Here is a 104,733-nt window from a genome sequence, read left to right as displayed (position 1 = left end):
TCTCTGGCAAGACTGTCCTATGTTGGTAATAATGTAATAAGCTTGCAGAAAACCTGGTGCCAATCCCTGGACAGATCTCTGGTGCACCTCAGGACCAACACAGAGACAGGCATCCGTTCACACTCTTACAAAGTGATGGTTGGGACTTCCAGACAATCAATCAATCAATCAATCAATCAATCAATCAATCAATCAATCAATCAATCAAAACAGATTATTATGAATTTTAAAATCTTATTTAGTTTTCATATCTTCCTGTTTTCAGTGATATCAATTTTAATACCAGGGAATTAACTAAGCATATAATTGTTTTCTTTCACTCTTTTTTGTAACCTGTGTGTGACAAGAACACAATAAAACTGGAAGTTCAGTTGTTGTTGTGCCACCGCAATATTTTTAGTGGGTGCCATATGGCCACCACTGTGAAAAAATTCTGGAGGCACCCCTGCTCACAGCAAATCTTAAGTCAAATTAGTAAATCCATTTCTGGCAGGCTGCAGAGTGTTCTGGACTTTTACATTAGAAATTTGCTTCTTCTGGAAAATGTAATTTATTTCTGCGTATGCATGCTTTTGTTCAGGTAGTAGCTGTCGATTCTATGTTGCTGCTGCTGATGTATAGGTAATACTCCAGGATAAATCAAGTCTGGCTGTTTGCGTGGTCTAAAGCAGGCTAGGTGCACAGAATATGTCTCCATGGTAATTTATGTGCCTCTGCTCTCATGAAACCGAGTCACGACTAAATTCAGCCAGGATACCTGGAAAATCCCACTTTAATCTACTATCTGTGTTTTGTGAAAAAGCCTCCAGGTCTTTACTCTCTTTCAGCTGTGATTGTTTTGCGAAAGGAAAAGGAGGCCCCCGCTCAGTAATTTTACTCCATCATCCACTTCCACCAATAATATTAGCTCTGGGCCGCCAACTGAAGTGATGAGAGCCAGAACAATGCTTTGCTTCTGAATCATCTCATCTGTTCTGCTCTGTCAAGGTCTGTACTCAGTGACACTGTGGGCTATTCATCAGAGCAGACACACTCACACTTTCACACATTGTCACACACACAGTGAAAGACAAAAATATCCACCGTATGATTGCAGTGCTTCTATTGACTGATCAGATTATGCACATTAAGATTCTAACAATTCTCTTTGTGTTAATAGGCGTTTGTCGTTAGTAATGTATGCAGCAAAGTGTCAAAAATCAAAGGAGAAACCAACATGAAGAGAGTAAGGTTTTGGGCCTCTTCACTTCAAAACGCCTTACCACTGATTCTGCAAGCCTGGATCTCTAATGAAAGGACTGTCATCAAAACAATTCTGTTTTGATGACAGTGGTAAAAAGCGCTGTCTGATGTTGTGAAAATGTTCTACAATACAGTAATCACAAAGAGCTGTTTTTTCTGGGATTCATTGTCACACTTGCCAACAGGCCTGTTTCCAGCCAAAAGAGTGCTTTCTGATCCTAAAAGAAGCAATCCAACTACTCCAAGCATCAATTTTGTACATGTGTTTCAATAAAGAGAGATCCTTAGAAGGAACTGAATGCGATTTATTGATGTACAGAATTCAATTTAAGGTATTTGGCAGTTAGACTCCGATGGCCCAGCACAGCAGAAAGGAATCCCAGCGGTGATAGGGATTAGGGCAGGACCCCCCGGAGTTAAGACGCTGGTGGTGGAGATGGAGCCTTGAATGGAGCCTGAGTGATGAGGGAGAGGCGGTGGTGAGGAAGAGGTGGGTTGGACAAAGGTGTCTGCAAGGAAAAATGATAGCTGTGCAGTGAGATTTAAAGTATATGGAGTAGAAGTTGGTTGGCCTGAAGAAGGCTGGCGGAAATATGATTGGACTAGACCAGTGATGTCACAAGCAGCTTGACAGCGTGGGAAAGTGGAAGTGATAAAAAGCTTAGATTAGCTGCCAATACCTGGGAAGCAGACAGATGTGTGACTACAGATCTTCCTTATAACTTACGCATAAGCTTCTTTTTTTTCTGCAAATGCATCCAAATATCAGTGACAGATTTTTTACATAGGCGTTCCACTGTTGAACTGGTGACTATGAAGTCCATAGCACATGATTCACACATCTTCATACTCATTGGGTGACCCCCAGGCCCTTTGAATGGAAGCATTGCTGTGTTGGAAGAGAGCACTCCCACTGGGACAGAAATGTTTTGTCATAAGACAAAGGTGATCACTCAGAATTGCTCTGTATTGACTCGCAGTGACCTTTCCCTCTAGATGGGAACACACCAGCAACGTGACCCCCACAGCATAACAGAACACACTCATTGTAGGGGTCAGAGTTCACATTTTGCTGCTGATGTTGTATGTGTTGTACGGCTTTTTTGCTGTTTTGTTTGCTTTAGATATAAAAAGAGACAGAGGAAAGAGACAGAGTCAAATGACTACGTTTATCTTTAATACTATACTATATGTGTTCCCTTAGAAATAAAATATCTTATGTATACAAATAATATGTCTCCCTCAACTATAATAAACAAGTTCTCAGATCTTGATGCAGCTTTTTCTAGGAAATACAATGCAAAAAATTACTTTACTGAGCGAAATACAATTCTAAAACAGCGTGTGTTAAAAGCAGTCAATTCAGATGCTGGGGGTGACTGGAGGCCAAGAAACAGTGACAGATAAACTGAGAAAACTATGAACACAATAAACTATTTGTCACTGTGACCCTTTAACAGAGCTATTTAATTCTGTCTGTGTAGGCCTTTCTGTTGTTGTTGAGCATTAGCTCAGGGGCCAGTCTGTTCTGCTCTGTCACTGCGTTTGGCTATGTGACCATAATCACTAATGAACTGTTGTGGGGTCTTGCCCTTTCTAGTGGAATCTGGCATTCTGTGCAGTAACATAATCTCTAGTTGTGATTTTTAAGTGGCCTTAGCAAAGACTGATCACTGTGTGCCGCAGAGTCTCAAGCACGCAACTGTTTCTGTGAAAGGGAGGGTGAAAGGGAGAACAACAATGATGCTCTAATTGTCATGAGGCTATAGAAACCCTAAGGCATCCATCACCTTCACACAGCACACCCCTGGGTCCCTCGTTTCTCCCTCTCACCTGGGAACAAATCGACTTTTAGTGACTCAAACTAATGCAATATAAATGTATTCAGGGATCTGTGTTCAGGATAGTTTCTCATGAGCCAAAGGTTGTTTGGTTTTCTTAAGATTTCAAGAAGCTTTGCTATTTGCTATTCAGATACTCTGTTTCCTGTTGATGGAAGGAAACAATGCTTTTTATGTCATTTAATCCTTTCTGCTCACATTATATTCTGATTCATGAGAGTAGTTGGCCAGTAGTGAGTGAGTGTATGGATCACTGTCCTCTCTGTTCTTTGACGTAGCTGCAGCTGCAGAGTTCGGTTTGTTCCCCATCTCAAAGGCTCTTCTGGGACAATCAGCACGCAAAAGGGTAGCGGTTTGATTGCCCAAGCAGAATTACAGAATTACTCAGCAAAGTGACATCAGCAAAACTAAAATTTAAGCATAAATGCAGGGTTTCTAACAGCAGGAATGTAGGCTGGATGCAGTCATGCAAGTGCAGCTATTGATCTTTTTCTACGTTGTATTTTTCACAGCAGGACACATGCTGGAGCACACCCAAGCTGCACATTACTCCAGCAGTAAAAAGTTCACTCTTTTGACTGTCTTTAGAAAGTAGTTAAACTTCTGTAAAAACACAACAAATATTGGCTAAAAGTCCCCCCCCCCTCCCTCCCTTTTTTTCTGAAGTATATAATATACTTTAGTATACTATTAGAGTTACTGATAAGCATTTTTCAAATGTTTCCCATAAAGAGGCAAGCCTCAGTGTTTTGTAAGCGTTTCTTTCTGCAAAGAAAACTCTTTCATCAACAGAGCCCAGGATGAAGTTGGCAATGCTAATGCCAACAGACGATGCTGTTCCATCTATAAAGGCCATTGTTGAGAAATCAAAGCTGCAGGCTGTAAGTAACATGATATAACTGAAATGCTTTTTGTTGTACTGACAACTGAGCTGAATGGATTGTGACTACAGCCTCAGTGAAGACGATGGGGATGTTCAAAGTGTAGCAAAGCTACACTTTAAGCTACTCTTTATTATTCTTGTGAGACTTTACAAGTCTTGTGATCTGTTCTTAGTGTGTATAAAGTGATGTTAGGCAGTCACTTTGCACCGCAGTATAACATTTTACTCGCTACATTAGCTTCAGTATTTCTTGATAGCTTTCCACTTCATTTGGTATTTTATAGCATTTCCCTCATTTAGGCTACATCATTTAGCTGGAACATATATAGACACTGTTTCATACAGCTACATACTGAAAGACTAAATCTACTGTTAGTTTCTACAATGAACAGGTAATGAGCACTCCAAAGAGACAACCTGGCACCCTTTAATCTTTATTGCTGAGGTGGATTTTCTTATCACCAGTTATATCTTTCAGTGCTAAAAACTTTAATCTATGATGGTGTTTAAATTTAAAATCTGTATAATTTTGCAAATACACATTAGTTTGTATTAGTTTGCATATGTTAGTTTTCAGAGTTTGGCTAGTCTTAGCAATGCTAACAGCAGTAGCCATTTCTTCAATGTACCATCTGCATCCCTGTGCAGTGGCTACACCTTTATTCCGACAAAGCTGACACACAACTATTTTTTCTTGTTTTTGTTTTTTTAACGTCAGCACCATGGCTGTCATCTGTTTACTTTCCCCTGCATTTATTAACATGTTCCCTTCAGACAGGGGAGGGGGCGTGGGAGTGGGTGCAGCCATCTGACAGGACTGCAGCCAGTGTGAGTGACTGGCAGCACCAGAATAGTATGTTGATCTGACCAGTATTTCTGGAGCAGACAAGCAAGGGCAGCTGTGTTTAAATGTGTAGTTGACTGGACACTCGCACTTTGAGAGCTCTGGATCTACAGCATCAGGTAAATCTGGAAGCATATGGAAGTGGGAACAGAGAGAGGTCAAAAAGACAGAAATGTGGTCATCTGTTTCACCCCAGTGATCAGGAAAAAATGTGTTTGACTAAAGAAAGTATGAAAATGCGCATTATGAAACAGATTACAGGGGCTGTGAAACATTTGAGGATATTTGGGGGGCGTTTTAGTCTTTGTTATGAGAGGACAGTTTGAGAGTGGACAGGAAAGGTGGGAGAAAGAGAGCAAACACACAACAAATGGCCTGGGCTTTTACAGTAGCCTTCCGGCACAAGAGTCACCTGTTCAACCCAGGCAGCTATACCAGGACTTGCAAACACAAAATATGGTGCAATAGCTAGGTAGAAAGAAACAAAACATTATTGTGCTCAGGAGGAATCACAGTTTAGATTGTTTTTTCCATATCGGCAAGCATTATGAACTGGAGATAGAGCTGTGAAAACCATAAATGACTTTGCTTAAATTACTGTTATTACTATTTTCGGAATCTCATATCATGTACGCACACTCAGTGTTGTTGTTTTTTGGATTGTATCTGCATCATATCTGACCTTCATTGCAAGATAAACCAGAAAAATAAGATGTGAGTAATGGGAATGAGTGGGAGCGAGCTCTGGGCACAGTCAGCTTAGAGAGGAAAAGTCAAAGTAGCAATGACAAACCTTTGTTCAGTGTGATGTGTCTGATGCAGGGCTCCCACTGACTTTGAACTGCAATGTCCGGAGATGTAATTTTTAAAACTGAGGATGCTAAGTGGGTGTGATCAGCTTACTGGTGTTGTCATCACAGGTCACAGCTGAGGTAACAAAGAGTTCCTGCAGCCCCTTAACCTAGTTCCCACAGAGTTACGAAGGTTAGCCTTTTTTTCCTCCTGCTATTTAAAGGCGTCTGATTCTGGGTGATTCTGGACTCGGTTGGTCCATTCGTTAAAAAGAAACACTGCCTAAGATACAAAAAGAATATTTCTTCTAGCAGTGACCAGAAGAAAACCGTTGTGCGTACACTGAGTACACAACAATTTATTTTGTTCAAAGCAAAGTTGTGGGCTGGAAATATGATTCTGGCTTACAGCCCAGTGCCGTCAGGTTACAGTCAGGTTATTGTTCTGGTTATAGACAGGAAAAAGCGGTTTACTTAAAGGAATAGGCAACAGAATTTCTGCCCAAGATCTGGATAGGTCTTGCATGAGGGAGTGAATTTCCACTAGTGGGGCGTGAATTTTCTCATAGTGCAATTCTCAGTCTCCAAGTCCTAGTTGCTAACATCAGGGTGGCCACCTCTTAATTAAAGATATAACTTTTCTTTCTTTAGACTACGGGCTCCTAAAAGGCGGTAAAAACAACACATGAACTCTAGGTGAAAACTGATCCTCTGTCCGATAAGGAAAACTATATTGTTTTAGAAAAACAGGACAAGTCAGTTAAATTGTTAAAACTATTTTTCCTTAAAGGTGGATCTTGCTCCATACAAGTGAGGTTTCCAATTCAAAGCAACATATTGCTGTCTCAGTTTGAATGGAAGCAACAAACTTGTCTGCAAACACTGTCCCGCTACTTTCCGAGCTGTGAAACTGTGAAATGTGCAACACGACCTGGAAACGTAGATTGTTTGGCCCTTTGAAAGATGTTGGTTGCAGTGCTGAGAACAACTTAAGTTTTGAAGGTGAACATTCTCCATTTCTGGAGAATTTGTACTACCGCTTGGCTAGTAGTTAGCAAGTATTTGCAGACAAACATGAAAAACTACAGGCAAATGAGGCAGTCTGCTAGCAACCAATAGTTTATTGGTGCAGACATTCTTTGCAACCTATTTAACTCAGAGAGAGTCAGCAACCTCCAGGAACCACTACCAACCAGTTAGTGAATCCATGTTTCCCTGGAAGCAGCTGGTTGTGTCACGTCCAACTTGTTGGGCAACTCTCAAGCAAACTTATATTAAATATGCCTAATACTGGCCACCATAGCTCTCTGTCTTTTACTGATCGGTGCTTGGAAACATGTTTCCTTTCTGGATAGACTCCTAATGGGTCAGAAAATTTGTTTAAAACCTGGATCATTGCTGTTATGCAACCCTATGTTGGAAGACACCAACATCGTGTTGCACCAAACAGTCCTGAACAGCTCACCTCAGCTGCTAGAAAAGACAACAATGTCATCAATGTCTGTAATTTCCATGTTGGATTAATCACTGGTAGTTAAGGATTATGTTTGTGTTTTCATCAGGAAAAAACTCCTGTAGGGACTGATAAAGCCTAAAGAGGCAGCAATCAGGGGTTTTTGCAAGATTGTATTCAAAAGTCTCAGATTCCAAAAGAACGAACTAAAACATAATCTTGGAATTGATATTATGTCTGCAGAGTTAAGGCTCCTTAAACAGAGGGAAAAGGGGTTAGGGTTATGGGTTTAATATGATGCCAGCCCAACCTTTGCAGCTATAACAGCTTCAACTGTTCTGTGAAGGTTTTTCATAAGGTTAAGAAGTGTTTATGGGAATTTTTGATGATCTTGGGTGAGGAGGCCTGGCTTGCTCATCCATGTCTTTAAGGACCTTGCTTTGTGCACTCTTGCGCAGCCATGTTGGAACAGGAAGGAGCCATCCCCAAACTTTTCCCACAAAGTTGGGAGTGTGAAATTGTCCAAAATGTTTTGGATATTTAGAGTTCCTTTCACTGGGACTAAGGGGCCAAGCACAACTTCTGAAAAACAACCATAATCCCCTCTCCTCCAAACTTTACACTTGGCACAATGTAGTCAGACAACCTGACAACCACCAAACCCAAATTTGTGATTCCTGCTAGATTTTATATTTTACTCGATTAACATAAAAAAATTATATTTTAATTTCTCCATTAACATCTGATCCATCTTCAATTTATGACCAACATATGCGTTGGTCATTCATTGAAGGTCAAGTGTGCAAATACTTCAGTCACAGTATTCACAAGCAGAAATCAGCCAAACTGAACATGATATCGGGCAAAATAATCCAGTAAAGTAAAATCGCAGTATAAGCTGAGGTCAATCGTTAAAAACAGTATGTGTTTGTAATTGATACATCTCAGGAAAATGAACACTGCTGGCTTCACATTTTACGCCCCCTGACACGTGCTCTCGCGTTACAAATGTCCTCCTGCATCCCCATGGTCCTTGTAGACTGTCTTCCTAAACTAATAAGGTTAACATGGAAGCTCATTTCCTTTCTCCTTCCTCTGCTGTCTATCAGACCACTGATGCTGCTGCTGGTGTTGTGACCACCCCATGGCTTAGAAACACACACACACAAGTTCAAAGCATGACCCGCTACACGCTCATGCTCTCCATTGTCTCTGCTGGCGTTAATTCTCCACCCCACCAGGCTCAAGAGTCGGTGTTATCTAGGATGGCAGAATACCCAGGGCCTCTCCCTTCTCCTCCACTCCTCAGATATCCCAGTATGGTCTATTTCTGTCCCTGCATCTCTCTGCTTTCAGCAAAGTGCCTCTGACGTCTCCCTCTGCAACAAACAGATGAGGGCTGTCAGTGATGGGTAGCTGAAGATCGCACTGCAAACCAAAACAATTTAAGTAATGCCTTAAAAAATATTTTACATTTTACTGAATCATGTAGAACAAGAGCCTCACTTTTCTAGTAGAGGAGCAATAATAGAGCAACGGATGTGTGGTGATGATGACTTTTCAAATCTCCTCTCCCTTTTTTCCCTAATTGAGAGTCATTATAACAATGAGATGTTATTTTTATGTACAAAAGCAATTAAGTAATGAGACATAAATGATTATTGGAAGCGAGGAGGCAAGAGGAGGTGATGGAGTGTGAAAAGGGCAGAGGGGATAAGGGGTGAAGAATCATAAATGGGATGAGGGGATTATTTACAAAAAAAAAGGGAAAAAAATTGTCTCTGAAAGTGCTGAGTCACTGGAAGGGTAAAGCTGCAGACCAGCTCTCTTTCTCCTTCTGTCTCTTCCTCACCCACAAGCTCCACACCAAGACACACAGCATGTCCCCACCCTGCTGCAAAACAGTCACACACACACGCACAAAACCCAAGAGGAAGGAGGATGAGGCATATTGTTACTGCACAGCTAGCCCCCCGGTATCAACTGTGCTGTCGTCATCCGGATTTGTTACAACAAACCAGATCACAGTACACGTGAAAAAAAAGCAAAAAAACAAAACATCCATTGATTAAAAACTATAGCAACAGATTGGGGGCCTGGTGGCTAGATGACGTGTGTTTGATGTGACGTCGAAAACGGGCTCTGCATTGTTGCAAGTTCCAGTATTCACTCATAAAAATGCATGCTGAAGATTAAATGCCATTTTAAACAGCCACAGCCTCTGGTCATAGATGGCATTTTGTTGAGTTTACCACATTTCCATTGCATGCATTTTCATTTTGTTTCTGCATTGTGAGCAGGATGCTATGACATTTGCCCTGACTGACATGTCTTGCCATATGTTGTGCTGAGAGGCATAAAACCTCTGACTTTGCATAAATTCAGTCATATGCTCCACTTACTGGAAAGGCTCAGAGCTCCGGAGCAGAAGTGAGCGTGTGAAAATCTGTGATTGGCAAAGCTTGATAATCCTATCTATTACACTGTTCAGTGGGCAGAATGCATTTATTTGATTGGTCAGGATGGATTATATTTATAGTAGTACTTCTTGCCAAGTGACAATATAACGACGGCAGTAAATTCAAATCTTGGAAAAGCTACAAGAAGGAATATATATATATGTGTGTGTGTGTGTGTGTGTGTGTGTGTGTGTGTGCGTGTGTGTGTGTGTGTCCCAGCTTGGTGTTTGTGTATGATCATGATCTTTTTAATCTGGGGCCATAGCCATCGAGTCACATATCAGTCATTCTTCTTCCAAATAAGATGCTGCATTAAACCAATGCTCTCAAAATCTGATCTGGAAGCTTTTTTTAAAAAAAATTCTTGCCTTGATTGCAACAAATTTCTTCTTTCTGGTATAAATGAAAAATTACTGTCTTGTTTTCTCCTTGTTCAAAATGCCCCTGAAAGCAGCTTCTTACTTATATTAGCAGACTTCATCACATCAGCCACATCCTGGCTTCTCTGCATAGGCTCCCCACACTTTTAAGAATAGGGACTTTTAAAACATGCTGCAGACTAGCTTCAAGCTACATGGCAGAACTGTTGACCCCAGATGAGCCAGTTTGTCAGCTCAGATCCTCAGCTGGGGCCCTCCTGTCTGCTCTAAAGCCAAGGCTTAAATCCCACGATTTTTGCCATCAGGGCCCTTCAGCTCTTGAATGACCTGCCTGAGGAGATGCCAGGCAAAATCTAAAAACACATTTTTTAAAAACTTAAAAACAATTTTTTTTTTTTTGCTGCTGTGACTCTTTTTTTCTTTATGGTAATCAGTGAGAAATGCAGAACACATAAAGCTAAATGAGCCATTTATTAGCTGATGAAAATTCAATAATAAACAAAAAGTCCATAAAACGGAAAGAGAGAAAGTAAAAACAGCTGGGGGGAAATGAGGCACAGGTGAACAGAATCCACACAATCACAAGGGAGGAAATTAAGCTAAATACCAGACAAGGGAAACAACCAGTAAAAAGATTATAAAATATAACAAAATTAATAAATAAAAATCAAATCTTCAATAAAAATCAGAATATAAAAGGAAAGAAAAAATAAAACCTCAAAACCATGGGTCTAAAATTCAGGACCATGATATAGAGAACATCAGCAATAGAACAGAAAGTATTAACAAATGATGTTACAAGGACAAAGTGGGGGACTAGACATTTTATCCACACTAGGCTGATTGCTAAATGACCAACAGGAAGGTAACAAGGTACAAGTGAACCCCATTAACAAGTGAAAGCAAGACAGGAAGCAGAATTGAAACAAGACACAAAAGGAAATTAACCTTGAAAATAAAACAGGAAATAATCCTGTGAGACGTGATTACTAAGTCTGAACAAGATGTATGAGACGAGGATACAAAATGTCCAAGACAGAAATACCGTTTGAGACTGGAAAGATGCCAGTCTTACTAGGATGAACATAGTGTATAATCATTATAGTACTCTCCTCCTTAATGGGTGACCAATTGGAACGAAACTTTGTACAAACATTAAAAGAACTGGGATTTATGATAAAATGTTTCAAAAACATAAAGGCTACTAATCACAGTATGTGTGATATACAGTGATTAAATATACAGCTATTAGCAAGGTTTATGTTTTTGAAAAATTTTACTATAAATCTCAATTCTTTTGATTTTCCTGTATATTATGTCCATGTCGATGTGTTTTCCGAGGGAAATGTCATCTCTACAATATCGGTTCTAGTGCAAAATAACATCCTGACAAATAACATACCCATTGTCTTTTCATGTTGTGGCAGAAGAGAAGTAGTACATTTGGCATAGAGTCAGTATCAGCAGCTGGTGAAAACATTCATAGTTCCACATTATAGGCATAGTTAATGAGTGAAATATGTTTCTAGTTTCCACTCCTTAGACAGTACAGATTTTTACAGCAAATGTGCCCACCCATGGCTGTCAAGCAACAGCTTCTGCTGGGGTACAGCAACACTCCTCGTACAAACCACCTGTTACAGTGACTATAACTTAGGAAGGAAAGTGTCATCTTCTAATTGGAAGGTTGGTGGTTCGATCACCAGCTTCTCTGGCCATAGTGTCCTGAGGCAAGATGCTGAACTCCAAATTGTTCCCAGTGCATCCAGTGTACATGACGGCTAGAAAGGGCTTAAAGGTGTAGAATAAAGAGCCGTGTGACTGGATGAACGAGGCTCATAGTAAAAAATAAAATTAAACAAAAATGCTGTTTTAATTAATTAATGCTTTATAAAAACACTTCATCTACTTTGAATTACATAAGAAGTGATCAGCTGATTATATGAATGCAGCTCATGTGTAAGTGCAACAAGGAAGATCTGTAATCGCTCATCGGTCTATTCTTTACATCACTTTCTGTTTCCCACGCTGTCACACTCAGTGCCAACATCATTACTCCGACCCAATCATTTTCTTGCATACCTTCTTCGAGCCAATCAGCCCCCACTCTGCTCCTCTTTTGTTCTTCCTTTCAGAGTCAGACATTCGTGCAACCTCCCTATCTCCGCCTCACCTTGATCTCTCAGAGCCCCATGCGAGCCTCCATCTTCATCTTCACCAGCGCTTAGACTCCAGGATGGGTGGGAGGGAGTAGGTGGCCCTGTCCTAATTCCTACCATTGCTGGGACTCTTTTCTGCTGTAATGGTTCATCATAGCAGTCTAATCACCAAATAGCTTATTAATCGAATTCTGCAGCAATTAATCATGTTCAATTCTTCCAAATGATCTCTTCTTATTGAAATAAATGCTCCAGCTAATTGAAATCTTGGAAAAACATTTTTTCCTTTGTTGTTTGCCTGAGTGTTTTCTGGTGTCATTATTGTCTATGCATTACCTCATCAATGGGAAAAAAATACATTTGTACACACACACACACAACCCTAAGTACACAGACAAGAGATAGGCTATCATTTAAGCTTATATGGCATCGGTAAGCAACATCAGGAGTCGATCGACAGAGCAGCACCCCCTGTTGTTTGTGTCACAGTGACAGGAGGAGAGGAGAGCGGAAGAGAGGAGAGGAGAGGAGACAGATGTGATACAGTATGACTCAGGGCTATGAAGTCAGAGTGGGTTTATGCAGAGATTAAAGGATTGAAGAACAAGGGAGAGAAAGTGTAGGCAGGCAGACAGAGAGTCCATAAGAGTCCAAAAGCCTCCTGGAGAGACTGCAGAGAGTAACACAGAACAGTTACTCATCAAAATAAACTGCAGATGCAATAGTACCTCTGTGAAGTGGTCTGATCAATACATTCAGCGCTGTTTATTTTCTCTGTGAGGGGATATAAAGTGCAGATCAGATCATTCGTGTGAGGTGGTTGCCACATGTCAAACTGTCCTGTAAGCAGACAGTGTCAGGTGGCATCTCCACCAAAGCTACTGACCACCACTAACACAGAGTTTTTGTCAAAGTGTCCTTGAGCAAGACACTGGAACCTTCCCATTCATAGAAAGTGAACAGCCATTGAAATGATATAAAATAGCAAAATTTGTTCCTAAAAATGTATTTTTAGAAAAACACAAATGCTGTGTCATCTGAACTAAAGAGTAGATGGAAAACCCAGCATGATGGAGCAAAAATCAAAAGAAACAACAAAGAAGACCCAGCACTGTTAAGCAGCTTGAATCCTATATTAGACAAGAATAGGACAAAAGTCCAGCAGCTGGTCTGCTCAGCTGCCAGATGTTTATGGACACAGTGGTAAACATTGCTCTGTCCTAACTTTCTTGAGAAGTATTGCTTCCATCAAATTCAAAATTACCTTGTTTTGTCTTAAAATTGTACATTTTGTCACTTTTAACATTTGATATGTTTACTGTGTTCTGTTGTGATTAAAATATGGATTTATTAGATTTGCAAATTGTTGCATTCTTTTTAATTTATATTTTAAACAGCTTGCATAAATACTTACTCATAGTGTTGAATGCACTGAAAATTTTCACTCTGTCAAAAGTCCTTTTATGTCATTACTTCGGTTTAATGACCTTAAACATATATTATACATTTTTGGTTCTCTCACAGTGCTCTTATAGTTTTGTTGTTGTTGTTGTTGTTTTTTTGTGTGACAGGAAGTTGTTTTCAGTAAAAACAAATAAGCCCCACACCTGACTACCTGACTCACAAGAAACAGACAAATAAGCAGGTTTCTGGTGTGTAGAGAGGTACGCTACTTTGATAAAAGTATTCGCTCGTCTGCCTTCACATATGAACTTGAGTGACATCCTACTCTTAATTCACTGGGTTTAATACTGTATGATGTCAGTCCACCCATTGCAGCTATAACAACTTTAACTGTTCTGAGAAGGATTTCCAAGAAGGTTTAGGAGTGTTTATGGGAATTTCTGATCATTCTTCCGGAAGTGCATTTGTGATGTTAGACAGTGATGTTAGCACAGAAAGTCTGACTTGCAGTCTCTGCTCCATTTCATCCCCAAATTATTCTGTCTGGTTGAGGTCAGGACTCTGTGCAGGCCACTCAGGTTTTTCCACACCAAACTAATCCATGTCTTTATGAACCGTGCTTTGTGCACTGGTACACTGTCATGTTGGAACAGGAAGGGGCCATCCCCAAACAGTTTGCACAAAGTTGGGAGCATGAAATTGTCCAAAATGTCTTGATATGCTAAAGTGATAAGAGTTTCTTTCACTGGGACTAAGGGGCCGAGCTCAAACAATCCCACACCATAATCGCCCCTCCACCAATCTTTACACTTGGCACAATGCAGTCACACAAGCACTGTTGTCCTGGCAACTGCCAAACCCAGACTTGACCATCAGATTGTCTGACGAGAAGTGTGATTTGTCACTCAAGAGAGCAAGTCTCCACTGCTCTGCAGTCCATTTGTGTTGTGCTTTACACCACTGTGCCAAACGCTTTGCATTGCACTTGGTGATGCAGCTACTTGACCATAGAAACCCATTCATTGAAGCTCTCTATGCACTGTTCTTCAGATAATCTGAAGGTCACATTAAGTTTGGAGGTCTGACACGATTGACTGCAGAAAGGAGGCAACCTTTGTGCACTATGCCCCTCAGATTTTAAGTTGCCTACCACTTCGTGGCTGAGTTGCTGTCGTTCCCACTTATAATACCGCTAATAGTTGACAGTGAAATATTTAGTAATGAGGAAATATCATGACTGGACTTGTTGCACAGGTTGCATCCTAACATGGTACCACTGTGGAATTTACTGAGCTCCTGAGAGAGACCTGTTCTTTTACAAATGCTTGTAGAAGCAGTCTATGCAGGCCACATGGCTGCACATGACAGGCCTCAGTTTTCCCCCCGACCTGAATCAGCTGTGACACTTTCATAGCAGATGATGAAACTGAGAGTGCTTGAAAAATAATTAGCAAGTGAGCAGAAAAGCTTAAACATACATCCTGTTTCCTCAGATATTAATAGGACAAAAGGCACCTAATATCAATAATCACTGTGACTTGTACAGGGATACAGTCTGTGTTCATGTGCAGTATTTTTAAACTGAACATGAATGCTTTGTTTCATAATATGATCTGGCTGGCTTGATTGGGGTCATGAGATCTCATGTCTCGCTCTTTGTCTCTCTCTCTCACACACACATGCTCACACACGCAGATGTACAGTATAGACACACTCATGCATTCCTTTCTGGTTCTGGTGGTCGTGTTAATTAGAGCTGTGGATAAAATAAGGCAGATGTGCTCCACCTCATTCTTGGGGTCAATTAGCTGTGACAGCAGAAGGCTGCAAAGTCCTAAGACCCAATTAATGAGAGGATTTACTTTCTATCACACAGGCTGGATATAATTACACTGAAACATTTAGTGTTATGGGTGAGTTTTGGTTGGCAGATGCTATGACTACCTCTTAGTAGTGACCGCTGTTAATTATGTGATTATTTCTGTGGAACTTTTTTCACTATTTATGACATCAAATATTACTTAAAGTAGCTTAGATATTTTTGTTTGTTTGTTTGCTTCCAAAATACTCAACAAATATTTAAGAGCGTAGTCTCAGTAAGGTTTGGACGCTGTAAGTTTTCAGTGAAAACAAAATGAAGTTCTTCTGGAGTTTTAAGGAGAAATGTGTTCTCATTTCTGCTTGACATATGAACACAGCTGCTCAGATGCTTCTCATCCTTGTTCCACAACGAAGCCAATATTTTCAGTTAGCAGCAAATCTGGACTGCACGAGCTCCAGTTTAGCACCTCTTTTGATGCTGCTGTTATATGTGCAGAATATAATGTAATATGTTTAAAATAAACAAGTCCTTCCCTGAGAATGACATCTTCTTGAAGGCATCATGTGTGTCTTCAAAGCTTTGTATAGTACCGAGAAAAAGTATTTCCCATTTGCTTAGTATCACAAACTGGGCTGCCAATTAAAAATAAGTGGTTTTTTTTAATGAAAGATGCTAGGTGTTGCCAGTGTCACTGATTGAAAGCACACCACACCAGCCTTCCAGTGACCTGACACACAAACAGGCAAAAAGAAAGACAAGGTGGAGTGGGCCGCCACACTTAGTTTTTTGTATATTTGTCAAACTTGAATGTTTCAGATCAACAAATTTTAATATTAGACAGAACTAACCTGAGCAAATCTAAATGGAAAGAAATGAAAAGCAGTTTTCAAATGATGATTTTGTTTATTAATGGACAAAAGTTATCCAAACCTTCCTCGGTCTATGAGGAAAAGTATTTGCCCCTAAAAATAATATCTTGTTGTGCCACCTTTAACTCCAAAAACTGAAATTGTCATCACATCACTGCGGAGGAATTTTGGCCAGCTCTTCTTTGCAGAATTGTTTTGATTCAGCCACACTGGAGGGTTTTCAAGCATGAACAGCCTGTTTAAGGTCATGCCAAAGGATCTCAGTCTGATTTCAGGCAAGACTTTTAGTAGGCCACTCCAAACCCTTCATTTGGGTTTTTTTGTTTGTTTGTTTGTATGTTGTTTTAGGCATTCAGAGATAGACTTGTTTGTGTGTTTCAGATCATTGTTCTGCTGTATAACCTGAGTGTGCTTGAACTTTGGAACACAAACTGAATGCTTTGCTTTCTCCTCTGGGTTCTTTTGTGACCTCCTGTATGTGTCGTCAACGCGCTGTTGGAGTAATTTTGGTAGGCCGGACACTGTTGGGGAGGTTCATCACTGTTCCAAGTTTTCTTCATTTGTGGATGATAGCTCTGACTGTGGTTCACTGAAATCCTGACGACTTAGAAATGGCTTTGTAATGCTTTCCAGACTGACGACTTTGTTTCTCAACAGTTTCTTTAGACTGTGGGATGATGTGTTGTTTTTTTATCTTTTAGCCTGCTTCAGTTTGTCAGACAGGTACTATTTAAGTGATTTCTTGATTCATCAAGTCTGGCTGGGGGCAATTACTTTTTCACACAGGGTTAGGCAGGTTTGGACAGCTTTTTTCCCTCAATAAATAAAATAATTATTTTGTATTTATTTTGGTAATCATTGACTAATATTAAAATTTGTTTGGTGGTCTGTTTATATCATCAGACCACAGGAAAGTTTTCTATTTTGACTCAGCACATTCTTTTTTTGTTGTGTTTTAAAAAGCTTGGCCAGTTTGTTTGTGGATCCACCACATACAAAAAGGGTCAATACAGCCATAACAATTTATACAAACACACTTAACAGATGTTTAATTTATCCCAGTTCCAATACGTATAACCACACATGAAGAACACATTTATGAATAAATTTGTACAATTTGTTTTTGTTTGTTTATGGGCTAAAAACATCATTATTGATGCTTATTTTTTTGTTATGATCTTTTACTTAATTGGAAATTGAGCAGATTAATGACTGCCTAAACATCAAAAGCCTAACAGCTACAGTAACCTGTACGACACATCACGCCCCACTGAACTAAAAGTCTGTTCACCAGGAACATTTCCTGATCCGGATCATTTTCTGGATAGGGATAAGAAGTTCTTCACAGGAGTAACCACCATTTGTGTTGGCCATGGTTACAACACAACGATCATTCTTTGGCAACAGGATCATTCGGTCTGATCATTTTTGAGAGCCATATTTCTCTGCAATTTGCAGCTGCGACAGAGTGTGAGAAAATATAGAATTGTTTCTGTGAGACAGAAGCTGAAATATGTGGGAGTGTGGGAAAAGACAGGCAAAGTTAGCCAAGGCCAATAAAAATAATTAATTGCACAATTTTATTGAAAATGGGTCCCACAGACCTGAACAACAGTTAAATAAGTTTGTAGGAGAAAAAGCAGATGTGTGCTCCTTTCTTTTATATTGGAGTTTGGATGTATTTATGAATCATGATACCGCGATAAAAGTCAGAGAATACTTTCTTTTAAAAATCTATAATTTTCATCAGTTTCAGCATTCAATGGTTTTATCTTTGTAAAAATGGGAAATAAATACAGGGTTCGAATGACCGGGGGAAAGATTTTTCATATTTCTGTCTGGATTACAGGAAATGCAGTAAAGAAAAAGTTTCAGTGTCAAACCAGAAAAATCAGCAGGTTGTGTAAAAATGGAAAGACAAATCTTTAGTATGTACAGCACTCACTAAATCCTTTCAGGCTTGCAGAGATACATGAGATTCTAACTGCCAACTTGATGACGCAGCTCTTGATCATCTCCTATATCAACAGATTAAATTATACCCATGGATTTAAAAGGAGAATTATTCTCTCACTAGAAAAGGGTGAACTTTGATTTTTGGGATTTGAATTTACTAAACTATTTGTTTAAAAGTGAGCCACTCAAAGCTAAAGACAGGTGTGGCCTGCGTGAACCTGCTGGAAAAAAAAATCTTTCTACACTTCTATATGAATGAAATTTCTCCTTAGATAAATGTGACCAAAGACGCTGTTTGAAAACTCTATCAGACCTGTGAAACTGTCTCTCTGAAGGGGAATTAGCTTTCATCTTAACATGAAAGAAAGCACAGGAACAGTCAGCAGCCTGCTGTATAAACACACCCATGTGTAGTTTTGTATCTTGTGACCTTACAGTCTCTCAAAACCCTTTGAAATCCAGTTCATAATACTCGAGACACTGTATCATCATGTTTGGTCTTGATATGTCTCACGGGGTTGCACCAAGCATATTTGCAATTTTATCCTCAGAGAGAAAAGCGAACCGTGATCCAGATAGGAAGAGAGCCCATCTAATTAAAGCTGCTGATCACTGCAGCACGTCTCTTTAAGCCCAATACTCTGCTCTCTCTCTCTCTCACACACACACACACACACACACACACACACACACACACACACACACACACACAGGTTTAATTTCAGACATGCATGACACAGCCATGATATACCTTTAGCTCTGCCTTAGCTCGGGTTGCATAGAGATGGTGCTAATAATAGTGATATCTAATCAATGCACACACACACTAACCTTGAGTTGACTTTATAACTACACTATGCAATCTCCCTGCAAGACTTGACAAAAACCATCCGAAGTATTTCTCAGCAGGATGCAGATAATTTCTGCGCAGGAGAGCGTGCTTGATCTGTGAGTGTGTCCTCAGTCCGATAAAGGAGCACACTGAAGAGCTGAAAAGTTGGAAGGAGAGGAGGATACCTCTATTTTTGGAGTCTGTATTCTCATGGTGTCCCAGGGGAGAGAGCCGCTGTGGGCTCCCCTCCTTTGACGGCAGCGCTGGTGAAACCTCCAAGGAGCAGAACATGTCAGTCAGTCAGACAAGTAAACATGAGGATTGGTATTTTGGAGCTTTGTAATTGCACAACTTTCAGCAGAAATCAACAAAATCACGTGGAAGAGATACTGAAACTGGTTTTGGAAATAATTTACACTCACTCCAAACTTAATTTGCCCAGAAAACTGTGTGCACTCCACTGATGAACTGAAGGCCTTGTTGAGCTGCTTTGGGTGAAAAAGAAGCCGGACCACTTCTCCAACATGCGGGCATTTTCTGTTGCTGTGACAACAGCAAGGACCAGAGGAGGCATCCTTGGATGCTGGACAGCTTTTGTGTCTATACAACACTGGCTTTCTCACAAATGCTGTCAGCTTTATGGTTCACCGTCTCTGACTCAGACTGCACAGTGTTCTCGTCTGCGGTGAACTGATCTGGAATATATGTGGTCAGAGTGTTTTAATCTAGAACAGGAATTTCATAATTAGATTAAGGAGCTCAATCAGATCACCACAATAGCTGCTAATGGAGGATAGATAATGACTTCCATCAAATCAGCAAATCCAGTTGAGAGCTTATGGTTTTTAAAACACCACCGTGGAGTTTGCATCCCAGTGGGTGACTGAATAGACAAAAGTACTGGACCACACCTCATAATCTTTAAATTCAGATGCTTCCAGTCCCACAGATTTATAAAATGAAGCACCTAGCCATGTGGTCTGCCTTTGCAAACATTTGTGAAAGAAGAGGTCATTCTCACTGAATTTGTGCATGCTGCTCTAATAAGATGCAGGATGTTGGAACAATTTAGTTAGCAAAATTTCTCCCCTCCTAGTTACTCCATGATCAGCTGTAAATGGCATTATCAAGTGTTTAGGAGCTACAACAACTCAGCCACGCAGTAGCAGAGCATGTATTTAGAGAGTGCTGAGAAGCAGGGTGCGGAGAAGTCTCCAATGCTCTGCTGATTCAGTTACTGCAGAGTTACAAACCTCCTCTGGGATTAACATCAGCACAAAAAGTGTGCACCAAGAGCTTCATGACATGGGTTTCCACAGCTGAGCGGGCCTGTAGGGGTAATGTGGAGGTGGGCTGGTGCTTTGTCCATATAGTGCAAGTCCAAGGAGTGCTGATGAAGTTAGACAGATGTGTATCCATTTCTTTAAGAAGCAGAAGCAGTGATCAGTGATTTCATTTAACCACTCAGGTTACCCTGTCAATATTAGGATCATTAATGCTGGTAATGCTGTAAAGCTTTGACAGTGCCAGTAACAGGTGAGCATTACAAATCCTCTTTTTTTTGTTAACATTCCCAGTTGGTTGGTTACTTCTGTGTCCTGTTGGGGGGGAAACCTCACTCTAAGTAAAATTCAGTTCAATTCAGATTAAATTTGGTTTTATTTGTCATGCATGAAAAATAAAGAAATGTTGCTAGTGCTGTTAATTATATTGTTGATGTGTGCATTTTAATTTCTTTCTGTTTGAGATTAAAGGTCTAGAACAGGTATATAACCACAAAAACACTTTGAAAGCAGTCAACTGAAAGCAATGTCACTCACATTTGAAGCAAAGCATCAGGTAGCCTGCGTGAGAAATTTGATCAAACTAAAGAATAAAACTAAGTTCAGTTTTCTTTACAAAGATCCAAATCACAAAGGCAGTCACCCCAAGGTGCTTTATTTCTGTGGCTGATTGTGGGTGATGAGGTGGAGGACATTTACACCCCCCAACCCCCCCTCCCTTTTTTTAATGTAATTGCTTTTGTAAGTTTACAAAAAACTTTTTTTTTTAAAGTTTGAGTAAAAGGATGCAGAGGCTTCAATTACGATGCCAAAACAGTTCATATTTGGTTGGGTGCCACATCTGGCTAATTATTAAGAATTTTAATGAAATTATATAAGAACGAAGAAGGATAAGAAGAAAGTCATACATCAGCTGCTGGGAGCCAGCCAACCACCAATAGACATACACTAAATATACATACAAGCAAATTTTACCGCAAACGGCGAGTGAACTCCCAGCATACTGACCGGAGACAGCCATTCACAGGAACTGTAGAAAGAGGAAAGAACAACCGTGTGAAATACTATTAAATAGATAGAGACAAACAATACTTTAAAAGAAAACTAAAATAATCGCAGAATAAGCAGTGGTGAGCACTCCGCCTACACACAAACAGAACAATGTTACACATATGTATTCATTTTCTGTCCACAATAACAGTTATGGCTGTTTAATCCTTTCTATCTGCCGTGTGATTGGCTGTTCCCCTGCTATGTTTGTTTTTCTGTAATTTAATATAAGTACCACAACCTTAGCGTATATTACATCTTGTGAATAATACATGATCATTAGTTTGTGCACTGTTTTTATTCACCTTCTGATCACAGATGAGTCATGCGCATACAGGTGGTTTGGCACAAGATAAAACCAAGAGCTTTCACCCTGAAAATGTACGCACACACACACACACACACACACACACACACACACACACACACACACAGCGAGCAAGAGAGAGAGAGAGGTACTCTATCGTTCACTCTGCAGAGCAACGAGTCCATCGCTGAAGTCTGTTAAAAGCCCAGACACAGTGGCAGAGAGTTTATGTTTAGTCTGACATCTTGTGGTGGAATTAAACACTTCAGCTACAAAAACGATCAATCATGCCTTTCGTGTAGCACTTACTACATTCAAAAATAAAAACTGCAGCTCTTTTGGTTAAAATGTTAACGTAATTTTTGATTGTGTCAAATTCTTGGACATGGCTTGAAATGTTACAAATATCTTTTGATCAATTACCAAACCATTACTTGCAACAGTTGAATTATTAAAGCAATAAATATTAAATAAATACTGTTATGGTAAAAGATAAACTAAAAATGAAAAAATTACATCTACTATACATAATAATTTTATTTATTTTATCCACTAAAATACCCGACATACACAGATGTGTGTCTCAAAACAGGAATGTAAAACTATGCCTTTGTGCCATCAGAAACTGAATTTGAATAAGTTAAATTCAAATCTGAATTGCTCAACTTAAATAAAAGCTTCTAAAACTGAATTTGAATTAGCCTAATTTGAAATCCAATGAATTGGTTTGAAAATGATCGTCATTAAATTGAAACTGAATTTTATATTTTGAAAATGAATTAATTGAATTTGAAATTGTATTCCATCCTTCTTTAAATTTAGCTCTTGAATGCTTTCAGTTTCACTTTGCACCATTCAATTTCAGTTCTTAAATTCAGTTTTTTGGGTCATACATCCTACATTATGGAAGCTGCAGAGTACCAGATTCAGTAAAAATATATATATATATCCATAACTCGATATTTCGACTTATTTTCTCGATATTTCGACCTATTAAACCGAAAAGTAACTCAAAATTTCGAGTTAGGTCTGTCAATCAGTGAATGACGTCATTTTCTTGTTACCCGGAAGGATATGTCTCAGAGGAACGCGCACTCAAAACCGGATGGTGAGCTACCAATGTATAGTAACAAATTGGCGCTTTCGAGAGTCCCTTTGCTGATGGTAATGCCACGTGATTCAGCTAATAACACAAGGATTTCATCATTTGTGAAGCCACGCTGAAAATACAATTTGTGCATTCATGACTGGCTGTAATACTGGTAGCTTAGCATTTGTAGCTGAGGACTTCAGCTTCCGGGTAACAAGGAAATGACGCAATTCACGTAGATTACTGCTTGGCAGCGCTAATTCGAAATTTCGAGTTTCTTTTCTCAAAATTTTGAGTTAAAAAGTCAAAACTTCGAGCTACTTTTTTTGAAATTTCGAGTTAATAAGTCGAAATTTCCAGAAAGATGACTCGAAATTTCGCGTTATTGATACTTTTTTTAAGTGGCGGAAACGGGCTCCCATAAAAATATGGAAACCTTGTATGTTTTTAAAGTTATTCGCGGTTGGACAAAATCAAAAGGAAAAAAATATAGTTTACTACGAAACCCACAGTCCTTTGCGCGCTACACGTTCCTCTTGGTAGTTGTAGTCAGCAAATCCGGCTCGTTTCCGTGTGTCTTGCTTTAGGTGGAGGAATCTGCTCTGCAAAGACAAACACGTGAAATTATTGATCAGGTAGGACAAACAGCTTATTTTGCTGGCTCCCACCTAGTGAACTAGTCGACCACAGATGTAATATAAGCTATTTTTTCATGTTCAGTCCTTATTTTTTCCGGTAATCCAGAAGCTGCAGACAGGGTGCGAAATCAGCGCTTACATGGCGATGCATTTCCTTTTGTTCAGCTAGCTTATGTGCAGAAATGCAGAAGCCAAAATCTCATAAATGTTTCTCGTTTAAAAAAATGAAAGGTGACTGAGGGGATTTCCTGGCGTTAGCCACCTACGTGGTCCAATTTTAGACACACTGTTGCTTGGCATTTCCGACGGCACTCCAAACGGCGGCGTTTATTCAGCTAGCCTCGGCGAAGTTACACATTTATTAGCCATAAAAACTTAGCTGTGTAAATATGTAACCTGTAGTCGTGTTAGCATTGTTAGCGTTAGCAGCGGGCTTGTCGCAGTAATGTTGTTTACATCCGGTAATGCTTGTTCGCATGGATGTGGTTGATTGAGGTGAGGGTGGCAAACCTGCCGGGCAACTTGAGTTTGCTGCTCTTTGCCAGAAATATTCTGATTATATGATCGCATTTCAGCAGGTCCTGTTACACTCATTAAATGACTTGTCTTGTTTCTCACAGGGTTGTGTGAATTTATGGAAACATGTCAAAGAAACGGGGCAGGTAGGCTCATTCAGCAAGTCAGATTTAACACCTTTGACCCTGCTGTTACAATGTAACACAGTACACACACACACACACACACACACACACACACACACATATTTCACTTTATACTTCCGATTTGAATGAAACTGTAGTAACATATGGTCAGATCATCAGTCAGCACTTAAATATAAGCTTAAACGTTTACTGACCTGGAAAAGATGACCAGTGGTGACCAGTTGTCTGTAACCAGTCCATCCAGATATTATGCTCTGAGTGCTTAGATGATAATTATAAATATTGTTATTTGAGCTTGTTTATCAGCACAGCAGGAGCTTTTAATTATTAACCTGGCATATTGTAATCTTGATAAGAAAGCGTATGGGCCACTTAAATTTAAAAAAAAAAAAAAGTTTTTGCTGTCTGTTTATGGTATAGATACAACAGTCAACCCTCTACATCATATTTTCACACTATCTGTGAAGTTAAAGGCTTTAAAGATTCAGTAGTGTAAAAGATGACAGCCCATGGCAGATTTTTCTTTGAAGCTCGACTTTGAAGTGATGGCTTTTGAATATTAAATTAAAAATAGTTTCACACTCATTTGTTTATGTAACATTTTGATAGTTCTCATTGTTTGGGTTGACTGAACTCTCTGTCATAAGAGGTAACGCAAACAATATACTGATGGAACAGCTTAAGTTCATCATACCCGCACTAACGTAGGAATGCTAACGTGGCGCTTGCTCCATTCTTGTTTACAGGAAGCGCAGCAGTGGAGAGCTGAGTGAGAGCTCGGCGTCAACCCTGAGTCCGGACCCTGACAACCTACTGGGCCGCAGGATTCAGCACACCTGGAGGGAGAAGGGCAACGTAACCAAATGGAAGGGCACAGTTTTGGAGCGCCTGTCTGTGAACACCTCCCTCTACATGGTCAAATATGATGGCTTCGATTGCGTCTACGGAATCGAGCTCTTCAAAGACAGCCGGGTATCCAACCTGCAGGTCCTGGCAGAGAAAGTTGGTGAGTTTCATGATGATGCTCTAATCACTGATATTTTGCTTGAATTTAAATGTTTTATACTCAATTATTGAAATTTAAATGGACTTTGTCATGTCTGCAGTGCATCACGCTGCATGTCACTTTTTTGTAGGATTCCCTGTTGAATCTCGTGTTGGTGTTTATCTCATTTGGGTCTGAGGGGATACACTGTGAAGCAAATTTGCCATAGCTGTGCATTAGCCACCTCGATTAAACCTAAAATCCCAGTCGAAGATAATGTGCGTCACGCTGGTAGACATGAACTTTGTTTGCATGCTGAGGTTTTCTGCACACTCTCACTAAGGGTGTGGATTGACGCATCATTTGACTCCACTTCTGCTTCAGTCAGAAAAATAGGTATCATCGAATGCTTAAAATTAAATAGCAGGAAAGAGTAGAGAGGAATACTGGGAGAAAATCTTTAATGGTTAAAATCCATGTATTTATTTTGCCACTCGTACACTTAGTGAGACTCTTTGTTTCTGATGTGGCTGATGCACATTTGAGCCATTAAACTTGATTAATTTAAAAACGATACATCATTCAGTGTACCTCTAACGTAACAGGTTGCTGAGAACATGTGCTGCTATGACAGGAGAAAACTACATGATCCACTCCTGCCAAGAGGATGCTTTCAACATTTTATGGTGCCACGTTTTTGTCTGTTTGCATATATTGCAGATATTTGCCTTGCTAAATGAAGGATTACCTGTGCAGGTCTGTTTGTGTAAAGCCTTCCAAAAAACCAGCAGGGCATAGCTTGACGTCTGTGAAGCTGTAGAATGCTTATTGGTTGAAAAATGATCCAGAACAGGAAATGGAATGCTGTCGGAATTCACTGTGTAGAAGGAGAAGCACGGAAAACATCAAAGGTCAAGAAACGGCATGAAGAGCACAGGCAGTGACTGGAGTGGACAGTTTTTGTTGTTTTTAAACACTCGGCTGGCTCTGTGTGTGTGTGTGTTATAATTTAGTGCTTTTCTTTGCTGCCTGAACACGAGCAAGAGTAGCCCACTCGTGGGTTTTTTTTGTGGCACTGCCCTCTGGTGACATTACATAGCCACAGCATGCAGATGACCATCTGTAAAGCTGGGCATAGGCTCTGCGTAGGAGCCATTATTTGCCCTGGTGATGTAGTCAGGTAAAAAAGGAAAGAAAAAAAAAAAAGAGCCACCTTTGTAATGTTGAAAACTTTGGCTTTAGGCTCCACATGGCTCGCTAATCTCTATTCATAGCACACCCTTAGGTGTGGTGACTAACTTTGTGTATTTAATAGCACCACCACTCCTGCTGGCTACACAAAACACACCTCTCTCTTTTTACTTGAAGGCCGTATTAAACAGCGTAATAATTTACCAGCATATAAAATGATTTAAATTTCAGTGGCTTATTGGTTTATATCAGGATACCTTATTTTACATTTATACTGCACATTTAAGCCCTGAGATATTTTAACACAAGAAAAAAAAAAAAGTAAAATTTCTGCAGTACATCTCAGTTTTTATACATGAAATAAGAAATGCTGCTGTAGCTGCTGAAAGAAGTCTGTCAGCATGACTCTGGGCTTAAATTGTAAGAAATAATTGTGTAAAAGTTCTGGTTGCTCATTACCCAGACTGTCCTATAAATATAAAACAGAAACTTTCTGTTAATTCACAAAAATCTAAATGTAAAGAAAACAGAAATTATTCTAATTGTTAGTGTGAACATTTTTTTCTGTCATTTAATTGTTTATCCATTAATAAATTACTTTGGTGTATTATGAATGCCCACCGGGGAGGTCGTTATCAGCAAGAAAACCTGTAAAATGTATAAAAATACGTCCAGTGGACCAGATTGGCATTTTTGCTGGGCCAATTCTGACCCAGGGGCCTTATTTTTGACACCCCTGCTGAACATGATGACAGTCTTTGTCGTCCTTTACTAAGAAATAGTCCAAAAAGTCTTATATTTTCTAATTTAAAATGTAAAGCTGACAGCATCAGAATAAAACATTGGGGGAATTATGTTATATAAAATAGATTTTAGTGTTTTCATTTATCCTGTCGTCTTGGGTCTGTAAATTTTTTGGATTCATGGACTCATCGAAGTGTCTTCTCATTTCCACAGTGAACAATAAGATCAAGGTGCCTCCTGGGGCGGAGGAGCTGGTGGGTCGAGCAGTGGAGCATCTGTTCGAGAAGGAGGATGGAGAGAAAAATGAGTGGCGAGGCATGGTGTTGTCCCGGGCCCCAATCATGACCCACTGGTATTACATCACCTACGAGAAGGACCCGGTGCTCTACATGTACCAGCTGTGGGACGACTTTAAGGACGGGGACCTGCGCGTCCTGCCGGAGTCAGGTATGGTAATGTGAGCTTCGCTGTCAGTGTGCATAAAACTGTCAGTGTTTTATATTTCCGATCCTCCTGGAAAAGTGGGAGGAAGAGAACAGGACAAATTTACATAGTCTGCATTGCAAAACACTCCAGCATCTCTGGCTCGTTCTTCTCCTCCTGAACATTTTGTGCAGAATTTCTGCTTAGTTAGGAGAGTATGATCTGCTGCTTTAGAGGAATTTATTCATGAATGAACTGTGGCAGGTGGTGGGTTAAAGGTCATGTTCAAACGACAGGTAACAGACTTGGAAGCCTGTTGCAAATACACGTATGTGGCTGAGTAAATGCTGTCCAGCGTGGCATCATGTGGTTTTTCTGTTTGCCATCCAGAGAACAAACACCTGCTGCCAGCGGACAGGAAGCCAGGTGAGGAGCCAGAGAGCCTCGTGGGGAAGCAGGTAGAGTACGTCACAGATAACGGTCTGAAGAGGACGGGTTTGGTCATCTACCAGGTCCCGGCGAAGCCCACCGTCTACTACATAAAGTATGACGACGATGTTCACATCCACGTCTACGACCTGGTGAAGACCACCTAGTACTGACTGTCTGGTTTCATCTTCAGCTGTTGGCTCACGTTTTACCCCAACGAGTCGTTACCTGTTAAAGTGTTAAAGGTTTCAGCTTTCCTCCAGCGGGAGGCAACATGCCGAAAAGGCCTTTTTTTTTTTTTTCTCATCATGTCCCATATGGGTCTGCGTCATTCTATGATAACAACACATCTTGGTTTTGATTCTGAATTTTAAGTTGAACTTAAAATATGGCACTTAAAGTCCTCTTCCATGTAAATAAAGCAGATCTGAGATCAGCTGTGTAGCCCAGCAGGTGAAATGGAGTAAATTGCACGCGTTGCTGTATGGTGCGACTCCCAAACTCAACTAAAGTTCATACAACACATCAAACTAATGTTTTTCTTTTCTCTTTTCTATGCTTGTGTTATTTATTTGAATCTGGAATATCTGGCTCTGCTGCTGGTAAGGAAACAAACAAAAAAACAACAAAGAAAACTGTGTCTGCTGTGCTTCATGTGTGTCACTTGGTAGACCTCAGTTTGTTGAATATAGAAAACCATGTGTGCTGATTTCCCATCGCAGTGAACTCAGATTTCTGTTGACTTGTATAAGCATTAATGAGACTGGTGTCTCGCGTGAATATAAAAACAGAATAAGTGAAAAATCCACGTATGATATTTCTGTTTTGTTTGATCATTCAAACTGTCAGTTTTTCTACATTAAAATATATCAGAAACACTGATGTTGATGTCAAGTTGTTTGAGACGGTGTTTGTGCTACACACTATTTATGTAGTTCAAATTGGCGACCAACATTGTTTAGTATTTTGAACTGAAAATCTTCATTATTTGCCAAAAAATGAAGGAAATACTGTTCATTGTGACCCCAAATATGTTTTGTTCTGTAAATAAAAAAGACATTTTTATGAACGTACAACAAAGCTGGTTGTATTTTCTTTTCCAGATGTTTCCTATTAACACGTTTATCTTGAGTGCTGTTAATATTTATGTCCAGGGAGCGCGATGCATGAGTTTATCCAAACAGAAAACACTCACTAGTCACTCATAAAACAAGTCAGACTTGAGATTTTAGAGATGAAACACACTGAAAAGACCTTTCATGTGTTGTGAAGTGTATTACCTTGCAGTCTCCAGTTATGCATGCTCACCTGTATATTAAATAGAAAGTGAGTGCTTTCAGAAATAATTTTGACTTCTTTCTACACAGTTACATGAGCTGAGAGACGTCTCTCCTTGACCTTCACTGAATGCTTCAAAACACTGAATGAACTCAGATACTCTACACATTTTTGTTCAGAAATGTTGCTTCATTTACAAGTTTTTCAAAAGCAGTCGCCCTCACTTTTCAGTGTCTCTGGTTAAATAACCCGAGACACCAGAGCTCCATATTGTTGATGGAGCGGTTGACTTTGCAGGTAGCCAGATTTTACCTTTATTTATAAGGAGAAGCCTCTCTTTAACCCACAGTTCAGTCTCATCCTGTTTATTGGAAAACCAGACTCAGTAGGTACTACACACTGGTTGATCAGCTGTACTTTATCCATTGAGTCACGTGGTTACGATGGCTAAAATAACAAAATGTAAACACTGCTGTGGATAAAGTTTAGTTCTCCTGAACCGAATTCCTAATTAGCTTCTATTTAAAGGTCAGGAAATCAGGGAACAGTTATTGACCTACACAGCTGATCATTTAGGATGAATATCATGTAAATACTCATTTATCTTACAGCTAAATGTTATCATAATCCCTAGTGTTTATCTTATAAATGTTAGTATGTTCCCCATAAATTGAACTTTTAAAGCTTCCTCTGATTTTCTGTGAATATACTGGGAATAACTATCAGCAGATATTCACATACAGTCCCCTCTGCATGTTTTAAATGCAAACACTGTTAAGACTACATGACTAGAAGATTACTTACAGCTTTTCAGTTAATCAACTTTTTGCTGCTTGTGTTTTGTTACTTAAATGTATATCATGCTTGTAAATTTTTCATCACCACCAACAACAAGAGCATTAGAGAAGACCCTGCTCAGACATTTGCAGTATTTTAATTGCCAGACACAATTGTTCTCTGTCTGCTGATCAGTCGTCAGGCCCTGGTTCCTGATCTTCTTGACCACACATGTAGCCACATGCGGACTCACTCTTCCTCCCTCGGAGTCTCTCCGAGGTGCCAGGTCTGTGGAGATGGGTGCCAGCACAGACATCGGGGAACAGTTGGCATACCATCACACCAGGCTTGGTGCCCAGATAGTAATAACAACGAGGAGGGAGTACATGCATTGCACAAGGTCTGTGCTCTTGAGAATGTGTCTGATGCAATTTGTCACCTGTTGTGCACTTCCTTTTACACATCCATCACTATTTTTGACCATTTTCTTTCCTCGTGAAACCATCTGCCTTAGTTGTTGGCAACAGTTTTTACTGTTTAGACATAATAATTACTCTCAAGTATCTTAGATCGTGACTCTGACTTTTCTCTGCTACAGTGTGCACTAAGTGCTTTCAGTCTTAACTCAGGAGAATGAGAAAACATGAAGTGTTGTGGTATCGCTGCTGTGCCAGTTTCTGTCTGTGATGTAGGTGTCAGATGTTTTTGAGGGGTTCATGGGCTCAATCAGTAAGAAAACCCCTAAATGTTGTTGTTATTTTTTAATCAGTAGGAATCAGACTTTTCTATTTCTCTGTCTTATGTAACCTACAATAGCGATCACACCAGAAATACAGCTAAAAAGCGTCTAAAATAGCCACATTTGCTGCTGAAAGCTGCCTCTTCCGTTAAATTAATAAATATTTTTCTTTTTCATCATGGGCCTAAAATTAAGAGGCTGAAATGAGCTACATGAGGTTGCATAGCACTATCCATACACTCAGTGAATTATATGAAAGGCTGTTGTGAGAGAATCCTCCGATCTATTTTTTTCTTCCTTTTATCATTATTGCAGTACCTTCCTCAAAAACCTTGAAACTTTGTCTGCATTCTTATTGGCCAATAAACAAATGCACTTGACTCTTTTGTGTTGCTTAGCAACACAAGCCAGACCCTGATTTTATATATGAAAAAGCAGGATTCAGCCAATCTGGAGACTACAGGGTGCAGAGTGATGGAGACCAGCCATGGTGCATTTTTAATTAAAACATTGCAAGCATTTATGAGTGAAAAGGGTGGAAAGCATTGTCTGTGGTCAAGATTATCAAAGCATGGTGACATGGTTACTAATTTCAGTTTCAGAGACAAAGATGAATGTAATCTGCATGACGGTTACATGTCAGCTTTGGATTTTAAGCAGTCCTTACTTTGTACTGATCTGATTCAAATAAAGTGAGTTTTAATTCATTTTAGGTGGGCTTGACCTTTCTGTCATAAGCACTTTGTTAGCAATGAATGGCAAAGATGGGGATTATTCAGGTCAACCGTGCAGGTAAAGAGAACAACAACAACAACAAAAAGATAAGTCTGTCTCTACGTTTTCATGTCTGTCTTGTCTTAATTGTTTTTACAATTTATTTAGTATAGATTTGTCTGTTCTTGCCCCTCTCTGCTTTTATTCAGCAACTGTATGCAGCTTCTCATGTTAGAATTTTACATAATGTGTGCTGGTTATTGTGATTAGTGTGACTTGATTATGTCTCTGTCTCTTATTTTCTCTCCTCTGCATTAGTTAAATTCTCCCATGTGTCTGAATATGACAAAAAGACCAAAGTGCAGTGGAGCACAGAGCAGGTCTGGTGTCTTCTGTGCTGTGTGAACACGCCTCTCAGTTTTCTTAGTGACTGTAGATATCTTACATTTGCTCAGGTCTGTTTGCTGATATTAATCCAAGCTCAGAAAAGGACCAGACCAGAGTCCACCTCATATACAGACCAAATACTGGCAGCCAAAAATAAGAAAATAAAAATAAAAATCTTATTCTATAATTATTTTGGACCTACTGGGCCCAAAGAACTGCGAGTACGTTCACAAGTCAGCCTACTGACACCTGTTATAATATTTGATGCATGATAAGTGGTAGAACTGATTTTGTGGCTCTTTTACCCTCTCGAGTGCATTGGAAAGCACACACATGGCTACACGACTGTAACGACCTCTTCTGGTGGATTCACTGTCTGGTCACTAAGTAGGAGCTCATATTTTATTCAGCGGGTCACTCACAACTTTGATACACACTAAAAAAAAACCTACAGGAATTAACAGCCTGTTCACAGAAGGATTTAGAGCCTCCTTGTTGATTGTTTGGCTTATATTCACTCCTCTGTTGCACATAATAAAAAGGTGGAACGTAAGGTTCTCTTGGCTGAAGTCTCAGCTGAAGACACTGTAGTTAATTGGACACAGTGATTCCTCAGGGATCTCCTCTGATCTTAGTGTGTGTGTGTGAGAAAGAGTGAGAGCCAACCTGTTCTGTGGTGCTGATGTGACAAAATACAGAAATACAAGGATCTTTTTAAAAAAAACAGGTTTTATTTTGCAGTGTAAATAAAAGAAGTCCCATTTATTCCCATGTCTACAGATTAATGATCAATAAACAGTTTGAACAAAGCACAATGAGAATGAGCAAGCCCGAAAATAGACGTAGAAAAATAATACTGGGCAATTTTAGTCTTTTTTTTTTGTTTCTTGTACAAAGGGCTTTATAGCATTGTTATTACAGCATTTCCCTACGTGGCTTTTATAGTGTGTGATTCACTCGCTTAAATGATGCTTTTGATTGCAATTCTGCTGGTAATTAACATTACTGTGCAGCGAAACTCCTTCACACGGAGCGTGAATCAGAACATTTTATGTGATTTTTAAAGGGCAGGCTTCATATTGTTGCCTGCTGAATAAACAGGAAATTTCATCAACAGTGCCAACAATGAAACGTGAACGGCTCCTGAGCTGAAGAGCAGGTTCACGTTGACGTGAAACTGAAGTTCACTGCTTGTGCTGAGAGGCAGACTGGGACTTGTTGTTCTTTGATCAGCGTCACAACAAAATCACTAGTCTTCCACTCAGCACCACCAGCACCTTCGACTCTTTTTTTTTGGTCACATCCAAATCCCCTGCTTCTGCCTGTAACAGAAGAAAAAGAAACAGGGGGGGGGCTTTAGATGCTTAAAAAATCTTCCCCTTCACTCTACAATTGTTGAACATGAGGTATTGATTTGGCACCATTAGTGACACGGGCTTCAGAGCTGAAGAAGGTTTCAGGACATGCATGTGTCACAGGTGTTGCAGGACACCGGCGAGTGGCGTGCTGGTAGGTTGCGAACTTTAGATGTCGGAGATGGAAACACAACATGCATTTCCCATCTCTGTGTTTCCCCCCCAACCCATTTCTCTCTGAAGCCTGTTGACATTCCATCCTTCCTTTGTTGTTGTAATGCCAACCTTTCAGCTCCTCTCAAAAGAGGGAGACAGGAGAAGGGTGGGTGGGGGGGCACAGAGAGAGAGAGAGAGAGGGAGGAGAAGAGCACAGCACTTAGAATAAACGCTGTTCAATGGAAATGTGAACGCAGGCCATCAACTCAGTGATTTGTGTGTATGTGTGCGTGTTTTTCCCCCTTTCTAATAGGTCACATTTGGGGTGGAAGAATAGGAGAGAGAGAGACATACAGATTGTCCTGCATCCCCAGTATGTTTTTGAGCTGGTAGCTATGCAACAAGACTGGGAGTCAGTGGAGGAGGGGGATGGGAAGATGGGGACAGTTAGTGAGAGGAAGGAAGCACGGGAGGAGAGAAAGGGGGCTCCTTAAGTGCAAACTAGAGAAAAGAGGAGTGCTGAGCGGAGACAGCCCTCCATTTATACCCAGAGGAGACCCTGGAAGAGATTGTCAATAATGTTCATGACACTAAATCACTTCATTTGCTGTTGCTCTTTGTTGCCCTGGCGTTCAAAGCATTAAAAAAAAAAAAAAAAAAATCATGTATTTAGTTTCTAAACAGCGAGTTAATTGAATGCACGCCGTCAGGTTGTGTTAATATTCAGCGAATGTGCCGACACGGTTTAAAATTAGCTCTAAAAGCCACAAATAAACCTGGTCTTCCTTCCAGATCGCAGCTAAATGGAAACGATTAGCCCTCGACGTGGGAGCTGTCCAGTGTCTCGGTGCTGAATGACGCCCTACTTTTTTTCTTTTCTTTTTTTTTCACGTCCATCTCTTCCTCAGCATCTCGCCTCGATTCCGGCCCGGGAAAAAACATGCCACCTGTTGCTGCACCGAAGTTTTCTCTCTGGTGGTTATAAAGCCAAAAGACCTCTGATATCTGACTCATATAATCGCCAGCGATCCCAGTTTTGAAGTGTAGTAAGGTCAATTGTCTCCCCCCCCACCTCTCAAATCACGGCAACATGACGGCATGATAAACATTTTCCCTCAGGCGAGGCAGGAAGAGGAGGAAGGGGTTGTCATTTAATTTCCCTTAAACGCAGTCGCTATTTTTTCTTTTTCTTTTTGTCTTTTGTTTGTTTCCCTTGTAAGCTATGACTTATAGGATTTCACATCATCACATTTGCTTTTCAATCCTTCCAACTGAAGGTGGAGAGAGAGAGAGAGAAAAAGACAGGCAGCTTAAATAAACGATAGCAAACAGCACATTAATTAATACCCAGCTAATAAGCATTGGTTTAAGAAATCCACTCACCGTTCATCGACGGGAACAACAGGTGATGCCGACATAACATTCGTGCAGCGTGTTCTGGATGAGTAGCCGAGGCTGCACCTCTTTCACTGTTGGCTTTTCTATTGAAATCGGCCACAATCGGAGCCTGTGCGCCCTCCCATCTGAGCGCCACGTAATGGTTATCGTGATGTTACTGGGTAAGCTCGAGGAAGATGGATCAGTGTGTTTATATACGTCTGCTGCCCGGAGAAGACAAGGAGGAGGTGGGACGATGACGAGTGACGACTGCGAGTGGAGACCAATTGACGTGATTTTTTTTTTCTTTTCTGTTTTTTCAGACCTTGTTAAGGGTGCGGCTTAAACCAGCAGCCAAATTACATTATGTGAAGGTTAGAGAACCATATGAATAAAACATATGGCGGGTGGAGATGTATGTCGGTGGAAAATAGTATTATTGCTGCTACTATTTTTATTTAAGGGAACGCTTTTGCTTGATTTGCTGTGAGTCGGTGCAATTTTGTGGCCTGATGTCAGCGCGTAATTCTAAAAACCCAAACGGTGCAATAAACTTCACCTGAGCCGCTGAGCCGGGCTTTGGTGGAGAGCACAGATGTAATGCAATTAAATCTGAACTGTGAGCTCGAGATTAACATTTACTTAATTTGGAAAGATGAGTTAGTGGTCGTGGGGAGGGCCGTGGAGATTACATGCCTCGAAGCTCAAGTGGTGTGCTCAGGGGAACAAAGCTCAATCCGGTTTTAATTTTGAGAAATTAATGTGAAAATACAGAAAACTGTGTCCAATAAAGTGGCATTTTTTATGAATATAATAAGGAAAATACTGCTTTCAATTCTAAAGTTTTACATTTTGGGGTATGATTTTTTAAAAAAATGTAGCCCTCATGAGGTTCCAACATTTTTTTAATACAGCTTCAAATGAACAGCTACATATGACATATTGGAACTTTTTTTTTTATACAATGTTGCTTCAGTTGATCAAAGTTTGTGCACATTTCAGAACATTGCAGCACCTCTATTCATTGATTTGACTCTAGAATACTTTGGTATGCGGAGGGGTTTATGGTCAGCTCAGTGACTGTAAGGTGCAGAGGTCCTGTGGCTATAAAACAAACCCAAATCATCACCAATACACCACTGTGCTTGGCACTTGGCATGGGATCTTTGTGCTGTGTTTAGTTTTCTCCAAACGTGGCAATGTCTATTATGACCACATACTTCCATTTTGGTATTATCTGTCCAATAGACTTCGTTCGGATACAACTTTGCAAACCTAAGTCTGCTGCCAGGTTCATTTTAGAGAGAAAAGGCTTTCTCCTGGCAACCCATCCAAACAAATCATACTTTTTATGTCCTTTTCTAATTATACTGTCAATTAGAAACTTAGAAACATATTAGAAACAATATGTCCTGCTAAGGACCAGATTTTTTTTTTTTAAATTTTAATAAAGAAATACAAATGCTAATGTTTTTCATTGTATAATATAGTGTTTTTCTTTCGTCGACAAGCTTAAAGACTGATGGAAATGAAAATGTTCAAATCTTAATGTGTGAGTGTTGTGATCGTTAGGCAGTTTCAACTCACTGGTGTTTCGGCTTTGATTGTTGTGTATGTGTGATGTGGTTTCCAGTGTTTGTGTGGCTGAGAACGGTGTTAAGGTTCAGCTTGCAGTGGGGCATGAGCAGCGTTCACCTTCAGGCTAGTTGTTAAAATGTTGATACTGTTCCTGTAATTATGTGCTGCGAGGAGTATGGGGAATTATAACAAAGCTGAAATCTTGTCATAGTTCAAGAAAGAAACAAAACTGGAATCAGGGTACATGTTTGTGGACATGCAGTTAGATTTTACAGTAATGAGCTGCTAGTTGTGATTTGAATAGAATAACAACTAAACATTAGCATTAAGCTACAGTCCCATGACATGTTTTACTTCTGTTGTGGTTTACAGTAGGCATACTGTAAAATAACGGTGTTGCCACAATGCACTCTGTTTTTCTGTATTGCTGAAATTCTCATACAATAGCCGGTCGGATTTTGCATATGGTATATATTTAAAAAACATGAAGTAAGCAAACCCTGTGATGTGCAACAATTTGCAAAAACAGAAATGTCCACAGAGAACAGTATGCATAAGAGTTTTAAGATTACAGAATTGGTGATGTAGATGGTAAATGAACAGGTTCTTACATAGTGCTTTTCTACTCTACCTGAACACTCAAAGCACTTCATGCAACTTGCCTCAGTCACCCATTCACACAGGCTCTTCTTACACATCTTACATTCACAAACATTCACACTCCAATCGATGCATCACAGAGCAACTTGGGGTTTGTATCTTGCCGAAGGATATTTGGCATGCAAACTAGAGAATCCAGTGATCGAACCACCAACCTTACGATCACCTGTGCTAACCTCCTGAGCTACAGTTTTAATAAAAGATGTAGTCTATGGGAAATACTCTTTTCAACCTTTGCATCCTAATAGTTTTTTAAAAGAAAAGAAGATGTCAAGGTTAGCAGGATGAAACAAAAAAAAAAGTCTTGTATCCTTCTTTGAGGACAGCCAAATCAAATACAGGTTCCCAGAAGACCTCTCATAGTCCATACTGTAAAACACACCCAAGCCACCTAAACATAACATGTTTATCATCTTAGAGACACAGTAGAATGCTGGACAGTTTTTGACCTACTTAATAGTTCAGTGTCAGTGAATTGGCTTGTAGGGGGCGAATGTGATTTCAGTTTGCAATATTTTTTTAAGTTTTGATGTAACATTGTTTGGTTTTGCCGCTGTAATGATTCCAAAATCGAGCAGCTCTCTGAGTCAGCATCAAGCAGCACTGGTCCCGTTTGGCTTCATGCCTCCTCGCGCTCCTTATCTGGACCAGAGAAAAACTGCAACGCTCCTCACTGAAGCTATTAAATAAATACATTGGAGCATCAATAATTTTGGTGTGCGTAAAAGGTTGCATTATACCCATTGTGAATTATATTTTATAATTGATAACTGTTAGTAAACCTCAGCATAGGCTATTAAGAAGCTTTGACTGTAATTAGACACTGTTACCTTTTATATGAGAAAAGGGAGAACTATTATCGTGCAACCAGAATGATTTAAAAACTGCAAAAAATCTTGAGCCCTGCTCATAATTTTGCATGTTATCAAATCACGTTGACAAGTTAAGTTTCTCGCTCTATTTTCAGATGAAATATAAAATACCAAAAATTCTCATTTCAGGTTCCCAAAGCACAGTGATGTCTGGAAATGATCTTGTCAGTGTTTTGCCAAAACCCCCGCCTAAAATGTGATATTTACAGTGACACGCAGGAAAAAGGAAGAAACTTTACTTACTGAGGAGCAGTTTATCATCAGTCCATCTTTTCTTTTACTTCCTTTATCCAAGTTAAGACCACATGAGGCGAGAGCCTATCCCAACTGTCAGCTGTCATACTCCCTCCGCTGGTCACCAGTCTGATGCAGAGCAGAAGCCTATCCCAGCTGTCATAGCATAAGGTCTATTGCAGGACTAACACATTCATGCTCACTGTCTCACCCACGGTCACTTTTGAATCACCAGTTAAGGTAACGCCATGCGTGTCTATGGAATGTGGGAGGACGGAGAGAGAACCATCACAGACACAAGGGGGGGGCATGTAAACTCCACACAGAAAGGCTCCAGGCTGGATTCAAACCCAGGACTCTCTTGCTGTTATTGTCCTAATTTAAACTGTTAAGCAATAAAGATGTTTAAAACTGGCACTCGCTTATTTTAAACGATTTCACCCATTCATTATTTGATTATTATTTTCCATTAAAGAAATCTCTAACCCCAGTCCGAGGATGTTTCCTGATTCCCCTGAACAGCATTTCATCAAAGTTGTTAGGTTGCTCGATTAAGCCCTTTTTTCCCCCAGTGAGATACTGAAATCATAGCATCTTCTCTGACGCTCACTATCTGACAGCTGGTCACACTTTACAGGCTGAAGAAAACCATCCTTACCTATCCACCGTCATTTTATGGATGCCAAAGTTCTGCTGGGGTGACTGACGAGTGTCAGTGGGACATGAGTCACGTGAGTGACTCTCTGTGCTCTTTTCCTTCTTACAAAATGACCAAAGAAGAAACCTGGGTGGCTGCAGCTATCACAAAAGCTTTGTTCCTTTGATATCCCTGTAAAGACTGCTTATCAATGAAACTCAAGAGTCAGGCTTAGGGAGGAACCTGGGGGAATATCATGTTCGCGGTCTTGTGAGGCTTTAGTTGTATAACGAACCACGCGCTCGGTGCCTCTTGATAGAAACATCAGGAGGTAGGATTATGCATATTAGCGAGCTCCCTCTGTTCTCCCCTCTGCTTTCAGGGCTTAATGTTAACATCTGCACAGTGAGCGAGAGCCACAGATGAGCTGGAAGACTGTGCCGAAAGTCTTCCATTCAGATGATTTATCTGATCACTATAATGGACTATGCATGTTATTTCGATGACATTATAATGGAGTCTGAAGGGGAGAGAAGCTCGGGCTCTTTGGTGTTGATAGAGCTGAGTCACTTAGGCCTACACTACTTGATTTTCATCACAGAAAAAAAAGCAAACACTTCATGAAAAAGACCTTTAATTTTTGAAGCCACTCAATTAGCAGTGATATTTTTCTTTCTTTTTTTCTTTTTTTTTATCTTTGTTTGTTAAGCCCTACTTATTAATAGTCAAATTCCAACAAAGCTGTGGATCATTTCAGTTTTTTCAAATTAAAATAAAACCAGAGCACCATAATTATTCAACATCAGCCATCATTATTCATGCATTTGGACCCTTCAGCTGTTGTTTACACTGATAAAATCCATTTGCTGTTTGAATGTCTAAGAGGGAGTTTGGATAAGCAACAGGGCACAAGCAGAGGTGTGGGAGCTTTGGGAGGCAGTGAACATTCATTATTTTTCATGCTCTGGGTCAAAACTATGCTTGTGTGGGCTGGGCTGGTAATATGATGAAAATCTGCACACTTCCTGGAAACCAGGTGAGGCCGCGGGATGTTTTCTGGCTGTTAAAAGCTCCCGTTTGAACAAATATCGTTTTAAACTGAGGGTAAAATGAAACCACATGCCCCGTGGGGTTTGTCTGGTCGGATTTTTACCCTTTCCAGAAGCTTGCTATAAAAACAACCAACACTGTTAATATCAAATTATTCCTCTTTTGAATGTAAGATCTGATCCTCACCTTTGAGGTAGCTTTGTTCAGGTAGATTCTGCGGTGTGGTAGCACCAGCGCATCACTGAATCACTCAATTTGGACCAGCACATAGGATGGCTCCCTCTGGTGTTCACTTTTAGTTCTGACAATACTACAAGACAAATCTGTTGGGAGGTGTTTGTGTAAGTGACAAAATAAGTGAAAACCCAAAATAAGAGAGAAAAACACAGAATCAAAACATAAAAGCCACAGACACTTTGTTAGGTACAACATTTCAGGTGATTTAATTGACTGTGAATGTGGCGTGGTTGTTGGTGCCAGACAGGTTAGTCTGAGTATTTCAGAAACTGCTAATCTGCTGGGATTTCTGGTCTACAGCAGGAGAAGACCACAGTGGTGGCACTCTTCTCATCTAAGAACAGGAAACTGAGACTATATTGTTATAGCTCTATTAAAGTTTTAACTGTCCAGAGGACCTCAACAACTACAGGCCGGTGGCTCTGACATCCCACCTGATGAAGAACCTGGAGCGGCTGGTCCTAGCTCAGCCTCGCCCCCTGATGAGCTCATCACTGGACCGAATTCAGTTTGCCTACCAGCCTGGCACTGGAGTGGATGATGCTGTCATTCACCTCCTACATCATTTAATCTCTCACCTGGAGACCACTGGAAGCACTGTGAGGATCATGTTCTTTGATTTCTCCAGTGCCTTTAAGACCATTCTTCCCTCAATTATGAAGGACAAGCTGGAGAACACAGGAGTGGACCATCAACTCACAACATGGATACTGGAATACCTCAACAATCAACCACAGTATGTGACAACTCAGAATCGGACAGGGTCGTCTGCAGTATGGGGGCCCCACAGGGAACGGTTCTGGCTCCGTTCCTCTTCACCATCTACACTGCAGACTCCTCTCACAACTCCACCCAGTGCTTCCTGCAGAAGTTCCCTGATGACTCTGCAATAGTTGGCCTCATCACTGATGGGGTCGACATGGAATAAGGAGTGCTGGCCCAAGGCTTTGTGGACTGGTGCCAGCAGAACTACCTCCAGATCAACACTAGTAAAACCAAGGAGCTGGTGGTAGACTTCCACAGGCATAAACATCCTCCACTGCAACCACTAAACATCCAAGGTATGGACATTGAGGCTGTGGCAGGTACCTTGGTGTTCATCTGAACAATAAACTGGACTGGACTCACAATTTAGATGCTTTCTACAGAAAAGGGCAAAGCAGGCTGTACCTGCTGCAGAGGTCTTTTGGAGTGAAGGGCCGACTCCTGAAGGCCTTCTATGACTCTGTGGTGGCCTCAGCCATCTTTTACGGTGTGGTCTGCTGGGGTAGCAGTGGGCCAGCTCTGTTCTAGGACGCCCTCTGGACCCAGTGGAGGTGGTCAGTAACAGGAGAATGGTGGCTAAGCTGTCATCCCTGTTGGACAACATCTCCCACCCCATGCAGGAGACTCTGATCAGTGGTAGGCTGCGGCACCCACAGTGTGGGACGGAGAGATTTCACAGGTATTTCCTTCCTGCTGCTGTCAGACTCTACAACATGGTCTTTGCAGATGACCACACACACACACACACACACATCCCATACACAATTGTAAATTTCACCCTTTCTCACCGATATGCAATAGTACCAAGTGCAATCTTCCCAATATAAGAAAGTATTTTATTCTATTTGTATAGTATGTTATTTTTTATCTTATTCTATTCTATTGGGGGGGTTTCTCAATTTTTACTGCTCTTAACTTGTACTTTCTGCCATGACCAAAAGATTTCCCGCATGTGGGACTAATAAAGGTTTATCTTATCTGTTTTAACTGTAAAACAGTTTGAAAATGTTCACATCTCAGTTTAGAAACCAGAATCAAAATATTTAAATATAACCAAACGTGTAATAACTGAGAATAACTGCAAACTAAAGACACCCTTTAGTTTAAACAGATGAATGTTTGGCTGAAGGACAAAGCAGGAACGTAAAGTATTACTAACAACTTGAGGAGTAGTTACAGCCCAATAAAACAGCACTAAGTTACAAGATATGGCAATTTAATTGTTGTTCATGTTCCAGTACAGAAATATTTCTTTTTTTTTTAAACATTCGTTCAATAACTGAAGTTGCCAGCGTTGTCTTTAAGTGACATTAAAATTTAGAGAGTTGACCATCAGCTCCCTTCAGACAACCTCGCTAAGCAAACCTCTTCACTCTGTACTCTAAACTTTCACAAGACAAATAAATAGCGCTCGTTCAAAGGTAGGTGACTGAAACATTCAAAGAAAATGCGGCAGAGGATATGAAATGTTTCTCCAGATTAAAAAACAAAGTTCAGCAGCATGACTGCCTGACAAAGAAGAAGTTTGCAGTAGCAAAAAAATGAGCGCCCCAAGCTTGAATATGTTACAGACATAGCACAAAGCAGAAGTTCTTTACACAGCAGCATTTCACCATCTGGTTTAATCACAAATGTTTTTACTTTGCGCTAGCGGTTGCTGTAAACTACAATGATAAGCCAAAGCCATTTCCTTTTAATTTTCCTTGGCTTGCTTTTCAATTAGGAAAAGATAATCTCCAAAAAACAAATTGTTTTGGGAGATAATGAAGTAATGTTTGCCATGTTTGATTATTATTTTCATTAACTAAAATAAAAATGTCAGATTTTTCTTAAAAAAAAAAAAAAAAGAGAGATCAGGCTCTTTCACTGAATCCTTGTTAACTATTAACAAAATGGCACAAGATTATGAATCTTTTATCAGTGTACACGAAACATTATTGCCCCTCAGGAAAAGGTAACGCAAACTTGGAATTTTTTTTCTGCAAACCTGAACAAAATCAAACTTGCTCCACAGATCAGACCAAAAAACTGCAGTTTTGCACATGAAATTAAGTCAACCAGCCTTTGCAGCAAATACATCGATAACATATGTTAAAAATGTAAAAAAAAAAACGGAGCAAAAAACATACAAACAACAAAAAAACTAAACAAAAACAGAAAATAAATAAACGATCACAAGGACAAACTCAATATTTGGCAGGTATGCACAACGTCTGTTTGCAGACACGGGGAGATAAAGGCCCCGAAACTGGAGGCGGCAGTGGCTCCATCATTCAGGAGGAAGTGGAATACTGTGTGCATTTCTTCTGCCCTCGATACTCAGTCTATGTGTCTCCTCTCATCTTCTGCTACAACTTAACTAAGGCCAGTTGAGGGGGACCTCTGCAGAGTACTAAGGTGAGTGTTCAAAGAGGCCCCATTTACACCACGAGACATGCAAAGACAAATTCCCTTCCTGTTTTTATTCCCCGCACAGTGCAGACTACCGGATCCTGGTGAAGAGGTTTAACACTGACACTGATTCCTGAAAGGAGGAAGGTGAACGTTAGACAGAGACCATTACAAAAATAACACACAAGTGATGAAAACTGCATTCAAGGAATCCCAACACAGAGAAAGTGAGAAATGGGAAGAAAACATGCCTTAGTGGATCTCATCTTGCTAAAGACGTTCCAGAACCTCAGAGTTTCATCTCCAGCCCCCGTCACGATGGCCTCCCCATCAGGTGACATAGCCTGCATGCAAGTTATTATTAAACACTGAATATGCACCACTGTAACAGCTACATCATTTCCTCTGGGATTAATAAAGTATCCTGATTCTGATGTAATTACAGGAATCTGAAGTGCGCACAGGAAGGATTTTATCATTTTAGTTTGCTTTAAGTGTAATTATTTATTAAAATATAATTTTTATGGTTCTTCTATCTAAAATTCACTATATTTGCTTTCAGCACATAAAATATTAATTAAAATGCTTCTGAAGTTTACATGTGCATTCCTATATATTAATTGTTGGTGTAAAGCCAAAGTGATGCACAGAAATCACTCACAACAGCACAACAAAACATCAGAAAGAGGTAGAAAATGTCAGTTTCACTCATTTTTTTTTATTTTTGAGAAGCTCTGTGTCAGTGTCACCCTTTTATTTTTGGATATCTAACAGTGACACTTCTTAAAGGGTCAGTCAGTGAGTCTAGTTTTATAGGATCATTTCCTTGCACTTTTTTTCTGTGACTATTTTTTTCTGCTTTACAGTTTTCTTTTAAGTTAAGATCATCTTTAACTTAGTTATAAAGGAAAAAAAATATACTGACCAGGTAAAGTACTCTATAGGAATGCCCCGTAAGCTTGGCCACTTGAGTTAGAGATGGATACTTCCACACGAGGATCTGATTCTGGGAATAACCGTGCGTGCTGACCTGCAGAGGAGGAACAGTTTTTTCCACTTATTTAGCTGGCATGTTTGTCTACCATCTGATAAAAATCAACAATTCCACATCACTGCTTCCATCGTATTTTCCAGCCAAAAACACACACACAAAAAAGAAAAATATATAAATAAAAACTGAGTTGAATGCTACTGAATAGCAAAAAAACCCCCTCACCAACAGCCCTAAAATTAACCTCGGTGTATGTCCGTATTTAAAAGCAGATGCATGTATTCTATTTCACAGGAGCAGAGTGCAGTCAAAGACATGGGGTGACTCACCAGTTCGTTAGTGTGCTTGGACCAGGCCAGGTTGCAGACCTGAGAGCCGGTGTCGGTGCACTGCAGAGGCTGGCCAGTCAGAGTGTTCCAGAAGCGGATGCAGCGATCGGCAGTGCCTCCTCCAGAAGCCAACAGGCCGTGCTGGTGAGGAGACCAGGCGATGGCCTTCACTGCAGCTAAGTGCTCCGTGTACTGCTGCACTGGGAGGACACTTGAGTGGTTCCACACGAGTAACTGCAGACAGCAGGTTGCAATAACAAGAGGACAGAAAATTTTTGACGTTTTTTATAAAAAAGGGACCCCGATAAAAATGTGGCACAGACAAAGGCATGGGTGAGATTCTCTGCATACCTTGTTATCATTTCCACCCGAGGCTAGAAGCTGGTGGTCTGTGCTCCACTTGAGCCCGCAGACTTCCTGTCTGTGTCCTTGGAGCCGACGTTCTGACTGGAGAGGCGGTGCTCTGATGTCCCGCTGCAGGATCACCCGATCACGACTTCCAGACGACAGCTGGTCGGCATTCCATGCTAGAGCACCTGGAAGCAGGGAATGATGACCAGGGGAGACGATTTACCGATCATGAATGAGAGATGTTGCTAAACAACTGCGTGAAAATAAATGAAGCTTGAATGACTGTCTCTGCCTTCATTTCCATAGACTTTCAACTTACCCACTCTGGCTGTGTGTCCCTCTAGCACGGAGAGCTTCTTCCCTGCTGCTGCATCCCAGATTTGTACATAGCCTTTGTGGGTGCCTACAGCTACCAGGTTACCCTAAAAATAGACAGCACACTTTGAAGATGATACTGGCAAGTAGGAGTCTAATCTTACAATGGCACAAAGACAGGAGCAAGTGCAAATACCCTCAAGCCTTTTCTTAGTTACAGCATAGGTTAAAAGCCTGAAATCATAAATCAGCTTGAATTTCTTTGAAATATCCAGAAACAGTCTTGTTTCATGGCAGACCTTCAAAGTGAATCAATTATGCTTTTCCTTACTTTCTGTCATATATTTCATATATATGACAGAATGCGATGGTGAATTCTCAAACTTGCATAAACATAACCAAAGAATCAATAATTAAAGTCATATTTTTAAAAACAATCACTATGAACCCAAAGTTCAGGCTGTAGAGTGCTCTGAACACTCAGTTTCTGACTTTTTTTCTGCTGTTAGAAACTGTAAAAAAGGCCAGCTGTGCAGGCTTTATTACAGCATTGTTTTAAGTCCTGGACGAGAGAATTCAATGAAAACAATGAAAGAAAAACACACCCTCTCTGACCAGCCCACTGACGTCACAGAGTCTCCTTCTACAGAAAGGTCACAAAGACGAGTCACCTAAAGTTTTGAAAAGTGCCAGACAAAGGAGACAGATTAATGCAGATGGATCCAGGAGGTAGTTCAGTTATGTCTTTTTCATTAAGTATGACACGCTATCACAGAGGTTTTCTCAGCTAACATGTCACACACACCTGGCTGGTACAGGCACTCCACAGGTAGACACAGGTACCCAGTCCCACACTGAGCACATTCAGAGAGGACCAGTCCACTAGGTTGAGGTAGAAATCATCTTGAAGCTCTGGAGCGTCCAGAACTTTGAAAGGAATTTTAGAAATCTTGCGTGTTGGTTTTCGTGGTGATCGAAGAAGTTTCTGACTGCAAAGCACAATAACATTTAAGCAACACAGTAAAATTTTCTCCCCATATTAAGAAATGGCCCTTTCACATTTAGCTGGAAAATTTAATTACCTGTTACTACTGACAGGTGATAGTGAATAGGGAGAGACTGTGTTTCCATCCTCTTCGGGAAGAGCTCTCTTGGTACTTACAGAATACTACAACACACAAACAGATTATTTCTAATGCAGACAAAACCCACCGTAAAACAAAAAACACTTTGCCTGTTACAAAAACATTAATCTTTTTTTACACTAAAAAGGCTCCTCTTGGCAGGCGTAGATGGCTGCAAGCGACGATCTTCTGACTGGGGGTCCTGGACTTTCTCAATGCCTGCTCCTAGTAGCTCATTTTTCAGCAGAGCTGAGTAAGCCAGACCGTCCGCTGAAGACAAAGGAACAGACAGAGGGGAAATCAAACCAGGCTGTCAAAATGATTAACTTCAAACCCTGTGCTCCCTTTGCAATTTCTCAGCTCTCGCTCACATCTCTGAAGATCAGGGAGAATTTTCCACTAAGCTTTGTTTAGCCCTTATCTGCAGTCTCCATGAGCCTGCCCAGGCTTAGTAAACAAGAGAAGGTCAAATTATCAAGTTTGACTGGAGCAGAAAGAGATACCTGTGGAAATGAACTGAAAAATGGATAAAACTCACGCCTAAAGTACATCTACAACACAGAAAAACATATTTCACTTGGGGATGGGAAAGCGAGTAACTCATAATACATGACTATCATGATAATTATTCAGTAACTAAATATCATGATAAAATATAGGCTAAAGTTTTTTCCATCATCTTTTATCCATTATGATAGCTTTGAAAAACAAAAAACAAAAAGAAAAACACACACCTAAGTGTGACATATAACCAACCTTATTTTGAGCAAATTTACAGCACCATTAAGAGCTTTCACTCTAATACTAAAGTATTAGAGTGAAAGTTCAGACTTTAATAATAAAGTCTGAATGAACAAACACAGGGGTGAAACTAAATTCCAACTACACAAACATTCAAAAGTAAAGAAAACTGAACATACACAAAAAAAGCAAAAACAGATTTTGTCTCATTCACAATTTAAATGCTTGTGACAAGAGAGGTGCAGGTGGAAACACAGTTTGTCATCATTTAAGAGAAACGCAATGGATTACCTTTGTTGCTGTCAGTGGTGCCATCTTTGGTTTTCCTATTTTGATTGTGCGACTTTTCAATTTCCTGTGTTAAAAAAAAATCATAATCAATAAATGATCACTCTCAACCAATTCTGTAAACTTAAGTGTATTAGAAAAAACAAAACAAACACTTTCATCTTGAGAGCACTGTTCTTTTGGTAGGACAGGCAGAAGAGTGCTTGGTGTATTTGCTGTTGTGGCAGACTCACATTAATGCGATGGAAGTTGACACTCCAGTTGGCTCCAGCCCGGGAGGGAATGAAGCGATCACCATGCTTGCTAGGAGAGGACAGGGGGGAGCTGGTGGGTGTCAGAGATCGCACCGCTCCTACAGCTTTCTGCACAAGGGAAAAGAGAAGACAGCATTGTGGGGTTTTTTTTTTTACTCTACGCCAAACACAAACAGGCCTCGGAGTGGATTTGAAAACTCAATAACGGAACAGGAACATAATTTAGATGGCAGATGGTGCGTTTGTTTGAGGTGATAACAACAGGAGGCAACATTCACAAAAGCCAGTCTTTTGGCCAGTTAGGTCTTGTTTTTACTCAACAGTGGTGACAGTGTCAATAGACTGCCATGTGAAACCATTTTTTTCCTTATAATACATGGAAAGCACCGCCCTCACGTCCCTCCTGGGAGGGGATATCATCATTTAAAAATCAAGACAATGACCTTATTCAAGATTACTTGCAGATTTGACTAGTCTTAATTAGACAGCAAAATTAGCTTTTGTTCAGAGGAGGAACATTACATACAAGGAGTCAGACAGAATAGACAAAAAACCCTTGTATTTACTTACAATGGGACTTGCATTCTCATTTTGGATATTGATCTGTCTGAGGAGCCTGCACTCATAGTCCTGATCCATGATCCTGAGAACAGGACAAGACCACAAAGTTCACTCACAAGATGCGTTCATTGACGATGTGTTTATCCTATATTGGATAAACGCATTTATCCTATATAGGAAATGGCACCGTGTATAGCTACCTGTCAAACATCGGCATACACGGTGTATTTGTTGTTAGATAAATAAACCCGTTATTCAACTGATTTAAAACGCTTTGAACTTACAGTTTATCAAACGACAACGCTAAGAGTCACCTACATGGAGCAGTAAACCCCAGAGAAACTGCTTTGAATTGATCAATGAGGCAATAAAGCTGCATTAAAACCCTCCGGAAGAATAACAAAGATAAACCAATCAATAGTTAAAATGTAGAGTTTTTTTGGTTTCATTCCATCTCCATCTAACTAACTAACCAACCACCGACGTGTAATTAAATGACAATGACACACCAGTACCTATGATCAGCTGCGGCTGTGGACTATGACATGCTAACAGCACTTAAATTATCTTTATAAAAACTTTAGTCTTGTAACTTTGAAACGCAACCCAACAGCAGTCACTTACTTGCATATCCCACAAAGCGAAATACTGCTATCTCTGGTGATTATCGCTGAAATACGAATAAAAAAATATAAATAAACCAACGACCCAGCACAGAAAGCTAGGCTAATGCTAACGCTAGCTCAGCTGTGTAAACCGACGTAAGATATTTCTCGTATTAGTACCTACCTTTCCCCCAGCAAACGCTTCCCCTGTATGCACTGTTAATTTGGCTCTCGTAGTGTTTTCTAACTCAGTTCAAATGTGTTGTTTTGTGCTTTTTTACCCGTAAAATCGACACACACAGAATACAAATGTTTTCTTTTGCCGAGCATTCAATTTAGGCTCGCTAAGCATCACGGGAAGTACGTGACGTCGCTGTTTTTGAATCACACATTTTCCGTTGCTAAGGAAACGTGTCCCACTCGACTGAACGCTGTCGGTAAAACCAGACCTCTGGGTTAAACCGGCAACCGAAGCTAAACAAGATTATAGTCACACCAGCTTATAGTCAAAGATTTAGCATAGGTTTTAAAATGAGTAGCAGTTCAGGTCATGCCACAGAGAACAGAATCTCAAATGCAACAAAAATGCGATTAAAAAACATAAATTTTAATATTTTACTTTCTTAAACTGTGGATTCATGTTTGAGCATCAGCGTTGATACTAAAATTTATTTTATTTCCACATTCAACGGTGATGTATTTGCATGATAGTTTAAAAAAACAATATGACAAAACATCAAACACTATTTAGTGAACAAAAAGGTTTAATTCAATACACTTAATAAATAATTATTTATATAATGTGTGTGTTTCCAGAGGCCTGTACTACAAAGCCAGTATCTTTCCATTGTCTCGTTTTTACTCACCTTAACAGCAAAAGAGATTATATATTTGTAACGTTTAGACTGGCAAAGTGAAGCTTATATAACCTTTATCTATCCAGATAAAACATCCCATTGGCATTAAAAAAATATACTTTTTTGTGAGAGAGATCTGGCCAAGAGAGCAGCAGAAATTAAAACAAATATAACACAGTTGTATAAAAATATTTTCAGTGGTCGAAAAAGGATTGCATTAATTACAATGTAGGTAGAATAATGCAGTCATAAAGATACCAGCAAAAAGCATATTTTCTTTTTTTATTCATAACTCTTCCATAAATCCTGTTGACTACTGTCTGTTTACAAATATAAACCATTACACACACACACACACACACACACACACACACACACACACGACAAAACACAGAAACATCAGAAATCACTTTCTGCTTTCTGGCAGTACCTGTCTAATAATCCTGACTCTATAAGTTGACAGACTAATCAATATCACCATTTAAGGGATGGTACAATCAGGATTATAATTATAAATGAGTATTTCAATAAATTAATGCTTGAAGGACAGTTTTAGATTTCATTCTTTCGGGTGTGGCCTCTGTGGTGTCTGTGACTAAAGAATAAATTCATGCAGACCTCCTACTGTGGAGGACAAGAACAGTCACGCACATCAAAATAAAGAATTCTGTGCCTTAATAATGAGTTGTGTGATAATTATGCATTTGTAAATTTATTTACAAATTAATTTTTAATTAACTTATTTATTTAAACATTACTAAAGTAATTTATTATTTAATTAAAAATAAAATATTTCAAATATTTCCTTATCCTGACAACTGTCAGCATGGTGGTGGGGGGCTGATGATTTAGCGTTGTTTTGTACCCACAAAGGATATTACTGGCACAACTTTTGCAGAGTCCAGTGAAAATCACATAAAAATGAAAACTTGCTTTAAGACTGGGCTAAAAAAACCCAAAATAGTCTGCTGTGCTGAAGTTGCATGCCTCTTCTCACTTCATTGACTTTTTGAAGCCTCAGCTCCCTGTTCACAACTCCTCCTTTGCTGGTGTGTGGATTCAAACATCAAAATGACAAAGGAAATTGTGTCATTTGATGACAGAAATTGGCTTATGGAAAATGGATACACAGCATTTCTTCACACCAGGGAAATACGAAAGCTCAGTCTCACCTTAGCTGAAATTATTTGCCTTCAGCATCAACTTTCCTTTTTGTTTCATTTTGTGTATTTGTAGTAGCTGTGGAGGTGTGCCTGTCTGTTTAGTTTGGTGTGTGCACAGGGGCTCCAGCTACACCCTGGCAGGCCAAAATGTATTAAGAACCCCAGCAGCCCTGTATTTCAACGTGCTATAGACTATTTACAAGAGCTGGATGTAGCCACCGACACACATTTGTGTGTGTCTGTATGTGTGTTATCAAATGCTTTCACTTTTGGTTGACAGATGACACACTGCACGAATTTAAAGTTTCTTTCAAATGGCTTTATTAGTATAAAAAGAGATGCCAGTGAAGCAGATGTTGTTAACTAAAAACAAAAGTTCTATGTGCAAAACTTTTAAAATGAAGATACATTCAATGACATGCAATTACAGAGAGACTCTTGAAAAACAAAGATTTCACTAATTTGAAAGATGCAAGAAAGTCTTACAGGAAACTTGAGTTGAGAGCAAAATGTCAGCTCTCGATTTCACAAATATCCATGTGATTTGTTTATTTTTGTTTCCTGAATCATGCCAAGAGCCTGGTTTTTAAACATATGGTTCAACAGCTTACACAAAGGGATCTGAATCAAAGTGCCACAAGAAAAGGTACAGTAGGCTGATCAAGTAAATTACGATAATTGTAATCAAAGAAACAACCCTCAACACCCAATAACATGTGCAAAAGTATTGTCTCAAACACTAAAGTAATCTAACAATGAGGCATAACAAGATAAATACACATCTGGACAGCTTTGCCTTTTTCACAGACACTGAGCAAAATATGTGGCTCAACTCAGCAGCTCAAAAGACTCAAAAACAGTTCAAATCAGGGCAGGAATACTGCCAAAGGTTTTCTAAATCAGGCACGCTATTAACTGTAAGCTTCTTTTAAAAGGCTCCATTAAAACAATGGTTTATGTGTTAATATGTCCTCAAATTAGATATTTTGAACACAGTTCTACTCACATTACTAATAGTCCTGAATGAAAGTCGCTCTTGAAATCACATTGTCTGAATGTATAGCATCTACAGTAGAAAACATAAAATGTTTATACAGGCAACTGATTAACTGGGCCAGAAGTCTGAAAATGACACAGAAAAGGCAAATGAGAATGCCCTGAAATCACAAATATGATAGTGTTGACTCAACCAAAGCATTGTGTTGCTTGTAATGACTGACAAAGATGCAGCAGGACTAAACTGAGGATGGCTTTACATTACCTAAGACACCTGCATAGGTCTGAGGCAACCCGAGATATAATAAATGGAGCGCAGTAAAGCGCTAAGGAGCAAGATTGTGGGCGATAACGCCGTGGCTTTCAAACCAGTGTGGAGTGAGTGCTGGAATGGCAGAGTGAACTAATCAAAATAAAACATATAATGTGAACACAGGACGCTACAGGGAGGAGGTATCTCTAGCCACAAGCGGCCGACCGTTGCTGACCTGGAAACGAGCCTCATCGGATATACCATACTGCTCCAAGGGGTCCTGTGGAGAAAGCAGGCAGTTAGTAAAACAGTGTACAGGGCAAATTAGCTGTTACTGAAGCAGAATCAGAGTTTATATGAAATGCTTACTTCAGCAAAATCAGACTCAAAGAACCAAACAAATAGAAAAGCACTCAAACCTAGAGGTCTGAAAGCCTGGCTTTTACTTAGAGATTTTTGAGATCTCCAGAGGTTAGTGGGATTTCAGCTGCGGCTCACACTGCAATGAATAATTATATGCACAATCAAATGTACAACACAGGGAGAAAAGCTTTTGCAGCCTGTCTCATCCCAAGTAACTAGGAAATTGTTTCTAGAGAGACACACTGCTAATTGAGCTTTCTCTGGCATGTTTCGTCGTGTGCTTTGAGAATCATCATGAAATTCCGCAGTGTTGTTTACATGAATCTTAGCAGCCGAGAGAGCTCAGCATTGCCGAGCAAAACCAAAACCATCTCCCTTCATTAATCTACCAGTCTGTCTGCTATTGATGGTGATGATAATATGAACTCCAAACCGCACTGTAACCATCCCACGGTATGAACGCTGCTGATTAGAAGCACCATCTGTGTGGCATTTAGCGCACCGGCGTGCTGCTGCGAGGGGTCTCACCTTCCCTGTGAGCCTGTGGATTTCTGTTCGATAGTATATAAGATTCTTCCTCATGAACTCGTAACTGCAAGAGATTAGACAACGAATGAACTTGACATTTAGGGGGATATAATGTTAGACAAATACAGTAAAGATCAGAGCTGCAACTCAGCTTGTAACATTAAACACAGTCACAGGAACTTCCTCTGGAGCAAGGATCGACTTAAAATGTTCCGCACAGGAACATTTTAATTGTTTGTTGCTAGTTGACAGGTAGCTGGGCCATGCTAGCTAAGTTACGCAAGCTCAGGATTTCCACCAGTGCGTTACAAACCCGGCAGTCTGCCTGGCCTCAGTTGACCTCCTGTTAGCTCTAGCACAATGAATTTTACACTCTGCTACCAAGATGGACAACTCTTTATTTTCAATACATTTGTCTGGCAGAAACACAGCTTTGCATTGCTGATTTTGTAGTATTTTTATAGCTCATCTTATTAATATAGTTACTATTATTACTACTGTTACTATAAAAAAAAAAAAAACTGCTTAAATAAAAAAAGTTAAACAAAAGTTAAAAGTGGAATAAAGAACAAATGTTTTTGTTTCATACCATTGACCTGTTCAGCTGATCTGTGTCTACTTTTTGTCCACTAATAAAATCTCTTATTGGTTTATGTAAACAAGCTAAAATATGAATGGGTGCTCTTCTGCTAGGCTTCTTACTGATTTTAGCAGACAGCATCATATGACCCCTACCCTGGCTTCTTTCTGCTTCCTTCCTCTGCGGTTTAATCTGATTTTAGGATTTCACTGATTAGCTCATCCTTGTCTGGGCTCATAGCAGAACTACTGACCCCGTATGAGCTTGCTCACAGCCTTAGATCCTGTAATGACCTTCTTGAAGAGAACAGACTTGCAGAATCACTTCCTCTTTCTTTTTATAGACTTGCTTTTAAGTCGACCCTTGCTCCAGTAGTTCATTAATTTTATTCACATTTTTATTCTTTTTTGAACATATATGTGTGTATTTATGTGACTTTAATGGCTTTTGCACTTCTGTCAATGCACTTTGTAAACTGTGTTTTATTAAAATAACAATACACTACAAAAATATAGTGTATTACTATTATTATGATGATTACTATTTGTGAGAAATGGACTTCGTGTGTCTCTCTGTCTCCCATCTTCTCTTCGCCTGTCTGCTCACATGAAGCCCAGCAGGTCTGTCTGAGCTACCACTCAATTAGCAGTTAGCAGATACATTAATCAAGCGCGACATTAAATGTGCCCGACGCCACAGCTGCCAGGTCTGACAACTTTTCCGGCAGACTCACTGAAGCCCAAAGGAGAAGCTAGAGCGCTATGATCCTCCTCAGATATCCTCTGCTGTTTGGGAGTATTATGCATTCCCAGTAAGCTTTAAAACAATATGTCAGAGCTGTTATGGATTAGACTGAAGCCGTTTAACAGTCACATTTCTAACACTGTGCCTCTGAAAACAGCAAAATCATTCATTTGTGACAGTTTCACCCATGTGAGTCTGTTACTATCTGAGGTGTCACTTGCTCTACCCACACTGTTCAAATGGCATAGATGTGTAAGCATATTCAGCTGTGCAGAACACAGCTTTTCATTATTTGGTTATTAAGTTAGAAAACACACACAAAATGCTCTTCCTTTAGACTTTATGAGCATATGTAGTCAGTACAGCTCTGTGTTTTTAAATACGTAATATAGCAAATTAAACAAATAGAAAAAACAAAACTACTCACTGTGGGGGTTAAGGGTTTTACTTTTTTTGTCTTGACCATCACTACCGGCACCATGCTTAGTTTGAACTTCAGCAGATCATCATGACTGTGTTTACTTGGCTAACTCCAATGAGTTTCTGTCACGTGGCTGGTTAAATATTTGCTTTAAAGCTCAGTTTAACAGGTGTAACTATTGGAGTACACAGTGAGTGTGTTCTGACCTTTGTGGGATATTATTTGACACCCGATCAAAAAAATACATTTGGTTTAAAAGTTAAGTTTTTCTCCATTTATTAATCACTTATTGACGGCTGTAAGTATCTGTAAGCTTCTGTGCTCCCTGGAATAAGAAAGAAGAAAAGTCAGTCCTACCTTGCTTTGATAATGGAGTCTATCCACTCGGCACACTGCTCTTCAGTATCACATTCAAACACATACTTCCTCTCTGCTTCATCCAGAAATGCTACAGCAAATACAGGGCATTAGAGATCAGAAACACATGAAGGAAACCAACAGAAACAGCAGAGCGCAGGTGAGAAAGTGAAAATAAGTCAGAGTGAAATATACAGTTAGGTCAATATGTTTTTGTAGTTTTGCTTCTATATACCACCACGGTTCATTCTACATCAAACTATTACAATATGACAGAAGTGCAGACTTTAGCTTTAACTCAATGTATTTAACAAAAGTGATGAACTGACTGTTTAGGTATTACAGCCATTTCTTACACAGTCAAACAACTGACTGCCAGTTTCATGACCAGGTGTGTCCTGTTTCCTTGTTCGATGACAAGATAAGCAGATAAAAAGTATGCAGTTGATTCCAGATGATGTTGATGAAGGCGCAGGAGGCCGAATAACCAAAATAAACCTAAATGAGAGACAACAACAACTGTAGGAACAGCCAAATGAGCAATCTGGTTCATTCTTAAAAAAAAGAAGAAATGCACTGGCCAGCTCAGCAACATCAAAAGGCCTTAAAGGCCACAGAAGACAACTAAAGTGCTTGACTGCAGAATTATTTGCATGGTTAGGAAAAACAACGCCAAAACATCCAACAACATCGAGCCAAGAACACTGTTGTGAAGGTAGCAAATCAACATAAGTCTAGAATGAAGAGACACCTTCATGAATGGAAATGCAGAGAGTTTACAACAAGGTGCAAACCACTGGTTACACTCAAGAAAAGGAAGGCCAGATTAGACTTTGTCAGAAAACATCTAAAAGAGTCTGCTCAGATCAAACCAAGATGAACTTGTACCAGGATGATGGAAGGAGAAAAGTACAGAGAAGGAAAGACACAGCTCATGATCGGAGGCATCACACATTATCTGTCATACATGGGCATTATATGGCTGCCAGTGGAACCGGATCACTAGTGTTTATTTTTCCTCCAAAGGGAGGAAGTATGTAATCGGTACCATTTGTCTGTCTGCTTGTTAGCAGTTTAGTGTCCACGGTTTTCATGATATAATTTTCACATTTGGTGTGATGGTAGATACCAATAACAGCTCGAGTTGATTTAATTTTAGTGAAAATTGTGTCAATGTTAAAGTCACACAGAATATGAAAAAAAAGCTGTAAACTTTATATCATCCACAATTTTTTTAATGGATTGTCTTTATCTTCATTACTAGCACCCAAGGTCAAAGTTGACCTTGAAAACCATTTTAAAGAAATCATATTGAGTAATATATCATATGAAAGCACATGGAGAGAGCGGTACAACACACTTTCAATTGTCTCAATACGACACCCAATGATGTCACAATGATGCCATTAACAGGTTGATGTCAGCATGTTGTAATAAAGACATCATAAAATATAACAGTTTTAGTACAGCCCTTGCTCTTCGGCGGGAGTTGCACTCTGTGTCTGCTGACAGAAATATGAGCAAAAGCAACTCAAGAGATTTTTAAGCCAAAGAAAGGAATCGTCTTCAACTGAAGTTGGTCACCTGATCTCAACCCAATAACACAAAACTAGTAACTGAAGGCGGCTGCAATAAAGACTGTTTTATAAAAATGGCTGTAACTCCTAAACAGGTAACGTGACATTGTTGTTATAGCCCCTGAATAAAAGCTGGGAGTCTGCGCTTCAAAGGCATGTTCATTGTTTGATATAAAAACCACTGGGGTTGTGTACAGAGGCAAAACTACCAAAAACAAATCGGTCACTTACAGACTTAGTCACTCCTAACTGTACCTCTAAAGGATGCTGTAGCTTACCAATAGAGAAAGTCTGGCTGTCCTCCCTTTCCACCCTACACTGCTCCAGCAGCAAAGCTCCAATTGGCTGCCAAATAAACACTCAGTTAATTTTGACCCCCCTTTTGAAACAAATGTATTCAATTTATCACAGAAAATGCTGTGACAACAAGCATACTGACCTCTTCCTCATCAGTCCGGAAATAAAAGAGGAAGTTGACGACGAGTTTCACTAGCCTCTTCTTTACAACTGCAAGGCCACAAAAGGGAAGTTAGACAGACAAACTCGTCTCTACAACAAACACAAAGCAGCCCAGCTGTCGCATGAAGTATACAGAGAGAGATATGTCTAATATCTGATGCTGACATTAGCTGCTGTGCCCAAATACACGAAACGGAAGTGCGTCTGAATGACTGTCCTTACCATCTCCTTTCTTGGGACCTCTCATCCCCAGTTCAGCTGCTCTCTCCGACGGCTGGCGGCTCAGTAACACCAGCTCCTTCTCGTTGAAACGCATCGCGGACACACACAAACACTCACAGGCTGGACAGACGGACACACGCAGGTACACGGATGCTAAAGAGGACCCGTACCCCCAGTCGAAAGCATAACACAGGAGTTAGCTAACGGTAGTACGGTGCAAGGACTATATTGTATACACCGCTGAGTCCACGTCGCTGCTTCGTTATCTAACGTCCCCGAAACCTGTCGGACTGCGTTTGATCATTTCTGTGGGTCAACTGAAAACAACAGCTCTGGACTTCATGCCACACTCACACACCTCTAGTAATGACACTCCTCTCTGCCGAGGTTGTCTTCTTCCTCTTCTTGGTCAGGCGCGTTACTGCCCTCTGCAGGTCAAAAATGGCTCCTTTGTTCTGTGCAAGAGTCAGCATTTAGATGTTTCTTATCCGGAAACAGAGGCCCCAGCTTCAGTCTGGTTAACCTAAACATTTTCCGTTTGGTTTGCACTAACTAGCGTACTAAGGTACACTCATAGGCCACTTTGTTCATTAAAGTAAATATGTAATCATGTAAGCATGTAGGCATGTTCAAGATCAACTGCAGAAGTTGAAACCGAGCATTAGAGTGGGGGAAAAGGCGATTTAATAGACTATGAATGTGGCATGGTCTAGGGCTGTGCGATATGACCAAAATCTCATATCCCGATATTAAGACATCTATCGTCCGATAACGATATAAATCACAAAAATGTAACATTTTCTGTAAATTCTGTGAATGTCGAGCAGCTCGACTTGCGTGAAATGTTTCCAGCTGGGCGTCGGGTACCTGGAGTCGAGTGTTTTAACTGATGCATGAAACGATACATTTTTAGACATAGGTTGTAATGGCCGCCGTTTTCTTTGTGAGTATTTATTACACAGCGTGCTGCGGGGAAAAGCCTGTTCTAACGTTTGAGTCTAAGGTTTATTTTTTAGCACCTGATGGCTCATTTTTGCTTCTCATCCGTAAATACTCTGCATCTTTCACGTGATTCAGTTTATTTTGAAAAGTCTCAACAGGATCTTGAGCTTTATTGTGAAAGGTTTATGTGGAAAATAAACAAGCGGACACGAGGTGGTTTTACCGTCGTTGTTGCTAACGACAAGCATAAAAACAAGCGCTTGTCCGTCTGTAGTGTGGTTATATTAAATATAAGAGAAAGAGAGAACTTTAGGAAATAAATATAGCCACTACAGTGACCATCAAAATAATGAAAAAATATTGCCGTAAACAGTTTATTTTGCGACACCATGAAACAAACGATAGCGTAAAATTAAACGATAGACGTTTTTATATCGTCATCCGATATATATCGTTATATCGAAGAGCCCTAGCATGGTCTATGGGGATTTTCCTGCCCAAGGATCTATAGCGTTTTACAGAGATTCGTCCAAAAAAAAAGAAGAAATCCAGTGGGCAGCAGTTCTCTGTAATATTCTTGATATTTATAATTGAACATGTGTCTATATTAGTGCTATTTCTTACATTTGTAAACTTTGTAATATATTGTATTATTTCATTACTTTAGTCTGTTACTGTTATTGGCTTGGAGCAACTGAAACCCACATAATTTTGTTAAGGATTATTAAAGTATTCTGATTCTGATTCTCTGCTGGTATTACAAATGTATTTGTAATGTCTTTCTAATACTAGAGGTCAGCGGAGAATGGCCCCTTAGCACCACAGCTTACCTGAAAACTAAACCGAAACTAACAAACTGTCAACTACAATGAAATAATTGTTTTTAAATGCAAAACTATAAAACTTATGTTTTAGAATTGTGTTTCTACTGAAAATGAATTAGGAAAAAAAGCCAGAATTTCTAAATGAACCACTGAGCAGTTTATCTTTTTAAATTAATTAATTTTTACCTCCTGTGTCTGCTGCTGTGAAACAATCAGAAATTTAAGAACAAGAAGTCCCCCCTCATAGGCCCAGCCGTCGTGTTGGCTGGAGATCCAGCCCAGCAGGTGGCAGTAACACACCAGAGGGTTTTTTACAAACCACCAAAACCCGGGAAAAAGAATCTACTGAAGCGCATGCGCAGAACAAATCAGGTGAGCGTGTCGCTGTCGTTGAGCTGGTGAGTGTTTTGATAAAGTAATCTGATTGTAGTCTCCTAAAATGTTTAATTTTGTGGCTAACGGATGTGGTGATTTTGCATTTTTAATATTCACTTTAATCATCTGTATTTGTTAAAAGCTTTTCATTATTAGTTGGCAGCACCATTAGCTTAGCATTAAAATTGCTAGCGCATTTAGCGGCTTTTGTATGCTAACATGCTACAGCTAGCTAGATGTTGTTGGGATCATTCGCAGAATGTATTTCTTTTGTAATAATGGGAAGAATTTTTTTTGTACGCTGGTAAATTGCCACAGATAACTTAACTTGGTCCTCTAAAATCCGCTGTTTGGGCCTTACTCCGCAGTGTTCATGTTGACTCTTTGTAAGGAAGTTAGCATTGGGAATCTTCGTATAGAGGGGATTGTAATGACGAGCTGCTTTTAAAACAGGTTGTATGACCCATGTAGGTTTGAGCAATAAAAATGTGTCCAGGTTAGAGCCTTAGCTAAAACACAAGTAATAATGCCAATCTACACATGATGCTGTTGTTGTGCTACAGCCCTGGAGTGCAGGGTTATTAATGTCGACCTTCACTGGCAGTACTTATTGTTTTATTTTTAACCAGGTAATCAGGGGAATCTATTTGGAGTAACTGTCCACATTCGTGTGACTGTTTGACTCCAAAACCTTACAAAAATGGATTTCCAGCATCGAGCTGGAGGGAAGACGGGGAGCGGAGGGGTGGCGTCTGCCTCTGAGAGTAACCGTGACAGGCGAGAACGGTTACGTCAGTTGGCCTTGGAGACCATTGATATCAACAAAGACCCCTACTTTATGAAGAACCATTTAGGATCATACGAGTGCAAACTTTGTCTGACACTTCACAACAATGAGGTGAGGGACACCTAATGAGACATTTCTCTGTTCACTGAATTTGTTTTTATTTCTTGTCATCTGGGTGTCTTATTTGAAAAGAAAAATCAAAAATGTCTCTCTGTATTTCAGGGAAGCTACTTGGCTCACACACAAGGAAAGAAACACCAGACCAATCTGTAAGTCCATAAGTTATCTGTGCTACAACACAGAAGTGCAAGAGCTGTTACTTTATGTTCTGATTTAATTAAAGTTGCTGGAAACTGTTTACATACATTTTTCAGAGCACGGAGGGCAGCCAAAGAAGCAAAAGAAGCTCCTGCTCAACCAGCTCCAGCCAAAGTGAAAGTTGAGGTCAAGAAATTTGTCAAAATTGGTCGACCAGGATACAAAGGTAGGCAAGCTCTGGCATTTTATATGGCAGTCACAGTTTGGTTTTTAATACTAGTTTCTCTACAAAATACATTGTCAAAAAAATTAATCTTTTTTTTTTAATTTTTATTAATTATTCACAGTGACCAAACAGAGGGATCCAGAGACGGGACAGCAATCTTTACTTTTCCAGGTTTGTATATTTTGAAAGAATGCATATAATCCAGTACCCTTTTGAAGCCGGGTAAATAAGTTATTATTTGTGTGCTTCAAACCAAAGCAAAATGCACACTTATTCTTTGGATAATCTGGTGAGTTCTGCATAAATGTGGCAAACTCAATCTTGTTAGTCAGTTGGCGAAAGGAGCTTTACACTGAAACTGGGTCACAGGAACAAATCATAACCTCATGCTCTAACCTGCAAAGTTTCGTACCACAACAGTAAAGGCCATGTGTTACTGACCTTCTTTTCTTGGCCCATCAGATTGACTATCCAGAGATCGCTGAAGGAATTGGACCCAGGCATCGCTTCATGTCCGCTTACGAACAGCGCATTGAGCCTCCCGATCGTCGCTGGCAGTACCTGCTTTTTGCTGCTGAACCATATGAGACCATTGCTTTCAAGGTGAGACCTGCACTTTTCTCTTCCCCTTATGTTTTTTTTCTTTGTCATTTTTCCTTCACTCCTGTAATAACAAGATGTTTGCTGTTTTAGGTACCCAGCAGAGAAATTGATAAAGCAGAAAACCGCTTCTGGACCCACTGGAACAAAGAAACTAAACAGGTACCAGCTATGTTACAGAGTGCCTGCCAGTAGAGTTATTAGGTCCAGTTGCCAGAACCAATGGGAGGGGTGAAGCAAAGTGGGCACACTGTGTGTCAAAAACAGAAAAGCAGAGGTGTAGATTTAGCTGCTTTTTTTGTGTAGAAAAACTCTGTCTGATAAGATGCGCACCTTGGGGAATTTTTCCCCGTCTTTCCGTATGAGAAGACAATAATGTATCACAGAGTGAGAGAGAGCTCTGAATCATTGTTTACCTCATTTACATGCAACCTAATCTAATTAGTAAACACATGTGGGTGAATGTCAGCCCGTGGGTGAATGAAGGTAAAATGGTCTCTTGAACTTGTTTATAGTTCTAACTTTTTCAAGCTGTTATGCACAAATAGCAGTTGATAGGAACAGTGAGTCAATAAAGTGAACTTAATATTTGTTCTATATGTTTATTTCTTCATCTTAAAGATCCTTGTAAAAAGTTTCTGTGATATACAAGTTTAAACTAGTGGAACTTGTATATTAGTTTTCCAAAAATGTCTTTAATTGTTCTTTTTTTGTTTTTCTATCCAGTTTTTCCTACAGTTCCACTTCAAAATGGAGAAACCTGTTACCCAGTCGAGCGGTCCAGCACCTGCTGCCACTGTGAAGCGTCCTCCTCCCCTTATGAGTGGAGATCACCCATCAAACGAGTCTCTGCCCCCTCCGCCTCCAGGGGGAATGCCCGTCCCTCCTCTCCCGCCTGGTGGCCCAGGAGCCCCTCAGATGCCCCCACAGATGCCCATGCCCCCCATGCCAATGAGGCCACCCCCTCCAGAGGGCCTTACATTAGCTAATAACTGATCTCTGGCCAGTGATCTGTTTTGAGTGATTTACTTTGATTTCTACAATGGTGTGTAGTCACACTGCCCTGCCTGTTTACAGTGTCCATCTCCTTGTAGATACTGCAGTTATGTTTAGTTTTATTATTTCTGCAAAGGGTTAAAGTTCATGTTTATTGGAGTTTTCAATCTTTGTTTGGTTTATGTAAATGTGCAGGGCAGTCTCTTACTGCAGCATCATAAATATGACCACACTCTTTTGTAATAATATCCACATTCTGGATATGGAGGTGTGATTGGAAGTTCGTATTTTAGGATTATGGTTTTGTAATTAAATGCTGTGGACAAACAGAAAGTGTTTGTGTCATAAGAGTCTTTGATTTTACAAAGATATTACAACAAAAGATTACTTGACTGTTCTTTAAATATTGAATCTCAGCTTTGCTTATCAGTGTGAAAACCTGAATTTACTGTGAGGACAGTTTTTTAACTGGGCTCTCTTTAGTGGCTCTACAACAAGCTAAACTGGACAAATGAAGTCACGTGACACGTAAAGTCACTTCTAGCGACACACTGTTGACATTTTAACTGCATTTGAATGGGCATAATTTATTCAGTGCCACCTTTCAGAACCAGAAAAACAAATCGGCTAACAAAATGCCTCCGTTTGAAATAAAGCATTTAACACACCAAACCACCAGAAAGCATCCAAATCTACAACACAGCACTAAAAATTGTGTCAGAAGATTTAATTGCAAGCACGCTTTAAGGCTCAGATTTTGACAAAATTGCCACCTTTTAATAATTAATAAATCATACCAGCTGATGAGAAAATAGCTTCTACTAGAGTGAAATTATACTTGTGGACTTTTTTTCTTTTCTTTCTTTTCCTCTGACCTCTTATTTTCCTTAGCAACAGCCTCCTCATCTCCTGCATCTTCAGGATCACCTTTTTTGTCTCTACCTTTCTTTACTTTGATTTCTTCATTTCTGGCTTTCGTGGCTCTCCTGTCCTTTAATTTCTTGTCTCTTTGCTTTATGAGTTTCTTATCTGGCAGTGGTTTGTTTCTCAGAGCTCTTAATCCTCGTGCTGTTGCTCCTCTCTTTGATTTTCCCCTTTTAACCTCTCCATCGTCATCGTCATCTTCCTCTTCTTCCTCGTCATCAAAGTCAGGCAGCCACCAAAACACGACTTCCCACAGAGATGTTTCAGGCTGCCGGGGGAGAACAATCAAACAACATGTTCATGCCACCTATGTTGATCAGCGATCATTTTTAATCACCAATTTACCTCTGGCAGTGGTCTTCTGTGTCGCAGTGAGCCTGATCGCCTCATTGTCAGACCAGTTTCTTCCTCTTCAACTGCTTTGTGACCACGTAAGGTTTCTGTTTTGGTTACAAGAAAGGATCACTCACTCACAGTAGATGTGCCATTTTCATACCTGAGTTTTCACTTTAGTTCACTGGTTTACTTGCCATTGAGCCTCTGAAAACCTGAGGTGAGCACCAGGATGGTAATGGCCACAAGCAAACAGCGGTTCAGGGTGACGTTCTCCCATGGGGTTTCGATCTGAGTTGGATTCTGAACGGACAAGGTTTTGTGCAAGGATGCTGAAAGAAAAAAGAAGTTAAGAGGATGCGCGGATCAGGGGGACAAGGGTAGGGGAGAAAGCTGGGACTCACTTGGTTTGGGGAAAATGACTTCTCTGGGTATAGTCTTGGGTTCTGGTGCTGGCTGCTGTGGAGCTGGAGCCATTTCCTATTTAAGAACAATGTGAAGGTTAATAGAAAAAGTCTTAAGGGCTGTGAGCTGAGTGAAAAATTGTTAATGCTGGTTGTTTTCCAACCTACCTCTCTGATTTTTCTGGTAGCGTACATTTCTGGAAGGGACAGATGGAGATTTAATGAAGGGTGATATCATACACCATTAACAAAAAAACAAAACCCCAAACAGCCATACACTCAATCTGGAACTGGTTTGTTTACATCTATTAACATATATTCATACACTTGTGCTGGCTGAACACATGTTTTTCAATTTTATTAACTCCTGTGTAGATAAACTACAAGTCATCTGTGAAAAATACTGTTCTGGTTGAAAAGACTGCAGGCATGCTGGGAGCTCTGGCTGGCTTCGACCTAAATGTTAAATGCTATGTTTCCCCATCTCAGCCTAGCATGCACTTATCACAAAGTTCAGGGTGAGGTTGATGCACTTGATCATTAACCAAAAAAAGAACAAAAGCCCAGATTTTGAAGGCCAGTGCAAACTCAGATATGAGTGTGAGAATGAAAACTATCATGAAACTGTTGGTGCTATTTGGTAGCCGTGCAGAGAACGATTTGACTTACTCAACACTGTCAAGACATAACCAGCTAAACTGTGCAAGGGTTATGATTGAGTCTGAAAATTTTTTCTCCAAAAGAAAAAAGTTTTCAGAAACTCCTGCTGTAGAGGCCTCATGAACACATGAAAATATGATACTTTCCTTTTTTTTGTTTAGATTTAGGTTTCAGAAGATGTTATTTTTGTGGAAATAAGCTCCGTGCACCCCACTGCACTGAGAAATGATCCATCCAGCATGGCTGTGGCTCATTATCACTGTGTTGCTTTCCACCAGGAGTCATATTTCGGTGGCTCCTTGTGCTGCTGTTCCCTAGTATTTATAGAGTTGTACGCATATCCTGTATTTGCAATGTAAGAAATAATTTATGCATAGTCATTAACGATTCAGTGCGTGTGTGTGTGTGTGTGTGTGTGTGTCGCCACCTGGTTTGTGGATCTGCCTAACAGGTTTCTGTGGAGGAGGATCTGCTCTTGGTGGCCATAACTCCTCTTCAAATGTTTCATAGCTTTCTTCCATTTCTTCCCTGAGAGAGATGGAGGAGAAGGAACATGGGAGTAGCAAAGAAGTTAAATTTTTCATCTTTTAGCAGACAATCACAAAAAGATCACAAAAAGCTGCAGAGGCCAGTTCAGCTTTTTTAGGTGATGTTCTTGCTTTTTCTTAAGTTCTGAATAAGTTCTGAATACAAGATAATTCATTGGATCACACTCTTATCACGGCTGTTCTTATCACTATTCCTTCCCCCATAAAAAAAATCCTGATGTCTCATTGGGATTCAGTTTTGACTGCATAAAATGATACTAGTAAAAGGTCAACTTTGCCACTTTTGCATTAAATTGAAGCAGTTTTCTGACCTTAACATTTACAAATGAATACAGTGAGGGCCTTATGTGTTGCATGACATTTCTCAACGGACACTGAGGTAATGCCCTTCCAGGCCTATAAATAGATAAAGCAATGGTACCAGCAGACAAATGGATACACACTATATAAATACACAAAAAATTAAAGCCCCAATGCTTCTCTTATATTCTTGATCAATCTCTTCTGTGTTTAAGCTGTAAAGTCAAACCCAAATTGAAATAAGGACCTACCTGCCTCAACATTTGGGGTCCCCTGGGCAGTGCTGGGAAGCCTTTGTCACAGAGCTGTTGTTCCTCCACAAAGATGGCAGCTGAGTCTCACTCTGAACTGTCTGACAGCCAAGAACAGGTGGCAGAGAATGAAAAAACAAAAAGGTATTGGGTGTCAGGCGCTGACTGAGGGAGGGCTGACATTAACATGCTTTACGCAACCAGTACATCACAGAGTGATGAGGGAGGGGGGAAATAACCAGTTTTGAAAAACTGTGACCCATTTTGGATAAATATCACTTTGTATCCAAGGAGGAAAAATCTCAAATTTTTTTGAACAGCAACGTGCTGCAAACAGTGATTTTGATATTTTTAAGCAAATGGTCAAAAATGCTGCAAAAGAGAGGTGAGTGTTTTTTTTAAATTCATCTTTAGATGTTTGAATTTTGTATTATTACTCACCAGCAGAGAGTGCTGCTGCGCTATTAGGGAGATGGAGTCTGTGGCACTTTGCAGATGAGGCCTGTGGTCTGTCAGACAGATTCGCCGTCAAACAGACAGAGGGTCTGCCAAATTTCTTTTTATGAAGCTACATCTGCGATGCAAGCACTTCAGACACATTAGGCCATTTTGTCTGAGTAGATTATTTTCATGCAGATGCTTTGCAGCATATTTCCTCTTTTTTCCCCTTGTTAAATTAATAAGACAAGTAGGTATTGTCATTCTGTGTGCGATGTGAAGCCTCGAGGCAAACTCACCTTTCTATGTGACATGGAGGCCACTAACAAGAAGCCACGCGAACAGATGTAAATCTGATTGGGTTATATCAGGGTAAGGTGGTTGCAGGCCACCTTTATGTGGGAGGGGAGAGGAAGTGTTGATAAACAGACTTGTGGCGATGCTGATGAGTCATACCTTTGCTGGTACTGTGCCCAATTCCAGTTGAATTGCACACTGCTTTAGCTGTCAGTTATTAAAATTGGACGTTTGCTCTGTAGCCTTTGAAGTGAGGCGACTGACCTAAACAAAATGAGGATATACTCTTTGTTTTCCAATGTAATGCAAGCAGCCTCTAACAGACCTCAAAATAGATTTCATCCCCCAAAAATGTGTTAATTGTTTGCAGATCTAATCCTCAGAACTCCGACCAGCCTTTAGCTGATTTTCAGCTTTTTATTGCATTATTTTTTTTATTCAAAACACTCGGTATGCTTGCTTATAATGAGCTTGTCTGCGGCCTTAATCGGCCAAATGCACACTCTCACCCCGCTGATTTGTCGGTACTTATTAGTCCCAAGGATGCTCCTTCATCGCGTGCTAGAGTGCGTCATCTGTGTGAAGAGTTCTTTCTATTATCACTGATTGAAACTCATTTGATTTGGATAAAAATAATTCCACCAAGTTTCAAAATGAACATAGAGATTGAAAATTTTTCCATCTCAGCACTCTGTAATCTTGGGTTCTCCTTTCATCCTTTATTGAGCACACGTCAAGGTAATAAAGTGAAACTTTGTAAGTTTGGGACAAAACCTTAAAGAATGTTTCAAGGGCAACTCTAACCCCCCCTGTGGACACATTTTACCCAATATAAATGAGCAAACATTGCTCACGGACATGTACGTTCCAGATTCAGGCACTGGAGAGATCTTAGCTGGGTGAAGCTTTCTGTCCCCTTTTGTCCTTACATAATTGGGACTGTGCTCAGAGAACAAGCTGCCTGTCCAGTACACAGTGGGAGCTGCTCTGTGCCCTCGCTCACTGAGTAGCATGAAGGATCGTGAAGCAGCATTAGTTGTAGTCTGTCTGGAACATAAAAGCCTATGATGCCTTGAATATTGTTTCAGTTTTTGATTATTTTAATTGCTTTTAATTACACTGTTACATCACTTTAGTTTGAAGTCACCGGTAAAAAAAGACCTGATATGGCTACCCTTACAATTAAAGTAGTTTTTCCGGTGCTGTAGCCTCAAGACTTCACAAACCAGAATACGTGACCACTCAGAGACTTGATATATTAGAGTCTCAACTCCCTAAAGGCTTGGCTTATTAAAAATACAAACACACTCCTGAAAAAAACCCTGCACAGCTAAACTTTCCCTCTACTCCAAATGTATTTTTATCCATTTATTTTTCTCCAGATGGAATATTTTGGCTTTGCTGTACATAACCATATACAGTAATGTGTTGGTGATATCACTGACCGTGTTTTTTTTTTCTCAACTCACTTTATGCAAAGTGCAGTAAACTAATAAGTATTCAAATCAGGAATTAGTGTGACCTTTTTAAAATGTTGTTCTCAGCACATTTGCACACTTTTTAAGGTGCTTGGTACACAGATGGCTCCAAGCATCGTGGAGAACACGCCACATTTCTTCTGTGTAGGTAGGCTGTCTCTGAGTCTTCATGTAATCCCAGACTCATGCTATGAAGTGGAGTCCAGGTTTCTACAGGGGACCACTGTAGGTGTTCTCTTTGTGTAACAGGTGGGTGCATGTAGTGTCGCGGCATCCACACAAAAAAGAGGATACATGAAGCTGATCCTAAGGCAGGTTGTGGCATTTAAACAATATTCAATTGCTCATCAGCAGAAGACCACATTAGTGAACTGCACTCCAAGGAAACTGAGGCCGCAATTCACCAGCAAGGTCTCCTGCTGCTGTATCAGATCTGCTTCAAGTTTCAGTGTGTGTGTATTAAGAGATGGTCTTCTAGATACCTTGGGTGTAATGGGTAATTACTTTAGTTAATGTTACTTTCCTATCAACTTCAAGTAGTCTGCCCAGTCTCCTTGGAGTTTTTTGGACCATCCTCTGGTTTTGTAGAAAAATCCCAGTAAAGCAGCAGTTTCTGAAATACTTAGATCAGCATGTCTGGGACAAACAACCATGTTCACCGTCACTTAAATCATCTTTCTTCCCCATTCAGATGCTCAATTTCAACTTCAGTAGGTTGTCATAATGATGTCTTAATGCCTAGATGCACTGAGTTGCTGCCATATGAAGTGGTCGGTGAGTTTATAAATACAACAGTGCTGTCCATGTCCTTCAAAAGTGTTTTAGGTGAGTACACACTGAGTGCCAGTCAGTGAAGTACAGGATTGTAAAATTATTGCGTGACTGCCTTATGTACCATGCATACAGAGTGATTCAATTCTGTAGCGTTCTGTAGCGAGTCCAGGCGGTGAGCCTGAGGCTGTAGTGCGCTCAATGAGTAGGTTTTCCTTTCTTTTTTAATAGCTTAAATTCATTCTAAACATAATATTCCCAATGAAAATGTATTATAGGAGAAAAATAACAACTGAAGAGATTTTAGGCATTGTGTCTATTCAGTAAAAAAGAATGACAACACTCTGAACAGAGCCTCACTGAACAGCTCAGGGTGGACTTAATAGACTTTACCAGCACTTTCAGTCTTAGTCCTTATCAGTAAATGGATTTTAATCTCTTGTCATGTGGTTATGTTGACATGTGAGCTCAGTGGCTGGTGTCATCCTGAATTCATCTAGTCCCAAATCACAACAACAGTCACCTCATAGTGCTTTATATTGTAAGTAAAGATCCTACAATAATAGAGACAAAATCCCAACAGTCAAACTATGAACAAGCACTTGGCAACAGTGGGAAGGAAAAACTCTACAGCCAATACTTGTACTAATACAAGTATTAACTCTGATTTAAAAGAAGAATATTCAAATATTTTAATACCAAGCACTGAGATGTGGAATAAAAAGAGAGATTAAGAAACTTGCAAAAGACCTGATTTGGTCTTAAATTTAAGGGATGTGGACGATTTACAGTTTTTTGAGACAATATGATGCTGGATCCTGGAGATGGAGAATTAAGACAATGTTTGATTAGTGGGTAGGGCTTCCTAACAGAAGCAGAGCATGATTTATCCTGCATAGATCCACCAGAAATCTTATAGGCTGTTCTATTCAACTGCTTGTGCTTCTTTGAATGAAGCCTCTGTCTCAGTCTCAGCACTTCTAATTGGATTTGTTCACATATGGAGGTTGAAAGTTTGAAATACACATGCTTAAAAAGGCCTGAGCATAAGTGGTGACCTTGCATTGTCTGTGAGTATCATGAGGCTGAATCATTTTCAGTTTACAAGCACTAACAAGGCACTCTGTGGATGCAGTGTTGCTGATGTAGCAATGCAGCTCTCCATAGAGACTTAATAATATATGTACAGAACAAAGTGAATCCATAATATGTCGCTTATTAAACTCAATCTCTTTACTAATTACACTTTATTATTCTCTCATTAACTTAAGTCTCCATTTGCAGTTTTATATATAGCTGCTAATTCCTTAAATGTCTATATTGCTACAGCCATACCGTACCAGCGGTTGGCAGCCTCAGAGTAAGTCAACAGCACTGACTGAGGAGCCCTCATTTAGCAGGCAGCCTCATAGGACAACCTGCCCGCCTTCCAGCGCAGATATCTGCCTGTGTGTTAGACATCATGTTTCTCAGATGTGCTGACAGTGTAAAACTAGCATTTGAAGACGAATGACACTGGATCCACAAGGATTCAGTCATATGTCTCGGCGCTGCTTGCCTTTCACTTTAAATCTCAAACCAAAGCCTTCATGTTCTCCTGGAGCCACCATGGGACTCGTGTGCCTCTCTGCCACTCTGTATCTCTTCATGCAGCCCTCCTCAGCCTTTGATCTTTCAGAGACCACAACAAGGAGCTGGCCAGATCGTGACTGTGAGTTCTGCACCCTGGGGGGGGCATTTTTCTGTAATCCAGACCTCACCCTCAGGCAGATAAATGCACAGATGTCCAGACAATGTGATAATCCGCCCATCATTTTCACATCTTCGGAGATGGAAGCAGAGGTGTAACATCCACAGAGAGAGATGCCTGAGAAAGGAGTTTGATGCACAGGAACGCTGGAATACACAAGATGATGACTCTGACTGGGGCAGTTTAAGAAGAAGAGCACAGCTGAAAGATTTTTATTTTCTGCAGGTTATTTGCGATCACTTTTCTTCAAATATCTCAAAGCTATATTTCATCATTATCAGAGATCAATGGATTGTGAGGGAAGAGAAAAGTGAAGAAGACGGAACAGTAACTTGTTAGAGGTGTTGGATTTCTTTAGAGACGATAAAAAATCTAATTACTAATGTTTGATTATAATATGCCTTCCCTTTTCTTCAGACCTCATTGTCTATTTTTATGTAACTTTGATGCTGATGAGTTTCACTGCCTATCATACTGACCCCACCCCCTCACCCCAGTCCTGTTTCAAATTGTGTCTGTGGGCCATTTTATTGATGGACTAATTTGCCCCGAGATTGTACTTCACTCTCCCGGGTGCTTTGTGTATTAATTACCATCTATTCATTTGAGACTGTTCAGCCTTTGAGCATGCTCCAAAGCAGCGATTCCAGGCCAGTGCTTCACAGCTTCTGTCACAGCCCTAATGCTGCATGCGCCCATGGGATACGAGTAATGTGAAACCTCATGCACCGAGGAAGCGTGTGATTGACTATTACTGCTCTGCAGTTGCTAAAATCGGCAGAAGAAAACGCAACAAAACTTGCAAGATTCTGAATCTCTCACAACCGAATAGGCAAATTATAATTTTGTGCATACAGGCAATGACTTTAACTTTGGAACGAATTTGCGAAGGTCTCACTAAGTTCCAAAAGGAGATTTCACTTGCCCAACAGAAAGAGAGAAAGAAAATGACTGCAGGGAATTTTTGTTTTGTGGCAATAATAAACCAATCACATGCACATGAAGGAAGAGGCAGGAGGTGTGGTTTGGACTAATTGGTGTTAATTTACTTATGAGTAAGACTACTTGAGGCTCATGCTGAAAGAGAATCAATATGCTGTTTGATTTCCACTACCCTTATGTCTACTCTATGCGCACAAGAGCTTAGAAATGTGAATATTTCATATGAAAGACAAGCTCAAGGTTCCTCACAAACACATTCCTAAAAACTGTGGCCTTAATCCTCCACTCATATGTCAATCTTATGTTACTGCTGTTAAGAGAAATGAGTGCTGCCTGACAACATCATAAACCCCCCTCTTACTCACGTGTCATCCTTCTTCTAATCAAGGTTTCTTTCTGCCCGTCTTAGTCATCAGTGGCAATGCTCAGTCTGTGCTATTAGGGATGTGATCTTCGAGCCTGTCTAAGATTTTGGATTTTGCAGGGTTGCAAGGGTTACAAAATATCTTGCAAACAAGGCAGGCTTGTTGCTCTTCTTCAATCCTCTAAAAAAACAGTGCTGCACAATGGGCTTGCGCCACCACTTATTTCTTTATACTTTGCTTCAAAGGAGGCTTTCTTGTAAAATTTTTCTAAGTGGCCTTCAGCAATAGTTATCCAGGATTTTTGAGGGTCTTCTCTGTACAATGGGTGCTTTTCCATTTATTTTCCATCCACTCCTTGTCGCATTTTCAGGGAAATTCTTTCTTTTTTTTAAGCCACTTAACACTGACCTATGAATCTTTCAAGCATAACAAAGGTACCTAACTCACGGGATGAATTAGTGTTGAGTCTACACATAACAGAAAACAAAAAACCCAATGCTAGCAACAACCAATTGTTACTAGCAGAACCCATTGCAAAAACATAGAATTTGTTCCCATTTATTTAGTTGAATAACACAATTTGTCAGGCATAAAATCCTTATTTTTCACCAATAAGGTGACTCCTAAAGAGAGGAAACCGGACCAATGGACGACAAAAGAAGGTCTAAAAGGTCTAAAAAACTACTTACAGTTAGATAGAACAGAAACTGAAAGTCATGATCTAAGAAACAGGAAAAAACAAACCTGCAAAAATCTGATAACAGAAGCTGAGAGATGAACCTGGCACTTCACAGAAACTGTGCCTAAGAGAGTTCAGGTTGTGTTGAAGAATAAAGGCCGTCACACCAAATTTTGACTTCAAGCTTGTCAGAATTGCACAGACTCCACTTGTACCTTTTTTTTTTTATTTCGATGTATTTTTGCACACGTTTCAATCAATCACTGCACCTTTTTCCCATTTTCCTAGCTAAATATATAGACATGAGGACTGACTCAAGTCTTTGCACAGTACTGTATGTTCAAGTAAATGTGAAAAGGAGGCCAATTCTTGACATTGCAACTGGCAGCAGAAAGCTTTCAGCCATATCACATATTGCCTGTCCAAATTAAGTTTTTAACTTCAAAACAAACCTTCTATATATGATTCATAAAGCCACTTTATAAATAGATTATAAATAAAATGTATAGAGACAGAATGTCTCGGGTGGAAAAAGGACATTTTTGAATGGAGAAGCATGAGGATGTTTAGGCAACATAAGGCTTTAGATACACGATTCTTTGCTGTTGCGCTTTTCTTGTCTGATTTGTGTACACATCTGCTGCTGTTTCATGATTTGTTTCTTTGATTTCTTTTTTTTTCTTTTTTCCCCCCCAAAACTAACATGGCCACCATTTTTCTCTTCTTCCTCTGAGATATTTTACCCTCCATGCCCCTTGATACGTCTCTCCCTCCACCATGTTTGTGTGTGAGCAGCCTTTTAGTCGGCCCCCGGTTGTCAACTGATTGCAGATAATTACAGCTATTTGACTGCAGCATTCACAGCCAGTCCTTTCTGGAGGCACTTACAGAGGGAGAACATGCCAATCAGACCCTTAACTGCCTCTGGGGATAACTGCAGACACAATGGCACAGTGAATATGACAAAATGAAAATCATATATTTGACTTATGCGGGTGCTATCAGGCATTCACACAAAAAGCTGTCCAGCATGGACCCAGTGAACACCTCAGTATTAAAGCACCAAAGGTTTACATTTAAAAAAATGCAGTATTTACCTCCTGAACATTAAGTGTGTAGCTCAGTGCTACAGCTAATTGAATACTCCTTTTTTTCAGGCATATTTGAGACAAAAATACTTCTTTATGGTATCCACCCTTTAGGTGAATGTCTTGATTTAATATTGAAGACTCTCAACCAGGCATAATTTGGAGGTGGCTTCAATGGAAATTGAGTCCTTTCACAGCCTAGTTTTGAGGAGTCTGCCCCATTCTCTTCCAGATTATGAACCTAATCCTGGTTTGAAGGAATCTAATTGTTCTCGAGCTGTCGTACATTAGCAACATGCCTCTCAGCTCCACTGCTATATCCAGAGCAGTAGGAATGAGTCAGACGCTTTATGATGACAGCTCTCCTCATCTTTCTCCTTCTCCCTCTCTTTCTCTGACACTTTTCTCTCTTGCCGTTCTTTTTCATCTTTGCTCTTTGTCTTCCGCATCCTCCCTCCCTCGTTCGTTCTCCTGCTTACATAAGCTCCGTTGTGTGCAGCGACAGCACAGACTTGAGAACTCATAACAGTCCTCACTCAACAGGAACACCCCTTCTGTCTGTCTCCTTGTTTCATGGGGAGCCATGACAGCTGCACACTTGACCGCGGGCGAAAGTAGATAATAGAAAGAGAGATCAAAGCAGAAAAGATAACACAGGCCCATGCAATTTTTTTTGTCTCTTCTGCATCCCTCTCTAACATAAACTCCTTCTCTCTGACTCGCACTTGACATACATGAGGTACATTAGTTTCAAAGTGCGACCAAAAGTTCAAAGCAAAAACTTGTTCTTTTAATGTTTGGATTTTATTCAATGTATGATTTAGTAGACTGTCAGACATTGTCCCCATGATGAAAGGATGAAAGGAGATGCAGGGTCTCTAAAAGGTTGAAAGTACTAGGGGTACAAGGACATCCACACTCTTCTATGAATCTACCAGAAAAACAGAGATGGAAAAAGGATTTGGCAAAAAATGATAACAGTTAAATCCAGTGTTAGATATTATTGTATCTTCTAACTACTGTGTAACATTCATTTAGCAGAGTTTTCTGTGTTTAAACAGCGCAAATGGTATAAATCATCATCATCAAATCAAGACTACTGCTTGGTTAAAGAAAAAGAAAAGAACTTATATACTAACTGTCAGCTACTATGTTATTGAGAAGTATCATGGCTCTTCTTTTCATCATTTAAAAAAATGTTTCTCAGTCTCACCTCATTTTCTTACATATAAAGTAACTTTGATCACTGACTACATTAGCAACAAATTGCAAGAGGAAAACATTCATCTCTTCTGTAACATTTCTCATTATATCTTGTTAATATATTATAATTAGATTTAGTAGTCTATGCAGTTCTGTGAAAAACTAAGTGCAGCTCATGATTCAGCTGCTTGTAGAATCAGCTTTGGCAGCATTAACTTCAATTAATTGTTTTTTTGTATGGCTTCTCACATTGCTGTGGAGGAATTGTGGCCCAGTCTACTTTACAGTGTTGCTTCAGTTCATTTGTTTATGCACAGCTTTGTGAGGATTCCATCATTTCAGTCAGGTTTAGGTCTGGACTGTTGCAGGGCCATTACAACACATTCTTTTCTTTTCTTTTCTTTTCTTTTCTTTTCTTTTCTTTTCTTTTCTTTTCTTTTCTTTTTGAGGCACCCTGTTGTAGATTTCCTGCTGTGCTTGGGATCATTGTTCTGATAGATTGTTGGACATTTGACTCAAGAATACTTTGGTGTAAAGAGGAGTTTGTGGTTGACTCAGTGACTGAAAGGTGCTCAGGGCCTGTGGCTGCTAAACAAGCACAAATCAGCACTCCTCCACCACCATGCTTGAGGTGTTTGTGCTGACATCCTTTGTTTAGTTTTCTCCACATGTAGTGTTGTGCAACATCTCCACTTTGGTTCTTTCTGTCCAAATGAAATTGTTCCAGCAATCTTGTGTTTTGGTTTTTTTTTGCTGTCATGTTCTTTTTTGAGAAAACAGGTTTTCTCCTGCCAACATTTCCAAACAAGCCATATTTGCTCAGTCTTGTTCTAATTACAGAGCAGCAGTGATACTGACATGACACTGACAGAGGAAAAAAAGCTTCTGCTGCTTAAATAGATCACCAAATTGGTAAAGTTTGTTTGTCAGTTTAACATGCTGGCTGCTTATGCTTATTCGTGGCATCAGAAATGAGCAATGACACATTACTGACATTCCTTCACCTGTTGATTTGTATTTGAACTTTATAGCAAACATTGGCACATCCACATCCATTTTGTCTGTTTTTGGTTTCTGCCCAATAAATGTTTGGGTGTTTTTTTTTTTAATCTGTTCTAATTTGGTTCTTGCATTCTCATAGACTAAATTCAAATACTTATTGCTTTAATCACTCATCTTGTCGATTCTGGCAGAAAAGTTTTCTAGTATGCCTCCGATGCAGGTGATGAGACCAAAATCCCAAATCTCTTCTAATCAGTATAATGAGGACATCTGAACACGGAGCAGCTGCTAACATTTTGTTCATATGAGCAGGTGAGAGCTGCTTTAAGACACGCTTGAAAAGAATATGAATCCATACACAAGCAAGGATTAAAGGATTTCTCTTTCACTGACACGATAATGTTTTTCCCTCTACATAAACCTCAGGAAAGTCAGTATCGTGTATGCAACTGAAACAGCTTGTTGAGTACTTCCAGTTCTTTGGTCATTTAGTTGTTTTACAGCCCTGACTTGCAGGATGGCAAGAATACAGAATACGTACTGTTGTTGTACCCTGACAGGATCTTTTTCTCCGTCTTGCTCCTCTATCACTGGTCTCGGTTTATATTTAAGGGCTGTGAAATGAGGCAGCCGAAAGAAAAAAGCAGGAAATAGATGAACTGCAGAGGGAAAGATGGCAGTAAGTATGTGATTATTGAACTGCAATATGCTCCTGGTCTCCTTCAGGCTTGTATTGTCCTGCAAGTTTGCGTTTCAGATGAACACACACACACACACACACACACACACACACTGATAAATGGGTGAGCCTTGGTTTCTCTTTTGTTGTTTTTTTTGTATCAGTACCACAGACAATCAGACAAACTGCTCTGGTTTCACATGCAGGCTCGCTGTGTGTTTGCTATGCCCGCTGAGTGTTTGTTGGCACCTGACAGTAGATTTCTTACTGACTGTTAGTTACAATATGGAGAAATATCACAAAACACAACAGTGATTTTTTTAAACATACAGGCCACAATGATGCTTTAGTGATGCCAAGTTTTATTCCCTTTACAGCTGATCGTGTGTTGTTACGCCTTTAGGGTGACCTTGTAATGCAGTAACCAACCAGAAAATGTTGCAATTATTCACACCTATCTTGTTGATGTTTTTACTTCTCTGGTTCTCTTTGTTTATGTGCACTGGGCATTTCAAGTTGCAGTAAAAAAGTAATGTGAGATCAATACAGGAGGGGGGATATGTGAGGGGCTCTGTACCATATGCATAATGGAACGTGCGCTTGGTTGTGTATTTCTGCATGTGTTAGTGTGGACCTGCAGCTGGCGATAAGCGGGTGATCAATGTATGCCTCGTAATAGTAGTCCAGCACTGTTTCCATTTCAGCTCTGCGTAGGAGTCCCACGGCAGGTACCAAAATAAAATAAGATTACCATTTATTTTTCTCAGTGCAGTTAGAGTGCAGTAATTAATGCGAACCTGAGCCTCATTTATCAGTGTTTTCTTTTCTGTATGCATGAAATGTCATGAGGGTTGACAGAGCACTTGTTCATTTGTAAATATATCATAAGATAATTGGTGCCCGTGTGAAACAGAGCCCGGAATTACCTCCACTTGTGACAGAACTATACATCTTTCTTCAGATGTGATAAATTATGAAACAAACACGAACTGCCCATTTTTTTATGCCAATGCTTTGCCAAGACCTGCGCTGAGGCAATCATTTACTGCGTATGTGCTCTCTGTAACAATGAGGGCTGTCTCAGCTGTGACTGGCTGTGCTGCTTTGGCCCTGGTCTCAGGTGGTAGGTGGTCTTGCCAGGCAGAAAGCAGCCCGGTCTACAGCAACACACATCATCTATTCCTCTCAGTCTCATTCGCCGCTGTGAGACAGTGCTCTCATCACTTACCTCTCTCCATCAGCTGCAGTGATTGGCTTATTATCAGATGTCCTGCACAGAGAAAGAATGAGCCATGCATCACTGCACCTATCGCTGCTTCCAAACACTCTTATGAAGATTTGTACACACACACACACACAGGCGCGTGCAGACTTAGCAAACACACATATCAAAAACTACAAAAGACGGGCGCCTTTTTTTGTTTCTGTCAGTTATGCTAACCTGGCAGGACACACTTAAATGTGAGTACATGGCGGAGTACACACGACTGAGTGAGAATTTCACAGATGCTGGATAATAAAACATGCCTGTGCTAATGCTTCAACACAAAACATGTTTATTGTCATAGTTCCATTAGGTGCCTTGACAGTAACTTACATTAAAGACCAATATTACATGTCAAAGGCAGTTTACAAGTCATGGTTAGCTCGAAAAAAAAATGTCTTCAGTGGCTCTGGGGCAGCTTTCTAAAGCCTCGGGGTGAAGAATAAATGATGTTGTTATCAGGGGTTACCGTGCACTTTGAGCATGCACGTTTGTAAAGGAAAGTCAACAGAGTTATAATAGTTTTGCTTTTTATGACTAGTTTTTATTTTTATAATGTAGTTTCAGTTTAGTTTCCAGAGTGGACTTCAGTTTATTTTGTATTATTTGAAAATTTTTAGTTTTACTTTAGTTTTTAATTACATTCAGTCTTAGTTTTAATCTTTTTAAGCATTATTGAATAAAGGGCATAGTTAGAGGTAAAATTTGGGAAAATCAGTACAGGTATTACGTTTAAAACACAGAAACGTGTTTAATGTATAGTAATGCAAACATTTTGAAATGCTGTTCAAGGTCTCAAATGTAAATTTTATCTGCTTTGTAATGTTCAGCAACCACCATGCTACGCATGAAAAAAAGTTACAGAAAGAAAAGCTGGACGCCTCACCCGTCAACCAAAACCATCCTTTTTATTTTAGTCTGGTGATTTGTTAGGAATAGAAGATTACCCCTTACCTGTAATGAGAGTAATTAGAGCAATGCACCACCTCGTCAGTGGATTACCCCTTTTTCTTTGGCCAAAAAGCAGAAATAAAATAATTAAATACTCATGAATTGTGAAGTAGCTCTTCCATCCACGGTCGTCCTGACTGTCATAGGCATAGAGAGTAGGTGAGAGGGTGGAGCACAATATACAGGACACCAGTCTGTCAGAGGTTAAGTAGCCTACTTATGAAATATTTGCAATAGGCATAAATACTGTATTTATATATTGAAGATTAGTATACAATAGCATACTTGCAGCTGCAGTCCCCAAACACTTGATCCAAAGTAAGCTTTAAATAAAAATAAATGTGCACAGACTTGTGTTAGAAACTCTAACTGATTTGTCCTTGACCTCAAATGTGGTTCAAATGGGTGTGTACTGTAATTCTGTTGCAGCTTTACGTCTGTTTAGTGTGTGAAATGTATCAACTGCTGCCTGGACATGTTCCCTAGTGAAATTGCTTGCAGCAAACACTACAGAGCGCATAAGTGAGTGAAGGATCAGACAATTTAAAAACACGCTTTTTTTCATTGCTAAGCTTGAGGTCAGTCAAGGATGGACACAAACAAATGAAAAAAGAAAAACAACTCTATGTTTAATACACTGCAAGTTATGGATTTACCAGGATGATGGTAGAATGACCAATGAGTTAAGTTAGAGTTGTGCTGGCCGGTTATAATCCTTTCAGCACTTAGTTGGTGTTGACATTTTGCAATTATTGTAAAATGCAATGATTTTTGCGTTTATGGATTTTTACATCTTATTTTATGTATTAAAAAAATCACCCATTATCAGGTGTAATCAGGGATTAAAGTGAGATTTGGCAGGTGGATGATTGGGTATATAGCAGTGCTGGAAATAAGTCAGAATAATTGGTGAGCTCCAGCAGATTTTTCTTTATGTACAGGCTGTGATCAGCTGGACTTTTCAGCTCCTCTGAGTTCCTGCTGCTCTATATGGATTTAGCTGACTGAATTCAAAAAGATATAAGAGGCTGTTACATGAACTATAAACTCCCCTCTATAAAGCTGGTATATAAAGGTAGAATTCAGTGAGCGACTAATGTGCATTTAAAGGGATTTCTGCTGCTCTTTATGTAACCTAACATTGATCGCGATCACTTGCAGAGAGCTACAGAAAGACCGAGAATCAGCAGGTACAATTGTTTCAAAGAAAGCAGTAAGTATTGCACTCATGCTCAAAAAGCCATTGCTGAAGGCAAAGCATGTTGAAACACATTTAAAGTTTGCTGAACAACATGTAGACAAGCCTGTGAAATACTGGGAGGATATAGTCTGGTCAGATGAGACCAAGAGTGAACTCTTTGGAAGCTATAATACACACCATGTTTGGAGGTCAAAAAGCACTGCATATCACATCAAACACACCATACCAACAGTAAAGTTTGAACTTGGGAACATCATAGTATGGGGCTGTTTTTTGGCATAGGGCACAGGCACGCTTCATATAACTAAAGAAAGGACGAAAGAAAAATATACCGAGACATTCTTGATAAAAATCTGCCAATATCTAACAGATTGATGCAGATGAAATGAGGGTAGAGACACCAATCCCAAACACACAGCCAAGAAAACTCTGAACTGGTTTCAGAGAAAAAAACTAAAGCTGCTGGAATGGCCCAGCCAATCACCTCACCTGAATCCAATTGAAAATCTACAGAAATAACTAATTGAAAGAGGTAGTTTCTCCATACAGAAAGCCACACCAACAAAGGGTTTTGCATAAAGTATTTAATACATTTTAGTAAGCATGTTCAATACCTTTTCCTTGTGTCATTTCTCATTATTACACATAACTTAATTTATTCAATTCAATTCAATTCAATTTTATTTATATAGCGCCAAATCACAACAAAAGTCGCCTCAAGGATTTATAGACATCTAGGGTTATATATAAGACTCTGCTCGGATTTAATTGCTTAATTAATTGATTTAAGGTCCCAGAACCCTGTTCTGGATTGTTCTGCTACACTTTTAACCTCTGGTTGTAATAAAACAAATGGAAACTGCAATAGCTTTAAATGTGCACACTGTATGCCACCACCTTCACTGTAATATTGTAACAATCAGCTTTAAGATGATATTGGATCATGGCCTCTAGGGGGGCTAAAAGTCAGGATATGCAGTCACTTGAGTTAGTTTCATGATAATTTTTATTCATCCGTCTCTGCAGAAATTGTGTTAAATCCCTGAATTGCCTCTTTCGAGTTCTGAATGTGTCTAGCAGCTACATGCATGTTCGTATGGAAATCACACAAACTATGACTGTATCCTGCTTGTCTGCAGTCTTTTTAAGTAAATAGAAGCTATGATACTGAATTACATCACGAGTGAGTTAACAGTGCAGTCAAATGTACAGAGAACCAGCTGTTAGTACCTGTCTGTTTATACAACAGTATGCAGTCTATATAGGCTTACATGGCTCTTCACTTGGCTGAAGACCACATTTATCACGAGTTAGTCTTTCCTGCAAAATCTTAATGTAAAATCATTCTTAAACTATAAGACAAGCAGTAAGAGTCTGTGCACTGTATTAGCTGAGCTGAGAGGTATCTGCAGCAGACAGAGTGCAGCGTGCTGGAATAATTTGTCTATGTTTTGAGCTTGAACTGACTTCAGCTATAGTGGGAGGACAGAAAGTCAAAGACTGAGAGAGAAAGGGTGGTGGCATAGGCTCCTTCTATATATTGGAGTCAAGGGGTCCTGAGATTAGTTTGTGTGTGTGAGTGACTATGTAAATCTGAGAGAGAGAGGCTGTGGGTGTATTGGTTTTCTGTATAGGCACAGATATATTTTTCAGCCTGAGGTGAACGAAAGTAACCACCAAAAGCCTTTAAAAGTCTCCCACCTTCCTTCTTCCTTATCCTCTTTGCACAATCCTTTCATTTTCTGGTCTCTCCACCATCAAGTCTCCAAATGCACTCTAATTCTGCAGCCAATTTCATATGGCATTTCTGCCAAAGTCTCCATTTTCCCTTCACTTCTGCCCACTCACTTGTCAATCCCCCTCTATTTCATGCTTTATATATTCTGATTTAGACCTTCTTCTACCAGGCTGGTTAATCTCCTCCTCTGATGTTCCAGTCCACACCTTTTATTTTCCTGCTTTGAGGATCTTTCCTATTTCTCTCCTTCATCCTCTACCTGCCTCTCATCCTGACCTCTTCAAACCTTGCTCTAAGCTTTAGCCTTCCTTTTTTAAACCCAGAGAGTTGCTTCCAGTCCTTAAACAGCATTGAACTGCATTGCTTTTTAGAGGGCTAGTAGAGCTCAAGGGTATGTGAGGATAAGTTTAATTTGTGTGTGTGTATGCAACTGTCGGGGGAAGTTGTAAGTGTTACTCGTCATGATTAATGTGCCATCATCTCCTCCTCCATGCAGATCAGACATCATAAGAAAGGCGTCACAAGGACAGGAAGTAGAGCAGCAGAAAAGTGGAAGTGATTTAATAAGAGACATGTATTCTACCTATTTTAGAGAGAAAGTTGCTTCTACAGTACTGTGCAAGTGATTCATCACACAGGACAAGTGGGGATGTATGTGATCAGTGCTAAATTCAGTCTGCACCATGGCAGTGTTGAAACATACAGAAAAAAAGAAAGATCCATGCATCAGACAACTGATTCAAGTGAGCCAGGGATTACATGAACAGACAAAAAAGAAGAAGACACTAGATAAGGATAAGGTAGAGGACATTACCCTGAAACTGAATATACTCGACCGCTCCTGCACTTCCAAATACCATCGTTTCCACTAACTTTACAACACTATTCTTCAAAATGTCCTCCATACTCGAGCTTAAAGCTTAAAGATTATAGCGCAGGAGTCACAGCTGGTTATGGACGGGTTTTTATTACAATATCATTAGCCATAATGCAATTTTTCTAAAACTTGAATATGCTTTCCTGACTCTAAGTATTAACAGAGTTTCTGTATGCAGATACAATAAATAAAAATGCTAGTACAGAATGTTACCAAGGGTTTTGCAAAATCATCAAATAACATTATTCTAGTCTGACACATTATTCCTCTCAGTAAGGCTGATCTTACCCATTATCAGGCTGCCAGAGAGCAAAACAGTGAGAGGCTGAGTAGAGGAAGAAGGTACTGGTGTTTAGTTTATATCTGCACTTTGACAGGTACAAGTGTTGAAGTGTTGAATCTGTTTGTTAATGCAAATATCTCATTAGCGAATTATATGGCAACTCAGTGCATTGAGGCATGCAGACATAGTCAAGATAACCTGCTGAAGTTCAAACTGACCATCAAAATGGGGAAGAAAGGTGCTTTAAATAACTTTGAATGTGGCATGGTTGTTAGTGCCAGACTGGTTGGTCTGAGTGTTTCACAATCTGCTGATCCACTGGGATTTTTCCACACAACCATATTTAGGTTTTTCAAAGAATGGTCCTAAAAAGAGAAAATATCCAGTGAGTGGCAGTCTAAATGCCTTGTTAATGCTAGAGGTCAAAGGAGAATAGCTAGACTGCTTTAAACTGACAGGAAGGGAACAGTAACTCAAAGAAATCACTTGCTACACCAAGGTATGCAGAAGAGCATCTCTAAATGCACAACATATCAAACCTTGAAGCAGTTGGGCTACAGCAGCAGCAAAAGACCACACATAAGAAAGGGGAACTAAGGCTTCAATTCACATATTGGCTAATTGTCATGAACAATTAAGGCAGCTTTGAAAGCAAGAGAGGGTTCAACCCAGTACTAGAATGATGGACCTAACAAAATGGCCAGTGAGTGTAACTCTTCACCTAAATGATCTGAACCCAGTATTGAATTGTGAGTGCAGCTGCTTAGAAGAGGGTCAGCTCAGATCTGAAGTGAGCTGTCAGTGGCACCTTGTCACAGCATCGTTCACAAATCTAAAAACTTAGTACTAATTAAATGGTTGGACATCAAGTCAGTACACTATAACAGCATTATTTGTACTGCCACATTAGTAGATTTCTGAAGTCATCTTGATTATATCATTATCTTGAATAATGATGAGAAAACGACTCACCAGATTAGGGCAAAATTAAGATTGTGGTTACATAGAAACACACGTTTGGAATTGAAGAATAACGAGTATCGAGCTTTACTTTTTGTCTTGCTTCATATACAGCAGTGTCAGTGGTGCTGAACAATGAAATTACATGTAACATCTTTAGGTGCAGCATATGGAATAATTCGTGTGGATGTAAGATTTGATTTGGGGTTTGGAGTTCAATAAAGATGCTACCCAATCCATCACCAGAGCTACACTTGAGTCCTGTCTGCATGTCACAACATCCATGTTTGCTTGTACTGGTGAAATACGTTCTATAAATAGATACATAGTACACAGGCGAATTATAAAACGAATAGAAAAACTACAAAGTAACTAGAAAGTGATTTGTAGTTTAGGCTTTCATAAACCTGGTACCAGAGCTATATGGAGAATTTTGTTAGCTTTAATAATGTGGATTGTATTTATTTCTGCTGAACTGTATTTATTAAGTCAAAGATGAGACACTACACACACAAAAGTGTGTGCTTTCAGCCCTACATTTGTTTAAAAACTCCTTTAAAAGGGAAAAACCTCAGTGGATGAATGTTGTGCTTTGTGATAAGGGTGTTGAAGAAATAATTGCAATTCTAGCGTCATGGAGGATTGGGCTTGACTCCAGGTTACACTGCCTGCTAGGACTGCAGAGCAGGTGGATAAAGGGTGATATAGACAGGAAAAATTAATTAAAATTCTCTCTCTTTGCCTTTTCCCTTTTTATGCATACATAACTACTCACTGCTTATGACCACAGGGTTGAGAGGCACAAAACTGGAAGGAGGGCAAAGAATGAAAGGTTAGACTGGGGTGCCAGAGAGAGAGATGCTGAAACAGAGAAAGAGGTGGAGAGGTAGTAGAGTGATGGAGGTGAAAGATTAATAACAGCCTTTGCTTAAAGGCTCCCGTGTAGTTATAGGTGCGAGTGCGTGTGTAAATTTTCTGCTAAAGCATGTCATGTTTCTCTGCATTACTTTATTTTTTATTTTACGCAGTATTTGCTAGGGAATTTACTACTGATGGATGTAATAGCCAGTGTAAATGGCAGAAGGAAAGGCAGTCTAAAAATAGGAAATACACAGAAAAAACACAACCAAGCAGAATTAAATAGAAAATCTTTAATATTGTGCATATTCATACATTTGTATGTGATACAGAATATTTTAAATATGTGGCATTTTGAGCCAGACATTACTTACACGATGTCTGATTAGTGTGTCTAGTGTATTATTCCCTTGGAGGCTAATGTCCCCAAGCCTGTGCAGTATGTGGTCACACATTGGTCCATCTGAGTTTACTCTGGCACTGCCTACATCAGTTCACTCATTATATTGGTCAAAATACTACACAGTAGTGCCTATAGTGGTGCTATCGTCTGTCTTGTGTTCACCCTTACTTCTTTACAACGTCCGCACAAAGAGAGAGAGGTGTCAGGTGGCTGTGTAACAGCTGTAACAGAACCCACAGCCAACCAGCATTGTACACCAATAAAATATTAATGTGCAGACTAGTGTTTCTGGTCCTCACGAGCAAGGGTGGGAATGTTTGATAGTCTAGCTGATCAGTTTCACACTAACATCTCAAGACAGTGTTCCCAGGTAAATATTATTTTCTTTACTTACCAAATTTATATAGAATTGGGTCTATTATTTGTTGGACAATGAGACTCTGTACACCACCGCAGTGAATTTTGCATCAGACAATCAAAAATGTGCCTGAAGTGCAGACTTTCAGCTTAAATTCAAGAGGTTTAACAAAAACTTTGTATTATTTTTTTGGGCCGATTTTTACAGCCATTTGTACTCACTGTCTAAAACCCATGGACATCACTGAATCTGTTCTGTACTTCCTGTTTTGAGATGCTCTGCTAGGTCAGCCAACTTCAGTTGCAGGTTGTTTGTGGGTCTCTCTGCTTTCAGTTTTGAAAAGCATGTTCTGTAGGGAAGTTGTTGTGTTGACATGAAGTAGCTGACTTGGCCACTAAGGAATGTCTCATTTCTTTGTCTTGAGAAACTCTTGGGTTGCTTTTGTGGTTTGGGCCATTCGTACAAATATTCATTTGTACTGTGAAGTGCTGTCTGGTCTGTTTGGCTGAATCTGTGTAGAGAGTATAGCCCTGTACTAGTGACCCGGTTTTGCTAGCAGTTGTATTTGCCCATGCCATAACATTACCTCCACCATGTTTGACAGATTATGTGGCATGCCTCAGATCATGAGCTATTTATCTGCTTCTCCATATTTTTCTCAGCATTACAACTTTTTTTCAATTACGCTATTACATCTAAATGTCTGTCTTTGAGATGCACCATAAATACCACTGGTTTGTTTTCTCCTTAGTGTTATGAGTTTTTCAACTGGAAAACAATTAAAATGTCTTTTACATCATTGTTTAAGTCCATAAATGCTCTTCCAGGCAGCGAGAAATAAAATAACTTTTTTCCAACTTTACTACACTTATTTTTCTTTTCTTTTTCCTTTTTTTTTTTTACATTTTGCACAGGTACAAACGGAATAGCATTTTTTCAAATGGAATAGCATTTTTTTTCCTATTCCATATTTAATACCTAAACCAAAATTATCATCAAAGTGGAACAACAAAAGACCTTTACATGTAGACGTGATCCTTGATGGTTTAAGCTACTTTATATTTTACACCAGACTCTTAGAATATTCCCAGTGGCATTTTTTTTTTCACAGTTCATTAGAATACAAATAGAGCTCATGTGCTAATGAGGTTGTAGTGTCATTTTCTGTTATGATCAGTGGAGTAGTCTAGAAAGTTCAAAACTTGCTTCCCTATCATGATGCTAGTGAGTCATGGGTGTATTATTCTGTATAATGCTAGTTTTTATTTTAGGAAATAAATCAAATGGAAGGGTGAAAATGAATTCATTAGAATGGATATAAAACTTTCCACCCACAGAACGCAAACCTTAAATATAAACGCAGTATATTTTGTGTACCTCCAACATAATGGACTTTTTTTTGGTATGGCTGAGAATGAAGCTGAGAAATGATGCAGGCTCTAAGAGACATTTGGTTTGTTTTTAATGCAGACATGGACAGCGTGTGTGTGTGTTTTGTGCGTGCATGTGAGAGTGCTTTCAGTGGGTTTTTAATCAGGGCGTCACGCTCTCAGTCCCGATTAGGTACAGCAAGCAGGGCTCTCCAGTCGGCTGCTTATGAACAACAGCACCCTCTAAAAAGCAGATAATGTTCTGACACTCACGGTCTTAAAGAAAACGAACAAGTCTCGCTCTCTGATGCCCTATTATCCTCTCTTTCTCCTCCACATCTGTGGTCCAAATCAGATCGATGCTGAGAGAAAATGAAACCCCAAAATAACAGGAAGGTGAGAGAAGCCTCAGGTATGAGATGCGTCTTTTCACCTAAAAAAGGGGGGGAACAAGAGAATCGAATATGAGGAGCAACCAATATGATTCAGCATTGTTTCCTCTGGCCTTCCTTAATGTCACAAGCTATTTTCAAAGATCATCAGATATGCACACACACACACACACACACACACACACACACACAGAAATACACGCAAACTGCATGGGATGCAACAAACTGCAAGAAATGCACGGTCATAGTAATTGTGTTTTTGTGTTTGTGCATCTGCACTGACAATATGTGATCCTCACACTTCATTCCACATGTCAAAAGACATTACTCTTTTGGTTCCCATTAATTGACTCATTTTTCTTTCATTTTATCTTCAGCCAGCGTGTGCAAGGACTCATCTCCAGGCTCTCCTCCCATCTATTGGAGACATCTTGGGGAACAGAAAAGGGAAGGTAATGACGATGAATATGTACATAAATTACCTTGCCGTATGTGCATCTTTTTATAAGCAGAAAAGTTTCATGTGTGGGGAAAAAAGTGAAGATTTTTGTTTTGTTTTTAATGTGACAGCATTTTAACCGTAGAGGTTGGCAATATGATATATGAGGACAGGTTTCATAACAAAAGAGAGAGGGTGACTATTCAACAACTGCTCCATTGTCTTGGCTGTATGATGATATTCATAAATACAATTCAGCACTAGACACAATAGATGCAATGTGCACCTGGGCATCCACTCAGTATCATACAGCTCAATCAGACCTACTGTGAAATGAGAAAACTCCAGCGAGTAATTAGAGCGTAACGACACAGAGCTGGTTTAAATGCACTGATAAACTTCTTCTCTCGCTACATTGTTACCAGCTCATTAACCTGTGTGTATTTGTCTTTATACAAATAAGCAGAAACATAATGGATACCTCTGTCAGAAGCTCTTCTCTGTGACCCAGTGATACAAATAAAATAATTATTTGAATCCATTCTCATTAAGACATCTTCAGCCTTGCCTGCAGTTTTATGAAGCTGTACTGTGATATACAGTAGCTAGCATTGACATGCTAACATCCTTGCAGTGAAAACACACATATTAGGAAACTAACACCTGCTTATTAGCACTACACACAAATTACAGGTAAGACACAAATGAATTTCTTTATTTTTTCAGGAATTATATTCATAACCGAAGTTCAAAATGTTGCCTATTTTCATATTATTATTATTGTTACATTACTATTTCTTTATAGTGCAGGCTTCTTTACAGTGTGTTTTTTCCCTGTCTCCCTCCCCTCACCCCCAATGGGTCACAGCAGATGGCTGCCCCTCCCTGAGCCTGGTTATGCTGGAGGTTTCCTCCTGTAGGGAGTTTTTCCTTCCCATTGTCGTCAAGTGTTTGCTCATAAGGGGTCATTTGATTGTTGGGGTCTTCTCTCTATTATTGTAGGTGTATCTGGCCCAGGGACAAATATGATGATATGATGACTCAGATAGTTTGCCATGTCCTAATATTCTTATTGTCTTGAGGGTAGTTATTTATATAAAAGTAGATATTGTAAATCTTTGACTCAAAACATAATCGTTAGCTTAATTATGTTAGTGGCAAAGATCTAATATCAAGGAAAAACAATAATCCTTTTTTCTTTTCAACTGGTAGTTGGCCAACCATTAAGGGAAAATATTATAACTGTAGTATATCATAACTGATCCTGAGTAGACAACTGCAGGGGTTTTTTTTCTCAAAATTATGACATAAAAATGTGACTTGTCATTTGCAATGTTGAACCTGATCCCACATTAATTGTGTTGATGTAGGAACAACACCAACATAAGGATATCAGATTGTGCATTATTATAGGTTCTTTATCTTACAATAAACAATAAACTGTCTTGAGGTGACTTGTGATTTGGAGCTATTTAAAAAAAACTTAATTGAATTGAATTAAATTCCAAGGTGACAATGCCTGGAGTCATCAGGCTCAGACTGTGAAAGAGTGGTTCAGCCACTTTCACACCTGGATTGGCCACCACAGAGTCCAGACCTTAACCCCACTGGAAGTGTTGGGGACGTCCCAGAGAAGATTGCACGCAGTGGTGTAACTCTCCCATCAGTATAAGATCTTGGTGAAAACTTAAGGGAACTCTGGTTGGAAATAAATAGGTTTATTAAAATGAAAGCACGCTGTCATCAAAGCCAAAGGCAGTCAGGCTGCAGCAGATTTGTGAGTGTGTTACCCAAGATAAGTTGAGATAGGTCCCAGGTAATGTAATGTATAATGTTTATATGAATTCACGGTAAACTCAGAACACTGACAAATTACACCTGAATCAAAAATAAATATTTAACATCAAGAACTGATGTAGCACATCCTCGGGATCATTATTTAGGACAAGACATTTTGTAATAAAATGCTTGGCTAGATACCCAGAATTTTCCTATTACCCATATGGTCTGGAGCGACTATGTGATGGAATACTGCATGAGCAACTGTGACAGATGCCCTGTTTATGGCTCTGAATGGAAACTTCTGATTCACGGGGAGTTTGCCTTCTGCCTTCTGTTCATTCCTGCCACAGTTTTTGATAATAATGTTATATCAGCAGGTGATGTGAGGCAATCACCCACAGCCCCACCGCTGACCTGCTGACACTCAATCACTTACATACACAGCAACGTTTTTGGAAGTAATGAGGTATTACCCATTTCAAGCGGCAGAATTGAGATGTGAAAGGTGACGCAGACGCTTGATTCATTCTCCTCTCGCTCCATGTCTCCTACTGATGAAATCTAAACACATATCAGAGGAAAGTGCTGCTCGGCGCTCTGCAGTGGCCTTGAGAGATTTTTAGATTTGATTGTAAAGTTTTAATTATAGCATAAAAGACCTCAGTGGATCTACTAGCCGACTCCATTTTCAAGCTGCTGTTTCCTTGTTACAGTTAGAGGGCCCTCGGCTCCCTGCAGGAGTCCTGACCATCAGCCTTGACATTAAATTAAGAAGCAGCTAAGCTTTTCTCTTTGCGGTTGAAACTCACAGAGCTTCTTGATTTATTCCCATCTATGTGAGTATTTTGTGGTAAAAAAAAAGGAATATTATGATCAGAGGCGGAGCCAGACATTTGAAACACCCGGGGCTTAGCCCTAAAGGGTAGTATGCATGTGGGATTTTTTTTAAGGGGGGGGTTAGAAATGACTGAAAGATTAATAGGCTCTGTTTTGAGTTTTGTTCAAAAAAGAATGACTTCATATAGGGAAAAATATATATCACATATGCAGGACACCTTAAACTATTTTTTTAATTAAGCAGCAAGGCAGAACAAAATCAGGGCTGTATCAAGACACAGGGACTAAACCCCAATTCAACCAGACCCAGAACTGATCCGGAATTAAAACAGGACTACAACAGTTCAAAATCAGGACTACTTAGGACTTAACCAAGACAGAACCAGAATCAGAACTAGATGATAGTAGCACTAAAAATCATCATAGACCTGCACTACACTTATTTTTTAATTCTACCAAAGTACACTATTTAGATTGAGAAAGGTTTATATAATTATTTAGCCTTGTTGTGCAAACAAGCCTGCATAACTTAATAACTTGAAAAATAACAAACCTAAAAAGAAACACTAGGTACGAGATACATGAGTACCTATGATACGGTGATACTTTTGGTAAACAACCATTTGACTAACATGTCTGTCTCACCTGCTCTTGTTCCATCTCTGTTCTGTCCTCATTCTCTCTCTCCCTCTCTGTTCCTCTCTCTCCCTCTCTGTTCCTCTCTCTCCCTCTTTGTGCTGACGATCATCAAATATACAGTTGAAACCAGATATTTACATACTCTTCAGATCAAAACACAAACACTTTTTTAATTGTAACATCAAATCAGACTAAATGTTTATTTTTTTAGATTGATAAATATAAAAAACATATTTGTTAACTTTAAGAGTAAAGAGAGAAATCGTCTGTATTTCTTAATTGCAAATGGCACCAAATTGTATTCAAAACTGAGCCACACTTATGGAGCTCCACAGTTCTTTTCCTGGTGTTTTGGTTGACATCTCTTGATTTTCCCATGTCAAAGAAACAGGCTCTGTGTTTTGCCTTATATGGATCCACAGGTGTGCCACCAATTTACTCACATGGACTCTACTAACCTATCAGAAGCTTCTTAAGCTCAGAATGGAATCGTCTGGAGTTTTCTTATTAATTAACAATAAACTTAGTGTATATGTACTCCTAAATTTGATGAAAGTGATAAAAATAGACAGCTCTGTCTTTCTTTATTCTGACATTTAACTAATTCAAAAGATATTTCAACATTTATTTATCCAAAAACAAAACAAGTTTACTCTAAATTGATGTTGTACAGTAAAAAAAGTTCGTGTTTTCCATAAAGTGTATGTAAGTATCTGCTTTAAACTGTGAATATACTGCTGTGTATTGAAATTCCTCTTGTTTTGCATAGAAATATACTGAACAACAAAGCATAATATATAAAATGCTACCTGAGTTTTTTCTTTGAAAGAAGCTCCTTATGTCCATTCTTGTATATCAGTACATTACTGAAACCGATTTATTTAGCCGTGAAGGGTAACAACTGAAAATATGAAATAAACACACATGTGAGCTAAGACTCTCTAAAGAAACAGCATTGTTGTTGTTCGGCTTTTCATTTCGCCATTTGTTGATTCACTTGAAGAGCAAGTAACGTAATATGGGTCAAGTGATCAGTTTGATCAATCTTTCGTGATACACCGTCATATTTACATTATTTGTACAGTACACTGTAAAATCTAATTAGTTCCCAGAACTCAAAAAAATTATGGAAACTCGTTGCCTCAAAAAAATTGAGTAAAGCTTAGCTAAAAATGACTAAGTTAGGACAACGTATTTATTTTGAGTACTCTGTACAAGCTCATTTGTTCCCAGAACTCAAAAAAATTGGATCAAGTTTACGTAAGATGACCAAGTTAGGGCAACTTAGTCATTTTGAGTACACTGTACTCAAAATGTACACAGCCGTGTTAGTTCCCAGAACTCAAAAAAATTATGGAAACTCGTTGCCTCAAAAAAACTAAGTAAAGCTTACTTAGGATGACTGTTAGGACAACTTATACATTGCAAGTCTGCAGTATTAAGAATAACTTGATATTTCTGACTTTCTGACAATACTAATTGTTTACCTACTGACAAACATTTCAAGTTCAACTAAATGAAAAAACAATTTGTGGTAACCTGAATATGATTAAAAATAATTAACAACAATTTTTGTAATGATGTTAAAATGAGCACAACTTTTATTTTCAAACACAACAAAGTACAACAGCCAACATACTGGACACTGTTCTGCTGAACAACAAACAATTATGTTGCCATCACTGTTATAATCTTACAATGAAACAAAGTCTCAGATGTAATTATTCTGAAAATAAGTTTAGGCCTACCACAAGTTTGTTTTGTACTTACTTATATAATCAACATAAAATATTTATTGTTCTGTCACAAGTGCAGTCTCTAATTTAAACAACACATTTGTTTTCCATTCCAACACATGAGCTGGAATGTTGTAATATTTTAAGGATGGCTTGTTTCCAGGCCAGGCATTACTGCCTGAATGACTATCATTGATCGAGGTGATCCAAATGTGGGTGCAGAAGAAAGTCTTTAACTTCCCTTAAGTGCAGTGGCAGTGGATGTGGGTTGGAGATGCAATGAGCTTGAACCTGCAGGCGACCATCTTCACTGACCACACCATCTGTGACGGAGGACTCATCTCTCCTGGTGTCCTGCAAGCAAACAATCATATTTTTTGGAACATGAACTTAATTGCTTTCTTAAAACATTTTTTTCTGCATTTGGTATAAAACAGACTCCAATTTAGACAATCTCAGGCTCCCTCCCCGCCGGAGAGGTGACATTCAATGTCTCAAATTGTCAGTCTGGATAGCCGTGACCACCACGCAACACACAATATTGTCATGAAAACATCATTTTAAAAAGGGCTATGCAAACATGGGCAATAACTTTCATTCTAATGATGTGCAAAATGATTTTGGGCACAAAACAAATTTTGCTGTTAGAAAACTTGCAGACTTCACTATATACAGTGTAGACCCTCTAAACTAAGTTTGGGGGGTGTGATCTTTCAAGAAATGCAGACCAAACTGTTGTTGTTTGTTTACTTACACAGCATGTCTTGTAGAATTAACTGGAGTCACAGCAACAGCATAGTGCAGTCATATCTCAAGTCTAATAACAGAAGACAGGAAAAGATCAGTAAAGAAACAACTTCCCCAAACCAAAGCACAAATAAAACAATAAGTAAAACAGGCTGATCTAAAGTATGATTAAAGTTCAGCCTGATTAATATAAATGTCACTGACAGTTGCTAATATATTGGAAAACCAAAATACTTACCACTGAGTTGATGTCTTTCTGTCCAACAGGAGTGCTGGTCCCGAGCCTCAAAGACAGTAAGAAGCAAGCAGAGGGAGAAAAAACAGAACATTTTTCAGAAACTGATTTGATCCTTAATGGCTGTGCAATCATTGTAACATAGAGTTTGCTTATGTCGTTAAATAAAGGCTAGATTTCACATTAATAGATGCCACAGATGTTCTAAAGCTGCCACAAAGCATGAAAACGTCGGAGCATTTTTGCAAATATGTGATGTCTTGATAGATCGAGCAGATATTTGAAATTCACACAACTACATTCTCGCCTGAAAATATCTTAAAAGTTTATTTTGTGACCCAGAAAAAGTAATACGTTTTTCAGCAGTGCTCCTCCGCCATTGCCGCGCTTACAAGTGCGCACAGGCTCCGACAACCGCAGCCGACAAATGCGATCCTCCTTTTCCCCAGACTACCCTTTCTGGGTCACAAAATAACCTTTTAATATATTTTCAGGCGACAATGTAGCTATGTAATGCTCAAATATCTACTTAATTTATCAAAATATCACATATTTGCAAAAGTGCTTCCACGTTTTCGGAGAGCTCCGTTATCCACCCCCCACTCCTAACGGCTGCACCTCCCAAAGAATTTTGTCTGGGCTCTTATCTCACTTATTTATTTCAAACAATCAACAAAAAAATTCACCGACATAGTTTTATGTAAGGTTTTTAAGGCTGTGGTGTTAATTTTTAAGTAACATGAGCACAGCGGCAGCAGCAACGCTAGGCTAACACTAACTAGCTAGCAAGATTATAAACCTGGTGCTAAACTAAGAGAAGCCACAAAATCAGTTTGAATAAGAGTAAACATTTACTCACCAAGTCAGTAAAGATCCACAGCAATGACAACAATAATATCTCCAGGTTTGCTCAATATATTCCATAACAAATGCTGGCGCCATGAACATGCGGACTGATCCAGGAGGGAGGGGGACGTGGCATTTTCAAAACACATCTTTCATCCTTCCGCCCTGAGAAGCAAAACTTCCAGCTTACTTAGTTTTTCTAAGTTAGGACAACTCAAATTAATCGAGTTTATCAGCATTTTTGCATAAAAAGTACTGGTAACTTATTTAAATTGAGTTCTAATAACAAATTGATAAAAATTGAGTTCAGCCTATTTAATATTTTTAATTAAACACAATATTACATTTTACAGTGTACGAATGATTTGCTTTGGTACCTGGTTGAACTTCAGTTCTCATCTGTCTGCCTGGCTCCGTTTCTCCAACAGCGCACTCGCAGGCAGCAGCTGCCCCGCCCGCTTAGTGCCTGAGGATCATACCAATATTAGGGGGGATTTACGCAAAGTTGTAAATTCCCACAGTGTGCACTATGTGCTTCGAATATTGCGTGTAGTTTTTTGTTTTATACAGTTGTCAGTCAGGCATCTAACTATGAAAAAATTACACTCCAAAAGACCCCGGGCTTCTGAAAAAACAACCCGGGCTTAAGCCCAGTAAGCCACCCCCCCGCTCCGCCACTGATTATGATGCAAAATGCAGGTGTACTCCCTGAATTTGATAATAAGTTCATAAACCTGCATTTCCTTAGGGCAGCTGTGATGGGATCATGCACTTTGAATTTTAGCTGATCATGCTTTTGTTGTGGATTTTTGTGATATCGTCAATGCCTAGCAAGTTCAACAAAACCAACAGGAAGGTGATAAACAAGTAAACAAAACACAATCTGTGCGTGCCCACACAGTGCTGAGCAGAAGTCTAAAGGTTTAATTGTTCTCAACTAAAAATTCTAAGACAAAGCTTCTGTTTTCTCAGCATTGTCTCCAGAGAATGAATCTTAATTACTTCGCAAGTCTCTTTGGTTTTTGTCTAGGATGATCTTGGTCAACTCAGTGACTGCAAGGTGCACGGGTCCTGTGGCTGCAAAACAATCCAAACTTATCACCTCCCCTTCACCATCATGCTTAATGGTTGGTAAGAGATCTTTGTGCAAAATACGCTGTGTTTGGTTTTCATGAAATGTGGTGCTGTGCATCATGGCCAGACATCTCCACTTTGGTCTCATGGGTCCAAAAGGACATTGTTCCAGCAGTCTTGTGGGTTGTTCATATGTAGCTCTGCAAACTTAAGCTGTGCTGCCATATTCTTCTTAGAGACTTTCAAACAAGAAAGCTTGTTTACTCTTTTTCCTATAAATTCCAATTCTGAAAATGCTAAAACACTATTTTAAACGTAAACAAACCCAGAATGGAATAATTTGCAAATCATTGCATTAAATATAGAAAACATTTTAAATATTTAAACTGAGACGTTTGACTATTTCATGAAAAAAATATGAGCACATTTTGAATTTGGTTGGTCAACATATCTCAAAAAAATTGGGACAAGGAGCAGAAGGCTGGAAAAGTAAGTAATAGTAAAAAGAAACAGCTGGAGGAATATTTTGCAGCTAATGAGATTAATTGGCAACTGGCAATTAATAATTAACATTAATTAACATAACTAGGTCTTGGAGCATTTTAGAGATGCCGAGTTTAGATGGGTAGAGGTTCATCCATCTGCAGAGAAATTCTATCTACAAAATTGTGGAACAATTTCAGAATAAAGTTCCTTAAGTGAAAGTTGTGAATATTTCATTATCTACAGTACGTAATATCATCAAAAGATTCAGAGAATCTGGAGAATTCTTGCAAGCTGCAAGAGACAAGACTGAAAATCTTTGAATGATCTTCAGGCTTACAGCACGGCATTAAAAACTGACATGATTCTGTCGTAGAAATCTCAGCATGAGCTCAGGAAAACTTCCAGAAATCACTGTCTGTGAACACAGTTCGCTGTGCCATGATCCAGAAATTCTGCCATCTTCTCTGAGCCAAAGCTCATTATAAATGGACTGAGGCAAAGTGTAAAAATGTTCTGTGGTCAGATGAATTAAAATTTGAAATTGTTTTTGGAAAACATGGACGCCGCATCCTCCAGACTAGAGAGGAGAGGGACCATTCGGCTTGTTATCGGCGCTCAGTTCACTCAGTTTTGAATCAGCCTGCCTGGAGCCCAGGCATTTCACCAACTGCAAACATTTAGCACATCATGAAAGAAAAACATATGACAAAGAAGAACAGTAGACAAGAATGGGACAACATTCATCTCCCAAAAGTCCAGCAGCTGTTTTTAAAAGACATCAAATACAAAGAGAACTTATTTTTTCTTTAAAATGGTAAGATGGTCATTTCTCACTTTAAATATTTGATATGTTTAAAGATTAGACATTAATTAGAGATTAATGACCAAAAGATTAATGAGCGACCCAGGTGTATTATTATAAAAAATGAAACAATTACATTTAGAATTTGTGCAACAATATTTTTTTTGTAAAATTCTACTTTCAGTGTAGTAGTCATGTGGCTGGTGCCCACAGACAAGGCAGAGGCAGAGGCTTTAAAGTAAACGGAAACTTGCTGTGTAGGTCTGTTTTTGTGTCACTCTGATAAGTAATTTGAAGGCCTGTGGGTCGATTAGTAAAGACAGGTGGGCTAACCGGTATTTAGGCCATGCAAGACCCAGTTTAGCCCTGTGTGATGGTGAAACTGATGCAAATGAGCTTTTAAGCTGTAGCTAGTGAAACGGCATTCTCTGGAGCTACTTCATTTATCCCCCTCATCCTCTCCTAAGCTGGGGATCCAGACAGTCATTGGAGGCTCGTGCCTGAGTTTTGGGAAGCGACGGAGTCATCAGTGACCCAGATGCCCTGATCTTCTGTCCATCAAAGCCTCTGTTTTAGGCCTGAAATACGCTCATCTCCCAGAAGCTATGCCTGTCACTGTCTGGGCTCCCGTCAGAAATTTTCTGACTAAGAGCCTTGCGGTCTGCAGTGGCACGATAACAAAAACATCTCTTCCCTGTTAGGCTGCAAGCTCCTCTCCCCTCTCATGGTAAAAATAACATCAGGCCCAGAATATTAAAGAGGGATTTTTTGGGGGGGTGATATTTATCGTCTATAATTGCATTGCCACACCTGATTTTGTGTTCTTTCTGTGTGTGAAGCAAGTGGCTGCTACTAGTGGGTTACAGTTGCCATGGTTTCTTCTGTTTTGATCATTCTTATATAATGTTATTGGTGACTGGTTGCTGTGAAAAATGAGCACACACACACACACACACACACACACATTCTCAGTTTATGTCAGTAAATGTTGCTAACCACCCCCACATTCTTGTCCTTCCTCGAAGAGAGCAGCCCGAGGACAAACAACAGCTCCTCTCACATCATCTTCCTCTCTCCTATACTCATCACACCCTCTGTCTCTTTCTCTCTCCTTATCGCTCTCTCATTGCCTCTCTCAAGTCTTCCCTTCTTCCAGCTTTATTGTCACCATTTTCTCTCCTCCCCTGCCCCACTTCTCCTCGATCCACTTTATCTCTCTCAGTCATAGCAGCATTGATTTTCACAGGGCCTCTCCCCTGTCATATCTCCACATCTCTTAATTCGCACACACTCCTTGTCTCTACACCTTGCAGATTTGTTTTCATTTTAACACAAACACACACCACCTCATGCACACACACAGTCTTGTATCCAGGACACATTACAATGCCTTGCATTCATTTCCTCCAGTCTTACTTTAACCTTTTCCAGAGCCACTACTTACCTAACCCTGACCTTAAAATATGTCTTCACCTTATGGGAACTTGTGTTTTGGCCTCAGAAGGAAGACAGGTCATAATGTGACTATGTAAACAGAGTTAGGTCCTCACATTATGAGTAATACCAAACTTGTGGGTACACACACACACCCTCACCAATGTCCTTTTTTTCTATCTCCAGCTGTCTGGAGCCAGCCACACACACACTCTGTCTTCCCCCTCCAGAGATGATTTTTATTAATCTCTTTTTCTACTTTTCCATCAGTCTCCTCTAAAATACACAGCATCTCCATCCCACTAAGCTCTGTCACCCCCCCCCCCCCCCTTTTTGTTTTACATTTCCTGACACTCCTTTTCATTTCCCCTCTCCTCACCTGTCTTTTCATGTCAGAGCTGCTTGTTTTGACTTTCTGTTGGAAGTCACATACACTGGCTCTGACTGCCTGCTGATTCTTCTGAGTGAGGCAATGTGTGTTTGTGGAGCCTTCAGGGCACTCCAGAGCTGATGAGCGTTTGTGGAGCACATTGCTGATGATGCCTTTTACTCTCGCTGATGCTATCACTGAGAAACACACAATTTGTGCGAGTGTCATTCTGTAAATTTACGTTTATTATGTTCTTTAAGTTTTTAGTGTTCATGGCCACTGTTTGGTTGCTATGGAGGTAAATGGACAGATAATGTTACTGCATTTTGAAGCATTTAGTTTTACCTTGTGGACCATCTTGTTTCCATCTTTTTTCTTTGGAGCCAGAAAAGGCAATATTTGGAGAAAATGGGTTGAACTTAATTCGTTTGGTTAACAAGGTGAATTTCTATGTACCCAGACATCTGCTTATTAGTGCTACCATGAAAAATAAAATCATAGATGTTCATTATCTAAAAATTTTTGGTGCACTTAACTACACAGCTGATTATTTGAAAAATGTTCCAAAGTGTGCCGTCGAGCACACAGAGAGTTCCTGTTCAGTGAGTCGAACAACATGAGGTGACACCTAGCAGACAACTAGCCGCCTAGTTGGCACTGAATGTGTCTACACCGTTAATCATGCATAAAGTTAAGCCTTAACACAAATTAATTAGGGGAATTATATAAGACTTCACCCAAAACTTAATCAGTTGATCCAGAACATGTTAACTAACATGGTAGTATTTTAGTATCTGTCCATATGTTTGCAGACATTTGGTCAGCAACTTGTGACATAGATATACTATAGATAATTATACATTCTGAGGCAGATCTGATCATGTATATAGTGCTGTGCAAAAGTCTTCATCCACCTCTCTTTTCTTTATATTTTCTTTCCAACAGTCAGACTTTCTGGTAAAGTGGTCTTAAGCAATAGTTCTCCAGGCCTCCTGGAGGTCCTTCAAACTTTTTCCTTTGGCTGTTGGCTGCCTTTTCACTGATTTTTAGCCTAATCCCTGTACCTGACCATTTTCATTTTGTTTGTTTGTTGTTAAACCACTTAACACTGACCTATGAATCATTCAAGCATAGAAAAGGCACCAAACTCAAAGTATTATGTCTACACATAACAGACAACTTAGCAAAAAGCGGATTTTAAATTGTATCTTTAGGCACTTTGTTGCTAGCAGCTTGTCACTAAAACACGAGCGGTTCACCTTACTCCAACAAGGTGATTCCCTAAAACTTGGGATATCTTCACATGGTCTGCAGTATGTCCTTAAAAAACTGCTAAAGCTGGACTCGTGGAAGACAAAAGAATAAGTGGCAGGCCACTTATCTCTAGCAGACAACCAGTATCTGAAAGTCATGTCCTTAAGAAACAGGAAAAACAAAAACCTCCAAAACAAACCCAGAAACATGACCTGAGAGATGCATCTGGCCTTTCAGTTGATCCATCTACTGTTCACTGAAGACTCATCATGGTCTCAGTGGAAGGGTGGCCGTCAAGAAGCCACACTTAAGGAAGGAAACAGGGAGCAAAGGCTGAAGTATGCCAAATTACACAAGAACTGGACTGAAAATCCCAGACCCCACATATCAACATTCCTGAAGAAGTATGGCAAACATCCAGGATCCAAAGAAGAGCTTTGAATGTCCTTCAAGAAACCTGGAGAACTATTCCTGAAGACTATTTAAATAAATTACAAGTAAGCTGCCTGAGAGGGTTCTAACAGAGGATGAAGAATAAAAGTGGTCAAATATTGATTTTTCAGGCTCACTAGAATTGGACAAACTCTTTTTTGCCCTACATTCTGTATTTACATCTATGTCTCCACATGTTTCAATAAATTGCTGCTCCTATTACATAGCAAAAAATAAATAAGGGTTGGCTCAAGATGTTTTGCACATTGTTGAGCATCTGAAATCAGTTTCACAAAGCCAATTTGTTCTGAAAATATTATGGTTTGAGAGATTAAACCATAACAGGAGCAGATGACGGTGTTGAGAGTCCACTGCGAGGCATAAATTATTGTTACAGTACTTTCAGACCGAGCACCTGGGCAACGTATGTGGCTGTTTGGATCAGAGCATTTTCTGCTCAAAGCACAAAGGGGGGGAAAAAAAACATGTTTGAGGTTTTAGGCTGTTTTCTAGCTTACAGGGAGTCATTAAATTTTTCAGGGGTGCAGCACTGTATTCAGCTGTGTACTGGAGGGAGTGAGGTAAAACTATTCAGGATAAAAAGCTCCCAGGGAAACAAGCTAACAATGCCTTCCAACAGCAAACTTGCATGTCCTTTTAACAGGGTAATCTTTTATCACTTGCTGTTAAATGGTAAATGGACTGGTTCTTATATAGCGCTTTTCTACTCTGTCCGAGCACTCAAAGCGCTTTACACAACTAATTCATTCACCCAATCACACCCATTCACACAAGCACTTCTAAGGTTAAGTGCTAAGTAACTATCTAACATTCATACACATTCACACTCCGATGGACGCATCGGAGAGCAATGTGGGGTTAGTATCTTGCCCAAGGATATTTGGCATGCAGACTGGAGCAGCCTGGGATCGAACCACCGACCTTCTGGTTAGTGGCTGACCTGCTCTGCCACCTGAGCTACAGCCACCCCGTTCACTTCAGTCTTGCAGAGCACCAAACTGCAAGCTGTGACTGATTAAAAAAGCATAGATGAACACAGCGTCTGAAGAGCCAGACTTTCTCCCCAGACTTGGTATGAGACCAAAAATGGGGAGAGAACATTCATCAGGTGTGGAGAACATGGCCACGTGTCAGCTGGATGTGTAATGGGTTTGTCAGTGTGCCATAACAGCTTTATTAAAGTAATAATAAATCAATGCTTCAACACTTTACTGCCAAGTGACCAAAACAATCAGTTTATGTGTTGCCCTGCTCATGCCAAAGAGACTAAATCCATTATGAGAATTTGATTTGAAGCACACATAATTTAAACTCTAACACTCAAATAAAGTGACACAGATCAACTATAGAGTTTAATGTAATTTCCTGCTGCAGCCATTGTTGTATACATGATGTGAAAGCACACTGCGCAAAATGCTTCAGGCCCATCTGAAGCTGCATGGCAAAATTCTGGACACGAGCCAAAAGTGAGAGATGAGGGCATGTGGCGACCCTCGAGGGACCTGCTTAGAAGATCAGTCCATCAAAAACCTAATTTCTGAAGCCTGCCTCGTCCCACCTGAACAGACATCCTTATCACTTTTTAGTTATCTTCTCCCTCAACCAACATTTGTTCCCTTCTCCCCCCCCCGCTACCCACTCATATCACGTCACATTTCCTTCCCATTTTTCTCCCGCTCTCCTGCTCTTTAGACTTATATTTCACACTGTACTCATTCACAACACATCACATCCCCGTTTGATGTATTTCATATGTCAACTGTCCATCGTCTCCTCTCTTCCCGTTTCCCCTCTCCTATTTATTTTCTTACCCTTCAATTTCACTGTTGCCTTGCTCCTGCCCCTCCTCCAACCCCCCCCCATCCACCTTCTCCTCCTGCTCGCAACCCTGCTCACGTCCAGGTCTGTTTCCACTGATAAGACTCTCAGTGGCACCCACACACACACATACACACACGCGCACTAGAGCAGATAACAGTGTTGTACTGCCGACAGCATCACAGTTACCCGCTATTCCTCTCTTCCCTAATTTTGTTGCTAATGAATGGGCCATCAGGGATTTTTTCTCTCTCAGCCAAATAAGAGCAGCAGACATGCAAGAATGAGATGGGCAACATGGAGAAGGTAAACAACAGAGGACAAAAAAAGTTATCCTTTTCTCGTAAATCCATTTTGTTTTCGGCTGCACCCAAAGCAAAGTTATTACCTGTCATGGCGTGGCTGGCTCAGGTAGAGAGCAGAGAGTAAGCTGCCCTCTCTCACACACAGGCTGAGCCACAGGGCAGTCAGTTTGTTATTGTCAGACACAAATAAAGTGTTTCTGTCTGAGAAAAAAGAAGAAAAAAGACTTTTCTAGATCAACCACTGATAAACACAGGTCTGAACTAATGCTAAATGTATCACCTACTTGTATGTATGGCTTTTCGCTGCTTAAATGGTTCTCGCATTCAAACGTCTGCATTTCTTTGAGAATATGTCAACAAAATGAATTAATATGAAACTGAAGAAATAATTTAATTTCTTCTGATTTTGTTTTATTTAAAAATGTCAAAACTGTTAATGAAAACATTGCATTTAAGCAACAAGCAGTTGTGCATTTTCTGCTTTAGGTTGTACTGGCAATGTAGTTTCAGCAAAGGCTGAAAAAATAGAGATGTTCAAGATGGCAATGTTTTATTATGATTCACAAATAGATAGGCAGAAAACTGTTGACCAGTGGCATGTCTTAACATTTAACATAAAGTCTTCTTAATAGTAAATTCACTCCTTCCTATATCTTTTTCTGCAAAACACAGAACCCACTGAAAAACAGGGTACTGAAGGATTGTTAACCATAGCTGAGTTTTGCATGGACTCTTAGTTTAGTTCATACAACACATGAGTTATATTTGGAAGACAGTATAAAGTACCTCTTAATGTAGACATATGGAGTCTTGTGCAGAGAGACTCGAGCTACATCTCAGGCTCTACACGCCTCAGTTAGCACGTTAAACGCTACCGTGACATGACAGTACAATTAGAAAAAGACTGAAGAAGTATGGCTTGTTTAGAAGTGTTGCCAAGAGAAAGCCTTTTTTCTATTAAAAAAAACATGGCAGCACAGCTTGCATCTGAACAAATTAGAAGACAGATGAGACCAAAATGGAGCTGCTTGGTCATAATGACCATAATGCACAGCACCACGTTTGGCACAAACAGCATAAACACCTCATACCAACTGTCAAGCACGGTAGTGACGAGGTTTTGATTTGCGCTTGTTTTGCAACCACAGTACCTGAGCACCTTGAAATCACTGACTCGACCATGAACTCCTCTGTATACCAGAGTATTCTAGAGTCATACGTGAGGCTGTCCATTCAACAGCTCAAGTTTGGCTAAAACTGGGTCTTGCAAAAGCATGAACCAGTCAAAGTCCAGACTTCAACCTGATTGAAATGTTGTGGGGGGATCTTAAGAGAGCTGTGGATGAACAAATGTCCTCAAACCACAATGAACTGATGTAATGTTGTATCTCTATACAACATTACATCAGGAGTGGGCAAAACTTCATCCACAATAAAGAAGAGCTGGTTAACTATGAATCAGAAGGCCAGTGGTTCAATCCTTGGACCTTAGAGTAGGGGGTTGGTCTCTACCCCAATTTTCCTACACCCCTGTTTCACACACCCTGCCAGGTAAGGGGGGGCTTGTTTTCTTTCTGCCTGTCCTACCTAAGACATTGTCAGACTGTATACCACTTATGATGTAATAACTGAAATAACACAAACAGAATTGAAGAAATAAACAGATAAAGCCTGAACAAGAGGAGCCTGTAGAGAAATTATAGAACTGATCTTGGAAAAGAAAAATGTGTTTGGCACAGCAGTGAATTCAGATCAAAATTCAAATTGCAAAAGCTGCCAGACAGGACAGGGTTTTAAAAAACAAACAAAAGAACCCCTAAAAAACTCACTCCTTGTACAGATTACTGAAACAGAAGTGCCAAACTATCTTTTTGTGTTGTAGCATTTTCTCCTTTTGTTGCTTAGTTACGTAGCTGGGTTTAACACATTGTTTTGCCTGGTTTTGTTTCATGTCTGGATTAGGTTTCTTCAAAGATAGTTCCTGACTGATATTAATAAATAATACCTTTGAGTGAAAAAAGCAAAAACAAAAAAACCCAATGTGAGTTACTGGTGAAGTCTTACAGAAAAACAATTACTTCCGATTATTAGTGCTAAAGGTGGCTGTAACCCTAAGCTATTAAATTATTGGACTAGAATGGACTTGGAAAAAAAGAAGGACTTAACCTTTGCTTACCGAGCAATACATGTGTACATTTTTAACACATAAGTCGCCCTGCTTTCAGACTTTGACATCACCAGTATAGAGTTACTTGATGGGAAATAGCTCAGGTAATATAAGCAGCTGGTGGTATTTTTGGCAGTGTACCACAGTCACGGATAAAAATTCCCCCGGCTTTTGATGGTCAGCTTTTTGAACAGACTGAAATGTAGAGAAGTTGCCAAACACAACAGTAATGGACAAGGCAGTGATTAGTTTCATGACACAGCTGCTTACAGGGGTCATAAAGACTGGAACACACACAAACACAGAAGAGACAGCTAATATATATTCATGTTTAATCAAATCTTCTGTTTTCTGTAAGAAGTTGCTCTTATTGTGGAATAAATTTGCATATTTTGAAGTAAGCCTAAGCATAAGCCTGTGATTCATGCTGTTAGCCTGAATCATTTCCACAAGCGAGATAAAAACCCTGTTGGGTTCGAACATCAAAAAATTATGCTAAACAGCTCCATTT

At 39.7% G+C, this 104,733-nt stretch overlaps 5 protein-coding genes and 4 long non-coding RNA genes across 20 annotated transcripts; 3 read left to right on the top strand and 6 right to left on the bottom strand.

Moving 5' to 3' along the window:
* Positions 1-16,979: 16,979 nt before the first annotated feature.
* LOC102082027 (uncharacterized) lies at positions 16,980-23,280 on the bottom strand. 4 transcript variants are annotated; one of them, XR_003214965.1, is made up of 5 exons: positions 23,176-23,280; positions 21,574-21,641; positions 21,194-21,248; positions 19,358-20,356; positions 16,980-19,208 (listed from the first exon to the last, which is right to left on the bottom strand). It is a non-coding gene; the product is annotated as an uncharacterized LOC102082027 (long non-coding RNA). The 4 variants fall into 4 exon arrangements; XR_003214964.1 differs by having other exon boundaries at positions 16,980-19,630; positions 20,189-20,356; XR_003214966.1 differs by having other exon boundaries at positions 16,980-20,356; positions 21,181-21,248.
* On the top strand, positions 22,618-28,813 carry LOC100696581 (spindlin-Z). 4 transcript variants are annotated; one of them, XM_005476169.4, is made up of 5 exons: positions 22,618-22,683; positions 23,924-23,965; positions 24,712-24,971; positions 27,099-27,332; positions 27,699-28,813. In XM_005476169.4, exons 2-5 carry the CDS (start codon positions 23,946-23,948, stop codon positions 27,902-27,904), a joined length of 720 nt encoding a protein of 239 aa, XP_005476226.1. In that variant the 5' UTR covers positions 22,618-22,683; positions 23,924-23,945; the 3' UTR covers positions 27,905-28,813. The 4 variants fall into 4 exon arrangements, with proteins under 4 accessions (XP_005476226.1, XP_005476228.1, XP_003438237.1 ...); XM_005476171.4 differs by lacking the exon at positions 22,618-22,683 and adding an exon at positions 22,716-22,739; XM_003438189.5 differs by lacking the exon at positions 22,618-22,683 and adding an exon at positions 22,926-23,300.
* Positions 28,814-32,343: 3,530 nt separating this feature from the next.
* On the bottom strand, positions 32,344-34,959 carry LOC112842733 (uncharacterized). Its single transcript, XR_003214734.1, has 2 exons — positions 34,527-34,959; positions 32,344-32,954 (listed from the first exon to the last, which is right to left on the bottom strand). It is a non-coding gene; the product is annotated as an uncharacterized LOC112842733 (long non-coding RNA).
* A 6,793-nt stretch (positions 34,960-41,752) lies between these two features.
* On the bottom strand, positions 41,753-48,876 carry LOC100696847 (fizzy-related protein homolog). 2 transcript variants are annotated; one of them, XM_005476167.4, is made up of 15 exons: positions 48,688-48,876; positions 48,523-48,568; positions 47,908-47,980; positions 47,317-47,445; positions 47,087-47,150; positions 46,194-46,324; positions 46,013-46,098; positions 45,736-45,919; positions 45,536-45,601; positions 44,935-45,037; positions 44,616-44,800; positions 44,265-44,498; positions 43,870-43,974; positions 43,196-43,288; positions 41,753-43,077 (listed from the first exon to the last, which is right to left on the bottom strand). In XM_005476167.4, exons 3-15 carry the CDS (start codon positions 47,974-47,976, stop codon positions 43,036-43,038), a joined length of 1,491 nt encoding a protein of 496 aa, XP_005476224.1. In that variant the 5' UTR covers positions 47,977-47,980; positions 48,523-48,568; positions 48,688-48,876; the 3' UTR covers positions 41,753-43,035. The 2 variants fall into 2 exon arrangements, with proteins under 2 accessions (XP_005476224.1, XP_003438238.1); XM_003438190.5 differs by lacking the exon at positions 48,523-48,568.
* Positions 48,877-50,820: 1,944 nt separating this feature from the next.
* Positions 50,821-57,551, bottom strand: plekhj1 (pleckstrin homology domain containing, family J member 1). Of its 3 annotated transcripts, XM_003438192.5 has the most exons (7): positions 57,382-57,486; positions 57,024-57,176; positions 56,782-56,849; positions 56,621-56,687; positions 54,766-54,856; positions 52,664-52,727; positions 50,821-52,052 (listed from the first exon to the last, which is right to left on the bottom strand). In XM_003438192.5, exons 2-7 carry the CDS (start codon positions 57,115-57,117, stop codon positions 51,960-51,962), a joined length of 477 nt encoding a protein of 158 aa, XP_003438240.3. In that variant the 5' UTR covers positions 57,118-57,176; positions 57,382-57,486; the 3' UTR covers positions 50,821-51,959. The 3 variants fall into 3 exon arrangements, with proteins under 3 accessions (XP_003438240.3, XP_025755907.1, XP_025755908.1); XM_025900122.1 differs by lacking the exon at positions 52,664-52,727 and having other exon boundaries at positions 57,382-57,512; XM_025900123.1 differs by lacking the exons at positions 52,664-52,727; positions 56,621-56,687 and having other exon boundaries at positions 57,382-57,551.
* Positions 57,552-59,019: 1,468 nt separating this feature from the next.
* On the top strand, positions 59,020-62,364 carry sf3a2 (splicing factor 3a, subunit 2). Of its 2 annotated transcripts, none has more exons than XM_003437968.4 (8): positions 59,020-59,161; positions 59,794-60,062; positions 60,174-60,220; positions 60,326-60,435; positions 60,557-60,606; positions 60,898-61,038; positions 61,129-61,197; positions 61,762-62,364. In XM_003437968.4, exons 2-8 carry the CDS (start codon positions 59,865-59,867, stop codon positions 62,029-62,031), a joined length of 885 nt encoding a protein of 294 aa, XP_003438016.1. In that variant the 5' UTR covers positions 59,020-59,161; positions 59,794-59,864; the 3' UTR covers positions 62,032-62,364. The 2 variants fall into 2 exon arrangements, with proteins under 2 accessions (XP_003438016.1, XP_019203671.1); XM_019348126.2 differs by having other exon boundaries at positions 59,035-59,187.
* Positions 61,967-65,567, bottom strand: LOC102081357 (uncharacterized). Of its 2 annotated transcripts, none has more exons than XM_019348127.2 (7): positions 65,452-65,567; positions 64,780-64,880; positions 63,861-63,889; positions 63,693-63,768; positions 63,486-63,620; positions 63,301-63,395; positions 61,967-63,223 (listed from the first exon to the last, which is right to left on the bottom strand). In XM_019348127.2, the coding sequence occupies exons 2-7, from the start codon at positions 64,871-64,873 to the stop codon at positions 62,864-62,866; spliced, it is 789 nt and encodes a 262-aa protein (XP_019203672.1). In that variant the 5' UTR covers positions 64,874-64,880; positions 65,452-65,567; the 3' UTR covers positions 61,967-62,863. The 2 variants fall into 2 exon arrangements, with proteins under 2 accessions (XP_019203672.1, XP_005476222.1); XM_005476165.4 differs by having other exon boundaries at positions 65,456-65,560.
* A 20,445-nt stretch (positions 65,568-86,012) lies between these two features.
* Positions 86,013-94,482, bottom strand: LOC102081019 (uncharacterized). The gene is made up of 3 exons (XR_270020.4): positions 94,437-94,482; positions 87,098-87,228; positions 86,013-86,839 (listed from the first exon to the last, which is right to left on the bottom strand). It is a non-coding gene; the product is annotated as an uncharacterized LOC102081019 (long non-coding RNA).
* Positions 94,483-94,798: 316 nt separating this feature from the next.
* LOC106097946 (uncharacterized) lies at positions 94,799-98,172 on the top strand. The gene is made up of 3 exons (XR_001224010.3): positions 94,799-94,915; positions 95,090-95,186; positions 96,889-98,172. It is a non-coding gene; the product is annotated as an uncharacterized LOC106097946 (long non-coding RNA).
* The last annotated feature ends 6,561 nt before the right edge of the window (positions 98,173-104,733 follow it).

This window comes from Oreochromis niloticus, linkage group LG18 (genome assembly GCF_001858045.2).
Source record: "Oreochromis niloticus isolate F11D_XX linkage group LG18, O_niloticus_UMD_NMBU, whole genome shotgun sequence".
In the NCBI taxonomy this organism is placed as follows: Eukaryota; Metazoa; Chordata; class Actinopteri; order Cichliformes; family Cichlidae; genus Oreochromis; species Oreochromis niloticus.
The sequence above is the reverse complement of the archived record's forward strand: the minus strand, read 5'-3'. Positions and strand labels throughout refer to the sequence as shown.

What these genes read in the sequence shown, in the direction of transcription:
- plekhj1 (XM_025900122.1), bottom strand. Translation starts at nt 57,496, where the DNA reads ATGCTGACTCTTGCACAGAACAAAGGAGCCATTTTTGACCTGCAGAGG. An exon ending in GAGGAGTGTCATTACTAGAG is followed by an intron (nt 57,177 to 57,381) that starts GTGTGTGAGTGT and finishes GGTCCTCTTTAG; the next exon opens with CATCCGTGTACCTGCGTGTG. An exon ending in GACTCCATTATCAAAGCAAG is followed by an intron (nt 52,053 to 54,765) that starts GTAGGACTGACT and finishes CTTTCTCCACAG; the next exon opens with GACCCCTTGGAGCAGTATGG.
- LOC100696847 (XM_005476167.4), bottom strand. Translation starts at nt 47,976, where the DNA reads ATGGATCAGGACTATGAGTGCAGGCTCCTCAGACAGATCAATATCCAA. An exon ending in CCAAGCACACTAACGAACTG is followed by an intron (nt 43,975 to 44,264) that starts GTGAGTCACCCC and finishes CCTCCTCTGCAG; the next exon opens with GTCAGCACGCACGGTTATTC. An exon ending in CCTATAGAGTACTTTACCTG is followed by an intron (nt 43,289 to 43,869) that starts GTCAGTATATTT and finishes ACTTGCATGCAG; the next exon opens with GCTATGTCACCTGATGGGGA.
- LOC102081357 (XM_005476165.4), bottom strand. An exon ending in CTACCAGAAAAATCAGAGAG is followed by an intron (nt 63,769 to 63,860) that starts GTAGGTTGGAAA and finishes GTTCTTAAATAG; the next exon opens with GAAATGGCTCCAGCTCCACA. An exon ending in AGTCATTTTCCCCAAACCAA is followed by an intron (nt 63,621 to 63,692) that starts GTGAGTCCCAGC and finishes TTTTTCTTTCAG; the next exon opens with CATCCTTGCACAAAACCTTG.
- sf3a2 (XM_003437968.4), top strand. Translation starts at nt 59,865, where the DNA reads ATGGATTTCCAGCATCGAGCTGGAGGGAAGACGGGGAGCGGAGGGGTG. An exon ending in AAGAAACACCAGACCAATCT is followed by an intron (nt 60,221 to 60,325) that starts GTAAGTCCATAA and finishes TACATTTTTCAG; the next exon opens with AGCACGGAGGGCAGCCAAAG. An exon ending in TGGTCGACCAGGATACAAAG is followed by an intron (nt 60,436 to 60,556) that starts GTAGGCAAGCTC and finishes AATTATTCACAG; the next exon opens with TGACCAAACAGAGGGATCCA.
- LOC100696581 (XM_005476169.4), top strand. Translation starts at nt 23,946, where the DNA reads ATGTCAAAGAAACGGGGCAG. An exon ending in ATGTCAAAGAAACGGGGCAG is followed by an intron (nt 23,966 to 24,711) that starts GTAGGCTCATTC and finishes TCTTGTTTACAG; the next exon opens with GAAGCGCAGCAGTGGAGAGC. An exon ending in GGTCCTGGCAGAGAAAGTTG is followed by an intron (nt 24,972 to 27,098) that starts GTGAGTTTCATG and finishes TCATTTCCACAG; the next exon opens with TGAACAATAAGATCAAGGTG.